The sequence below is a fragment of the Rhinoderma darwinii genome, chromosome 11 (genome assembly GCF_050947455.1).
Source record: "Rhinoderma darwinii isolate aRhiDar2 chromosome 11, aRhiDar2.hap1, whole genome shotgun sequence".
Classification (NCBI taxonomy): Eukaryota; Metazoa; Chordata; class Amphibia; order Anura; family Rhinodermatidae; genus Rhinoderma; species Rhinoderma darwinii.
The window spans coordinates 86979982-87122096 of record NC_134697.1 but is presented as its reverse complement, the minus strand read 5'-3'; the positions used below and the strand labels follow the sequence as shown (position 1 = coordinate 87122096).

Here is a 142115-nt window from a genome sequence, read left to right as displayed (position 1 = left end):
GATCAAAAAGTCGCATGTACCTAAAAATGGTCCTGATCGAAACTACAGTTCGTTACGCAAAAAATAAGTCCTCGCACGGCTTTATTGATTGAAAAATAAAAAAGTTCTGGCGCTTAGAATAAGGTAACACAAAAAGTGAATGATCTTTTACAAAACTTATTTTATTGTGCAAACGCCATAAGACATAAAATAACTATAAACATCTGGTATCGCCGTAATCGTATCGCCCCGCAGAATAAAGTGAATATGTCATTTATAGCGCACGGTGAACGCTGTAAAAAAAAAAGAATAAAAAAACAATAGTAGAATTGCTGTTTTTTAGTCACCACGCCACCTAAAAATAGAATAAAAACTGATCAAAAAGCCGCATGCACCCCAAGAAAACTACAATGGATTCCTCAAGGGGTCTAGTTTCCAAATTGGGGTCACTTTTGGGGGGTTTCCAATGTTTTGGCACCACAAGACCTCTTCAAACCGGACATGGTGCCTAATAAAAAAGAGGGCTCAAAATCCACTAAGTGCTCCTTTGCTTCGGAGGCCGGTGCTTCAGTCCATTACCGCCCGAGGGCCACATGGGGGATATTTATCAAAACTGCAGAATCTGGGCAATACGTATTGAGTTGCGTTTCTCTGATAAATCCTTTTGTGTCATAAAAAAAATGGTATAAAAAGGATTTTCTGACAAAAAAATTTTTTAAATTTCATCTCTACTTTGCTCTAAATTTCTGTGAAACACCTAAAGGGTTCATAAACTTTCTAAATGCTGTTGTGAATACTTTGAGGGGTCTAGTTTCTAAAATGGGGTGTTTGATAGGGGTTTCTAATATATGGGCCCCTCAAAGCAACTTCAGAACTGAACTGGAACCTAAAAAATAAATAAATGAGGCAATACTTCGCTTCTTACATTATACTGATAATGAGCCGTGCCCACCCCGAGATGACCCCAGTTTTGACCGTTTGTATAAACGGAGACCCCGTTTCAGTGCCCGGTTTTCCCAAGCATACACCCCCGAGAAGTGTATTTCTATTGATGAGTCCCTGGTACATTTTAAAGGGAGGGTTCAATTCCACGAGTAACTGCCGGGTAGGAGGGCAAGGTATGGTGTGAAGATGTCTAAGCTGCGAGAGTGCATCAGGGTATACCTACAGGTTTAGGATATATGAGGGGAAGGACACCAGTATTCAGCCCCCAGAATGCCCCCCCTTACTGGGAGTTAATGCAAAAATTGTGTGGGATTTGGTGCACCCACTGCTGGACCAGGGTTACCACCTCTACCTGGATCATTTTTATACCAGCGTCCCACTCTTCAACTGCCTCGCTTCCAGTCCTGCGGCATGCGGCACTGCTAGAAGAAACCTGAGAGGCCTCCCTAAGACTCTGCAGGGCAAACACTCAGAAGGGGTGAGAGCAGGGCACATTCCAGCAGCAACATATTGTGTGTCAAGTACAAAACAATAGAGATGTCACACCAGCACCCATGTACCTGTACGAGGTACCAGTACAGAGACCCCCAAACCAGACTGCATCCTGGACTACTATAGGTACATGAGAGGGATGGACTTGTCAGATCAAGTCCTGAAGCCCTACAGCGCCATGCGGCGTGGTATAAGAAGCTGGCCGGGCACATCATACAGATGGCTTTGTACAATGCGTATGTGCTACGTCGATGTACAGGCCAGACGGGAACTTTCCTGGAATTTCAAGAGGTGGTTATCAAGAACCTAATCTTTAGGGACCAAGAAGGGGGGGGCACCCAGTACTTCTGGAAGTGGGGCCACACGCATCGTACCAGGGCAACACTTTCCAGGAGAAGTTCCCCAAACTGGCAAGAATGGAAAAAGTCAAAAGAGGTGTAAAGTCTGCTATAAGAGGGGTATAAGGGAGGACACAATATATCAATGTAACGCGTGTCCCGAAAAACCAGAGCTCTGTATGAAAGTGTTTTAAAATGTATCATACATCCCTTGATTTTCAATCTACCCCAGTTTTACTTACCCTGATGCCCTCCGCACAGCTTATCCCCCCTTGTCTTTCCCCTCTGAGCCCTTCTGTGTGCCCAGGCAGCTGATAACAGCCACATGTAGGATATTGCCATACCCGGGAGAACCCACATTACAGTTTATGGGGTGTAGGTCTCCGGTCAAAATGCTCACTACACCTCTAGATGAATGCCTTAAGGGTGTAGTTATTAAAACGGGGTCACTTCTTGCGGGTTTCAACTGTACTGGTACCTCAGGTGCTTCTGCATACATGACTTCGAACTAGAAAATCCCCAGTAGGCCAAATGGTGGTCCTTTCCTTCTGATCCCTCCTATGGGCCCAAACGGCAGTTTATCACCACAAATGGGGTATTGCGGCACTCAGAACAAATTGGGCAACAGAATGGGGTATTTTGTTTCTTGTGAGAATAAGACATTTTCAGCCAAAACTACATATTATTGGAAAAAAATAATTTTGTTTTCATTCCCAGCCCAATTCAAATAAGTTCTGTGAAAAAACTATGGGGTCAAAATGGTCACAACACCCATAAGTGAATTCCTTGAGGGGTGTAGTTTCCAAAATGGGGTCACTTCTGGTGGGTTTCCATTGCTTTGATACCTCTGAGGCTCTGCAAATGTGACATGGCACCCGAAAACCAATCCAGCAAAATCTGTACTCCAAAGAACACACAGCGCTCCTTTCCTTCTGAGCCCTCCCATGGGCCCAAACGGCAGTTTATCAACACAAATGGGGTATTGCCGCACTCAGGAGAAATTGGGCAACAAAATGTAGTATTTTATTTCTTGTGAAAAAACGAATTTTTGAGCTAAAACGACATATTATTGGAAAAAATATATTTTTTTTAAATTCCCAGCCCAATTCAAATAAGTTCTTTGAAGAAACTATGGAGTCTAAATGGTCACATTACCCATAAATTAATTCCTTGAGGGGTGTAGTTTCCAAAATGGGGTCACTATTGGGGGATTCCTACTGTTTTGGCACCTCAACACCTTTTCAAACCTGGCATGCTACCTAAAATATATTCTAATAAAAAAAGAGGCCCCAAAATGCACTCGGTGCTTCTTTGCTTCTCGGACTTGTGTTTTAGTCCACGAGCGCACTAGAGCCACATGTGGGACATTTCTAAAAACTGCAGAATCTGGACAATACATATTTAGTAGTGTTTCTCTGGTAAAACCTTCTGTGTTACAGAAAAAAAATTGAATAAAATTTAAATTCAGCAAGAAAAGTGACATTTGCAAATTTCACCTCCACTTTGCTTTAATTCCTGTGAAATGCCTGAAGGGTTAAAAAACTTTCTAAATGCTGTTTTGAATACTTTGAGGGGTCTAGTTTTTAAAATGGGGTGTTTTATGGGGGTTTCTAATACATAGGCCCCTCAAAGCCACTTCAGAACTGAAAAGGTGCTTTAAAAAAAAGGCTTTTGAAATTTTCTTAAAAATATGAGAAATTGCTGTTTATGTTCTAAGCCTTGTAACGTCCAAGAAAAATAAAAGAATGTTCAAAAAACGATGCCAATCTAAAGTAGACATATGGGAAATGTGAACTAGTAACTATTTTGGGTGGTATAACCGTCTGTTTTACAAGCAGATGCATTTAAATTCTGAAAAATTCAATTTTTTCAAAATTTTCTCTAAATTTTGAAATTTTTCACCAATAAACACTGAATATATCTACCAAATTTTACCACGAACATGAAGCCCAATGTGTCACGAGAAAACAATCTCAGAATCGCTTGGGTAGGTTTAAGCATTCCGATGTTATTACCACATAAAGTGAAATATGTCAGATTTGAAAGATGGGCTCTGAGCCTTAAGGCCAAAACTAGGCTGCGTCCTTAAGGGGTTAAACAGTCGTTATACAGTGAACCTCTTTTGATCCAGCACTGCGGGTGGCATATGATCAAACAATGAATGTCTAGGAAAATAAATAAAATGTTCCGTACAAGGTATAGAGATCCTCCTTGGAAAGTGGCCCCGTGTCTTGTGAGGTCCCAGTATATCAGGCATTCCCGAATCAGAAACAAGCGCCTGACCATTGGAACGGTGATAGTCCAGTAACACTGGGCCAAAAGCCAATCAATATGTCCTGAAAGCCATTATCTGTGTTGAGGCTGTTCCCACCATAAACTGAGTTAGGCCTATTTTCAAACACAAACTACGTTTTTGGAACCGTGATATTTCTGTCTCTTGATGGTTATTTAGGCCGAAGACCTTATCAATATTAAAGTTGAAGTTATAGAGGGAGACGAAGACACGTATGTGATGGGTATTCAACAATTTGAGGAAGATACTACTGCATATATCAGCCCCGGTGAGTATTAACCATGAAGTGCACAATCCACTTATTCCTCTTGATCAGCAATCTCTTGTGACCCAGTAGAGCAGGGGTCGGCAGCCTTCACTCCTTTTAAAGAGGACCTGTCTCTGGTCATATAAGTTGAACTGGTTATCTGACCTGACTAGCGCTGTCTCCCTGATTCCAGCACTGTTTTTCTTTTTTTTTCTTCTGATATTTCCAAATATTTTTCAAAATCTTGCACTATAATCGATTTTCTATATCATTTGACCCCCATCGATCCTGAGATTGAAGGGGCGCAGTGCTACTTAAGTACTGCTGTCCCTTCACTGTTTTTCCTGCACAGCAATGCTTTTGGCTATAAGGTGACGCATCTCTTAATCAGTGCTGCGGCCTCTTCAATCGCAGGATCGGTGGGGTCGCGGCAGTTGGACCCCCACCGGACGTAGAGTTATGGCATATCCTATTGCTTTGTGTGATAACCGTTTAATGTAGCCTGAAAGGAGCAAGTCTGGGCCAGTAATGAATGATGGGCCTCATCACTGAAAAGGGCAGATGTACTAAAGTCCAACCATGTTGCCATTTTGGATTTGGGGATGAGAGTTTAGCTTTCACTTTTACATAATTTTTTATCTGTTACAATTTAGATGGTAAATACAGCCGCAACACATCGGAAAGACGTCTCGTTTCACCTCAAGAGAATACCATTGCTAGAGATGTTCCAGGAGAGAAGCCTACAATCCTAAAGACTCCTTCACTATCTCCTACAGCTATTCCTTCATGTGATCCATCTAGTCATATGGAATGGTTTTCTGAAAAATGTGATGTACCTCATAGAAATGACAAAATGTATCCTTGTTCCATATGCGGTAAATGCTTCACCCACATCTCAAATCGTATAAGACATCAGAAAATTCACTCCGGTCAGAAACCGCATGCCTGTGCCGAATGTGGGAAATGCTTTACGCGAAGGTCGCATCTCACCGAACATCACAGGACTCACACGGGAGAGAAGCCATTTACGTGCTCGGAGTGTGACAAGTGTTTCAATCATAAATCTCATCTTGTGATACATCAGAGAACACACACAGGGGTGAAGCCATATCATTGTTCTGACTGCGGGAGATTGTTCACACAGAAATCCAATCTGCTGTATCATCAAAGAATGCATTCAGGTAAGAAGTTCTCTCCTGGCCTTCAACAATGTCAAATATTGAGCATTTACAATAAAGCTCATAAAGGACCGGAGCAGTGGATGAAGCCGCAATACCAGGGTGCTGGAATTTGAAGCATTTTAGTTGTATTTGGAAGCCAATTGCTTGAACCTAGGAGTCTCCGGAGAAAGTTTTAATTTTAATTGTTACACATTAGTTATTTATCATGTAATTCGGGCCTTAAAAATGGGACTTGTCAAACTCTGAAGCAAAAATAGAGTTTTTATTACTCCCATGTCCATGCAATTAGCTTCCATATGCAGCTGAAGTGGTCTAAAGGCCCTTTTACACGCGCCAATGATTGGGCAAAAGATCGTTCACATGATTGCTCGCTCCCGATCATTGCTCCGTGTAAACAGGGCAACGATTAGCTGACTAATGAGCAAACAGTTGTTCATCGGCTGATCGTATTGGTTGTGCAGCATAAAATATTATCGTCGTCGGCCGCACACCTCAGATGTGCTGCCGACATGATGGAAATGCATGGGGACAAACGATCGTAGTAACAAGTACTCGTCCCCATACATAGCGCCTTGTGAAAGGACCAAACGAGTGCAGATCAATGAGGTGTCTCGTTGATCGGCGCTGGTTTTTAGGGCTGATATTAAATATGTAAAAGGACCCAAAGTTCAACATTTCCAGATCCAGAATATCCGCATCCTGGCATTGTTTCCTTACCCTTCTATGCACATTGAGACCACTTCAGTGAGTTGCCCAATCAAGGTTGGTTAGCTTGGCACCGAAGTGATCGAGTGAACAAAGCTGCTTGGGAGATCACAGCAGAAAGAGGCCCCTCATTTCCCACTTGGGGGAATCCTCCTTAGGCTGGGTTCCCACAGTGCAGATTTTGCCTACATTGTGTAAGCCAGAACCTGAATTGGATCCAGGCAAGGAGGCCTATAAGGCATTTCTTTATATATTTCTTCTGTTTAGGTTCTGTTCCTGGTTTTGGCTTAAAAAAAACGCAGGCAAAATCTGCAGCAAATCTGCACTGTGGGAACCCAGCCTTTGTCTATGGTCCACAACCCTGTATGCCGCCATGACTTGGACTATAGCAGGAGTCAGACAGCAAAGATAAACTATGGATATTCTTTTTAAAATCTTTACATGTCACATGACTTTAAAAATGTTGTGGACACCAAAGAGCAATGGCCTTCCTTGTCGTCACAGTATAAATGTTATTCAATTTGAAGGTCGATTTTTGGTGGTTTCTGCTTCGGTACTTTAAAATTCCCAACACTGCTGCTAGATATGAATGAAATGAAAATGGATACAAGATCAGTTTCGGTCAAATGACCATTGTTTACCTACTTTTAGGTGACCCATTAAATTGATTCTCTTTAGATTTATGCAAAATAACTCCAGCCCTCTCAACACCGTTAGGGTCAGTCTACACGTGGCATAAATACTGTGGATTTTCCGCAACGGATTTCGTTGCGGAAAATCTGCAGCATAATACGGGAGCAGCAGAGTGGATGAGATTTGAGCAGATATTATTAAGATGACCTGTTTAACCCCTTACATACTGGCTTAATTTGGGCCTTAAGGACCAAGATATTTTTTGATGGTCACATTCCGGGGACCATTACTTTTTTTATTTTTCCATCACTGTAGCTGTATGCGGGATTGTTGTTTTTTCCGGCACAAGTTGTATTTGTTAAATGGAACCGTTCTGGAGGACATGTAAGTTATTGATTAGCTTTTATTTTTTGTGGGGAAAGGCACAGATGATCTTTTATTATTGAGTGCCTTCAGCTGTAAGACTTGGAAATATAAACCATCAAATAAAAGGTTTCAATGGTCTGCTGTTCCACAATAGGTGAAGCTTTACCATCTAGCTTTAAACTTCTGTATGAATATGAAACTCCTTCCCTCCGCGGCCCGTGAGACCCCTCCATACTTTCCTCCGCCATATATATATATATATGGCAGATGTCGGAAAGGGGTTAAGTCTTTTATTCTGTGCAAGATTATGGATAGATAGAAAATAAAAGATATGGCTTTGGGACCTTTTTTTGGTCCTTCACCTTTCACCCAGCATGGGCAGTAAAACTATGGGATGATACGGCCATTCAAAGTGACGATGGTTAGGCCGTTATAGGAATTCAAAAGGGGGATCTCGATGCGTTTCACTGATATCGCCGGTTTCCAGATTACATTGTATTGGTAAGTGTAATTGATGCAGGGATTTATTCTGGTTTCCATATTTTGAGCCTTAGATTTTTCTTCTACACGGGAACTTATTGCTAACTATCCCACAGAGGCTGTGTTTTTGCCTTCCTCTCGATAAACAGCATGAAAATAAATGGATCTTGAGTGACGTAGAATGTGTGCAAAAGGTATACTTTGTAGCACATCATTTATAATGGAATCATTGAAGTATTAGTGAAAATTAAATATATATTTTTTATTGTTCCAACAGAAGGAAAATACTATAGTGACACATCGGAGGACCCGCTCACTTCATCTCTATGTTGTGGAGCAGAAGATAAGGACATCCCAGGACATTCTTCAAAGAAAAATTCAAATCTGTTATCTGGATCTGCTAAAAAGGACTGTTCTCTTACACATCCAAATCCCATAAACCACCAAATAGGTTACAAAAGCGATAAAACATATCCATGTCTCATATGTGGCAAACGTTTTACAGACGTTTCAAATCGTAGCAGACATCAGAAAATTCACTCAGGTGAAAGGCCATTTTCATGTTCTGAGTGCGAAAAATGTTTTTCACGCAAGTCGCATCTCATTGAACATCAGAGAATACACACGGGAGAGAAGCCATACTCCTGTTCTGTGTGTGCAAAATGTTTCAAACATAAGTCGCCTCTGTTAAAACACCTGAGAACTCACACAGCAGAGAAGCCATTTCATTGTACTGATTGTGGGAAAGTCTTTGCACAGAGATCCACGCTAATATGCCATCGGGAGAATTCACACTAGCAATATGCCGTTCCCATAAGGACTTGAGCCAAATCTTAAAGAGTCTCTGTCACCACATTATAAGTGCCCTATATTGTACATGATGTGATCGGCGCTGTAATGTAGAGAACAGCAGTGTTTTTTTTGTTTAGAAAAATGATACGTTTTGAAGGTTATGACCTATATTAGCTTTATGCTAATGAGTTTCTTAATGGACAACTGGGCGTGTTTGACTTTTTGACCAAGTGGGCGCTGTGGAGAGAAGTGTATGACGCTGACCAATCAGTGACCAATCAGTGTCATACACTTCTCTCCATTCATTTATACAGCACATAGCGATATAGCTATATCACTATGTGCAGCCACATACACACTCTATAACATTACTGCAGTGTCTGGACAATGAATATACATTACCTCCAGCCAGGATGGGATGTTTATTCAGAATCCTGTCACTTCGCTAACAGAATCCCAACACTACAGCACAGAAAGCGTAATCTCGTTTGAAATGACAGCGTAATCTCAATCTTGCAAGATTACGCTTCCTGTGCTGTAGTGTCGGGATTGTATTAGCGAAGTGTCAGGATTGTGAATACACATCACGTCCTGGCTGGAGGTAATGTATATTCAATGTCCAGACACTGCAGTAATGTTATAGTGTGTTTATGTGGCTGCACATAGTGATATAGCTATATCGCTATGTGCAGTGTAAATGAATGGAGAGGAGTGTATGACGCTGATTGGTCACTGATTGGTCAGCGTCATACACTTCTCTCTACAATGCCCACTTGGCCATATAGTAAAACACGCCCAGTTGTTCATTAAGAAACTCATTAGCATAAAGCTAAAATAGGTCATAACTCCGTCATAAATGATCGTTTTTCTAAATAAAAAACACTGCTGTAATCTACATTACAGCGACGATCACATCATGTACAAGATAGGGCACTTATAATGTGGTGACAGAGCCTCTTTAAGCTGCATAATTTCTATTCATGGATAAGTGGTGTCCATTTACAGTTCACAGTTTGTGTTTACAGCTTCCCTCAGATCTGAGGATCTTCTTGCAGTTTCTTCTCCCAGTGCAGGTTATAACTCCGGTTTCCGGTTTCCCTCATAACTGTCAGATTTCTTAGAGTCTTAAATCTTCTTAAATCCCTACAAACCATTTTTTTAGATGCGATCAGCCAATGACTGTGTTTGCTCATTTATCAGCCAATTGTTGCCCGGTTAACACAGGTCAGTGATCGAGAACGAGCGTTCATATGAATGCTCGTTTGCCCAATAATTGGCCCGTGTAAAAAGGGCCCTTGGTGGTTAGAAAGACAGCCAGCTAGCTTCTGGTTAGATCAACATACACTATATGGCCAACAGTATGTGTACACCTGACCAGAACACCAATATGAGCTTGTTGGAGATCCCATTTCAAAACCTTGGGCATTAAAGGGGTATTTTCAGTATCAAGGATAATCGTCTGATCGCTGGGGGGCCCCATCACTGGGACCCCCACCAGCTGCAAGAACTGGGATCTTAAACCGCCTGTTCATTTTTAGTGCTCGACCGCATTCAAGAGAACATTGAATGGGGAAGTGGTTGGGTGTGCGCGATGTTGCTCCATTCAAAGTCTATGAAAATTACGTAAACAGCCAAATACATTGTAACTCCCATATACATTGAAAGGAGCAATGGGCGCATACTCGACTGCCGCTCCATTGAATGTCCTACTCACTCCGGGGGGCGGCAGTGAGGAGAATCTGGGGGCTTGGAACCATCATTTTTGCAAACGGTGGGAGTCTCATCGACCAGAGATTTGTGAGTCCAGGCACTGATGTTGGATGAGAAAGTCTAGCCCAAACTCATCAAACAAGGGACCTCGCTCTGTGCACTTGGGGCACAGTCCTTCAGAAAATGCTAATTGTCTTTGCATGGTTTAGTATTAACATTACTCTTCACTGGAAATAAGGGGCTTAGATCGAACCTTGAAGAACCGCTCCAGACCATTATTCCTGATCCATACATTTTAAAGTAGACCCTATGCATTCCAGTAGGTAACAATCCCCTTTCATCCTCCAAACCAAGAATCATCCATCAGACTGCCAGAAAGTGAAACGTGATACATCACCCCAGAAAACCCATATTGGCTGCTCCGGGGTCCAGTGGCGGCATGCTTTACAGCAGCTCTCGCCAACGCTTGGTATTGGGCATGGTGATCTCAGGTTTGCGTGCGGCTGCTGGACAATGGAAACCCATTTCATGAAGCTCCCAATGCAGTTCTCATGCTGATCTGAAATCATCACAAGAATTGTGCGTCGGGTGCTTCATAAAAGTGACTTCCAGAGGAACTTTAGTTAGTGTTGCAACAGGGGATAGGTGATTTTTATGCACTTGGGGGCCCCGCTCTGTTTGTGTGGTCTACTACTTCGCGGCTCAGGTGTTGTTACGCTGAGACACTTCCACTTCAGAATAATAGCGCTTACAGTTAATCAGGGCAGATCAGAAGCTTAACAAATTGACTTGTGGCATCCTATGACAGTGCCAAGTTAAAAGTCACTTTTCAGTATGACCAATACTACTTGCAATGTTTGTTAATAAAGATTATATGGCTGTGTGCTTGATTTTATGCACCTGTTTGCAGTGGGTGTGGCTAAAACAACTGAATTTAATAATTCGGAGGGGTGTCCGTAAACTTTTGGCCATATAGTGTTAAAGTTCTTCTAAACCTAAGAGCTATTCTCAACTAATCATAGGCTTAGGAGCATTGTGTGATGAGTTTCAATGTCGGCCAGTTATCGGCTGTCTTTTACACCTGGCAGTTGTGGTAGCGATACAACAGTCTCCATTGTCACATTCATTGATATTCAAGCATTACAGCTAATGCACACGACCGTCTGTGCTGCCCGATCCCATCCGTGATCCGTGGAAAGATAGGACAGCGACCTCCACCTCAGACCTTGACGCATGTTTGAACCTGTAGGGTGCCCCAGGGTCAAGACGTGCATCAGAGTTTAGGGTGGAGGTCGCTGTCTGGTCCGCTGCGACTTCTATAGCTACATTTAACTGGTTTACAGCGCTGTCTGTCCGATTGTTGTGTTTGCTCCATATATGTTAATTTTCTGTAGTTCGCCAATGGGGTGGAGCTAGGTTCCCTGCCTCTGATGCTGACCATTCAGCACGAAGCAGCTTATAGGTAGTTCACGCCCTGTTGGCTAACTAGAGCAAATTAGTATATATGGAGCTATTTGCAAGCGTATTTCAAGTGTGTAATACAAATGTTTTTATGTTCCAAAATATGCCTGAAAATAAGCCGTGTAAACATGCCCAAATGTGCTTAGGACCATTCACAGTTTGGTACTTATTGTATGGCTGGATTGTTCCATGTTGTTTTACATCTAGGAAAATGCTTGTTTTATATACTTCTCTAAAAGGTTCACAATAAAAAGTTATAAGAAAAAAAATATTTATTGAGAAATACATACATACATACATCTGCAAGAAAAGTAAGTTAACCCTTTGTAATGCATTGATTACTAATCAAATGTGCTCTAAATGTTATCTAAGTCACAATTCTAAACTAACAATCGAACTAAACTAAAAACACTCCGTTGTATTTTATTGAGTAAACAGTACAGAGAGAAAAAGTAAGTGAACCTCTGTGTTTCTGACTCTCAAGAGCTAATTGGCAAAAGCTGTTTTCATTTAATTTAAAAGAGGAAATTGTAAGTGTGGGTTTCACAGGTGCTTTGCCCATTAAATAAAGGCACACACAGCCTGGTTACTGACAAATCTGTTCTTCTCGAGGCAAACAACTATTAGACCTCAGAAGACGTATTAAAGAGATTGCTAAAGACCTACGTGTAGATCAATCCGCGGTTACACAAATTGTCTACTAATGGAGAAAATTCAGGAGTATTGCTACCCTAGAAGTGGGCATCCTGTAAAGATCACTCCAAGAGTATAACAGGCAACCATGAAAGAGTTGAGAAAGAACCCAAGGGTAACAGCAAAAGACCTAATGAAGACTCTATAAACCGCAAATGCTTTGCTGCCTCAAGCTAAGGATACGGGTGATGCAACAAGACAATGACCCAGAACACAGAAGCAGATCAACTAAAAAATGGTTGAAAAACAAGATGATTTGTGTAGAGTCCTGACCTTAACCCTATCGATATGCTGTGACCTGAAGAGGGCTATGCACGCAACGTATCCCGGAAATATTGATGAACTGAAACACATCTGTAGGGAGGAACGGTTTACAATCTTATTTGTAGCTATAGGAAATGTTTGGTGGAGGTCATTGCTGCTAAGGAGGGGGGGGGGGGTCTACAGGTTATTCAATTGAAGGGTTCACTTACTTTTTCTCCCTGCACTGTGGATGTTTACTCAATGTGCTTAATAACAGACAATGTAAATGAACAATACAACTGTTTGTGTGTTATTAGTTTAGTTAGATTGTGTTTGTCTATATTTGAGACTTCGATGACAACCAGACCACATTTTATTAGTAAGACATACAGGTAATTCCAAAGGCTTCACTTGCGGCTATTACATTTATGAAAATGACTCCAGAATCAAAACTTCAGCAAATACAAATTGGAAGTCTTGTTCATTCAAAGAATAACGAATGTGAATCATTGGATCGGGATTGTGGTATTGGAAGAAACGGTTAATGCTGTGGGTTTTATCAAGCCATTACCTCGAAATTGGGACCATCATATCTATAGCAGTAATAATAATGGTGGACAGCATGGTGTATTTGTCAAGAGTATTAATTGTGACGTTAAATATGGGATGAGACCACATCTAATACTTACCAATTAACCCAATTTTTTCATAATGTTTCTACACTTCACATCTAAAAGTTACATTTTATTAGCGATTCCTTCTCCATTTCACAACCCTATTTTCCCACTGTACGGATGGATGGAAGACAATGGGGACCGAGAACGAGGCAATGGAGAGTAAAGAACCAATGGGATGGACACTGGTAAGTTAAAAATCATCCTACCATCGCTATTTTTTTTTTTGTGGGAACTGGAGGATCACTTTAAATCATGGTAGTCACTGTATTCTCAAATGTGTAAAGATCCCATCAAGCAAGAGTGTATGTACCACAGCGGTAGCCTCTCTGGAGCTCAGGGAAAGGGTTGCACATCTCAAGGCTGGACCAGTCGCAGTTCCTTATGAATGGTTAGACGTTGCTTTCGATTGCCCTTCTCAACAGGCAATGCAACGTGAGCAAGCAAGAACCGATCCAAATGTCAACCACCCTTCTCTTCGACTAAGAATGGGAATTGGCAAAGAATAGTTGGATCCTGCTATTTTGGGATTGGATAGAATGAACTAACCAGGAGATGTCCACATGTATATTCTTCAAAATGAATGCAAAATATAAAAGAAGGAGATATATTTGCACCAATTCAAGTTCAGGATTAAGCATATGCAAAAATCATCAAGATTTACAAAGACGATTCGAGTAAACCACCTTTCGTATATCGAAGAAAAGGAACCACCTTGATCAACTCATGCGAATTGCTTCTCTATGTGAATCTTTTGGTGCATGGCCAGATTTGCTCTTTGTGTAAAATGTTTTCCACATTCCGAACACCTAAATGGCTTCTCTCCAGTGTGGACTCTTCTATGTCTATTGAGATCTGACTTGTGAGTGAAGCATTTTCTGCACTCCATACAATGATGAGGCTTGACTCCTGCGTGGATTCGTCGGTGGTCAACAAGATAGGATTTATGCGCAAAACATTTCCCACAATCTGAGCACGAAAATGGCTTCTCCCCTGTGTGAATTCTACGGTGATTGATGAGAACCGATTTATGTGCAAAGCACTTGCCACAGTCAAAACATCGAAAAGGTCTCTCCCCTGTGTGAACTCTCTTGTGATAAACCAGAGTGGATTTCTGGGTAAAATATTTCCCGCACTCCGTACATAAAAATGGCCTCTCACCCGTGTGAACTCTGGAATGCCTGATAAGATCGGCATTCTGGGAGAAAGTTTTACGACATTCGCTACACTGGAAGGTTTTATCATTTTTTCGGACTGTACTGGGTTTAAGAACGTCTCTTGTATTTGAAGATTTCGCAAAATTAGAGGGGTCAGATGTTCGATCTGTACTGTGATGGTCTTGGGGCAAAACTGAAATAATGGAGCATTCTAGGGAATCTGTTACAATGTTCTCTTCTATTTTACAGTATTGAGGAAATCCAAGACTTGTGTCCCATACATCAATGCTGCTGTAGTGTCCATCCTTATTGATATAAGTAGGAGTTTCTTCCTCTTTAGCAAGTTGTCCATTGTTCATATATGTCTCTTCTTCTCGTCCTCTTACCTCAACTTTAATATTAATCAAACTTTCATCCTGTCAAAACAAGTATAACAGAAAAATAATGCTGTCATGTATTAAGGATAAACAGAATCGGTGCATAAAAAGCTTCACTGCTCACTTTATGGTATGTGGAGACCTCCGATTCCTGATGATCCTGTGTTACATTGCGAATTTCCTCTGGACAATCCTCGGAATACAGAGGACTGAGACATCTCTCTGCTGGAGTTTTTATATTGGATCCATCTAGAATATACACACAGTAACTGAATACATTGTTTATATGGGATCATATAATGGGTGCCTCTATGTGACCCTAAAAAGGAAGTCTCCTCTTACCCGGTGATGTGAGGGGCTTGTGGTCCTCCATCATGACGTCCCTGTACAGATCCCTCTTACCCGGTGATGTGAGGGGCTGGTGCTCCTCCATCATGACGTCCCTGTACAGATCCTTGTGTCCTTCTATATACTCCCACTCCGCCATGGAGAAATAGACGGTGACATCCTGACACCTTATAGGAACCTGACACACAATGAGACAGTCATCACCCCGACACCTTAAGGCCATTTTACACGGGCCAATTATTGGGCAAACGAGTGTTCACAGGACCCTCATTCCCGATCATTGCCCTGTGTAAACAGCGCAACGATCAGCCGATGAAGGAGCAAACGCTCGTTCATCGGCTGATCGTATCGTTTATGCAGCCAAAATTATTATTGTTGGCAGCACATCTCCCTGTGTAAACATGATAGAAATGTATGGGGACGAGCGATTGGAGTAACGAGCGATCGGAGTAACGAGCGCTCGTCCCCAGACATGGCTCCTTGTGAAAGGAGTAAACGAGCGCCGATCAATGAGCTGTCTCGTTGATCGGCGCTCATTTACACGGGCCGTATAAGAGGACCCTTACTATATAATGTCCGAGCAGTCCTCACCTCTCCAGTCAACAGCTCAATGATCTTGTTGGTGAGCTTTAGGATCTTCTGCTCATTGTCCATGATGGGGCTCTGAGTCCCGCTCCATCCTTGCAGGACACCGGGAGTGTCCTGCTTATTAGAGGTCTTCTTCCCTGCTGTGTAATCCTAAGTGTTAAAACATAATTATAAACTAAATATATATATAAAACATAATCATTAATCAGAAAATCTGAAAGCCTTAGGCTCAATGCACACGATGCGTATTACGTGCGCATTTGCCGCACATATTTTTTATGCGGCAAATCCGCAGCGTAGTCCAGTACCAGCAAAGTAAATGAGATTTCAAGAAATGTAATCTACACGGTGCAGATTTTTTCTGCACGTAAATTAATCTGCGGTGCGTATTTTAAAATCCGCAGCGTGTCAATGTATCCTGCGTTTCCGCTTGTGAAATGTATCTGACTAGTTTTAAAGAAAAACGCACCAAAATGCGCAGCATAACGCACCAAAAAATGCATCAAAAAACGCACCATCAGGTGCAGTTTTAGCTGCGGAATTATGTGCCTGTACTTGCAGTTTTCATTGGGATTTTCCACATCAAATTACGCAACGTGTGCATTCAGCCTTAACGCCCTATTACACGGGCCAACGATCCGGCAAACGCTCCTTCCCGATCATCGCCCTGTGTAATAAAGGCAACGCTCAGCCGACGAACGAGAAAACGCTTGTTCATCGGCTGATCCGCTTTTTTATGCAGAACAAAATATTATCGTTGTTGGCAGCGCATGTGTCACCAGGGCTGCCGACATGATGACAATGTATAGGGACGAGCGATCGGAGTAGCGAGCGCTCATCCCTATACATAGCCAATCATTGCTCCGTGTGATAGGAGCAAACGAGCGCCGATCAAAGGGCTGTCTCATTGATCGGCGCTCGTCTACACGGCCCACGTCGGACGTATAATCGGACCCTAAGTCGTATATATTCCTCTTTTAATTATCCACAAGATGAGTGATGAGACCATGACGTTCCCGGAATCCCTCACCTCTCCGGTCAGCAGGTAGATGATCTCCAGGGTGAGGTTTAATATCCTCTCCGTCATGTGCCATCCGTCTCCCTCCATCATAGCCGCCTGGGTCTGTTCTTGGCAGTAACAATGGAGTGTGATGTCACCTCTGCAGAGAACAATACACATTATATGAGCAGCGCCATTAATAACGTCACGATCTATAGATCACCATTTCAGGGTCTGATATTCATTTCTAGAATATATCTGACGTGTTTATTCCAGAGAAGCCGGTCAGTTAATGACACCGCTTCTCTCCACAAACTTTTTAAAGGCCGTATTCCATATCTAAGGCCAGGATCATTGGCTACAGGAACTGCAGGGGTTAAAGGACACGTGCACCGTTACGATGGAAAAATATGTTATTTTTAGAGAAAAGCACCGATTCCGCAGCATAAATTGACACGACGCGGTTTAAAAAAAATCCACCGCAGGCGAATTTCTGAACGGTTTTTCGGCTGATATTTCCTGCAAGGGGGGGGGGGGGGAGATAAGATTTGTATAAATCTCGTCCACTTTTCTTCTACTGTAAAACGCTGCGGGTTTATAGCTGGGGCCGCCGTGTGGGCGCCGTCGTGACTTCAGCTACTATATGGCAATGTTTCATGTGGTTGGGGCTACTGTGTGGACACTTATTGTAATTGGGGAAAAGACATGGGCACGGCAATGGCGGGGGATACTGTGGTTGAGGCTAGTGCATGGGCACAACTATGGCATAGTCTGAGCGCTGCCACATGGCTAGGTCTACTGTGTGGGGACTGAGGCTGGATCTATGCTGCTTCTACTGTGTTGGCAATTCTGCCAGATCTACTGTGTGGGCACTGCCATTGTATATACTGTGGGGACACTGCAAGTTACACTTCTCCTGTCAGATCTACTGTGGGCGCGCTGCAGCTTGTTCTAATGTGTGGGCGCTGCGGCTTGTTCTATTGTGGGGGCACTGCTGCTTGTTCTAATGTGGGGGCACTGCTGCTTGTTCTAATGTGTGGGCGCTGCTGCTTGTTCTAATGTGGGGGCGCTGCTGCTTGTTCTAATGTGGGGGCACTGCTGCTTGTTCTAATGTGCGGGCGCTGCTGCTTGTTCTAATGTGGGGGCACTGCTGCTTGTTCTAATGTGCGGGCGCTGCTGCTTGTTCTAATGTGGGGGCACTGCTGCTTGTTCTAATGTGGGGGCACTGCTGCTTGTTCTAATGTGGGGGCACTGCTGCTTGTTCTAATGTGTGGGCGCTGCTGCTTGTTCTAATGTGGGGGCGCTGCTGCTTGTTCTAATGTGGGGGCACTGCTGCTTGTTCTAATGTGCGGGCGCTGCTGCTTGTTCTAATGTGGGGGCACTGCTGCTTGTTCTAATGTGCGGGCGCTGCTGCTTGTTCTAATGTGTGGGCGCTGCTGCTTGTTCTATTGTGGGGGCGCTGCTGCTTGTTCTAATGTGTGGGCGCTGCGGCTTGTTCTATTGTGGGGGCGCTGCTGCTTCTAATGTGGGGGGCGCTGCTGCTTGTTCTAATGTGTGGGCGCTGCGGCTTGTTCTAATGTGCGGGCACTAGTAACGGGTCTGATAATAAGATGGCGTGATACAAATGTGCATTACATTCAGAGTAAATGTGGAATCAGATTTATTGGTGTTTATGTGGCCTCCCACCTTCTGCCTTAATACCATATTATAACAATAACTTCCAATAAAGTATTAAAATAATAATCATATAAATAAAAGAGGTTATTACTTCTGTCAGGGAGTTCCAGGTCCAGTAACTCACAGATCGTTACTAAGAAGAAAGAAGCAGGGATTGCTGGGATTTGTAGTCATGTAGAGGCCTCAGGGGAGGCTGGGACTTGTGGTGCTGGGAAGGACAATTCTTCACTCTGGACTTGTACTCTGCCAATTTGACTCCGTAGCCCACAAAGACATGGCCGCTGCTTTGCTGTAATGAGGACACTTACGTCTTTATAACAATAAGAACCTTCTCCCCCTAGTGTCCGCTTATTGTCCATCTGACGTCACCCATTTCTGTTCCAATCTACTACGCTACTCAGATACACCGGCCAATCACTATTGGGGGCGTGACCACTCATTGAAAACCTCCCGTGACCCCAGGTGCACCAGTCAATTCCGGGAAGTTTAGTGAAGGACCTGTGATTTCCGGTTGGTTGGTGACAAGGAGAAAGTTTTGCAGGTGAGGGCTCCTATTTCCCCTCATGAATATTACTGCTCGATAATAAGCGCTCAAAGAGATTAAATAATAGATTGTGGGAATAGCTGTAGTCCAATTCCTGTCACTCAGCCTAAAGTATTACCTGGTACAGGGGTCCGCAACCTTCAGCACTCCATCTGTTGTAAAACTACAACTCCCAGCATGCGCTGACAGCCAAAGACTTTGTTATTCCAGCCAAAGGCTGTCAGTGCATGCTGGGAATTGTAGTTTTACAACAGCTGGAGTGCTGAAGGTTGCTGACTTTTCTGTATAACCCCTCATTGCACCTAATTCTGCACCAGATGTGTCTCTACTCCACCTGCTCATGATATTCCCTCCATCTAACTCCTCATAACATCCCCATCTCCATGATTTCCCTCTATTGGCCTCTTCTCCATGATCCATTATCAGCCATCAGTCTCCTGACCCCATCTTCAAGGTCAACTAACCTTCATCTGCACCTTCAACGGGCCCCTTTATATATTCCCCATCAACCTGCTCATGATCTATCAGCCCCCTTAAAGGGCTTTTCTACAGGATGGGGATACATGGGTGATCAGCGGTCGGTCGGACCCCCAGCGATGATGAGAACGGGGGACCGAAAGCCACTCAAAGTGTTCCATAAAAATGAAGCTCATGCTCAGCCAGCGCTACGTTCGTTTCTGTCGGACTTCCGGGACCGCAGTCTATGGCAGCTCCATAGAAATCAATGGATCGTTGAACGAACATGAGCACCAGCGCTTCATTCTCATGGAGCACTTTGAGGGACTTTTGGTCCCCCAGTCTACTCATCGCTGGGGTCCCAGCAGTCGGACCCCCAGCGATCCTGCATATATCTCCTATCCTGTGGACAGGGGGTGCATGTGTTTGCTGGAAAACCCCTTTTAATGTATGAACCAGTCCTGTCTTCATGATCTCCACCATTATTCCACCTATCCGTTTCCTGTAATACGTCCTTTCTCCAATGTCAGGCCACTCATTTGCAACCTCTTCAGGGTTCCCAAATCTTTTTATGCCCCCCCCCCCTCTAACAATCTCCTCTTTCTCATCTTAAACATGTACAATATCTTTCTGCTTGTGAGAAGACTATTATTTTGCGCTATTCTTGTACATTTGACTCACACCAGTCAGACCCAAAGCTCCTTCACGCTGCCCTCACCTCCATTCCTGATACGTGAGAGGAACGATGAGAAGAAGATCCTGGATCTCACCAACAAGATCAATCATCTGCTGACCGGAGAGGTGAGGACTACCGGGAATGCTGGGACATTATATAGTAACGCTATGAAGGTGTCGGGATGATGACTGTCTCATTGTGTGTCAGGTTCCTGTAAGATGTCAGGATGTCGCCGTCTATTTCTCCATGGAGGAGTGGGAGTATATAGAAGGACACAAGGATCTGTACAAGGACGTCATGATGGAGGACCACCGGCCCCTCACATCACCGGGTAAGAGGGATCTGTACAAGGATGTCATGATGGAGGACCACCGGCCCCTCACATCACCTGGTAAGAGGGATCTGTACAAGGATGTCCTGATGGAGGACCACCGGCCCCTCACATCACCGGGTAAGAGGGATCTGTACAAGGACATCATGATGGAGGACCACCGACCCCTCACATCACCGGGTAAGAGGGATCTGTACAGGGACGTCATGATGGAGGACCACCAGCCCCTCACATCACCGGGTAAGAGGGATCTGTACAGGGACGTCATGATGGAGGACCACCGGCCCCTCACATCACCGGGTAAGAGGGATCTGTACAAGGACGTCATGATGGAGGACCACCGGCCCCTCACATCACCGGGTAAGAGGGATCTGTACAAGGAGGTCATTATGGAGGACCACCGGGACCGCACACCACCGGGTAAGAGGAGACTTCCATTGATTGTAAACGTCATCTATATACCTCAATCATCTGATCATCACATATAAACAATGTATTCATTCAGGGACTGTGTGTGTTTCCTACAGATGGGTCCAGTAATGGAAGTACACCAGAGCGATGTTCCAGTCCTGAGGATTATAAGGTAGAAAAAAAACCAACATTTGTCTTAGGGTCCTATTACACGTGAAAACGAGCGCCGATCAATGAGGCAGCTCGTTGATCAGCGCTCGTTTGCTCCTTTCAATGATTGGATATGTACGGGGACGAGCGATCGCTACTATGATCGCTCTTCCCCATGCATTCCCATCATGTCGGCAGCGCACCTCCCTGTTTACACACGGAGATGCGCTGCCGATAGCGATAATATTTTCTGCTGCATAGACGATACGATCAGCTGATAAACGAGCATTTCCTCGTTCATCGGCTGATTGTGGCCAATGAACGCTCGTTTGCCCGATCATTGGTTTCAAGTAAAGTCTCTCAAATCCGCTATTCCTCTGTCTTAACTCTTTTTTTTGGTCTTTTAAAAAGAAAATACATCTCTTGTCATTTACGCTGTCAGGGCATGTTCTATAGGGCATGTTCTATGTTCAAGGACATCATCCCTATCAGTTATAGCTAATGGCCATAGTTCCTGTAGGACTTGTGGTGTCCATTAGAAAGCAACGGGCACAACATAACCTTTTATTTCAAAGTGAAAATTACACAATGGTTAACATGCATTGCGAAAAGTCATGTCTCTATTGACCTGGTTTGCAACGTTTTGGCCGTATTGGACTTTATCAAACCAGGTTTTTCGACTATTGAACTTCTGTTGGCCCCCGGCCATGAACCAAGAATAAACTGAAGTGACATACTATCTTTTTAGAAATGTTGGTTTAAGATGCGAAGAAAAAGCTCACATCCTACTGTTATCTGTCTTAAAGAGGACCTGTCACTAGGTCATATATAAGTTGAACTTGACCTGAATGGCGCGGGCTCGCTGATTCCAGCGCTGTTTTTCTTTTATTCCTGGCCCCCCGCCGTTCCAGAGATATGGCCACTGTTGTGTTGGCTCCCTATATGATAATTTGCTGTAGTTAGCCAACAGGGCGTGAACTACCCTCAAGCTGCTTCGTGCTGATTGGTCAGTATCAGAGGAAGGGAAGCTAGCTCCACCCCATTGGCTAAATACAGCATATAGGGAGCCAACACAACAGTGGCTGTATCTCTGGAACGGGGGTGTCAGGGGGAAAAAAGGAAGACAGCGCTGGAATCAGGGAGACAGCGCTATTCAGGTCAGTTAACCAGTTTAACTCATATGACAAAGTGACAGGTCCTCTTTAAAGAGGATATCTGTGATTTTAAAATTGATGGTCTATCCTAAGCATAGGTCATTAATATTAGATCGGTGGGGGTGCATCTCTCGGTACCCACAGCGATCAGCTGTTTGTATGGGCCGCGCCACTCGTAGTGTATGTACGAACAAACAACACACGTTGTTAGTCGTGGTACACAGTTCACAGTACTGCTTTACGGGTGAATGTTCAGTGGGGGCAGAATTATTATTATGTTTTTTTTTTTCTAGGATGTAGGCCTGGTTACTGTTAAAATCGAAGAGACCGAGGAAGAAGAGGAGAAATATGAGCTGGATGATCAGTTCTGTAAGGAAGAAGATACACCTATAGATATCAGCATTGGTGAGTAATAAATGAAAAATACAGTAAGGAGCCTTTATCAGTCTTATTCAACACCCCCCGTCAGTACAGAATAATAAGTAGGTCCGGGGCCGTCAGCTCCTTTTAAAGGGAGACTCCCTTACCAATTTTTCACATTTTTAGGTGTGCAATTTTTAAGCAGTGGCCTGAATGTGTTTTTTTTTATCATTGCTTGGCCAACGAAAGCCTGAGACCACAAGAGGCGCCAAATATTTTACCTCGGCACACTGGAATATAGCTGGTGGCACACATTGATACGTCATCTACTCAAGAGGAGCAAAGATGGCTGTAGATTAAGAAGACAAATAAGGATGGTTCCTACTTGAGTCATGTTATTGTGGTGACAACATTCTCTCTAGTGTAAAGATAAAGAAAAGGGGCTTCGTAAAGCTTCGACTCCTTTTGTCCTCTCTACGCTGCTCTGTGCCACTTTTTGAAAAAAAACACTGGCAGATATTATAGCGGAAATTTACGCCAGCTCCTGGGTTTCACTCTGTGGGGCGGACCTAGATAGAGACTGGTCTTTAAAGGGGTTATGTGGGGACCAAAAATTATTAGCAATGTAGTCATTGCAGTATGTGATACTCTCACTAATATACATTCCGGTCCCCCGTCGCGCTGATTCTGAGATTTTCCTCGGTTTTTAGATCGCTGCCGGGGAATCGGAAGTCTAGTTTCACAGTCCTCTTTCATGACGATACGACTCTTCGTCACGTGAATGACCCCGGTGTACTCCATGTACTTGCTGTACTACTGCTCCTGCTTGTACATGGAGTACAGCGGGATCGGTCACGTGACAAAGAGTCGTATCGTCATCAAAGAGGACTGTACAACTAGACAACTGGTCCCCCCGACCAACTATGAAAATCTCAGAATCAGCGCAACGGTGGCCCGGAATGTATATTAGCGAGTGTATCCCATACTGCAGGGACTACTCTGCTAATAATTTTTGGTCCACACATAACCCCTCTAAAGGTGAAACTACACATCTTCAAATGGCCATACTCATGATTGTTACTGTCCTGTGATAAATGTTGACTTGAATATTTCAGAAGGAAGTATTATTCCCGAAGAATGTAAAATGGAAGATTATAACATTGTCCAAGTCAGCCTAGACGAAGAACTGATGGAGCGGTCATCTAAATCCTCTCCTAGTGAGGAACCTTCTGCCAATAATTCTGACATTGCTGAACAGGATGTCTCTTACCGAGTTCGTAAAGTATTTCCCTGTCCTGAATGTGGTAAATCTTTTGCTCATAATTCGAACCTTATTACACATCAGAGAACTCACACCGGGGAGAAGCCATTCCCATGTTCAGAGTGCGGAAAGTGTTTTAAACAGAAATCGGATCTTGTACGCCATGAGAGAATCCACACCGGACAAAAACCCTTTCCGTGTTCTCATTGTGGCAAGTGTTTCACACAAAAGTCAGACCTTATTAAACATGAGATAAATCACACGGGGCAAAAGCCCTTTCCATGTTCTGAGTGCGGAAAAAGTTTTACCCGGAAGTCAGTGCTTCTAAGACATCAGAGAATCCATACCGTGGAAACGCCATTCCTGTGTTCAGAGTGCGGGAAGTATTTTGTCCAGAAGTCGGATCTTGTATATCACTTGAGAATCCACATGGGTGAAAAGCCTTTTTCATGTTCTGACTGCGGCAAAAGTTTCACTCAGAAGTCAGATCTTGTGATACATCAGAGAATTCACACAGGGGAGAAGCCATTCTCGTGTTCGGATTGTGGAAAGTGTTTCACCCATAAGACCATGCTGATCAATCATCAGAAAATTCACACGGGTGAGAAACCCTTTCCTTGCTCCGAGTGCGGGAAATGTTTTGTGCAAAAGGCAAATCTCGTTTATCACCAGAGAATCCACACAGGAGAGAAGCCATTTCCCTGTCAGGAATGTGGCCGATGTTTTACACAGAAGTCAGATCTCGTTCGACATCAGAGAATTCATAGGGAACAGACGTCACTGACACACTCCGATGTATAAAAAGATTTCACGATCCATTTTGCACAATCTTTCCTCCAGCCTGAAAAGCCAGCGCAGAGCAGAATCGAGACTGGTCTATATCTTATAGGATTTGTAACCGCTGCTCTAGACTGGTCTTGTAGACATGAAGGACCATCAGTCGCTATATACTCTTCCCTATTGGTCTGGAGGTTTAATAGGGGATTCCGACAAGTACATTTCTCTATGTTAGGAAAATCAGACTATTATGTAGGTGCACGGGGCATGGCCATCCATGGATGTTCACCTCCCTGGTCATATCTCCACTGACACTGAGCACCCGGACCCATTCACCTAGTAAATCTTTGAGCATTCCAACTCCAAGCAATGCTACCATGAAAAACCACCTTTAACTAGATTACAAATGGGCAAATAACATTGTATTTAAGTATCTCATCTGGAGTGGTGCAGCAATTTTGTTTTTTTTTCAGCTAATATAATAGGTTGTTTTGCACATAAAATATGGATGGTATATCTTTATGATCATTAAAGGTAAACCAAACTTGTTAAAAATTAGAAAATGTTAAAGTTTAACTTTTGAAACTCCATATCGTTCTGGAATTTTAATAAAAAACCTCCTGTTATTTATAATTTTGTAAGTACTTCAATGGACCTTAGTGAACGTCTAGTTAAAGCCACATTTAAGCGTAACTAAACTTTTAAAAAACTTTTAAAACCTGAAGTTTTGATCGGTAGGGTTTTGAGCACTGAGACCCCCACCTATCGTAAAACGAAGCGTTCGGGGGGGAGTGCTGTGCCGCTTCATGTCTGATCGGCTTTCCTTGGAAAGCCAGGCGAGAGGTGTACGGACTCATAGACTTTCTCTGGAGCCCGTATGCCACTCCCAAGAAAAGCTGATCAGAAATTAAGCGGCACAGCACTCACCTGAGCGCTTCTGCCGTTTTGTTTTCACGATCGGTGGGGGTCTCATTGCCCTGACCCCCACCGGTCAAACACTCTTTAAGAGTTTAGTTACCCCTTAAGGGGATCCAAAACCTCATCAAATGTTGCCGCATAGAGCCCCAATAATTAGCCATACAGCAGCCAGGTACTCAGTAGCACATCGCTTTCAGGTAAGCAGTTTTATACAGAGTCTAGATAAATAGTTTTATAGTGTCAGTGCCCACATCCCTGGGGGTGAATGGTTTTATGGTAAGATACCTGATGGTGTAGGGCACAATTTTGGGCACCTGTGTATAAGGACATAGCTGAACTGTAGTGGGTGCAGAAGGGGGGGCGACCAAAATAAATAAGGGAATGGGTGGATTGAAGTACCAAGAAAGGTTGCCAATCATGGGTTTATTTTGTTTAGAACAAATGTAGCTTTTTTACTATGGACAATCCAGAGAGCTGTCTCATTTTACACCTATGCCTGTAACCAAACCAAAGGGGTATCCTCTGCGTCTAAAGGAAAGAAGGTATAACGGTTCTCACCGGTTTGTTCGTGGATTCTCGGTATCGTCTGGGCGATGGTGCTTGGAACCCAGGCAACGCTTGTCACAGCGGGTAGAGGCGGTCGGATGGATAGGCAGAAGTCAGGACAGGCAGCAGACATCGTAATGGGTGTGGCAGCAATAGGTCAAGGCAGGCGGCAGACAAGGATAGTCAAGTTCAGGCAGAGGTCAGTAACGGGAAATCCAGGCAGAAGGGACGGAAACGGAACCAGGGCACAGGGAAGCTCACGGGAACTTGGTTGAACAAGCAGGGATGCAAGGGAGCAGGAACCTTAAATCGGAAGTCTTAGGAATTAAGGTGCTTTGGCCCTTTAAGACAGGACGAGTCAGCGCGCGCGCCCTCTAGTGGCTGCAGCCGCATATTCGAGGATGACGGCCGCGGAGGGATGTAAGGGATGCACTCACCTGACGCCGTCCAGGGCCAGCAGAGCGTCCGGATCGGGTAAGTGGAGCTCGGGATGAGCAGATGGTAATGGAGGATGCCGAAACCGGAGCAGAGGCCGTGGGGACGGCGGGGAACGGCGCGGTAGCCGCTACAGAAGGTTTATACATAAATGGGGATTCTTTACTGTAAAAGCAGTGAGACTGTGAAATTTCCTGCGAGAGGCAGTTGTTATGGTGACATTTTTGAGTTTATAGAGTGACCTGAACACCTTTCTTGATAGACATAATATCACAAGTTGTATGCACTAGATTCCCGAGATGGGACGTTGATCCAGGGATTTTTTCTGGTTGCCATATTTGAGTCTGAGTTTCCCTCCTAATATAAGACTATTGGCAACCGCCTTCCTCTGAATCAACACTAGGATTATAGGTTGGACTAGAGATGTGTGCAGGTTTTTTTTTCAGCCTTCTCATCTTTCTAAGGGTGCGTTCACATATATCAGTCGTATTTACATCAGTTTTTTTTGTCTCAAGTGATTACAACTGATGCAAAAACTGATTAAAAAATGTATTGCATCAGACTTTTTCACAATTTTTACTACAAAACCATCAGCTGTCATCAGTTTTTACCATCTGTTTTTAACATGGTCCACAGAATGGTAGTCTATGCTCTGAAAATATGCCCCTGTATACAGTGCCACAGTACCCCCTGTAGTTAATGTCACACAACCCCCCTATAGACTTTACAGCCCCCCAATTTAGATTGTGCCACATAGTGCCCCCCTGTAGATAGCACCACCCCCACTTTATATAGTGCTACTCCCTGTCCACTGAAGGTCCCTCTAGCAGTGGAATTCCCGGCTAGAGCATCCCGGACACTGTGGCCGGGGATTTCCTCTCGGAAGACCCCCTGATGCCACTGTCCATATATGGACAGTGATGTCAAGGGCTTCCACGAGCACAGCACTTAAAGTAGCTCTGTGTCCGGAGAATTATCGGCGAGCCGAGCAGCTCCCTCTTCTCTGAACTGATTCTGAAGCAGGGTGTAATGACTGGGAAGGGAGACAGACAGGTGAGCCCTAATCTACCCGCCACTCAATCCCTGCCTACTGGCGACGGCGTACAACTGGGCGACGGTCCCTACGCTCAATATGTGCACGACAGACAAACAGACAAGGGTGCACAGAAGCTAAGGGAAATGGGGCAGTTGCCCACGGCAACACTGTGAGCAACAAGAGTAGTGAACGAGCCGAGTCAAACCAGGAGTGTACGAGGTACCAAACGCAGAGCAGGACAGTAGTCAGTAAGCCTGGGTCAATATGAAGCAAGGACAAATAGTTCAAGCAGAAGCAGCAGAGCCAGGAAACAGGAGAATCACAGGCAAAGGAGGAGCAGGAAGTGAAGGTATAAATAGACAGAGGGCGGGAGCTGGCTCCGTCAGGCCAGGCTGTGATAGGATCTCCCACTCCTCAGCCTCTCAGCCTGATTGGTAGAAGGAGGGGTCACTCGATCAGATCTAGGAGCAGGTGCAGACTGACTAACCACGGGCGTCGACACAGAAGCTGTGTCTGGAAGATCCTTTACAGTACCCCCCCTTTTATGAGTGGCCACTGGACCCTTTCTAGGTGGACCTGGCTTATTGGGGAACCGAAGATGGAATCTCCTGAGCAATACTGCAGCGTGAACATCCCGGGCGGGTACCCAAGTCCTCTCCTCAGGCCCGTATCCTCTCAAATGGACCAGGTACTGGAGAGAGCCTTGGACCATCCTGCTGTCCACAATCTTGGCGACCTCAAATTCTACCCCTTCAGGGGTGAGAACAGGGACCGGAGGTTTCCTCGAGAGAGCCAAGGACGGGGAGCAGCTTTTCAGGAGGGAGGCATGAAACACGTGTATTCGAAAAGACGGGGGTAACTCCAGTCGGAAGGAGACAGGGTTAAGGACTTCAATGACCTTGTACGGCCCTATATACTGGGGAGCAAACTTTTTGGATGGGATTTAAAGGCGCAAATTTTTTGAAGACCGCCACACCAGATCCCCGACCACAACCAAGGGGTTGGCAGAACGTCTTTCTATCTGCCTGAGTCTTTTGTATGCTCTGGGACGCCTCTAGGTTCTTCTGAACCTGGGCCCAGACTGTGCACAGTTCCCGATGAACGACATCTACCTCAGGATTGTTGGAACCACCAGGTGAAACGGAGGAGTACCGTGGATTAAACCCAAAATTATAGAAAAAGGGGGAGACCCCTGACGAGTTACTGACCCAGTTATTAAGGGAAAATTCGGCGAGGGAAATGGAGACCCAATCATATTGACAGTCAGAGATAAAATACCTTCAATATTGTTCTAGAGACTGATTAGTCCTCTCCGTTTGGCCATTAGTTTCAGGATGGAAGGCTGAGGAGAAGGAGAGATCAATCTTCAACTTTTTACAGAAGGCTCTCCAAAACAATGAAACAAATTGTACCCCTCTGTCAGAAACAATATTGACAGGAACCCCATGGAGACGCAGGATGTGTTTGACAAACAAGGTAGCTAACGTTATAGCATTGGGTAGTTTCTTGAGGGGCACAAAATGGCACATCTTACTGAAGTGGTCTACTACAACCCACACCACCGACTTGCCTTGAGATGGAGGCAAATCGGTGATAAAATTCATGGAGATATGGGTCCAAGGTCTCTGAGGAATGGGCAAAGAACATAGTAAGCCCGCTGGTCGGGACCTGGGAGTCTTGGACCTAGCACAAATTTCACAAGCGGCGATGTAGGCCTTAACGTGTCTAAGCAACCCAGGCCACCAATAGTTTCTGGCAATGAGATGCTTGGTTCCCAGGATGCCTGGATGGCCAGATAGTGCAGAGTCATGATTTTCCCTGAGTACCCTTAGCCGGAATTGCAGGAGAACAAACAGCTTGTTCTCAGGAAGGTTCCCGGGAGCTGAACCTTGATCAGCCGCAATTTCGGAGACTAGGTCAGAATCAACAGGAAATGATTATACCTGGGGGCAAAACACAAGCAGGATCTTCCTCCGAAGGAGGGCTGGCCATGAAGCTACGCGACAGTGCATCAGCCCTAATATTTTTAGACCCAGCCCTATAGGTGACCAAAAAGTTGAATCTAGTAAAAAATAACGCCCATCGAGCTTGTCTCGGGTTAAGCCTCCGGGCAGATTCTTGGAAAACCAGATTCTTGTGGTCGGTAAGAACCGTTACCTGGTGCCTAGCCCCCTCCAGGAAGTGGCGCCACTCTTCAAATGCCCATTTAATGGCTAAGAGTTCGCGGTTGCCAATATCATAGTTACTCTCAGTGGGCGAGAACTTCCTGGAGAAGTAGGCACAGGGACGGAGATGGGTGAGGGACCTGGTACCCTGGGACAAGACAGCACCCACTCCCACCTCGGAGGCGTCAACCTCCACGATGAATGGCTCCATTTGGTTAGGCTGAATCAGCACTGGGGCCGAGATAAAGCACTTCTTAAGGACCTCAAAAGCCTGGACCGCCTCTGGAGACCAGTGGAGGAGATCAGCACCTTTGCAAGTAAGATCCGTAAGAGGCTTAGCGATGACCGAGAAGTTAGCAATAAATCTCCTGTAATAATTAGCAAACCCCAGGAAGCACTGTAACGCCTTCAGGGAGGCAGGTTGGACCCATTCAGCCACAGCCTGAACCTTGGCAGGGTCCATGCGGAATTCATGAGGAGTGAGGATTTGACCCAAAAATGGTATTTCCTGCACCCCAAACACACGTTTTTCGGTTTAAGCAAACCGTTTGTTTTCCCGAAGGGCCTAGAGCACCTTCCTGACATGCTTAATGTGGGAGGACCAGTCCTTGGAAAACACAAGTATGTCATCAAGGTACACTACAAGAAATACCCTCAGGTAGTCTCTTAAAATCTCATTTATAAAATTCAGGAAGACCGCGGGAGCATTACACAACCCAAAGGGCATGACGAGGTATTCGAAATGACCTTCGGGCGTGTTAAACGCAGTCTTCCACTCATCCCCCTCTTTGATGCGGATAAGGTTATAAGCCCCCCGTAAATCAAACTTAGAGAACCATTGGGCTCCCTGAACCTGATTGAAGAGATCAGGAATCAAAGGAAGGGGATACTGGTTCCTTACAGTGACCTTATTCAAGTTTCGGTAGTCAATGCACGGCCTAAGACCACCATCCTAATTCCCTACGAAGAAGAAGCCAGCACCTACCGGAGAAGTAGAGGGGCTAATGTAACCCTTGGCCAGGCATTCCTGGATATACTCTCTCATGGCCTTACGTTCGGGACAAGAGAGATTAAATATCCTACCCTTAGGGAGCTTATCTCCTGGTACCAAATCGATTGCGCAATCCTATTCTCTATGAGGAGGTAACACTTCGGAGGCCTTTTTAGAAAAAACATCAGCAAAGTCCTGAATAAACTCAGGTAGAGTGTTCACCTCCTCAGGGAGAGAAATTAAATTAACAGAAAAACATGACGTCAAGCATTCATTACCCCATTTGGTAAGTATTCCAATTAAACGTGGGATTATGCATCTGCAACCAGGGAAGGCCTGAAACCAAATCGGACGATAATCCCTGCATCACCAGTACAGAGCACTGCTCCAAATGCATGGAGCCAACAAGGAGTTCAAAAACAGGGGTATGCTGCGTAAAATAACCATTAGCAAGAGGAGTGGAGTCGATACCCACTACTGGGACAGGTTTAGGCAAGTCAATCAATGGCATAGCTAGAGACATAGCAAATTCCACAGACATAATATTACATAATATTAGCAGAAGACCCTGAATCCACGAAGGCACTGCCGGTAGCAGACCTACCACCAAAAGAGTAATATGAAGCAACAGGGATATAATGCCTGGAAGATGAGGGAACAGGGACATATTACCGGCATTGTGTCCCTGTACCCTCCTACATAGGACATAATGCCAGTAATATGAGGGAACAGGGTCATAATGGCGGTAATATGAGAGGACAGGGACATAATGCCGGTAATTAGGGAACGATACGGATGTAATAAAGACGTGTTACATGTTTGTACGTCACCACCTTTATACTGGAGATTGGTAGCGGACGTTGGAATTGTGCGTTTCACGGTATTGTTGGATGGAGAAGAATCAGCCCGTGCAGCCCGCAGATAACAAGACCCTAATGCAGCAGCAGCTCTGCGCTATCACACCCGGGAATGTTCCCCCATATCCTGCAGCATGAATGAGCGGCTTCACGGACTGAACGACTCTTCCAGACATGGGAGACCAGCGGGAATAAAGACATGCGCACGAATAAGCACAAGATGGAGGCGGCAGCTGTGTTGTAGACCTAGTGGGGGGCTTTTAGAAGAGCCTTTTGGTCCTTCCTGCAGGGACGGGGCACATTACTTGGCGCCTAACGAGAAGAATCCGCCGCTGCTGCTTTATTCCTGCTCCATTCGAGTTCAGGCGGGAGATGTTCCTATTGGTAGAGACAGAGGAGGGTGCGTGGTGTTATCTGCGAGTCTATAGAAATATTCTACTTCCTCATTGGCTACAGTGTCTGGCGTTGAATATAAGTTTTAGATGCGGCCAATCAGAGAAGAAGCTCTCTGCTCCATCCGGGTATAAGAAGTGACGGTCGGAGCGCAGCCGTTAGATCTGATCAGATAATAGACATGTCTGGACGCGGTAAACAGGGAGGAAAAGTGCTGGCTAAAGCCAAGACCCGCTCATCCCGGGCAGGACTTCAGTTCCCTGTCGGTCGTGTGCACAGACTTTTACGCAAGGGCAACTACGCTGAGAGGGTCGGTGCCGGCGCTCCGGTCCGAATCATCCCCCGTCACCTGCAGCTGGCCGTACGCAATGACGAGGAGCTCAACAAACTGCTGGGTGGTGTGACCATCGCTCATGGAGGCGTCCTGCCCAACATCCAGGCCGTTCTGCTGCCCAAGAAGACCGAGAGCAGCAAAAGCGCAAAGAGCAAGTGAGTGCCGCTTATCCCACATTTAACCACAAAGGCTTTTTTAAGAGCCGCCCACATGGTCCTTAGAACAGAGCTCTCACCGCTGATCTCCAATATGTAAACGTTCTGCGCCAGATAAGTGGCTCTGCTTGTACAGAGATCTAGCCAGCAGGAGGGGGCGACAACCTCCATTATGAGTTCATATACCGCTGGGATAAACATTGAAGAGGAAGCCGTAGGGAGGTTGGGGGGTGCAGGACTGCTGCGTTACTCATGACCTATACATTCACTATTGCCTCGTGTAGATGGTGGCGCTGTCCTCATTGGTCCAGGTGAAGAAGACTGGTGTCTTGAGTGTGTGTCGTGTAATTGTAATACAGGTGAAGCAGACTGCAGTGTGTTCTCTATCAAGTTATTGTAGTACAGGCGGAGCAGACTGGTGTCTTATCTGTGCTGGTTTATTGTAGAAGAGTAGCAGAAGACTCTAGTCTCTCGTCTAGTAATTGTAATACAAGTGGAACAGCCTCCAGTTCAGAGGTCTCAAACTCGGCCGGGTAAGTGGGCCACATCTAGGAATAAATAGAAGTTGACGGGCTGCATTTCAGCAATTAAGTGTCGCTAAGCGTTTGGCAGACACACAAATGTCATGATTGGGCAGCCCCTTTTAAGATGGTGCCACAGAGCCCTCTGTAGATACTGCCACAGAGCCCTCTAAAGATGCTGCCACAGTGCCCTCTAAAGATGCTGCCACAGTGCCCTCTGTAGATGCTGCCACAGTGCCTTATATGGACAGTGATGTCAGGGGCTTGCCCAGAGCAGGAGTCCCCAGAGCAGAGTCGATTCTAGCACTCTGCCTGGGACTCCAGCTGTGCTCCTGACATCACTGTCCTTATGTGGACAGCAATGTCAGGAATTTCCACAGAGTCCCGGAGCAGAGCCTGTACTAGCGCTCTGCCCGGGACTCCGCTCTGGGAAAGACCATGACAACACTGTCCATATATGGACAGCAATGTCAGGGAATTCCACAGAGTCCCGGAGCATAGCCTGTATTAGCGGCTCTGTGTCCCGCGGGCCGAGCGCTTGAGTCCCCTGCTCTAGTTCTAGTCTATTTCGGCTCATTGTAGTAAAAGAGGAGCATTCTAGTGTCTTGTCTGTGCTGGGTAATTTGAATACAGGTGGAGCAGACTATATATGTCTTGTCTGTGCCTGGTCATTCTATTACTAAGGCCTCATTCACACGACCGTAAAAACTCCCGTTATTACGGGTCGTAATTACGACCCGTAATAACGGGCTCATAGACTTCTATTGGCGACGGGTGCCTTCCCGTTTTCTCACGGGAAGGTGCCCGTGCCGTTGAAAAAGATAGAACATGTCCTATTTCAGGCCGTAATAACGGCACGGACAGTCCATAGAAGTCTATGGAGCTCTCGTAATGACGGGTGGCTACATGTGTGCACCCGTCATTACGGCAGCGTTGCTAAGCGACGTCAGTAAATAGTCACTGTCCAGGGAGCTGAAAGAGTTAACTGATCGGCAGTAACTCTTTCAGCACCCTGGACAGTGACTACCGATCAGTATTTAAACCTGTAAAAAATAAAAATAAAAGACTTTCATACTTACCGACAACTTCCTGCTTCCTCCAGTCCGGTCTCCCGCCCGTTGCCTTGGTGACGCGTCCCTCTCGACATCCGGCCCGACGTCCTGGATGACGTTTCAGGCCATGTGACCGCTGCAGCCAATCACAGGTCAATCACAGGCTGCAGCGGTCACATGGACTGCCGCGTCATCCAGGGATGTCGGGCTGGATGTGAAGAGAGGGACGCGTCACCAAGACAACGGCCGGGTAAGTATGAATTTCTTTAACTTTTATTACAGAAAAGGCTGTCCCTTCTCTCTATCCTGCACTGATAGAGAGAAGGGGCTGCCGATTAGTGCAGTGCTATTTTGCCGCCAAAAACGTGCCCGTAAATACGGGTGGAATACGGGTGACACCGGACCCATATTTACGGGCACGGGTTCGTAAATACTGGTGCAAAACGGGTGGAATACGTGTGACACCGGACCCGTATTTACTCCAGTATTTACGGGTGGGAAAAAATACGGTCGTGTGCATGAGGCCTAAAGGAGCAGTCTCTGGTGTCTTTCCTGTGCTGGGTTATTGTAATACAGGTGGAGCAGATTCTAGCGTACTGTATGTGCTGGGACTTGGGTTCCTGTAATAGAGGTGAAACGTACTCTAATGTCTTGTCTGTTACAGTACACTAGAATCTGTTCCATCTGTATTACATCAATACGTATGTGCTGGGTTTTATGAATACAGGTGAAGTAGTCTCTGGTGTCTATACTGTGCGGGGTTATTGTATTACAGACGAATCAAACTATAGTTGCTTGTCTGTTCCGGGTTATTGTAATACAGGTGGAGCAGACTATAGCTTCTTGTCTGAGCTGGGTTATTGTATTACAGGTGAAGTAGACTATAGTTGCTTGTCTGTTCCTGGTTATTGTAATACAGGTGGAGCAGACTATAGTTTATGGTCTGTTCCGGGTTATTGTAATACAGGTGGAGCAGACTATAGTTTATGGTCTGTTCCGGGTTATTGTAATACAGGTGGAGCAGACTATAGTTTATGGTCTGTTCCGGGTTATTGTAATACAGGTGGAGCAGACTATAGTTTATGGTCTGTGCCGGGTTATTGTACTACTGGAGAAGTAACCTCTGGGGTCTTGTCTGTGCTGGGTTATTGTAATACAGGAGGAGCACTCTGTGGTGTCCTGTCTGTGCTGGGTTATTGTAATACAGGAGGAGCACTCTGTGGTGTCCTGTCTGTGCTGGGTTATTGTAATACAGGAGGAGCACTCTGGTGTCCTGTCTTTGCTGGGTTATTGTAATACAGGGGGAGCACTCTGTGGTGTCCTGTCTGTGCTGGGTTATTGTAATACAGGAGGAGCACTCTGTGGTGTCCTGTCTGTGCTGGGTTATTGAAATACAGGTAAATCAGACTCTGGTGTCTTGTCTGTGCTGGTTAGGCAGGTGAAGCAGACACGATTTTTTTTTCTTTGCTGGGTTACGGGATTATTGTAATAAAGATGGAGCAGACTACGGTGTCTTGTCTTTTGCCGGCTTAATGTAGTACGAGATGAACACACAGTGTCTGTTCCCTCCTCTGTGCCAGGTTATTGTTATACAGGTGGAGAAGCCTCTAGTGTCCTGTCTGTGTCCGGGTAATGTACTGCTGGAGGAGCAGGTTCTGGGGTCTGGCCTGTGTCAGGTTAGGAGGAGCAGACTTGTGTCTTTTTTGTGCTGGGAAGTTGTAATACAGGTGGAGCAAACGCTGGTGTCCTTCCTGTGTCGAGTTATTGTAATATAACTAAAGCAAACTCTGGTGTTTCCTCTGTGCTGGGTTATTGTAACACAGGTGGAGCAGTTTCTGATGTCTCCTCTGTGCCAAGTTACAGTAAGACAGGTGGAAGACACTCCGACATCTTGTCTGTGCCGGGTTACCCTTCTGGGCTCTCTGCAGCTCCAGGTCGCCCCCGCATCGGACAATCAGCTTCCCACACGTTAGACATTGTGGTAAAGAACCCTGTGATAGTGACAAGTGCCGGGAATACATGGAACGAGCTCGAGCAAACACATTTATCTTGTCCGATCACAGCGACGTGCAGATCGGCAGGACTATGGCAGAGATCCCGGGGCCTCCTCCCGGCTCCTTCCCAGCATCTCTGCCAGTGAAGGCTAGAAATGAGTAGGGGGAATGTTAGGGAGGGGGAAGTCACGTAGAGAGCCCGCTCGCCCGGCCGCTTCTAGTCGGTAAAGGGCTCTTATCCCGGGCAGGGAAGCACAAGGGGAGAGCGGAGCTTCACTCCTGTCAGATGAGGAAAGAGAGGACATGTGATCAGTGTCAGCCAATAGACGCTCAGGACAATCGCAGCCAATCACCGAGCAGCCTCTGTACATATAAGAGGCCCCAGCTCCGTCCTCAGTGTTTCCCTCGCAGGATATTTGTAGTATTGTATTTCCGTGTTATACGATGGCAGAGACCGCACCAGCCGCCGCTGTTCCTCCCACCGAGCCGACCGCCAAATCCAAGAAGCAGCTGAAAAAACCTGCAGCAGGGGGCGCCAAGAAAACCAAAAAACCCTCCGGTCCCAGCGTGTCCGAGCTCATCGTGAAAGCCGTGTCCGCCTCCAAAGAGCGCAGTGGGGTGTCTCTGGCTGCCCTGAAGAAGGCTCTGGCTGCTGGAGGATACGATGTAGACAAGAACAACAGCCGCCTGAAGATGGCGCTCAAGACTCTGGTGACCAAGGAAACCCTGCTCCAGGTGAAAGGCAGCGGCGCCTCCGGCTCCTTCAAGCTGAACAAGAAGCAGCAGGAGACTAAGGACAAGGCGGTCAAGAAGAAGCCGGCGGCTGCTGCCAAATCCCCGAAGAAGACTCCGGCCAAGAGCCTGACAAAGGCCAAGAGGCCTGCCGCTGCCAAGAAGGTGGCGAAGAGCCCCAAGAAGCCAAAACCTGCCCCCAAGAAAATAACAAAGAGCCCAGCAAAGGAGGCGGCCAAGCCCAAAGCTGCCAAGAGTCCGGCTAAGAAAGCGCCCAAAGCTGCCAAGAGTCCAGCTAAAAAAGCTGCCAAGAGTCCAGCTAAGAAAGCTGCCAAGAGTCCGGCTAAGAAAGCTGCCAAGAGTCCGGCTAAGAAAGCTGCCAAGAGTCCGGCTAAGAAAGCTGCCAAGAGTCCGGCTAAGAAAGCTGCCAAGAGTCCGGCTAAGAAAGCTGCCAAGAGTCCGGCTAAGAAAGCTGCCAAGAGTCCGGCTAAGAAAGCTGACAAGAGTCCGGCTAAGAAAGCTGCCAAGAGTCTGGCTAAGAAAGCGCCCAAAGCTGCCAAGAGTCCGGCTAAGAAGGCGTCTAAATCCAGGAAGACCGTGGCGAAGAAATAACCGAGAGCCGCCCGTTACTTGTCACACAAAGGCTCTTTTCAGAGCCACCACCTTCTCCCCGGCAGAGCTGTATGATCACTGGCCGCTATTTCCTCCGGTACAGACAGCAGCGCGATCCTGAGATAAAGGAGGCGCCATCATCGCGTGTGCACGGAGGAGCTTCATGTCCCTGTTACTCTATGACAAGTGTCATTTCTGGTCATTGCGCTGGACGCCATAGCTGCTGTATCCGGACCTCCACAGTGTCCGTCCCGTCACTATGGTGTAACATCCAGGCAGAGTTTATCAGGTCACAGCCCACCAGGTGTAATGTGTGAATAAGGACCGGGGCAGCAATAGACTTGTAGCTTACAGCTCAGGATCCACGTGAAGGAGGCCGATGGTTTACACTCTCTCCGGTGTAAATAGAGCACAATGTCCCCTGCTCCTCATTACACGTGGTGGATGGTGACCCTTATACGCTCCCTCTGGATGTGGGGCACAGTGTCCTGTGTAAGGATGGGGTGGGGGATTGACCCTTTGTGTGATCTATAAAAAAAACACTGCAGCGGCGGATGATGGGGAAGTAGTCTCTTATATAACGCTGTGTACGTGATCTGTGGACATGGAAATACAGTGAGCTGTTACTGATGACAACTATTTGTCAGTGAGCTGGAGAAATGATCTCATTAACGCCCCCTACTGTAAAAGCTGCGTGTGGATGTCATGTAAACCGGTGTCCGCCTCATCCAAATGGTGACTGGTCGCGAATATCACAATTGCTTTGTCGGTCGCATATTTTTTTTAATGAAGAAGCCAATAGAATGTAGGGGTGTGCCTTTCATGGACCAATGAGGACACGCTCAAGTGTATAAATACTCTGCTCGGTCCTCTCCTCGTATCAGTCTACAAGTGTGCACGTTCTTGTAGAGCTATGGCCAGAACAAAGCAGACCGCGCGTAAATCCACCGGTGGGAAAGCTCCCCGCAAGCAGCTGGCTACTAAAGCTGCACGGAAGAGCGCTTCCGCTACCGGCGGAGTAAAGAAGCCTCATCGTTACCGCCTGGGCACAGTCGCTCTCCGTGAAATCCGCCGCTACCAGAAGTCCACCGAGCTTCTTATCCGTAAGCTGCCCTTCACCATCATGTCACCATCATGCCCAAAGACATTCAACTGGCCCGCAGGATCCGTGGGGAGAGGGCTTAGGTCTGAACCCGGCACCGACTACAACACAAAGGCTCTTTTCAGAGCCACCAAATCCTCCCTCAAACGAGCTGAATCCCTTTCCTCCTTTGTTCTACCGCGTTTCTCCGCCGGGGCGCTGGTTTCTCGGTGCTCTGCTATTAATATGTGGAGATGCTATGTTAACCCTTTCAGTGCTTAGTTAGCGCCATTTACACTATAACCAGTCCCCGTCTCTAGCGCTCACGTTATCCGGCCCTTTCAGCAATCCTGTCATGTGTTATGCCTGATGTCTGCGCTGTATTCATCACCTCCCTCTCCGGCTGTATCGCAGTGATAACCCGCCCCACTCCTCACTGATGACCGGACATCGCTCTTCCTATAATAACCTCCGCTGCTGCTAGGAATGACGCCGTTATGTGCAGCTAATGATCCACCGCTGACCAGTGTATGCGGAGTCCTTGTTCCCTACTCCTTGTAAAGGCAAACCAGGCTCAGCGTGTAGGTTGGGGGAGCAGGTATCCTCCGCCCGGTGTGAACACAAGCGCAGGGGAATTCTACTCTTATTCTGTGACGTCATGATCATCGGGTGTAGTCCCGGTCACCGTTGTAAATCAGAGATCTAAACCTATTAACACTGCCCGAGTCCTCTCCTCCCTATTCATTCTATAAAACCGTTGTGGTGCTGGTGGCCTGAGGGGTGATCTGCGTGCACACAAATCCTGAACCTGACGGCAGATAACGAGCAGCCGCCATACTAATCCAAGACGTCACGCTTGTTCCTTGTTTCCCTTAACATTACTCTTTAGATTTGGGGCAGATAGAGATTACACAGCAGTCGCGCTATAAGCGGGAAAAGAGCGGCCGGTATTGTAAAATAAGCGTGAAATTCAAAATCTGAGTTAAGCCAATCAGCAGGAGGGATTGGTAATGTGAATTTGCTGAGAGAAATGCCCTGGAAGTGACATGTCTTACAGTTCTCTCTCTGGTCCACCCAAGGTCTATATAAAGACGCGCCCCGCGGTGGTCGGTACAATAGTTCTCTTTAGCTCCAGCTTACAGGATGTCTGGTCGTGGTAAAGGAGGAAAAGGACTCGGAAAGGGCGGTGCCAAGCGGCACAGGAAGGTGCTCCGTGATAACATCCAGGGCATCACCAAGCCTGCAATCCGCCGTCTAGCTCACAGGGGAGGCGTCAAACGCATCTCCGGTCTCATCTATGAAGAGACTCGCGGCGTCCTGAAGGTTTTCCTGGAGAACGTCATCCGTGACGCCGTCACCTACACCGAGCACGCCAAGAGGAAGACCGTCACCGCTATGGACGTGGTGTACGCGCTCAAACGCCAGGGCCGCGCACTCTACGGCTTCGGAGGTTAATTCCGCTCCTGCTCAGCTCCACCTTACACAACACAAAGGCTCTTCTCAGAGCCGCCACATCCTCTATAGATCAGCTATGATGTCTGCTGGTGACCACTCGTTTATAATCTGCTACTAATGTTACCAGAGTCTTACAACAAACAATAAATCTGTTACTGGGACCAACTTTGACACACGTATCGGCTCGTATTACTTTGTATCTCATTCTGCCGGACGGCTGGGATTAATAAGGCTGCTGGCAATAAATCTGTTAACCTCTAGTACTAATAATGAATCTGTCTGCTGTCCCTATATAGGACTCACTTTATTACAGTAACGCGTGCAGTTTCTTGCAGAGCAACGTTTAGTGAGACGCATTCAATGAATGAAAAAGGACAAACTGATGCAGCTGATACGGCATTTTTCAAGAGCAAAACCCAATGTTGGAGGGGCCGTGTTTTCCAAGCTGCTCTCATTGCTACAAATGTTACGAGATTTTCAAAACAAACTACCAATTTGTAGCACCAAGTTCCACATAAGTATGGACTTGCATTGTCTTGTATGTCACTTTGCCAGACTGCTGGTATAATCGAGCTGCTGGCAATACAATGACAGGAAACAGAAAGCACCTATTTCTACTTCGTACTAACACTGTGCGTTGTCTATACTTAGGACTCACCTCATCACACGAACGCATGAAGTTGCTGCAGAGTAACATTTACTGAGACGCATTCAGAGAATGAAAAGGACAAATTGATGCAGCTCTATTCAGAAGTAAAATCTAATATCAGAGCTCCAATAGTGCGGTACTTGAGGGAGACGAACATTACAGCCCAGTTTGTCCCCTTTATGCCCCCACTTTTGATATTTGATTTATGTACCTTTCCCTTTTATTCCCCTTCATCTACGTTGTCACAATGCTGAATGGGCTTTGTTCATTAAATGGGGTGTTCTCTAAATAGGGACCGTTCACCCCTTCCCTGTTAGGTAGAATATACCTCTCTAAGCTCGTTGTTTTATTGATCTATAATTTTTCTTAATTCAAGAGATCCTTTGATCCGTGCGCTTCTTGCCCTTCTCTTCCCCTCCCTTTTTCATTTGTTTAAATTTAGTTGGTGGTGTACACCAGGGCAGAATTAGAAGCAATAAGAGTCCTTGAGAGGAATGGTTTGTTACCCTAATAGCGTCTCCTGTACATATAAAGCATTGCCGCAGACCCCTCGTAGGACTTCTCCTTTGTAGTTTAGGAACTGCTCTTATCCGTACAAGACTGGAAGATAGAATTTAAGACACTATGTAGTCGGGGGCGAGTTGTAGATCATGAACACGAATCACTGGAGAAGTTGTACTATTAATGTGTTCTGTACAGTATAGTTAGTGCATCAATGAGGACAGCGCCACCATCTACCAGAGGCAGTAGTTAACTACTGCACCGCTCATCAGCACCTGTGATTGGATAGATTTAAAGCCACCAACAGAGCACAGACTTGTGGGAACCACCAATTAGCTGCACTGGGAGTGGCTTATGACGATTTCATAGGTCACATGACTTGCTCTTCCAGTAGAACAGCGGTCAGGCAGCGTTGCTCATTTGCATAGCCCGTGTATAAATACAGCAGCGGTGGGAGGGTAAAGCATTTCATTATCTCAGTTGTGAGAAGATCGTCGTGTGTGATCATGCCTGAGCCCGCCAAGTCTGCCCCGGCGCCCAAGAAGGGCTCCAAGAAAGCCGTGAGCAAGACACAGAAGAAGGACGTCAAGAAGCGGAGAAAGAGCAGGAAGGAGAGCTACGCCATTTACGTGTACAAGGTGCTCAAGCAGGTTCACCCTGACACCGGCATCTCGTTCAAGGCCATGGGCATCATGAACTCCTTCGAGAGCAATGACATCTTCAAGCGCATCGCAGGGGAAGCCTCCCGCCTGGCTCACTACAACAAGCGCTCCACCATCACCTCCCGGGAGATCCAGACTGCCATGCGCCTGCTGCTGCCTGGAGAGCTGGCCAAGCACGCCGTGTCCGAGGGCACCAAGGCCGTCACCAAGTACACCAGCGCCAAGTAATGTGCCCCGTCCCTGCAGTAAGAACACAAAGGCTCTTCTAAGAGCCACCCACCTTGTCTAGAACAGAGCTGTGCCTGCTATTGTCTGGCTCCCGCTAGTCCCCCTGTTCTATGTGCGGCCGCTCTCGTGTCGGTGCAGATGCTGCTTCATACGTTATGTGGCTGCCGGACAGGGAGGGACATTGCCGCGTGTGAGGAAGCCGGGACACGGATCCTGCGGGCAGATGACAGGTCATAATATCACACTGTCCAGAAGAAACGGAACATTGTACATTAGGAGACGGAAGGAAGCATGGGGCATCTGTAAATAACAATGATGAGGGTAGTAGTCAGACTTATAACAGATGCCAGGGAAACTGCTTGACGCCGATAGAGAACAAGCAATCACTCTGCCTGTCTTACAATAACCACCCTTTATCCAGTCCTCACCAGAGCAGACTCTGGTGTCTCCTCTGTGCCGGGTATTGTAATACAAGTGGAGCAGACTCTGGTGTCTCCTCTGTGCCGGGTATTGTAATACAAGTGGAGCAGACTCTGGTGTCTCCTCTATGACGGGTATTGCAATACAGACTTTGCTGTTACAATAATCTTGCACAAAACAACAAAGTTTGCTCCACCCGTATTACAATACCCGATAAAGTGGAGACGCCAGAGTCTGCTCCACCTGCAGTACAATAACCAGTCAACCAGAGTTTGAGGCTACAAACAAGAACATAACGCCGGTAATATGAAGGAACAGGGACATAATGCCGGTAATATGAAGGAACAGGGACGTAATGCCGGTAATATGAAGGAACAGGGACATAATGCCGGTCATATGAGGGGACAGGGACATAATGCCGGTAATATGAAGGAACAGGGACATAATGCCTGTAATATAAAGGAACAGGGACATGATGCCTGTAATATGAGGGAACAGGGACATAATGCCGGTAATATGAAGCAACAGTGACATAATGCCGGTAAGAGGAGGGAACAGGGACATAATCCCGGTAATATGAAGCAACAGTGACATAATGCCTGGTAGATGAGGGAACAGGGACATATTACCGACATTGTGTCCCTGTAACCTCCTACATAGGACATAATGCCAGTAATATGAGGGAACAGGGTCAAAATGCCGGTAATATGAGAGAACAGGGACATAATGCCGGTAATATGAGAGGACAGGGACATAATGCCGGTAATATGAGAGAACAGGGACATAATGCGGTAATATGAGAGGACAGGGACATAATGCCGGTAATATGAGGGAACAGGAACATAAGAGGACAGGGACATAATGCGTGGAAGATGAGGGAACAGGGACATAATGGCGGTAATATGAAGCAACAGGGACATAATGCCTGTAATATGAAGGAACAGGGACATAATGCAAGTAATATGAGGAAACAGGGTCATAATGCCGGTCACATGAGAGGACAGGGACATAATGCCGGTAATATGAGGGAACAGGAACATAATGCCGGTCACATGAGAGGACAGGGACATAATGCCGGTAATTCGGGAACGATACGGATGTAATAAAGATGTGTTACATGTTTGTACGTCCCCACCTTTATACTGGAGATTGGCAGCGGACGTTGGAATTGTGCGTTTCACTGTATCGTTGGATGGAGAAGAATCAGCCCGTGCAGCCCGCAGATAACAAGCCCCTAATGCAGCAGCAGCTCTGCGCTATCACACCCGGGAATGTCCCCCCATATCCTGCAGCATGAAGGAGCGGCTGCACGGACTGAACGACTCTTCCAGACATGGGAAACCAGCGGGAATAAAGACATGCGCACGAATAAGCACAAGATGGAGGCGGCAGCTCTGTTGTATACTTGGTGGGGGGCTCTTAGAAGAGCCTTTGGGTTCTTACTGCAGGGACGGGGCACATTACTTGGAGCCTAATGAGAAGAATCCGCCGCTGCTGCTTTATTCCTGCTCCATTAGAGTTCAGGCGGGAGATGTTCCTATTGGTAGAGACGGAGGAGGGGGCGTGGTGTTATCTGCGAGTCTATAGAAATATTCTACTTCCTCATTGGCTACAGTGTCTGGCGTTGAATACAAGTTTTAGATGCGACCAATCAGAGAAGAAGCCCTCTGCTCCATCCGGGTATAAGAAGTGACGGTCGGAGCACAACCGTTAGATCTGATCAGATAATAGAGATGTCTGGAAGAGGAAAGCAAGGAGGCAAAGTGCGGGCTAAAGCCAAGACCCGCTCATCCCGGGCAGGACTTCAGTTCCCTGTCGGTCGTGTGCACAGACTTCTCCATAAGGGCAACTACGCTGAGAGGGTCGGCGCCGGCGCTCCGGTCTACCTGGCCGCTGTGCTGGAATATCTGACCGCTGAGATCCTGGAATTGGCCGGAAATGCCGCCCGGGACAACAAGAAGACCAGAATCATCCCCCGTCACCTGCAGCTGGCCGTGCGCAATGACGAGGAGCTCAACAAACTGCTGGGTGGTGTGACCATCGCTCAGGGAGGCGTCCTGCCCAACATCCAGGCCGTTCTGCTGCCCAAGAAGAGTGAGAGCAGCAAAAGCGCCAAGAGCAAGTGAGCGCCGCTTATCCCACATTTAACCACAAAGGCTCTTTTAAGAGCCGCCCACATGGTCCTTAGAACAGAGCTCTCACCGCTGATCTCCGATATGTAAACGTTCTGCGCCAGATAAGTGGCTCTGCTTGTACAGAGATCTACCCATATGAATTCATATACCGCAAGGTTTCACATTGAAGAGGAAGCCGTAGGGAGTTTGGGGGGTGCAGAACTGCTGCGTTACCTATATATTCACTATTGCCTCGTGTAGATGGTGGCGCTGTCCTCATTGGTGCACTAACTATACTGTACAGGACACATTAATAGTACAACTACTCCAGTCATCCATGTCAATAACTATCTGCTGGGCTCAAGTGGTGTGTCACAATTCGGTCCTCATGGAGTATAACCACCATCATCCCAGGTGTTTAGACTAAGATTCCATCCCTGCGTCATGTACGGATGAGAGCAGTTCCTAAACTAGGCCCTGCAATGAGTCTGCGACAATGCATAGTAAATACATAACACGCTATTAGGGGACACACTGCAGTCCACATATCCGGCTCCTCACTGGAAGCCCGACGTGATACTGAAGCCCCTACCCCCGTGTATAAAGAAGTAGAAGGTCGCTGCTCAGATTGTACACGAGCGGTCACCAGCAGACATCATAGCTGATCTATAGAGGATGTGGCGGCTCTGAGAAGAGCCTTTGTGTTGTGTAAGGTGGAGCTGAGCAGGAGTGGAATTAACCTCCGAAGCCGTAGAGAGTGCGGCCCTGGCATTTGAGCGCGTACACCACGTCCATAGCGGTGACGGTCTTCCTCTTAGCGTGCTCGGTGTAGGTGACGTCACGGATGACTTCTACAGGAAAACCTTCAGGACGCCGCGAGTCTCTTCATAGATGAGACCGGAGATGCGTTTGACGCCTCCCCTGCGAGCTAGACGGCGGATTGCAGGCTTGGTGATGCCCTGGATGTTATCACGGAGCACCTTCCTGTGCCGCTTGGCACCGCCCTTTCCGAGTCCTTTTCCTCCTTTACCACGACCAGACATTCTGTAAGCTGGAGCTAAAGAGAACTATTGTACCGACAACCGCGGGGCGCGTCTTTATATAGACCTTGTGTGGACCAGAGAGAGAACTGTAAGACATGTCACTTCCGGGGGGGCGTTTCTCTCAGCTAATTCACATTACCAATCCCTCCCCCTCCTGTTGATTGGCTTAGCGATCGGGCGGGGTTTCAGAAGTTTGGGGGTCGGAGCACTGCCGTCACTATCACCTGTCAGAATTTATTTGACCGTTCAGTTACCCTGTAATCCAGGTGAAGAAGACTCTGGTGTCTTGAGTGTGTGTTGTGTAATTGTAATACAGGTGAAGGAGACTGCAGTGTCTTGTCTGTCAAGTTATTGTAGTACAGGTGGAGCAGACTGGTGTTTTGTATGTCTTGTTAGGGTATGTTCACACAACCTATTTTCAGACGTAATTCAGGCGTATTACACCTCGAATTACGCCTGAAAAGACGGCTCCATTACGTCGGCAAACATCTGCCCATTGCTTGCAATGGGTTTTACGATGTTCTGTGCAGACGAGGTGTAATTTTACCCGTCGCTGTCAAAAGACGGCATGTAAAAATACGCCCGCGTCAAAGAAGTGCAGGACAGAACAGCTCCAATTACGTCCGTAAAGGACGCCGCGAAAAACGCAAGTACTTGCAGGCGAAAACAGCTCCGTAATTTCAGACGTATTTTGTGTTTGCGTGTGAACATATCCTTATTGTTACACATGTTTAGCAGACTGTGGTGTCTCGTCTGTGCTGGTTTGTTGTAGAAGAGTAGCAGCAGACTCATTGGCGTAACTACCGCGGTAGCAGCCGTAGCAGACGCTACGGGGCCCGCGGCTTGTTGGGGCCAGTGCCGCCAGCTGACACGCTCCCCCCATATGCTCGGTAGCGCCGCTAGCAGCCGTTATGGCTAGTACAGCAGTAGTGCTGCTACTATGGGGCCCACACCTCTGAGCCTCTAACAAGTATGGGCAGGGCGACACAGGCCCTCTTATGCCCATAGGCGTCGCTACCACCGGAGGGGGCCCTGGTGCTAGCGACAGCCAAATACATGCAATAGCACTGAATGGCCGGGCATGTTTCGTGCCTGACCATTCAGCGCCTTACAATGACGCTGATTGGCTAGCGGCGCGATGATGTCATCGCGCCGCTTCCGTGCTTGAAAGGTGCTGATTTACGGGGCAAGTCATTCTGCCCCGCCAATCCGTGTCATTGAACGACGTGTCGTTCAGCTCCTGCAGACCCGCTCAGAAGAGAGCATGTCTGCATTGTCAGCGGACAGGGTGGGAACGGGGTCATGTGAGCATGTAAAGTTTTTTTCTCATAAAACTGTGAGTGGCATTATCTATAGTGGGGGCGCTATATACAGGGGGTCGTCTATATGTGGGCCACTATATACAGGGGGTCTATTTATGGGGATGTGGGCACTATCTACAGGGGGGTCTATGTGGGGATGCGGGCCACTATATACAGGGGGGCCTATATGTGGGGATGTGGGCCACTATATGCAGGGCAGTCTATATTTGGGCCACTATATATTGGGGTGGTCTATATGTGGGCCACTATGTACAGGGGGGTCTATATGTGGAGATGTGGGCCACTATATACAGGTCTATATACAGGTCTATATTTGGGCGACTGTCTACAGGGTGGTCTATATGTGGGGAACTATATACAGGGGGAGCTATATGTGAGAATATACAGGGGTGGGCTATATGTAGAGCAAAATTTATAGGGGAGCTATTTTTTTAGGGTACTTTCTATAGGGGTGGGCTATATGTGGGACACTATATACAGGGGTGGGTTACCTGTGGGGCACTAGCTACAGGGTTGCTATATGTAGGGCACTGTCTAAAGGGGTGGGCTATATTTGGGACACTATATACAGGGGGAGCTATATGTGAGACTCTCTACAGATTTGGGCTATACATTGGGCACTGTCTATAGGGGAAGCTATATGTAGGGTGGCTCAGTGGTTAGCACTATTGCCTTGCAGCTCTGGAGTCCATATGTGGGCACTATCTACAGAGGGCTGTATGTGGGACACTATCTACAGGGGCTTCTATGTAGGTCACTATCTACAGAGGCTCTAAGGGGGTCACTATTTATAGGGGCTATGGGGGCACTATTTACAGGGGGCACGGTGTTTGTGTGACGATTATAATCAGGGACACAGTCTATGGCGCTATTATAGTTAGAGGTGCAGTGTATGGCGCTTTATTATATTTAGAGGTGTTGAGAATCTTAACTTTGTTTATAGGTGCAGAAATGGTTTAGAAGTGAGACGCTGAAGATATCTGAGTGGAAAACTGCAGAAATGGGTCATGGCCGGTAGAAATCCATCGTAGAGGTCTGGACTGGAGGGAAAAGAAAAGAACTCGAGTCTGAGACGTCACCGGTGAGTCACTTGATGTAAATGTTTATTCTGGCTCTAATCAGCACTGTAGTCACTGTATGATCTGCAGCAAGATGATGGTGGTATGATTAGGATATGATTTTTTTTGTGTGAAACAGCATCTCCCAGAATATCCTCACCATGTTCGGGCCATGCTGGGAGCTGTAGTTTTACACCGTACAAACCTATACGGCAGGGGTTGCACTAAATTGAGCTGTATTTGATATGGTGTTGTATATATGTACTGATCTTGGTTCTGATGCTGTATGTAAGTACTGAGCTTGGTTCTGGTGCTGTATATACGTATTAGATTGGTTTTGGTGCTGTATATATGTAATGAGTTTGGTTCTGGTGCTGCATATATGTATGGGATTGGTTCTGGGGATGTATTTATGTACTGAGGATTGTTCTGGGGATGTATTTATGTACTGAGCTTGGTTCTAGTGCAGTATTTATGTACTGAGCTTTGTTGTGGTTCTATATGTATGTACTGAGCTTTGTTCTGGTGCTGTATATATGTAATGAGTTTTGTTCTGGTGCTGTATATATGTATGGGCTTGGTTCTGGGGATGTATTTATGTACTGAGCTTGGTTCTGGTGCTGTATATATGTCAGAGCTTGGTTCTGGTACTGTATATATGTCAGAGCTTGGTTCTAGTGCTCTTTTTATGTACTGAGCTTTGTTCTAGTGCTGTATATATGTACTGAGCTTGGTTCTAGTGCTGTATTTATGTACTGAGCTTGGTTCTAGTGCTCTTTTTATGTACTGAGCTTGGTTCTATTGCTGTATATATGTACTGAGCTTGGTTCTATTGCTGTATATATGTACTGAGCTTGGTTCTGGTGCTGTATATATGTCAGAGCTTGGTTCTGGTACTGTATATATGTCAGAGCTTGGTTCTAGTGCTCTTTTTATGTACTGAGCTTTGTTCTAGTGCTGTATATATGTACTGAGCTTGGTTCTAGTGCTGTATTTATGTACTGAGCTTGGTTCTAGTGCTCTTTTTATGTACTGAGCTTGGTTCTATTGCTGTATATATATGTACTGAGCTTGGTTCTAGTGCTGTATATATGTACTGAGCTTGGTTCTATTGCTGTATATATGTACTGAGCTTGGTTCTGGTGCTGTATATATGTCAGAGCTTGGTTCTGGAGCTGTAATTATATAGGATATATTTATAACAAAATTGCAGGGCAGATGGAATTTTTCTCAATTCATTGTATATTTCATGGGAACCTGTCTGGTAGTTTTAACCCCTTGAACCGTCACCATGCGGTAATACATGATCTGACAGTATTCCCCTGAATGTTTTTTTCAGATGCAGCAAAATCCTTAAAATCCACTTTTAAAACGACGCACACTATATGCTAATTACTCATTAGAGGCTCATGGGGCGGTGCCGATATCCTCACGAGTCACATAGTCCTGCCTCCAAACCCACCTTTCCATGTATGAGTGACATCTCCCTGGCTGATACAATTTTCTCGGATGCGCCATTGCCTTGTGGCACTATACACAAGGGGGAGAGATGTGTGGCACTATACACAAAGGGGGGCTGTGTGGCACTATACACAAGGGGGAGCTTTGTGGCACTATACACTTAGGGGGGCTGTGTGGCACTATACACATGGGGGAACTGTATGGCACTATTTACAAGGGGGAGGGCTGTGGCTCTATCTACAGGGGGCGGAGTGTGGCACAATCTACAGATGTCTGTGTGTGGCACTATCTACTAAGGGGGGGCTGTGCTGTGCTGCACTTTCTACTAAGGGGGGCTGTGTGGCACCATATACAAGGGAGGGGGCTGTGTGGCACTATATGCAGTGGGGGCTTTATGGCATTCTACAAGGGGGAGGTGGGGGTGAAATCTACAAATGGGTTGACACTGTCTATAGGAGGGGCTATATAGCACTGTCTACAGGGGGGCTGTATGGCACATTCTACAGGGGGCACTATTTATAAGGGGGGCTGCTTGTGGCACCCGAGGGGGGGGGGGGGGGCGGCCAAGAGTTTTCTATGGGGCCCAGTCTTTCCTAGTTACGCCCCTGAGCAGACTTTAGTGTCTCGTCTAGTTATATAATGCAAGTAGAACAGCCTCTATAGATGATGCGCTGCAGGAAAAAACTTACAAAGTATAATGTAAAGCGCCACGGTGTGGTCACCGCGGGAACTGTTTACTTTCATGGATGAAGTAATAGCGCCATTATGTGGTCTTCGCTGGTACTACTGATTATATTTTACGACCTTATTACTTATGGAAGGCTGCATTGGCTACACGGCGCAATAACGAAATCGTGTGGTCAATGCTGGGAAATGCTCACTAAATTCATTGTAATGCAGGCAGCCTGGTGATACGCTGAGCAGCAGCACCATCATGGGGTCAATGCTGGGAAATGCTCACTAAATTCATTCAGACAGCCTTAGTGATACGCTAAGCAGCAGCGCAATCTTGTGGTCAAAGCTGGGAAATGCACACTATATTCAATGTAATTCATGCAGCCTTAGGGATACGCTAAGTAGCAGCGCCATCGTGTGGTCGATGCTGAGAAATGCTCACTAAATTCAATGTAGTGCAGGCAGCCTAGTGATACGTTAAGCGGAAGCGCCATTGTGTGGTCAATGCTGGGAAATGCACACTATATTCAATGTAATTCATGCAGCCTTAGGGATACGCTAAGTAGCAGCGCCATCGTGTGGTCGATGCTGAGAAATGCTCACTAAATTCAATGTAGTGCAGGCAGCCTAGTGATACGTTGAGCAGCAGCGACATCGTGTGGTCCATGCTGAGAAATGCTCACTAAATTCAATATAATGCCGGTAGCCTAGTGATACGCTGAGCAGGCAGCAGCGCCATCGTGTAGTCCATGCTGGGAAATGCACACTATATTCAATGTAATTCAGGCTGCCTTATGGATACGCTGAGCAGCAGCGACATCGTGTGGTCCATGCTGAGAAATGCTCACTAATTTCAATATAATGCAGGTAGCCTAGTGATACGCTGAGCAGACAGCAGCGCCATCGTGTGGTCAATGCTGGGAAATGCACAATAAATTCAATGTAATTCAGACCGCCTTAGTGATACGCTGAGCAGCAGCGCCATCGTGTGGTCAATGCTGTGAAATGCTTACTAAATTCAATGTAATGCAGGCAGCCTAGTGAGCAGCAGCGCGCTATCGTGTGGTCACCGCAAGGAACTTTTTACTTTCAAATTATTCCGATATGGTATATATTAATCAATAATATAGCAATACTGCAGAGAATTTATAGACCTAGTTTTATATGATGCAGACAGCACAAAAGATGTGCAGTAGCAACAGCGGCCTCGTGTGGTCACTGTGGCAACTGTCTTGGTAGGCCATCTGAGTACCCGGAAGAAAAATGACTGGAACACACAAACAGGAAGTGACGTTTATGACTTCTGGGTGAAGCGAGGCAATCATTCAGGTATTTACAGTCAGAATCTTTCCTGTCCGTTTATTACGTGTCAGTGTGTGACGCATGATGCGCGTAGTATAAACATATTCAGCTTCTTTGTATGTGAGATTTTTACTAAAATGCTTATCAGGCGGATGATGAACGCAATCTGTACTATGGCCACCAGGTGGCGCTATGACATAACATTATTATATTATTACCATTTACATGTTCCAGAATCAAACCTCACACTTTTTGGAGATATAAAACAGATATTTGATCTTTTTTCAGAGCCCCTGTGACACCCCCCTCTCCTATGTAACCGTGTTAACACCAGTGTAGCCATAAGGGTATGTTCACACGAAATTCAGATGTAATTCAGGCGTTTTAGGCTATGTTCACACAGAGGTTTTTTCCGGAAACCGTGCCAAAAAACTGGTCAAAAACGGCTCGAAAATGCCTCCTATTGATTTCAATGGGAGGCGGAGGCGTCGTTTTCCCGCCAGCGGTAAGACCGCCTCACGGGAAAAAGAAGCAACATGCCCTATTTTCGAGCGTTGACTTCAATGGGAGGCAGAGAAAGCATATTTTGTGGCGTTTTATGCCCTCGGCGTTCAATGTCCGTGGGCGAAAAATGCTGCGAAAATCGGCGTGCAGGGAGAGGAAAATCTGCCTCAAACTTCCAAACAGAATTTTGAGGCAAAAATTCCGCTTACAAAAAACTCTGTGTGAACCCAGCCTTACGCCTCGATTTACGCCTGAAAAACCGGCTCAATTACGCCTACAAACATCTGCCCATTGCTTGCAATGGGTTTTACGATGTTCTGTTCAGACAAGGTGTAATTTTACGCGTCGCTGTCAAAATATGGCGCGTAAAATGACGGCTCGTCAAAAGAAGTGCAGGTCACTTCTTGGGACGTTTTTGGAGCTGTTTTTCATTGACGTTTTTTGAGCCACTCGCGTTTTTCGCGGTGTGTTTTTGCGGCGTTTTTGTGGCCGTTTTTGGAGCTGTTTTCAATAAACAGCTCCAAAAACGGCCACAAAAACGCCGCAAAAACACACCGTGAAAAACGCGAGTAGCTCAAAAAACGTCTGAAAATCAGGAGCTATTTTTCCTTGAAAACAGCGCCTGATTTTCAGGCGTTTTTTAAGCCACTCGCAATTTTCTCTGCGTTTTTCTCTGCTTTTTTTACAGCCGTTTTTGGAGCTTTTTTCGCTAGAGTCAATGAAAAACGGCTCCAAAAACGTCCCAAGAAGTGACCTGCACTTCTTTTTCGCGGCCGTTTATTTACGCGTAAAAATATGCAGCGAAAAAAGCTCTGTCCGAACAGAACGCCATTTTCCCATTGAAATCAAGGTTTTTACTTCCGACCTTCTGGACGCTTTTCGGCCGTTTACGGCCGGAAAAACGGCCGGAAATAGACTGTGTGAACATACCCTAAGGGTATGTTCACACGACAACGCAAAATACGTCTGAAATTACGGTGCTGTTTTCAGAAGAGAACAGCTCCTGAATTTCAGACGTTTTTGCATGCACTCGCGTTTTTCGCGGTGTCTTTTACGGACGTAATGGGAGCTGTTCTTCATTGGAGTCAATGAAAAACGGCTCCAAATAAGTCCGAAGAAGTGTCCTGCACTTCTTTGACGCGGGTGTAATTTTACGCGCCGTCTTTTGACAGCGACGCGTAAAATTACACCTCGTGGGAACAGAACATCGTAAAACCCATTGCAAGCAATGGGCAGATGTTTGCAGACGTATTGGAGCCGTCTTTTCAGGCGTAATTCGAGGCGTAAAACGCCTCCATTACGTCTGAAAATAGGTCGTGTGCACATACCCTTACGGTGACGGTCACAGTGCCCACATGACAGCAACAGTCAAGGGCCCCCAGAACAGTGACAGCCATAGTGCTCCCATAACATTGACTGTTGCTGTTATGTGGGCACTGTGTGGCTGGATTCACACGAGCACATTACGTCCGTAATGGACGGAACGTAATTTGGGCGCTAATCCCGGACATAATGTGCTCGTGTGAATCCAGCCTGACTGTTACTGTTATGGGAGCACTATGGCTGTCACTGTTCTGGGGGAGAGTTGGTTGTCCCTCTTATGGAGGACTTTGACTGTTGCTGTTATGTGGGCACTGTAACTGTCAAAGTCCTCCATAACAGGGACAACCAACTCTCCCCCAGGAAAGTGACAGCCATAGTGCTCCCATAACAGTGACAGTCACAGTGCCCACATAACAGCAACAGTCAAAGTCCCCCATAACAGTTGATTAACAGCTGATGGCCACTGTTACATTGTTTGAAGTTCCATCTAAGGGTGCGTTCACATATATCAATTGCATCATCATCAGTTTTTTTGTCTCAAGTGATTACAACTGATGCAAAAACCGATTAAAAAATGTATCAGTTGCATCAGACATTTTCAAAATTTTTACTACAAAACCATCAGTTGTCGTTCGTTGTCATCCGTTTTTAACATCTTTTTTTACCACAATGGTCCACCAAAAAGGTTGTCTAGGGTCTGAAAATGTCAACCCCCCTGTATATAATGCCACAGTGCCCTCTGTATATAATGCCATAGTACTCCCTGTATATAATGCCACACCCCCTGTAGATAATGCCACAGTGCCCTCTGTATATAATGCCATAGTACTCCCTGTATATAATGCCACACCCCCTGTATATAATGCTACAATGCCCTCTGTATATAATGCCACACCCCCTGTAGATAATGCCACAGTGCCCTCTGTATATAATGCCACACCCCCTGTAGATAAGGCCACAGTGCCCTCTGTATATAATGCCGCACTCCCTGGAGATAATGCCACAGTGCCTTCTGTATATAATGCCACCCCCCCCTGTAGATAACGCCACACAGCGCCGACTGTAGATTGTGCCACACAGCGCCCCCAAGTAGATAGCGCCGGATACATATAGCGCTAACCCCCTTCTCCTGTAGATAGCGCCACTCAAGCTCCCTCTAGCATATATGGACAGTGGCGTCAGGGGTTACTCCCTAAACGGAATCCCCGGCCACAGCATTACCAATGCTGTGGCCGGGGATTGCCTCGAGAAGGACTACTCCTTGAGTGGAATCCCCTTGCCGACTCTGGCCAGAGATTCCGCTCCAGGAGGAGATCCCTGACGTCAATGTCCAAATATGGACATTAACCTCAGGGGTTTCCTCTAGGAGCCAAGATCATCGGCAACGGGGATTCCGCCCAATCAGTAGCCACTGACGTCACTGTCCATATATGGACAGTGACGTCAAGGGCTTCCCTGTAGGTAGCGCTGTGGCCAGAGAGTTCTCAGCATGCGGAGGAGCTCCCTCTGCTTCTCCGCTCTGAACTAATTCTGAAGCAGGGAGCTGACGGTTCCCTGCTTCAGAATTGGGTTCAACTCTATCTGCGTCCTGAGGATGCAGATACAGTTGACAGCGGGACATACCCCCGGCCGCCTTTCCGCCGGGTGCTGCTGGAAGGTGGATGCGGCAGCACCTGGCGTTCATCCGGCCACAGTTAAAATAGATAGGATACGGCGCCGGACATCCTGGGAGCCAAACCAAAAAACGCTGCAGGTAACGTTTTTGGATCCTGGTTCCTCCACTGGTCTATCACTGTACGGAGCCACAACTGATGTTCCCTGTGCCAGGACAGATCCCATAGAAAGCTATGGGATCCGTTCTAGCATCAGTTTCACTATGGCTGTTCTGCAACACGCCGGAGGGAAACTGACAGGAGCAACGGTCATATGTGAACGGCCCCTAATCTGGCATTGATAAAAAATATTTGGTGAAAGTTTTTGGTGGATTGTCAGGATTTTCTCGGCACAGCGTCAGTTCTGAGCATGTTGAAGGTATCAGTGTCTGGAGAGGAGCTGGGTCAGGTGAGATGTGGACACTTCAGTTCAGGCATTATAATGACCGACAACATTATAACCTCTGACAAGGACATTACATGACTGGACCATAAAGTTGACTTGTTTACAGAACGCTGAGTTGGCTCCATTTTTGGTCCGAGATCTTCAAGTGTAATACTGGAAGGTTCCCATGGCTAAAGAGAGTTCAGTGCTCCAGAATTAAAGGGGTTGTCCGGGCAGGGGGCGGTTTTTCATACTGATGACCTTTCCACAGGATAGGTCATCGGTATATCATTGATGGGGGTCCGTTCCGGAAGCAGATGGCTCACAGTATAGCGGCCGTGAATGTGACTGGAGCTGCAGTTCTGCAGCACGGCCGCTATACAGTGTATGAAGCACTGCATGCCCAGCATAACATCCGGTGCCCGGAGGCAGCCCGAACAGCTGATCGGTGTGGGGTCCGGGTGTCATATTTCACCACTTATTACATTACCGGATACATATCACAATGTAATGACCATTACTCACCGTCTGCTGGAAGTTGACATGGCCATAACCAAGAGACCATCTTTTGATCATGTTCCTGCAGACACGTATAGACAGCTCAGGCCCATCTGGACTAAACTTCTGATAGATAGAGGAAGGCCATAGGATATTGGCTGTTACTGTGCGGATCTCCACTGAAGAAGTAACGGAATATTCTCATCACACAAAGTGATGGCATATCGTTGGGTTATGCCATCATTTTGCGATCGGTAGAAGTTTTACTGCCATATGAACCCTCGTTCTCGATCATTGCCCTCTTGCGGCTTTAACAGTCTCTACTCTTCTGGGAAGGCTTTCCACAAGATTTTGGAGTGTGACCTCACAGATGCTTTTTTTTTGGCTGAATGGGCACAAATTCCCACAGACAAGCACTGATATTGATGAGTAGGTTTTGCTCGCAACCCGTGTTATAATTCATCCCAAAGGTGTTGGATGGTCCTTTGTGCAGGCCACACGAGTCCCTACACAACAAACTCATCAAACCATGTCTTTATGGACCTTGCTTACAGGGGCGCAGTCATGCTGGGACAGGAAAGGTCCTTCCCCAAACTGTTCCCACAATTGTCCAAAATGTCTTCCTATGTGGAAGCATTAACATTACTCTTCAATGGAAATAAGAGATGTAGCCCAAACCCTAAAAACCATCCCCAGACATGTATCCTTCCTCCCCTAAATTTTACAGTAGACACTATGTATTCCTGTAGGTAACGCTCAAAGGCCCAGATTCACCCATCAGACTACCAGATAACAAGACGTTATTCATCACTCTAGAGAACGACGTGCTTTACACCTCTCCAGCTGACGCCTGGCATTGTGCATGGGGATCTAAGGAAATCCATTCCATGAAGCTCCTGACACACAGTTCTTGTTCTGCGCCACGGGGGCTGTATGGGGGGCTGTATGGCGCTATCTACAGAGGGGGCTGTATGGCATTATCTATAGGGGGCTGTATGGCGTTCTCTACAGGGGTGCTGTTTGGCGTTATCTACAGAGGGGGCTTTATGGCGTTCCCTACAGGGGGGTCTGTATGGCGTTCCCTAGAGGGGGGTCTGTATGGCGTTCCCTAGAGGGGGGGGGGGGCTGTATGGCGTTCCCTAGAGGGGGGGCTGTATGGCGTTCCCTACGGAGGGGGCTGTATGGCGTTCTCTACAGGGGGGCTGTATGGCGTTCTCTACAGGGGGGCTGTATGGCGTTATCTACAGAGGGGGCTGTATGGCGCTAACGCCATACAGCCCCTCCTGTAGAGAACGCCATACAGCCCCCCCTGTAGAGCACCATACAGCCCCCCCCTGTAGAGAACGCCATACAACACCCCCCCTGTAGGGAATGCCATACAGCCCCCCCTGTAGGGATCGCCATACAGCCCCCCTGTAGGAAACGCCATACAGCCCCCCCTGTAGGGAACGCCATACAGCCCCCCCTCTAGGGAATGCCATACAGCCCCCCCTCTAGGGAATGCCATACAGCCCCCTCTGTAGGGAACGCCATACAGCCCCCTCTGTAGAGAACGCCATACAGCCCCCCTGTAGGGAACGCCATACAGCCCCCCCTGTAGGGAACGCCATACAGCCCCCCCTGTAGGGAACGCCATACAGCCCCCCCTGTAGGGAACGCCATACAGCCCCCCCTGTAGGGAACGCCATACAGCCCCCCCTGTAGGGAACGCCATACAGCCCCCCCTGTAGGGAACGCCATACAGCCCCCCCTGTAGGGAATGCCATACAGCTCCCCCCTGTAGGGAACTCCATACAGCCCCCCCTGTAGGGAACGCCATACAGCCCCCCCTGTAGGGAACGCCATACAGCCCCCCCTGTAGGGAACGCCATACAGCGTCCCCCCCTCCCAAAAAAATGCGACCTACAGTGTGTCCTACAAAAGACATGTATCCCCTCTCCACAGGATAGGGGATACGTGTGTGATCGCTGGCAGCGATAGGGAGAACGGGGGACCGAAGGTCCCCTGAAGTTCTTCATGACTAACCTTTGACTGCCGGCGTCTGCGCAGCTCCAAAAAAATGAAAGGAGCGCTGGTCACGCATGCGCACAAGCACGACCGGCGCTCCATTCATTTCTACGGAGCTGCCGACACAGACCCTGGAAGTCCGAGGTTTGTGAGGGAGAAATTCAGGGGACTTTCAGTCCCCCGTTCTCCCTATCGCTGCCAGCGATCACACATGTATCCCCTATCCTGTGGATAGGGGATACATGTCTTTTGTTTAATGGCAGAGCGGGGAGATACCTCCCTGCTCTGCCGTAGTGTTCAGTGGAGTCGCGCTGTAGCAGCCGTAGCGGCTGCTAACGGAGCCTCCGGCCACGGTGGGGGCCCGTGCCGGCAGGCGACACGGGCCCCCTCGTGCCGCGGGCCCCGTAGCAGCCGCTACGGCTGCAACGGCGGTAGTTACGCCACTGTCACCTCCCACATGCTGTATTTTCTCCTTACTGCCAAGAGACACGGAACTAGAAATTAAAGAAGAGCTCCAGTGGAAGCACAACTTTCCATGTCTGCACCCCTCACCTGACTGTATATATCACTCTACACTTCTTTTATGTACACTGTACTTACTTTTTGAACTCCTGCCTTGTCTGTGCTTTAAAAAAGCCTCCATCTTTATTCTTAGATTTCCCCAGCTTTCTCTTCCTCTCTGCTTTGCTATCAATCACATGACCAGCTAAAGACCATATAATTTCTTTATGCTGGGGGACACTGTGATTATTATTCTCTCTATATTCTTCTAAATAAGCTGAGAAACCATAAGTATACAGACAGGGAGGCTGCACTATATTCTTCTACACCTGTGTGACAGGAACCTGTCTAAGTATCAGTGGCAGTTGATGATAGAAGTTTCTGTTTTCCCCTGTGTATAACTAGTGCGGTACAGAAACTGCTGAAGCCTGTGACGGGTGACACATAGATCTCCAGAGACCCAAGTAGAGAAAGTAGTCACCGAGCCGGATTCACACTGCTGCTAAGCAACCGTCCCGGTCTGATATATAGAGATAAATAACAGGTGAGAGACTGACACATGGAATACCAGAATGCAGCACATGGGAGAGGTTAGTTTTGGCCGGAGTGTCCCTTTAACATTTCATAATTATATCATCTAGTTATCATCTCTTTATTTGTAGATCTCATTCGAAACCATCTACACTTCATTGTTCTTTGTGATGGATAAGGGACACATAACGGAGAAGATACTGAACGTCACCCTGGAGATAATCTACCTTCTTACCGGAGAGGTAAAATAATCCGGGACTCATGTATATGTCCTTTCTCTTATCTTTTTATCCTACGAACAATATTATATAAAAAGCAAAAGATCACGTCATCATAATTGATTTGTAAATATAAATGCTGTAACAAATCTTCTCTGGTGCATAGATATTTATTTTAATACAATGATAGCGCCCCCTAGCATTTTGACTGCCCCCCTAATGCTGCTTCCACCTTCCTAAACAGTCCGCGGTGCACACGCATTACAAAAGTTATGATTTTTGGAATGCTGGGAGGTAAAAACGGAAATTCAAAAACCGAAAATAGGCTGTTCATTAAGGGGTTAATAACCTATCATTCACCTGTTATATACCTGGACAGTGTTACCTGGTGGTGGTTGCATTCAGTTATCCTTTGGATGCATTACTATGGACTGATCTGTGGGCTACAACATAAGGTGTCTTAGCCTGGGGACTGTGTTGCTCCCTCTGCAGGCGGGGTGTTTCGATGGCACTGGTTGCCATGTGGTGCGGCACCTAATAGAGTAGGGACCCACTTAAAAGAAGTTGCCATGAGGAGGCAGGTGCGCTTATACGATCAAAATGTTTACTAAGAACGTCCTGTTCATTTTGATTCTCTTGTATGTTTCATCTCGATATCCAGGATTGTTCAGTAGTGAAGAAGACATCTGGTGACTCTCTATCCCCCAACAGATGTCCCTACATGTCTGGAGGATGGACCAGTACCATCACGGAGCCTTCACTGATACCTAAGAGAAACAATGAGCAGAAGATCCTAGAACTCACCAACAAGATCATTCATCTGCTGACTGGAGAGGTGAGGACTACCGGGAATGCTGGGACATTATATAGTAACGCTATGAAGGTGTCGGGATGATGACTGTATCATTGTGTGTCAGGTTCCTATAAGGTGTCAGGATGTCTCCGTCTATTTCTCCATGGAGGAGTGGGAGTATATAGAAGAACACAAGAATCTGTACAGGGACGCCATGATGGAGGACCTCCGGCCCCTCACATCACCGGGTAAGAGGAGAGCATTTTTGACAGTCCACAAGATACACCCATCACCTGATAACTACATATAAACAATGTCTTCCACTGTATGTGTCTCCTACAGGTATATCCAGTAAGAGAAATCCATCAGAGAGATGTCCCAGTTCTGTGTTTTCCCGGGATTGTCCACAGGAATATCACAACGTCCCAGAGGGTCATCACGTAGGTGGAACCAAAGTCTCGTCAAATCCCATAAAGGTGAATGTGCACTTCATGCTTTGCCAATATTACCTAATAATTTGTTACATTTCAGCTCATTAACTGAGGAAATAATTTGTAATATTTTATGTGAGTGTTTAGGGAAATATTCATATTAACCCCTTAATGACCGGGCCTGAAAAGACCTTAATGACCAAGTAATGAATATCCAAGTAATTCTGACATTGTTTTTTCGTCACATGTTGTAGTTTATTTTAGTTGTAAAAGTAGACTGATACGATTTGCGGAAATTAATAAAAAAATAGAAAAATGGAAGAAATTTTGTAAAAATTATAATTTTTCCCTATTTTTAACGGCAATATGTCACATATGTACACACATACTGTACAATTTTTTTATTAAATATATATTTCCATCGCTTTACTCTATTTTGGCAGCACCTTTGGGCAAAATATTTTTTTTTTGAGCAATTCAGAAGACTTACAAGTTTAGTAATAATTTTATACATTTTGAAGTACATTTAGTTTTCCTGCACCAAGCCAGGTTTTCAGAGGCTCATAGGTGTCAGAATGGTGGAAACCCCCACAAGTGACACCATTTTGAAAACTAGACCCCTTAAGGTATCTATTAAGGGGTGTTGTAAGTATTTTGACCCCACAGTTTTTTTGTAAGAATTCATGCAAAGCAGGTGTAAAAAAATATAATTTCACTTTTTTCATAAAAGTATCAATTTGAAGACCGATTTCATTGTAAAGCGACCATGAGAATGAAGAAACACACCCCAAAATCTATCACCCTGTTTCTCCTGTTTTCAAAAATACCCCCATTGTGACCCTAATGCGTTGCCTGGACACATGGCAGGGCCCGAAAGGAAGGGAGCAACCGGAGGCATTCAGGTCTCATATTTTGCTTGAAAATGTTTTAGGCCCAACTGTACATTTGGAGAGGTTTTGAACTACCAGAACGAAAGAAACTCCCCATAAACGACCCCATTTAGAAAACTAGACCCCTTAAGGTATTTATCTAGGGGTGTAGTGAGTATTTTGACCCCACAGTTGTTTGCTAAATTTAATGCATAGCAGGTGAAATAAAAAAAAACAACACTTTTTATATAAAAGTATCATTTTGAAGACCGATTTCTTTGTAAAGCGACCATGATAATGAAGAAACATACCCCGAAATCTATCACCCTGTTTCTCCTGTTTTTCAAAAATGCCCCCATTGTGACCCTAATGCGTTGCCTGGACACACGGCAGGGCCCGAAAGGGAGGGAGCACCCGAAGACTTTCAGGACACACGTTTTGCTTGAAATGTTTCAGGTCCCATTACACATTTATAGAGGCACTGAGCTGCCAAAAAGATAGAAACTCCCAATAAATGACCCCATTTTGAAAACTAGACCCATTAAGGTATTCATCTAGGTGTGTACTAAGTATTTTGACCCCACAGTTTTCGCAGGAAGTAATGCAAAGCAGGTGGAAAGAAAATTTTATTTCACTTTTTTTCACAAATGTGTCATTTTAAGGTCAGATTTCTTGTACAGAGGACATGAGAATAAGGAAATGCACCAGAAAATGTATCACCCTGTTTCTCCTGTGTTCAAAAATATCCCCATTGTGGCCCTAATGTGTTTCCTGGACACACGGCAGGACCCAAAAGGAAGGGAGCACCCGGAGGCTTTCAGGACACACATTTTGCTTTGAAAATGGGAGGATTCTACTTTTCTAGATTGAGAAATAGATGTCCCTAACAGTTTCTACACCCTATGACTATGTCGTGCTAAGAAAGCAGCTGTCCTGAAATCATGTCAGTCCATAGACATTATGTTTATCAACCCGCTCTGATATATAGTAAGTTAGAGTGGGAAAATGTATTAAACTGTTGGCGGAAAAAGGCAATATATAAAAAAAAAAGGAGGAAGAATGTATCCAGCTATGTGGAAAACTAGAGCATGTTCACAGGATGAAAGAAAACTTGTAGGGCTGTAATGACTTTATTATTCAAAGTGACTGGTCATACAACGTCTCTTTAGCTCCATCAATCCCTATATAAGGGACGAATGTGCCAAGTGACGCGGTACACCATAACAAGCCCCTGCCCGGCAAGGTAGGAACCGCCATGTGCACAAAACAACCAATCACCTGTAGAATATATAAAGGCGCAGTGTCCCACACCGTATGTATAGATACAGTAAAGGACTACTACTCCCCAAATTAATGTCGCTATTTCTAGAAGTATTGTCGGGTGTAAGAGGTCCACCAAAAACCCGAACAAAACTGTAATAAAGCCCATAGTGTATTGATAAGGACAAAACAGGGACTTATGCATAGACCAGGGTTGGAAGGACAAGCGGAACAATAATATCGTGACTCACTTCCCTGTCCTCGTTTGCTGCAGACCCGACACCGTTTTTTGGGGTATTTTTGGTTAGATGTTGAAGGGATGGGGTGTAAAAAATGTTTTTCAACAAGTCGGTGTACATCCTCTGACTCATGGACTACTCTCTGGTCTGCAGATTGAAATAGGAGATCTTCAATCACTTTCTCCTGAAATTCAAAGAATGTCGCCCTGCCCGCTGATTTTTTGTACAGGACAAATGCGTTCTGCATCGCAACCTGAATTTGTTATAGCCGATGACACACACAGGCTTTTGTCTATCTGCAGAGGCCCCACGTTCTCTAATAGTTGCTGTTGCACTTGAATGGACAGTGCTGATCATGTAGACGTCCTCGCGGTCACCAGCATCTTCTCAATTTGAAAAGCGCATGACTCCCCCTTTGGTAGTTTTTTATCCACAAGTTGACGTGGGAAACCTTTGCGATTCCTGCGTATTGTGCCACAGGCTCCGGTGTTGGCACAATGAAGGGCGCTAAACAATGGCACACTGGTATAAAAACTGTCCGTGTATACATGATACCCCTTGTGTAGGAAAGGGCCAATTAAATCCCACACAATCTTACCAGTGGTACAATATTTGGAGGGCACCCTGGTGGATTGAATTCACTGTCTTTACCCTTGTAGATCTTAAACGCACATGTAGCCAGTAGTGCTTTCACATAATTTGTAGATCTTTACCCCGTATTTTGCGCTTTTTGAGGGTATGAATTGGCGGAATGAGAGACGCCCTTTGAAATTCATTAGCGATTCATCCACTGCTAAATTTTGTTCAGGGGTATATGCTCCTAAAAAGGAGGAATTAAGAAAATTTAGCAAAGGCCTTAATTTATACAGCCGGTCTCGGCTTCTGTCGCTGGAAGGGGGTGCCTGTAAGTTGTCACTAAAGTGGAGAAATCGCATAAGTATTTCGTACCTGCTGCGTGACATAATGCCAGAAAAAATGGGGGTGGCATGTATAGGGCTTGATGCCCAATATGACCTAATAGAGGTTTTTTTTTATAATTCCCATGTTAAGGGTGAGGCCCAGAATTTTTTTTATTTCCGTTGCATTTGTGGGATTCCACAACCTGGCATTAGGTGACGAAGGCTTATTGGCAATGTACTGCCTGGCATACAAATTTGTTTCCTGCACAAAATGTTCCAAAACTTGGTCCGTCATAAAAATATTAAAATAATTTAGTGGTGAAAAATTACTGACATTGGGACTTATGCCAGGAGTAGCAATAAAGTCATTTATGGTGGGAGAAAATAGACTTGTGGGTTCCCACACTAAATCGGTTTGGTGGGGTTGTGCAATTTCAGGGGCTGCACTTTGAACGGACCTTGTGGCAACTGCGCCGTCTCCCATATCACTGGTGCTGGTGCTATCCATAGAATCCCTTGAAGCAACACTTTCGCTGTCGCTTTCAAGTAAAAGCTCAACTTCAGATGCAGAATCCGTATCGGAGCATAGCATCTGATAGGCTTCCTCAACGCTGTATCTTCTGGCAGCCATAATGATTATACAGTCTAAACGGCAAATAATAAACGTAACTAGCGGTTTCAATTTTTTAATCAACTAAGAACACTAAAAGAATTAAACATTTTTTTTTTCTTTTTGATTTTTTTTTAAAGTTTTTTTTTTTTCAAACCTAAACCTAAACCCTACGCCTAACACAAACTGTAAACCCAAGCCCAGAACAGCACCCTACGCCGTCTAACAGCGTACACGCCGTCTAACAGCGTACCCTAAAAACAAAGTCGTATATAGTACGATTCTTAGTATATACAGTAAATATATTTATATTTACTATTTACTATTTATATTTACTATAGTATATATACTATATACTATAAAATACTGAAATTTGTTGTTTTTTTTTTAAACTGTGAGGAACAAGTGATTTTGTGAGGGGACACTGACACTTGTATCTGTTTCTCTCCACAGCTAGAACAGTGAGGAGAAACAGATACATGTTTTTACTTTTATTTTACAGTAGTGCTCACTATGATTGGATCTCATAGTGATCACAAAAGATCAGGAACCAATACTATTGGCTCCTGATCACTGCTCTAAGAACAGAGCTGCTAGCAACAGCTCGTTCTTAGAGCAGGAGCTGTCATTTAGACACTCCCAGCGGCTCTGTACACAGTAACAGCATGTGACCGCTGTGATTGGCTGTCACAGCGGTCACATGCTGTTACGACGAAATCGTCAGGTCCTGATGGCTGCACTAAGAACCGGACCTGTTACTTACAGCCGGTTTTTAGTGCAGACTTGACCAGGGTGCCGTTAAACCCACTCTACTACAGCGACGCCAAAAGGCGTCGTTGTAGACTGAGTACATGCACCGCCCGACGTCAAAAGACGGTGGGCGGTCGTTAAGGGGTTAAAGTTGAGAATGTAGATGGATGATACAAGGCGTATGTGTGGGAGGATCAAAAGTGCAATAAGGAAGAAACTTCTAACAATATCTATCCAGGTGAGCAACAACCACAAACTGTTCAGTGACTAAAACAATCTCTTTTTATGAACTCTCCTTGGCTACATGCACACGACCGTTCTTCTCGTCAGTGTGCTATCCGTATTGTAACGGACGGAAGACTGACCCCTTCATTTCTATGGCTCCGTGCACACTACCATGTTCTTCACAGATCCTCGTATGGGACCGGGCCACAAAACTCAGAGCAGGTCCTGTTCCTGTCAGTATTTGTGGCTCGGTCTCGCCCATTCAAGTCAAACCTATGGAACAAACGGGACATATGCGGAGGACACACTGTCGTAACGCAAAAAAACGGATAAGGGATCCATTGTTTGCAGGACGCAAATATAAACAAACATGAGCAGGTAGCCTTGGTATGTGTGAAGTGTCCAGTAGTGGCTACGGGGAACCAACATCATCTTTTGGACTCCTGCCATCCTTGGAAATGCTGTGACATCTATCATCATTGTCATAACTTTCTACTCTGACACTTTGATAAGAGATCTTTACATTTATCATCTTTACATTTGCTCTCACAGATGGAGAGGACAGCAAAAATATTTTGGAAGGATGTCTCTTTTTATCTCCAGACTGTATACTGGACAACGGCAACATCACTCAAGGTTCTCCAGGAGAAAACGTCACTTCTGCAAGGGTTGTTAGTGCAGGTTTATCATCCGATTCTTCTGACCACCAGGAATGTTCTTCTATTAGATTGAGCGTCAATTCACCTAGTACAGATTGTAAGGACAATAATATGTGTTCATGTTCTGAGTGTGGGAAATTTTTTCCACTAAAATCCTATCTGAATAAACATAAGAAAACTCACACCGAGGATAAGCCGTTCCAATGTGGACAATGCGGAAAATGCTTTCGAAGTGGATCAAAACTTAGAAGACACCAGAGGGTTCACACAGGGGAGAAACCATATCCATGTGCTGATTGCGGGAAGCTCTTTGCTCATAAACTAAGTCTCGTCAACCATGGGAAAACCCACACAGGTGAGAAGCCATTCTCTTGCACCGAATGTGGGAAATGTTTTTCATTGAAGACATATCTGACCATCCATCAAAGGACGCACACTGGAGAGAAGACGTTTTTCTGCTCTGATTGTGGAAAATGTTTTGCACAGAAAACAAGTCTTAATATACATCAAAAATCCCACAAAAGTGAGACAAAAATTACATGTTCGATTGTGGGAGAACAATGATGTAAAGAATGATTATGTTCTCTTAACGGGAAATTGACAAATCACCGTCCTTAGATGGAAACAGATTTTATAAATAAAGACCCGGCACCGATCAGCGGCTCTGGCTGATTCCGAGCACCGGATGTCCATGCCTATCCTGAGGACTAGAGATGAGCGAACTTATGAAAAGTTCGGTTTGGCTGGTTCGCCGAATTTCATGAAAAAGTTCGATTCGGACCGAACCTGTAATACAAGAAAGCCCCTAAAGATCGTGTATAACACTGTTTAAAAGCCCTAGAAGCCCTGTATAACACTCTTAGGTCACCCATGAGTGTATCCAAGTACTTTTGAGCTGTCTTTAAGGCAAAGTTAGTATCAAAGTTACGCCAACATGTATGGCTATAGGAAAACGGATGGGACACGGTGATAACTAACAGAAACCACTGCACTTGTGCATGTTGTATGCTTAATGTATTGTTAAAAAAGGTACAAAAATTAACCATTTTTGGCGGCAGATGCCTGCCAGGGTTCATACATATAAGGTGGTAAAAGAAGAAGCAATGGCTTTTGACAAGCCCTCAAAAAATTTACCCTTTATGGTGGCAGATGCCTGCCGGGGTTCATCCATACATGGATGTAAAAGCAACAAGCAATGGCTTTTGAGTGCAAGCCCTCCAAAAATTTACACTTTTTATTGGCAGATGCCTGCAGGGGTTCATCCATACATGGATGTAAAAGCAACAAGCAATGGCTTTTCACAAGCCCTCCAGGCCTGCTTGTAGCAGACGGCAGTGGAGGTGTATTGGTGGTAGTAGAGGTAGCCAACAGACAGCAAGGGTGGTGGTAGTAGTAGTAGCAGCAGCACATTAAAAGACACTGGACAGTCACAGGACAAAGCCCTGTGGTGGGGCAGGCCTGCTTGTAGCAGACGGCACTGGGGGTGGATTGGTGGTAGAAGTAGTAGCAGCACCAACAGCGGCACATTAAAAAAAGAGTGGACAGGACAGAATCCCGTAGTAGCAGGCAGCAGTAGCAGGCGGCAGCGGCAGCAGCAGCAGCAATGTCAGATCTAATCAGTGGCATCAGGCACAGGGGTTTTAAAATCCTCACCGATCCACGCTTGATTCATTTTCAGAAACGTGAGATTTTCCAAGCTGTTGGCGGACAATCTTGTTCGCTTAGGGGTGACGAAGCCCCCTGCCGCGCTGAATACCCTCTCTGACGCTACACTGGAGGGTGGACAAGACAGTACACCCATGGCAAACTGGGCCAGTTCTTGCCAATGATCCAATCTGCTGACCCAGAAGTCCATGGGGTCTGGGATCAGGATTTCTGACGGAGGAAGGGCACAGTCCAGGTACGAGTGAACCTGGTTGTTTAGGTGCTGGTGATGGTGAACATCCCTTTGGTGACTACGATGTGTGTCAGGTCGGGGTATTGGATGTAAAAATGTTGTCATCATATTTTCCAAACTGAATTGGCTGCTGCTGCTGCTGCTGCCGCTGCCGCTGCTGCTGCCTATTGCAGAGGTAGCTCTGCCAGAGGCGGTGGAACGATGAGGCAGTGGGGAGCGGAGAGTGGCCCCCCGGTCAGACATGCTTGCAGCAGGTGTTTGCCGTTTGAAAGCCGTGACAAGCTGGCTGCATAGCTTCTCTCTATAATAAGCCAATTTTGCCTCCCTCTCGGAAGGCGCAAAAAACTCCCCCATTCTGGCTTTATACCGAGGGTCTAAAAGTGTGGCTATCCAGTACTCATCTCTTTGCTTCATGCTAACAATACGACAGTCAGCACGCAAGTAACGAAGCATACAGCTCGCCATCCTGGCCAGCGTTTCAGAGGGCCCGGTTGGTTCCATCTCCGCCCCATACTGCCATGGTTGTCCATCATCAAGGTCGTCGTCAGACTCGTCATCACCACCATCACTGTCATGTTGTGCGGCTGCCTCGTCCCCTATCCCTTCCTGTGATTCCATCTCCAAATCCAGCTCCTCTTCAGGTCCTGTTTCCTCATCCTCCTCCTCCTCCTCCTCAACATCCATAGCCAGATGTGATCCTTCCTCCATCCTTTGCTGAATCATCGCTGTGAGCGTTTGCTCCATAATGAATATCAGCGGCATAACATCGTTCATTCCGCTAGCGTCACGGCTCACAAATCGTGTGGCCTCTTCAAAGGGCCTCAGAACGCGACATGCGTCTCTAACCAGCTGCAAGTGCCTGAGCTCGAAATTACACTGGCTCCAAACGCTGCCCGTCTGCTGCATCAGGAAATCATTCACGGCTTTCCGCTGTTCGTACAGACGGTCCAACATGTGCAGGGTGGAATTCCAGCGTGTTGGAACGTCGAAAATCAGGCTGTGTTCTGGGAGATTGTTTTGACGCTGCAAGTCCAGGAGGGCGTGCTTAAATGCATACGAACGTCTAAAGCGAACGCAAACCCTCCTGGACATGGCCAGCACACCCTTCAAACCAACATATGACTTTAAGAAGCGTGTTATGACCAGATTGATCACATGTGCCATGCAAAGAGCGTGTGTCAGGTGATCTAGACGCAGTGCAGCCACAACGTTCTTCCCGTTATCAGAGACAACATTGCCCAGTGTAAGTTTCAGAGGAGACAGCCAGTGTGCGATTTCCTCCTTGATGCACAGCAGCAGCTCCTGCCCTGTGTGGCTTTTCTCGCCCAGGCTCAGCAGGTGTAAGACAGCGTTGTGGCACTTCACCTTGCACCTATGAAAAGAGGAGGGAGGAGGAGTGGAAGATACGCTGTGTCCTGTCGGGGACGGGAAGACCTCCATTGAGGAGGGCAAGGAGGAGGAGGATGGTAGGCGCCTGGTGTCCGGAGTTGAACCAGAAAGATACAAGCGTGGAGGTGGTAATGCCTGGCATTGCTGCGGTGGTGCATCGGACTGCAAAATATTGACCCAGTGGGCCGTGAAAGACCTGTACTGTCCCTGCCCATAGTTGCTGCTCCACGTGTCGACGGTGGCATGTACCCTGCTGCACACGGATAATTGCAAGGACTGGCCCACCTTTTCCTCCACGTGCTTGTGCAAGGCAGGGACAGCTGTTTTGGAGAAGTAATGGCGGCTAGGTATTCGCCACCTAGGCTGAGCGCACGCCATCAATTGCTTGAAGCCAGCGGAGTCGACCAGGTGGTACGGCAGCGACTGCACCACCAACAACTTAGCCAGGTGTGAATTAAGCCGCACGACAAGTGGATGACAGGGTATATATTGTTGCTTATTGGACAACGATTCCGTAATGGATAACTGACGGGACGTAGGAGGAGCACTAGATGACAGTGATGATGATGATGACAACGACAAGGTGGATAAGGCCTGGCTACTACTTAGATGACAGGGACTCGGAGCAGCAGCGGCAGAGGGGTCTTCATTAGATGTACATGATGGTGGGGCATGTCGATTGTCCCACATGGCCTTGTGATGCAGCTCCATGTGTTTACGTAGAGCGGTAGTTCCTACATTGCTGCCCTGCCCACGCCTTACTTTCTGCTTGCAGATACGGCACTGTGCCATGTTTTCGTCCTCCGGGAAGGTACAGAAAAATTGCCACACGGCAGAGTACCGTAAAGAGGTAGTACCACGTCCACCACAACCACCAATCGAGCTTGCCCCTTGTCTGGCAGGCTTTTTTCGGGAGCCTACACCAATAGCAGCAGTGTCGCTGTCACCGGCTCCTGAGCTGACCCTACCGCTGCAACGTTTTGCAGATTTACTTCTGCCCCTACCTCGGCTTGGCTACTACCCTCCTCCTCTGACGCCGTCATCACCTCGTCACCTGGTTCCCACGTCCTGTCTAAAACAACATCATTATAGCCCTCCTCATCATCCCCGCCACTTCTGTCACTGTGTTGTGAATGTGATGTGACATCATGGCGGGCTCCATGCCCCCCCTCATTACTGCGTCTGCCACCACGGCTACCACCAACACCCCCACTACCACAGCTATGCGTCTCAGACACCGCTTCCACCTCCACCGCCGCAACACACTCCGTTGGCTGACTCGCGGAAAACAAATCATCATCACTATGTTGTTCAGTATCTTCCTTCGCACCCGAGGAGATGTCTCTTAGGACTCTCAGGAAAGATGGCTTCCCGCTAGGAAGGGGGAGTGAAGACATAGATGATGGAATGGAAACGCTAGAAATACTCATATTACTACTGTCACTGTGCCAAGGAACTGTAGAGGATCTGGAATCCAACGAAACCTGGCTTGAAGCCAGATCGTCAGAGTCTTCCTGCTGAGATGACCGCGAGCCAGCCAACCAGTCCACAATGGCCGTATTGTCTAAAATAACCCGCCCACCGGAGGAGATGGACAAGTCTGGCTTGCTGATACTACTACGAGCAGGCACATGGCTGCTGCTACTAGTGGAACTGGGCACATGTCTTGTGCCACAAATGCTGGTACTGGGTCTGGCACCAACAGATCCAACATTTGGGCTGGAAGAGGACATGGCATGGGTGTTTTCTCCTTTACCCCGTCCTTTCACAACCTTTTTTTTTACCAGACATTTCACTGCTGGAGTGCAGCAAGTTGAATCAAAACCCCTTCCCCTACTAGAGGAATTAGGCCCTTATACAATATTATTTGGACTGGCTGAACATGAGTGACTGTGAATAGGTGGCAGTCAGTGTATGCTGTGACTTGTATAATAGCACCAAAGGCACCGGCTGTACTTAAGTAGCACGTTGAATTAAACCCTTAGACAGAAATGAGGCCCTTTTAAATTGTTATTCGGACTGGCGGAAAATCAGTGACTCATAAGGTGCCAGTCAGTCAGGGAATGCTGGGCGTTGTAGTACTACAAAGGCTGCCTGTATTGCAAGTTGGATGTTAACCCATGCAACGGGCATGAGCCCCTTATAAAAGCTTATTCACACACTGGCTTGGCAAATGGCAATTAATGAGAATTTCTATCAGTCACTGTGCACTCAGGGATTGCTGGGCGTTGTAGTACTACAGCTGCCTGCCTGGATTGCAAGTTGGATGTTAACCCATGCAACGGGGATGAGCCCCTTATAAAAGCTTATTCACACACTGGCTTGGCAAATGGAGAATTTGTATTACAATTTGGATGTTGAGAGTAGAGTAGACTCCCGCTGTAGTGGATGAGCCCCTTCGATTGCTGGATTCCTGCCTTTTAGATTCCTAAAGCTTTCCCTAACTGCACAGAGATGCTCTCCCTACAGCTCCTGTCTCTAAAATGGCCGCTGAGCTCCATGCATAGACTATTATTGCAGGCTTGAGCCCGCCCCTATGCTGCCTCCCGATTGGCTGGGAGAGCCGTTTGCAAGGCATTATGGGGTAGCCTGATGTCAGGTGATATTTTGAAATCCTCCATTTTAGATGTAACATGTGGCAGGCGCAAAAATGTAGCGGGGTTCGGTGAAAACGTGTTCGGCCGAACCCGGTGAAGTTCGGATTCGCTGCAAATCGAACTTTTCACGATGTTCGGACCGAAACCGGGTTCGGTTGTCCCGGTTCGCTCATCTCTAGTCATCAATATTAGATCGGTGGGGGTGCATCTCTCGTTACCCACAGCGATCAGCTGTTTGTATGGGCCGCGCCACTCGTAGTGTATGTACGAACAAACAACACACGTTGTTAGTCATGGTACACAGTTCACAGTACTGCTTTACGGGTGAATGTTCAGTGGGTGCAGAATCATTATTATTATGTTTTTTTTTTCTAGGATGTAGGCCTGGTTACTGTTAAAATCGAAGAGACCGAGGAAGAAGAGGAGAAATATGAGCTGGATGATCAGTTCTGTAAGGAAGAAGATACACCTATAGATATCAGCATTGGTGAGTAATAAATGAAAAATACAGTAAGGAGCCTTTATCAGTCTTATTCAACACCCCCCGTCAGTACGGAATAGTAAGTAGGTCCGGGGCCGTCAGCTCCTTTTAAAGGGAGACTCCCTTACCAATTTTTCACATTTTATGTGTGCAATTTGTTAGCAGTGGCCCGAATGTGTTTTTTATCATTGCTTGGCCAAGGAAAGCCTGTGACAAGAGGCGCCAAATATTTTACCTCGGCAGATTGGAATATAGCTGGTGGCACACATTGATACGTCATCTACTCAAGAGGAGCAAAGATGGCTGTAGGTTGTTAAGAAGACAAATAAGGGTGGTTCCTACTCACTTGAGTCATGTTATTGTGGAGACAACATTCTCGCTAGTGTAGGATAAAGTTTCCCTAGGAAAGGGGCTTCATAAAGCTTGGACTCCTTTTGTCATAGAAAATTCGCAAAAAGCTCTCTACGCTGCTCTGTGCCACTTTTGAAAAAAAAAACACTGGCAGATATTATAGCGGAAATTTACGCCAGCTCCTGGGTTTCACTCTGTGGGGCGGACCTAGATAGAGACTGGTCTTTAAAGGGGTTATGTGGGGACCAAAAATGATTAACAGTGTAGTCATTGCAGTATGTGATACTCTCACTAATATACATTCCGGTCCCCCGTCGCGCTGATTCTGAGATTTTCCTCGGTTTTTAGATCGCTGCCGGGGAATCGGAAGTCTAGTTTCACAGTCCTCTTTGATGACGATACGACTCTTCGTCACGTGAATGACCCCGGTGTACTCCATGTACTTGCTGTACTACTGCTCCTGCTTGTACATGGAGTACAGCGGGATCGGTCACGTGACAAAGAGTCGTATCGTCATCAAAGAGGACTGTGCAACTAGACAACCGGTCCCCCCGACCAACTATGAAAATCTCAGAATCAGCGCAACGGTGGCCCGGAATGTATATTAGCGAGTGTATCACATACTGCAGGGACTACTCTGCTAATAATTTTTGGTAAACACATAACCCCTCTAAAGGTGAAACTACACATCTTCAAATGGCCATACTCATGATTGTTACTGTCCTGTGGTAAATGTTGACTTGAATATTTCAGAAGGAAGTATTATTCCCGAAGAATGTAAAATGGAAGATTATAACATTGACCAAGTCGGCATAGACAAAGAACTGGTGGAGCGGTCATCTAAATCCTCCCCTAGTGAGGAACCTTCTGCCAATAATTCTGACATTGCTGAACAGGATGTCTCTTACCGAGTTCGTAAAGTATTTCCCTGTCCTGAATGTGGTAAATCTTTTGCTCATAATTCGAACTTTATTATACATCAGAGAACTCACACCGGGGAGAAGCCATTCCCATGTTCAGAGTGCGGAAAGTGTTTTAAACAGAAATCGGATCTTGTACGCCATGAGAGAATCCACACCAGACAAAAACCCTTTCCGTGTTCTCATTGTGGCAAGTGTTTCACACAAAAGTCAGACCTTATTAAACATGAGATAAATCACACGGGGCAAAAGCCCTTTCCATGTTCTGAGTGCGGAAAAAGTTTTACCCGGAAGTCAGTGCTTCTAAGACATCAGAGAATCCATACCGTGGAAACGCCATTCCTGTGTTCAGAGTGCGGGAAGTATTTTGTCCAGAAGTCGGATCTTGTATACCACTGTAGAATCCACATGGGTAAAAAGCCTTTTTCATGTTCTGACTGTGGCAAAAGTTTCACTCAGAAGTCAGATATTGTGATACATCAGAGAATCCACACAGGGGATAAACCATTCTCGTGTTCGGATTGTGGAAAGTGTTTCACCCATAAGACCATGCTGATCAATCATCAGAAAATTCACACGGGTGAGAAACCCTTTCCTTGCTCCGAGTGCGGGAAATGTTTTGTGCAAAAGGCAAATCTCGTTTATCACCAGAGGATCCACACAGGAGAGAAGCCATTTCCCTGTCAGGAATGTGACCGATGTTTTACACAGAAGTCAGATCTCGTTAGACATCAGAGAATTCATAGGGAACAGACGTCACTGACACACTCCGATGTATAAAAAGATTTCACGATCCATTTTGCACAATCTTTCCTCGAGCCTGAAAAGCCAGCGCAGAGCAGAATCGAGACTGGTCTATATCTTATAGAATTTGTAACCGCTGCTCTAGACTGGTCTTGTAGACATGAAGGACCATCAGTCGCTATATACTCTTCCCTATCGGTCTGGAGGTTTAATAGGGGATTTCGACAAATACATTTCTCAGTGTTAGGAAAATCAGACTATTATGTAGGTTCACGTGGGCATGGCCATCCATGGATGTTCACCTCCCTGGTCATATCTTCACTGAACCTGAGCACCCGGACCAATTCACCTAGCAAATCTTTGAGCATTCCAACTCCAACCAATGCTACCATGAAAAACCACCTTTAACTAGATTACAAATGGGCAAATAACATTGTATTTAAGTATCTCATCTAGAGTGGTGCAGCAATTTTTTTTCCAGCTAATATAATAGGTTGTTTTGCACATAAAATATGGATGGTATATCTTCTTCATGATCATTAAAGGTAAATCAAACTTGTTAAAAATTAGAAAATGTTAAAGTTTAACTTTTGAAACTCCATATCGTTCTGCATTTTTAATAAAAAACCTCCTGTTATTTATAATTTTGTAAGTACTTCAATGGACCTTAGTGAACGTCTAGTTAAAGCCACATTTAAGCGTAACTAAACTTTTAAAAATCTTTTAAAACCTGAGGTTTTGATCAGTAGGGGTCTGAGCACTGAGACCCACACCTATCGTAAAACGAAGCGTTCGGGGGAGTGCTGTGCCACTTCATGTCTGATCGGCTTTCCTTGGAAAGCCAGGCGAGAGGTGTACGGACTCATAGACTTTCTCTGGAGCCCGTACGCCACTCCCAAGGAAAGCTGATCAGAAATGAAGCGGCACAGCACTTACCTGAGCGCTTCTGCCGTTTTGTTCTCACGATCGGTGGGGGTCTCATTGCCCTGACTCCCACCGATCAAAACTTCTGACGTGTCAAACGTTTAAGAGTTTAGTTACCCCTTAAGTCAGGGGATCCAAAACCTCATCAAATGTTGCCGCATAGAGCCCCAATAATTAGCCATACAGCAGCCAGGTACTCAGTAGCACATCGCTTTTAGGTAAGCAGTTTTATACAGAGTCTAGATAAATAGTTTTATAGTGTCAGTGCCCACATCCCTGGTGGTGAATGGTTTTATGGTAAGATACCTGATGGTGTAGGGCACAATTTTGGGCACCTGTGTATAAGGACATAGCTGAACTGTAGTTGGTGCAGAAGGGGGGGCGACCAAAATAAATAAGGGAATGGGTGGATTGAAGTACCAAGAAAGGTTGCCAATCATGGGTTTATTTTGTTTAGAACACATGTAGCTTTTTTACTATGGACAATACAGGGAGCTGTCTCATTTTACACCTATGCCTGTAACCAAACCAAAGGGTATCCTCTGCGTCTAAAGGAAAGAAGGTATAATGGTTCTCACCGGTTTGTTCGTGGATCCTCTGTGTCGTCTGGGAGATGGTGCTTGGAACCCAGGCAACGCTTGGCACAGCAGGTAGAGGTGGTCGGATGGATAGGCAGAAGTCAGGACAGGCAGCAGACGTCGTAACGGGTGTGGCAGCAATAGGTCAAGGCAGGCGGCAGACAAGGATAGTCAAGTTCAGGCAAAGGTCAGTAACGGGAAATCCAGACAGAAGGCAGAAGGGACGGAAACGGAACCCGGGCACAGGGAAGCTCACGGGAACTTGGTTGAACAAGCAGGGATGCAAGGGAGGAGGAACCTTAAATCGGAAGTCTTAGGAATTAAGGTGCTTTGGCCCTTTAAGACAGGACGAGTCAGCGCGCGTGCCCTCTAGTGACTGCAGCCGCATATTCGAGGATGACGGCCGCGGAGGGATGTAAGGGATGCACTCACCTGACGCCGTCCAGGGCCAGCAGTGCGTCCGGATCAGGTAAGTGGAGCTCGGGATGAGCAGCTGGTAATGGAGGACGCAGGAACCGGAGCAGAGGCCGTGGGGACGGCAGGGAACGGCGCGGCAGCCGTTACAGAAGGTTTATACATAAACGAGGATTCTTTACTGTAAAAGCAGTGAGACTGTGAAATTCCCTGTGAGAGGCAGTTGTTATGGTGACATTTTTGAGTTTATAGAGTGACCTGAACACCTTTCTTGATCAACATAATATCACAAGTTGTATGCACTAGATTCCCGAGATATGACATTGATCCAGGGATTTTTTCTGGTTGCCATATTTGAGTCTGAGTTCCCCTCCTAATATAAGACTATTAGCAACCGCCTTCCTCTGAATCAACACTAGGATTATAGGTTGAAAAAAAAAACTACACACCTCTCTAGTCCAGCCTTCTCAACTTTGTAAGGGTGCGTTCACATATATCAGTCGTATCTGCATCAGTTTTTTTTTTATCTCAAGTGATTACAACTGATGCAAAAACTGATTAAAAAATGTATCGCATCAGACTATTTCACAATTTTAAATACAAAACCATCAGTTGTCATCGGTTTTTACCATCTGTTTTTAACATGGTCCACAGAATGGTAGTCTATGCTCTGAAAATATGCCCCTGTATACAGTGCCACAGTACCCCCTGTAGTTAATGTCACACAGCCCCCCTGTAGACTTTACAGCCCCCCAATTTAGATTGTGCCACATAGCGCCCCCTGTTGATAGCACCACCCCCACTGTATATAGTGCTACTCCCCGTTCCCTGTAGATAGCACCACTGAAGGTCCCTCTAGCAGAGGAATCCCCGGCCAGAGCATCCCGGACGCTGTGGCTTGGGAATTCCTCTCGGAGGACCCCCTGACGCCACTGTCCATATATGGACAGTGATGTCAAGGGCTTCCACGAGCACAGCACTTAAAGTAGCTCTGTGCCTGGAGAATTATCGGCGAGCCGAGCAGCTCCCTCTTCTCTGAACTGATTCTGAAGCAGGGACTTAATCGTTCCCTGCTTCAGTATTAAGTTCAACTGTGTCTGCGTCCTTCTCTGCCGCTTTATTTTAGCGATCGGTGGGGGTCTTAGTGCTTGGACCACCCCAGATCAAAACTTCTGACATGTCACTATGAGTAGGTAGCTCCCTACTCTGCCTGGGAGTCTGTAGCCTAGTAAATGGCAGAGTGCTAGTAGCGCTCTGCCTGGGACTGTGGCTCTGGGGTTCCCCCTGATGATCACTGTCCATATATGGACAGTGATGTCAGGAGCAGAGCAGGAGTCCCAGGCAGAGTGCTAGTAGCGCTCTGCCCGGGACTGTGGCTGTGGGATTGCTCTGGAATCCCAGGCCATAGCAACGGCAATGCATCTGGGAGAAGGTGATTTGGGTATCCCTTTTGTTTGAATCTTTCTTTAAGATGGTGGCTTGTTGTTTAAAGTCATTGTCTCAGGTGCAATTTTTACGTATTCGTTTGTATTGGCTATAATGGATGTTTTGGAGATATTTTTTGTAATGCCCACTTGAGAAATCTAACTCACACTATATATATAATTTTTTCTTTAAAATACTATATTTCTATTTCAATATCATATTTTCATTATGTTGTCAACTACCACGGGCACATACCGGTAGATTCACTACTAATTACTACCTACTTATCACCAATTATTTTTAAAAATAAGATACTATGTGTATTATATATATTTATATACATTGATATAAACAAAATGTATAAAAGCTCTGGTATGTGTATTCTCTGTTAACTAAAGGAACGCTATTATCCTCTAAAGTGGGTTTCTGGACATATTGTGATAATTACGCATATATTCCCCTAGTTTTATTTTTATCTACATATTTTTATTACCTTGTTGTTTACCTAATATTGTTGCCGTCACTGCTTCTACTATTGGCAATATTATCATTATTTCATAGTTGTTTTTTTTTGGGGAATATTCAAATATTATTCCAAACACCATTGTTAATTGTAAAAACCTCACTCCTATGACATCTGCCCTAAATCATTGTGTATGCAAATATATTTTTAGTTTTTTTATATTTGCCTATGTATTTCATAATAACATATACTAGAGCTTGATGCCATTTTTTTTAAAGAATGATTTTAAAATAATGTTTTCAAAATATCTTTTTTAGATACATTGAGAATCTTTATATATTGACATTTAAATTCTATGTTGAAATCTTTTTTTGACTCTTCTACCCACTGACATCCCTTGCATCCTAGTAACAGTTGCAATGGACGCTCCAGCTTTGCTTGCAACCAATGAATGCGCAGTTCCAGCGCATCCACAAGTCACTCCAGCTACTAGGAGCCAGTTGATATTTAGATATCTAACATTACACACCACAATCCCCTTTTTTTGTCCTCTTCACTTCCCCTTCCTTATCTCTTACCTTGGATCGCTCCTTCGTGTTTGTGTGCCGCTGCGCGGCTTTGCCGTCCAGCATGTTCACCCGTCGGCTCTGCAGAGAGATCGGCTCCCGCTGTCATCTAGAATCACCGAGCTATTCAAAACCACATAAAATCTCCAAACAACACAACATACTAGCACCACCCCAGCTTTTCAATACCTCATTTAGTTTTCATACCAATGAATAAATGAATGTTTCGTTACAGGTGTCCCCCTAAGCTTTGCCCTTAACGTCCCGTTTTTCCCGGTATTTCCAAGTATAAATACATGTACTGTCTCCTACTAGTCATTTGTGTTCTAATACTGCCTGAGGAAGAAGCTGGTTCGGCTCCGAAACGCGCCGCCTGTATTCTATGAAAGACTTTGTGATTTTATACCATGTCTGCTTCCTTTTGCTACACTAAGGATTAACAGCCTACCACGCTCCTAGAAATCGGCGCCGCTTCTAGGGTTGGATCTTTTTGAGTTTCAACACCATCATTGGTTTTGATTCTCACTATTCCACGATTCGATTTACAACCGCTCCAAAGTATGGTTTCCGGCACAACCCGCGGCTTGCAGTTTTCTTGACATCTTCAACCACCAACTTCAAAATCTACATCTTCAGGGGTGTCGTGCTCCTAGCACGACATCACCAGGTGAGCAGTTCATCTCTACATCATTTATTTTTATTGTTTGTAGGTAATGCCCTATGGTTGCGCTGGTTTGTATTCTATTTTTCTTCTAGTGAAAATATATATTGAATGGGGCAGATTAACTAATGTACTTGCGCCTACAATTTGTTGTAGGATGAGCCATAATTTGGCACCTTTCATTTTCGAATAAATGTTTGCACCTCTCGACACTTTGGCCGGGTCCCCTCGTAGCGGAAAGAGGATGAGATTTAGTAAATCTCCTGCCCACGCTGCGGAATAAAAACGCAGCGTAAACGTTAATAAATTTACCTGTGGTACGGAATTTAATTCCGCAGCATGTCAATTTATGCTGCGTTTTCTTTGATTTTCCGTTGCGGGTTATCCCCATTGAATTCATTGGGGATGCACATCCTGCAACAGAAAGCCAAGTGTTGCGACTTTTGCGGTGTATTCGCAGCGATTACGCCGCAAAAATCACAACTACGGAAAACAAAAACAAAAAATCATACCCAGAACGCTCTCCTTCTTCCTGCAGTCCGGTTTCCTGGGATGACGTTTCATCCCATGTGACCGCTGCAGCCAATCAGAGGCTGCAGCATCACATAGCCTGCAACGTCATCGTAGGAGGCCGGGCTTATCTCAGAGAAAACGGAGGGGGTAAGTATGAGCGCTTTCTTCTGCAGCGGAAATTCGGTTGAAAAAACTGGACCGTAATGTGGTGCGATTTTTCAGACCAAATGTACTGTGGGTTCCAGGTCGGACACGCTGCGTGATTTATTTATTTTTTAAACCTCTTTTTATTGAACATTTTTTCCAAACAATTTTGTGGGGAAAACAAAAGGAAAGAAGAGAGGGGGAACAATGTAATACAATCAGCAGTCCTGAGGATCAGTTAGATTTCCAGTAAACACAAATTACACATCATCAAGAGATGGACTTAACTGGTCAAGCAGGATAAGTAGATGGGGGGGATTAGGGGAAGGGAGAGAAGGAGGGGGGGGGGGGAAGAAAAGAAAACAAAATAACTTTCAATATTTATCTCGCTGTGCTTATGAAGGAAACAAAGCAGATGAAAAACTCAAATTTGTTGTAAATTGAATTTTAAAAAGAAAAACATAAATCAGGGATGGAGGCGTCCGCGGGAACCAGCCCACCGCACACATCCACCCCAACAGAACCCATCGTATCTATACGGGGACAGGGGAGAAATAGTAAGGACATGAAGAAGAAGAAGAAGAAGCATGGCTCTCTCCCACACCAGAAAACCACCAGGATCCTGACCATATCTTACACAGGTGCATTCCCCAGGAGCAGCTGTTCGTGGAACCAGACCGTTGGTTCAAAGCATTTCCGTATTTGTATCTGAATGTTTTGTGGGAGTAATGCAATGATTGTTTCCCATGTCTCAAAAAACTGTTGGACTCGTAATTCCTTATGGAGAGAGACCTCCACCCAGTCCATTTTCAATAGATAGAATAATTTATCCAAGAATAATTTGAAAGGTGGGGGCTGATTGGCAAGCCAGGTTTGTAATATGGCTTTCGTCCCCGCCGCCGCCACATAATGCAACAATTTGTGTGCCCCGGGGGAACAGCCGTGAACTTCATGTACCCAAACACCGCCCACAGTATCGTATCAGGGACAAAATTAGTGACGTGAGTAGTAGTGAATGTGCGTATGCGAGACCAAAATGTACGAATTTGCGGGCACGACTACAAACAATGGTAGAGATTGGCTGTGCGTGCTTGACATTTGAAGCAACACGACGATTCATAGATACCAATCTTATACCCCACACTTGGAGTCAAATACGACCTGTGGGCAATCTTAAGTCGCATTTCCAGAAAACGTGCAGAGGGAAGAAGTTTATGTGCCTGCTCTAGAGCCGCCAGTATCGTGGTAGGAGTCAGAGTCTGATCGTCACCCTGCCATTTAGTTAGAGGAGTCTGGGATTGTGAGTAATCAAGGGGAACATGAAGGAATTGGTAGTTTCTAGATATTTGGCCCTTTGACGAGTTAGGACTTGTAAATTTTAGGAACAAATAAGGATGCCATTCCAGGTCTGGCATTTGCGGCAAAACCTTTTTTATATAACTGTCGACTTGAAGAAAACTAAAGTGATCTACGGGTAACTCTGGATATTTAGAGCGGAGTTCTGAAAGTGTAAGAGCCCGACGTTCGTCCTTATGTACCAGCTGTTTTAGGGAGGTGATTCCAAACGTGTGCCACCTGTGGAAAATTGCCCGTGGATTACCATCCTGAAAATGAGTATTACAGATTCATGGCAAGTGGAGAGACAACAGAGGAGAAAGCTGGTGATAGCGCCTGATTTTCTGCCAGGCTTTCCAAGTGGCAAAAAGTAGCGGGTTAGCTCTAGTCTCCACAGTTAAACCCTCATATGGAAGGTGCAGGAGTACCGACAAAGCCCGTCCAGAAAACAATCTGCAATCCAGAGTGTACGAGGTATAATGAGAGTTATTCCCAAGCCCTTCCGAGACATAATGGAACAAGACCGCCAGGTTATACTGCCTAATGTTGGGGAAATTAATGCCCCCATTGGCTCTTGGTTGTTGTAAAATCTGGTAAGCTATGCGGGATCCCCCACACAAATGTCCTGTATAAGTAGTTAATGCGTTTTTCATCTTTAGGGGTGAGATATATTGGGAGGGTATGGAAAATATATAGGAGACGAGGCAACTCCGTCATCTTAAGAAGATTGGCCTTCCCTAGGTATGAAAGGGTGAAGTGTTTCCAATTTTGAGAGAGTCTTTTCTAATTCCTCTATATAACGTGTAATATTAAGTCTGTAGAGTTTAGCAGGGTGTCTGGAGATTTGGACTCCTAAATATTTGATTGCCTGAGTATTCCATCTAAATGGAAAGGCGACCGCCCAAAGGGGTTTAGAAGGCCCTCTCAACAATACTGTCTCTGTCTTGTCCCTATTAAGATAGTATCTGATAATCGGCCCACCCGGTCTAGTTCTTCAAGAAGGGGGTTTAGTGTCCGCTTGGGGTCTGTAACAACCAACAGGATGATATCCGCAAAAGCGGCTGCTTTTAGTTCCAGGTCTTGTACAGTAAGGCCCTGAAAAGTTGAGGTCTTAGAAAGGTGACGCAGTAAGGGATCTATGGAAAGATTAAACAGAAGGGGGGACAGGGGGGGTATCCCTGCTTGGTGCTTCTAAAAATATCTATAGGGGTAGAGTTATGCCCATTGACCGCCACACAGGTCGCAGCCCCCACTCGAAGGGACTGGATGAATTCGGTAAAAATAGAACCCACCCCTGTACGGACCAGCACCTCATCCAAAAACGGCCATGCCACCATATCAAATGTTTTCTCAGCGTCGAGACTCATTAACATAGTCACCGGCTGCGCGGGATCCTGTGCCGCGACCGTAGCGGCTATCGCAGATCTGATATTTTTTATACAAGTCCTACCACGCGTAAAACCCGTTTGAGAATTAGACAGAAGATCAGGAAAGAAGCATTGCAACCTATCCGCCAGTATTCTGGCCAGCAGCTTGTAGTCGTGGTTAAGTAACGAGATAGGACGGTATGATTGAGTCAGGGAAAGATCTTTATGTGGTTTGGGTAAAAGCACTGTGCGCGATTCTGTTTAAAACGGTCAATGGGCATGGAGTGCAAAAACGCGTCATTACACCATGTTCCAAATTATTATGCATATTGAATTTACGTGTCATAAACATTTAATTATTAGTTTTTCAATTAAACTCATGGATGGTATTGTGTCTTAGGGTATGTTCACACGATGAGAGGCATTTACGTGTGAAAAGACAGACTGTTAACAGTTGCCTCGTTTCACACGTAAATGCTCCTCCTCGCATTTTGCGAGCCGTCTGAGACGCTCGTAAATCTTGAGCTGTGCTTCATTGAGTTCAATGAAGAACAGCTCAAATTACGTGGCAAAGAAGTGCCCTGCACTTCTTTGCCGAGGCAGTCCATTTACGCGTCGTCGTTTGACAGCTGTCAAACGACGACGCGTAAATTACAGGTCGTCTGCACACCATACGTCGGCAAACCCATTCAAATGAATGGGCAGATGTTTGCCGACGTATTGTAGCCCTATTTTCAGGCGTAAAACGAGGCATAATACGCCTCGTTTACACCTGAAAATAGGTCGTGTGAACTCAGCCTTAGGGCTCTTTGGATCATTGTAATCAATCTCAGACACCTGTGATAATTAGTTTGCCAGGTGTGCCCACTCAAAGGAAAACTACTTAAGAAGGATGTTCCACATTATTAAGCAGGCCACAGGTTTCAAGCAATATGGGAAAGAAAAAGGATCTCTCTGCTGCCGAAAAGTGTGAAATAGCGCAATACCTTGGACAAGGTATGAAAACATTGGATATTTCAAGAAAACTTAGAGGCTCTGTCACCAGATTTTCAAACCCCTATCTCCTATTGCAGGTGATCGGCGCTGCAATGTAGAGAACAGTAACGTTTTTGTTTTTTTTAAACGAGCATTTTTGGCCAAGTTATGACCATTTTTATATTTATGCAAATGAGCCTTTCTTATGTACAACTGGGCGTGTTTAAAGTTATGTCCAACTGGGCGTGTATTGTGTGTGTACATCTGGGCGTTTTTACTTGTTTTACTAGCTGGGCATTGTGAATAGAAGTGTATGATGCTGACGCATCATCCACTTCTCTTCGTTACCACCCAGCTTCTGGCAGTTCACAGACACACAGCGTGTCCTCGCTCATCCGACGCAATGAAGTTCCTGTTGAAGGAAGTGAGTGACGTCACAGCGTGATCTCGCGAGGACACGCTGTGTGTCTGTGCACTGCCAGAAGCTGGGTGGTAACGAAGAGAAGTGGATGATGCTGATTCGTCAGCATCATACACTTCTATTCACAACGCCCAGCTAGTAAAACAAGTAAAAACGACCAGATGTACACACACAATACACGCCCAGTTGGACATAACTTTAAACACGCCCAGTTGTACATAAGAAAGGCTCATTTGCATAAATATAAAAATGGTCATAACTTGGCCAAAAATGCTCGTTTTTGAAAAAAAACAAAAACACGTTACTGTTATCTACATTGCAGCGCCGATCTGCTGCAATAGGAGATAGGGGTTTGAAAATCTGGTGACAGAGCCTCTTTAAGCATGATCATCGTACTGTGAAAAGATTTGTGGCTGATTCAGAGCACAGACGGGTTCGTTCAGATAAAGGCATAATGAGGAAGGTTTCTGCCAGACAAATTAATAGGATTAGGAGAGCAGCTGCTAAAATGCCATTGCAAAGCAGCAAACTGGTATTTGAAGCCGCTGGTGCCTCTGGAGTCCCTCGAACCTCAAGGTATAGGATCCTCCAGAGGTTTGCAAGTGTGCATAAAGCTATTATTCGGCCACCCCTAAACAATGCTCACAAGCAGAAACGGTGGCAGTGGGCTCAGAAATACATGAAGACTAATTTTCAAACCGTGTTGTTTACTGATGAGTGCCGTGCAACCCTGGATGGTCCAGATGGATGGAGTAGTGGATGGTTGGTGAATGGCCACCATGTCCCAACAAGGCTGCGACGTCAGTAAAGAGGTGGTGGAGTCATGTTTTGGGCTGGAATCATGGAGAGAGAGAGCTGGTAGGCCCCTTTAGGGTCCCTGACGGTGTGAAAATGACCTCTGCAAAGTACGTAGAGTTTATGACTGACCACTTTCTTCCGTGGTACAAAAAGAAGAAACGTGCCTTCCGTAGAAAAATTATCTTCATGCATGACAATGCACCATCTCATGCTGCAAAGAATAGCTCTGTGTCATTGGCTGCTATGGGCATAAAAGGAGAGAAACTCATGGTGTGGCCCCCATGTTCCCCTGACCTCAACCCTATTGAGAACCTTTGGAGCATACTCAAGCAAAATATCTATGAGGGTGGGAGGCAGTTCACATCAAAACAGAAGCTCTGGGGGGCTATTCTGACATCCTGCAAAGATATTCAAGTAGAAACTGTCCAAATACTCCCAAATTCAATAGATGCAAGAATTGTGAAGGTGATATCAGAGAAGGGGTCCTATGTTACCATGTAACTTGGCCTGCTAAGTTATTTTTTTTTTTTTTATTGAAAGAGCTTGTGATTTCTGTAAATATGACCTCCTGATGCTGCAAATTCAACAAATTACCATTTTAGTTCTCTTTACAACCATTAAAATGTTTTGATCTCTGTTGTGCATAAGAATGTGAAGCATTTTGAGTTTTTTACTTCTAAAAAAAATCTATTATAATTAGGAGATTTGTTCAATAAAATTAGCATTATACTCCAACGGTTGATGGCTTGAAGATTATACTGACTGTCATTTGCATCGACTATTTTGGAAAATCAGCGAAAAAAAACTTTTGCATAATAATTTGGAATGCAGTGTATATAAATTATTCAAAACAGGAATCGGCTGCGGCGCCAAGATTTTATAGTATTCCGATGAAAATCCATCTGGACCCGGAGTCTTCCCATTAAAGGTTGTCGAAATAACTCGCCTCACCTCATCCTCCTGTATCTCTGCATTCAATAAAGCTTGTTGCTCTACAGAGAGGGAGGGCAATTCAACCGTGTCCAGAAAGTAGTTTATGTCTGGGGGAGAGGCCGGGGCCGCTCTATAAAGATCTTCATAGTAAGCGGTAAAAATGTTTACTGACTCAATGGAAATAGCAGAGACAATTCCTGTAAGGGGATTACGTAGGGACAAAATAGGCTTGTAGGGATGCTTTTGTTTCGCGAGGGTCGTGAGTAGCTTACCGGTTTTATTCCCCCATCTATAAAATCTGTTATCCGTGGATCTAACCTGCCAATGTGATTCAGTATGGATAAAAGCGTCTAACAAATGTTTTGCAGTTTGGTAAATCTGGTTGAGTGGGGTGGAATCATCTATATAGGTTCTTTGGGTCACTAGTAGATCCTTGTATAGGGCATCAAAATGGGCTTTCCGTATTCTCCGCTTACGAGAATAATATGCCCGCTCATCACTGCCTTGGACGTCGCCCACAAGAGTGGAATAGTGTCCACCTGGGGGGAGTTATCATCCAGATAGTTGCCCGGTGCAGGCAGAGATATTGTTTGAATTCCTCAGATTCTGCCAAGTAAGCGGGAAACCGCCATATTCTAGTTTTTGGTGAGGAGTGTGAGATTGATAGTGTCATAGTGATCGGAGCATGGTCGGATATGGTGATGGGGTGAATCTGGGAGGAAGAGTGGGAGTCGAACAAGGACGTTGATATTGGAAAATAATCTATGCGCGAGAATGAATTATGAGCAACTGAGTGATGTGTATTCTCACGCACCCTCATCCAGCACCCTCCAGGGATCGCATATAGTGAGCGAATCCATGAAGAGAGCATGAGAGGAAGCAGCAGCTTGAGACTGAGGGGCAGGAGGGGACCTATCCACGGCGGGACATTGCACCAAGTTGAAATCGCCCCCGATAATTAGGCTATGTCTAGGGAGACCCAATATTAGTTGAAGAATTTCTGGATAAAATTCCTGCTGGTCATGATTGGGAGCATAGATGTTAACCAACAAATAAGGGACATCCGCTATCTTTACATGTAAAATTAGGTATCTACCCTGTGTGTCACTGATTGAACTTTCCAGTGTGTAGCGCAAGCCCTTTCTAAAAAGGATCGCCACCCCCCTGGAAGAGGAAGAATGCGATGCTGAGTAACAATCCGATAACCAGGGGGCCATCAATCTGCTCTATGTGCCCGATCTCCAATGAGTCTCCTGTAAAAAGAGAATATCAGGTGAGTGCCGTTTAAGGTGATTAAGCACCTTCTTCTTCTTCTTCTTCTTCTTCTTCTTCTTCAAGGGTGTATTCAAGCCATCCACATTCCAGGAGAGGAATCGGATATGGGAAGAAGTGTGATATGTGTCAGAAGTGTGTGTAGGTTGGGTACTCATCCCGTGTCACGAAGTTGGATCCAGGTCAGATTACGAAACAACCGGCTGCACCCCAGCGGTCCCAGCAAGCTGCGTGCCCAGCCTAATCCCAGTGGTGTGTATAGCGGTGAGAACCATGCCCCCAGTTATCTCTGCGTCGCAGGCCCCGGCGTTCCTGACAGCCCGCGTGTGTGTCGCCCAAGACCACGGCTGGGTCCGATTCGGTGTTACACCGCCCAAGGCTCCGGGGAGGAGAAATGGCGAGCTCCTGAGATGCACCAGACCCTCCGTAGTCCAGAGAGGTGCCGATGCCCGGGTGTGAAGCAGGATGGCGGCGATACAGTGCAGATTCAGCTGGCTGCGAGGGAGCTCCGCTGCGTGATTTTTATGCAGCGTATCCGACCCGTGGGAACTCGGCCTTAAAAAAAAAAAAAAAAAAAGGGCCAGAAAAAGTGATGGGGCTTAACGAAAAGGCGGTGAGGCTTGAAATTCTGTCGTAAGCCAAATCAAAGGCAGTATAAGGAGGAGAAAAGTGTCTAGTAAGGCCTCATGTACACGACCGGAAGAGATTTTACTGTCCGCAAATACGGATCCGCCGGCTACGGATACATATCCGCAGTTGTTCGCAATTGCTGAAGTGCCCATAGATTGCTATGAGCGAGTCCATGCAGTAATTGCGGACAGGAATAGGACATGGTCTATATTTTGCGGATCATTTCTACGGCCCGGACACACATCCATCAATATACTGAAAGGTGTCGGTGTGCAAGGGGCCTAAAGCTTTGTTCACACGGCGCTAAAAAGAACGCTATCCCTTTTGTAAAGCGCTTTTTTAAATTCAGGCGTTTTTGACACGTTTTGTGTGCTTTTTTGTGCAATTTGGACTTCCACTGACTGTGGGAATTATGCGCGTTTTCGGCTTGTTTTACGCGTCAAAGAATTGACCTGACGCTTTTTTTTTATACAGCGTTTTTTTAAAAGGCGCGTGTAAAAAAATGTGTAGTATGCACTACAATCTGCTTTCCCATTGATGTCAATGGGAAGCGCGTTTTTCAATGCGTAAAATGCATCAAAAAAGCGTCAAATACACAAGGCCTAAGACGCACAACATTTATCATACAGCAGGCAGCACTGTGATAAATTTAGGTGCATCTTCTGACTGCACCGTCTAAAGCCCCATGCACACGACCGTAAAAACCTGTCCGTAATTGCGGACCCTAATACGGTGCGGAATTACGGACCCATTCAGTTCTATTGGCCGCGGACACCTTTCAGTATCGCTACTAATGGGTGTCCGTGCCGTAGAAATGTTCCGAAAATTATGGAACATGTCTGTTCGTTTGAGTTTTATGGGCCGTGCTCCCGTATAATCGCGGGCCATCATTACGGGCACGGACGTGTGCATGGGGCCTAAAACTTTGTAAATCTCCCCCAATACTTTTTGACATTTGGCGTAGCTACCATCATGTATCTGGGTCATCTAAATGGATATTGTATGGTTCAATAATGGTTGTCTTGAGAATCCTGATCTAAAGGACCCTTTACACCGGCCAATTATCGGGCAAATGAGTGTTTACAGAACGTTCCCGATCATTGACCTGTGTAATCAGGGCACGATCAGCTGATGAACGAGCAAACGCTCGATTGTCTCATCGTATTGTTTATGCTGCAGAAAATATTATCGTTACCGGCAGCACGACTCCCTGTGAAAGCAACAACGTGTTGCCGACATAATAATGTATGGGGACGAGTGATCGTAGTAGGGAGCGCTCGTCCCCATACATAGGTCCTTGTGAAAGGAGCAAACGAGCGCCGATCAAAGAGTTGTCTCGTTGATCGGCGCTCATTTCCACAGCCCACGTCGGACCGTGTGAGAGGACAATAAGTTATTTTCTGGTTTATAATTTGGAGATAAAATTAGATGTCCTGCCAAGGTCTCATGGACTTTGTGTCCACTTAACGTAGTTAAATGTCTGGTAATGTTTCCAGTATAAATTTTTTATTGGAATAAGTATCATTGGAGTGACTATGAGGCCCCATGCACACGACCGTAAAATCGCCCGTAATTACGGGTCCATTTATTTCTATGGCCGACGGACACCTTCCCGTATGTCTATGGTAGGGTGTCCATGCCGTAGAAACCGGACGGAAAAAATAGGACATGTCCTATTTTTTTATTCTACGGATTGTGCTCCTATGCTTTATATTTGGAGCACGGCCCATAATTACGGACGGCTGTCCGCGGCCTATGGGCACGGTCGTGTGCATGGAGCCTAAGGCATATATCAGGGGTCTCAAACTCGGCCGGGTAAGTTGGCCACATATAGAAAAAATTTGAAGTTGACGGGGCGCATTTAAACAATCCAGTTTAAGTGTCGCTAAATGCAGTCTGGCGGCCCAGTTGACAGCGTTTGGCAGACACACAAATGTCAAGATTGGGCAGCCCCTTAAGAGAGTGCCACAGAGCCCTCTGTAGATGCTGCCAGACACCCACCTATAGATATTGCCACAGTGCCCTCTGTAGATGCTGCCAGACACCCACCTATAGATATTGCTACAGTGCCCTCTGTAGATTCTCCCACACACCCACCTATGGATACTGCCACAGTGCCATATGTAGATACTGCCACAGTGCCCTCTGTAGATACTGCCACACACCCACCTACAGATAAGGCCACAATGCCCTCTGTAGATGCTGCCTCAGTGCCCTCTGTATATGCTGCCTCAGTGCCCTCTGTAGATGCAGCCACAGTGCCCTCTGTAGATACTGCCAATAGATGCTGTCACAGTGCCATATATGGACAGTGATGTCAGGGGCTTGCCCACAATTGGAGTCCCGGAGCGGAGCCGCTTCTAGCACTCTGATGTCAGAAGCACAGCTGGAGTCCCAGGCACTGTCCAGCTCTGGGGAAGCCCTAGACATCGCTGCCCATATGTGGACAGCGATGTCAGGGTATTCCACAGTGTCCCGGAGCAGAGCCTATACTAGCGCTTTGCCAGGGACTCCGCTCTGGGGAAGACCCTGACAACACTGTCCATATATGGACAGCGATGGCAGGGGATTCCACAGAGTCCCGGAGCAGAGCAGATACTAGCGCTCTGCCCGGGACTCTGCTCTGGGGAAGACCCTGACTACTCCAGTCATCCATGTCAACAACTCTATCTGCTGCTCTCAAGAGGTTTGTCACAATTCGGTCCCCCTGGAGCGGATTTAACCTCCGAAGCCGTAGAGTGTGCGGCCCTGGCGTTTGAGTGCGTACACCACGTCCATAGCGGTGACAGTCTTCCTCTTAGCGTGCTCGGTGTAGGTGACGGCGTCACGGATAACGTTCTCCAGGAAAACTTTCAGGATGCCGCGAGTCTCTTCATAGATGAGACCGGAGATGCGTTTGATGCCTCCCCTACGAGCTAGACGGCAGATTGCAGGCTTGGTGATGCCCTGGATGTTATCACGGAGCACCTTCCTGTGCCGCTTAGCACCGCCCTTTCCGAGTCCTTTTCTCCTTTACCACGACCAGACATCCTGTAAGCTGGAGCTAAAGAGAACTATTGTACCGACAACCGCGGGGTGCGTCTTTATATAGACCTTGCGTGGACCAGAGAGAGAACTGTTATTCATGTCACTACCAGGGCGTTTCTCTCAGCAAATTCACATTACCAATCCCTCCCGCTGATTGGCTTAGCGATCGGGCGGGGTTTCAGAAGTTTGGGGGTCGGAGCACTGCCATCACTATCACCTGTCAGAATTTATTTGAACGTTCAGTTACCCTGTAATCCAGGTGAAGAAGACTCTGGTGTCTTGAGTCTATGTCGTGTAATTGTAATACAGGTGAAGCAGACTGCAGTGTGTTGTCTGTCAAGTTATTGTAGTACAGGCGGAGCAGACTATGGTGTTTTGTATGTGTAATGGCAGGAAGGAGGTGAAGGGAACAAGTGAGCCCTAATCTACCCACCGTACTGTCCCTGCCTACTTGCAACGACCCGCCCTAGGCGACGGGGTACAACTTGGCGGCGGTCCCTACGCTGTCTAAGTGCAAGGGAGTACAAACAGGGAACACGCAAGGGAAGGGGCAATAGCCCACGGAACGCCGCGAGGAAACGGAGCGGTGAATGAGTCAGTCAGGATCAGGATGTAGTGGAGTATACCAACGAGAGCACGGAGCAGGAAGCAAGCCAGGGGCAAAGCGAAGCAGGATAAGCGGAACTGAAGCAAGGCAGAAGCACGGCAGAAGAAGGCTGGAGCAAGGCAGCAGTGGGGCCAGGAATCCAAGAAGAATAACAAGCACTGAGGAAGAGAACACGGCAGGTATAAATGGACAGGGGGCGGAGCTAACTCCGACTGACCAGGCCGCGATAGGCTCTCCCACTCCTGAGCCTGCCACCCTGGTTGGTGAGAGCCGGTGTCAGTCTAAGAGGTCTGGCCTCAGGTGTCGACTGATTAATCCCGGGAGTATACACAGACGTAGTACCTGGCAGATCCTTTACAGTACTCCCCCTTTTATGAGGGGCCACCGGACCCTTAATAAGAGGACCCGGTTTAGTGGGGAAGAGAAGGTGGAACCTCCTGATCAATACCCCAGCGTGAACATCACGAGCAGGTACCCAAGTCCTCTCCTCCGGCCCGTATCCTCTCCAATGGACCAGGTACTGGAGGGAGCCCTGGATCATCCTACTGTCCATAATCTTGGCCACCTCGAATTCCACCCCCTCAGGGGTGAGAACGGGAACAGGAGGTTTCCTCGAGGGGGACCAGGATGGGGAGCAGCGTTTAAGGAGGGAGGCATGGAAGACGTCATGTATGCGAAAGGATGGGGGCAGCTCCAGACGGAAGGATACAGGGTTGAGGATTTCAATGATCTTATAAGGTCCAATACATCGGGGAGCAAACTTCCTGGACGGGACCTTAAGGCGCAAGTTCCTGGACGACAACCAGACCAGATCCCCGACGACAAACCGGGGGTTAGCAGAACGTCTACTATCAGCCTGAATCTTTTGTATGCTCTGGGACGCCTCTAGGTTCTTCTGAACCTGGGCCCAGACTGTGCACAGTTCCCGATGAACGTCCTCTACCTCAGGATTATTTGAACAACCAGGAGAAACGGAGGAGAACCTTGGGTTAAACCCGAAATTACAGAAAAACTGGGAGACCCCTGACGAGTTACTGACCCGGTTATTCAGGGAAAATTCGGCGAGGGGAAGGAATGAGACCCAATCAAATTGACAGTCAGAGATGAAACACCTTAAATATTGTTCCAGGGATTGGTTAGTCCTTTCTGTTTGGCCATTAGTTTCGGGATGGAAGGCGGAGGAGAAGGACAGATCAATCTCCAACTTTTTACAAAAAGTTCTCCAAAATAAGGAAACAAATTGTACCCCACTGTCAGAAACGATATTGACTGGGGCCCCATGGAGACGCAGAATGTGTTTAACAAACAAAGAAGCTAACGTCTTGGCGTTAGGTAGTTTCTTAAGGGGCACAAAGTGGCACATCTTGCTGAAGCGGTCTACTACCACCCACACCACCGACTTGCCCTGAGATGGAGGCAAATCGGTGATAAAATCCATGGCGATATGGGTCCAAGGTCTCTGGGGAATGGGCAAGGAACGTAGTAAGCCCGCAGGTCGGGACCTAGGGGTCTTGGACCTAGCACAAACCTCACAAGCGGCGACGTAAGCCCTAACGTCTTTAGGCAACCCAGGCCACCAATAGTTTCTGGTAATGAGGTGTTTGGTACCCAAGATGCCAGGATGACCAGATAGTGCGGAGTCATGGTTTTCCCTGAGTACCCTTAGCCGGTATTGCAGGGGGACAAACAGTTTGTCCCCAGGGAGGTTCCCGGGAGCTGAACCTTGATCAGCCGCGATGTCAGAAGCTAAATCAGAATCAGTGGCAGAAACAATTATACCAGGGGGTAAAATACAAGCAGGATCCTTCTCGGAAGGAGGATTGGCCATGAAACTACGTGACAGTGCATCAGCCTTAATATTTTTGGACCCAGCCCTATAGGTAACCAAGAAATTAAATCTGGTAAAGAATAGTGCCCAACGAGCTTGTCTAGGATTAAGCCTCCGGGCAGATTCTAGGAAAACCAGATTCTTGTGGTCAGTAAGGACCGTTACCTGGTGTCTGGCCCCCTCCAGGAAGTGACGCCACTCTTCAAAAGCCCATTTAATGGCTAAAAGTTCGCGGTTGCCAATATCATAGTTACTCTCCGTGGGCGAAAACTTCCTAGAGAAGTAAGCACAGGGGCGGAGATGGGTGAGGGAGCTGGTACCCTGGGACAAGACGGCCCCCACTCCCACCTCGGATGCGTCAACCTCCACAATAAATGGCTCCCTTTGGTTGGGCTGAACCAGCACGGGGGCCGAGATAAAGCACTTCTTGAGGGTCTCAAAAGCCTGGACGGCCTCAGGGGGCCAATGGAGGACATCAGCACCCTTGCTAGTAAGGTCCGTAAGAGGCTTAGCGACGACCAAGAAGTTGGCAATAAATCTCCTGTAATAGTTAGCGAACCCCAAAAAACACTGTAGCGCCTTCAGGGAGGCAGGTTGGACCCATTCCGCCACAGCCTGAACCTTGGCAGGGTCCATGCGGAATTCATGAGGAGTGAGGATTTGACCTAAAAATTGTATCTCCTGTACCCCAAACACACATTTTTCGGTCTTCGCAAACAGATTATTTTCCCGGAGGACCTGGAGGACCTTCCTGACATGCTCCACGTGGGAGGACCAGTCCTTGGAAAACACCAGTATGTCATCAAGGTACACTACAAGAAAATTACCCAGGTAATCTTTCAGAATTTCATTAATAAAATTCTGGAAGACGGCAGGGGCATTACACAACCCAAAGGGCATGACCAGGTATTCGAAATGACCTTCGGGTGTGTTGAACGCAGTTTTCCACTCATCCCCCTCTTTGATGCGGATAAGGTTATATGCCCCCCGTAGATCGAACTTAGAAAACCATTGGGCCCCCTGAACCTGATTAAAAAGATCAGGAATCAAAGGAAGGGGATACTGGTTCCTTACGGTGACCTTATTCAGGTTCCGATAATCAATGCACGGCCTAAGACCACCATCCTTCTTCCCCACGAAGAAGAAGCCAGCACCTACAGGAGAAGTCGAGGGGCGAATGAAACCCTTGGCCAGGCATTCTTGGATATACTCCCTCATAGCTTCACGTTCAGGACATGAAAGATTAAATATCCTACCCTTAGGAAGCTTGGCACCAGGCACTAAATCGATGGCGCAATCGTAATCTCTATGAGGGGGCAACACCTCGGAGGCCTCCTTAGAAAACACATCAGCGAAGTCCTGAACAAACTCAGGAAGCGTGTTTACCTCCTCCCGGGGAGAAATAGAGTTAACCGAAAGACATGACATCATGCATTCACTACCCCATTTGGTGAGATCCCCAGTATTCCAATCAAACGTGGGATTATGCAGCTGCAACCAGGGAAGACCTAATACCAGATCGGATGATAATCCCTGCATCACCAGTCCAGAGCACTGCTCCAAATGCATGGAGCCAACAAGGAGTTCAAAAACAGGAGTATGCTGAGTAAAATAACCATTAGCAAGAGGAGTGGAGTTGATACCCACTACCGGGATAGGATAAGGCAAATCAATAAAAGGCATTTTTAGAGACATAGCAAATTCCACAGACATGATATTAGCAGATGAGCCAGAATCCACGAAGGCACTGCCAGTGGCAGACCGGCCAGCAAACGAGACCTTAAAGGGAAGCAAAATTTTATTGCGTTTCATATTAACGGGAAATACCTGTGCGCCCAAGTGACCTCCCCGATGATCACTTAGGCGCGGAAGTTTTCCGGCTGTTTATTCTTGCGCCTGGGACAGGTGTTCAGTAGATGCTTGTCGTCCCCACAATAGAAGCAGAGACCATTCTTCCTGCGAAACTCTCTACGTTGTCGAGGGGACATGGAGGCCCCGAGTTGCATAGGTACCTCCGAGTCTTCCGTGGAAGAGCGAGGAGACGGGACCTCGGGGGGAATCGCAGGGAAGTCAGAGGGGAAAACATTGAAACGTTCAAGCTGACGTTCCCTGAGACGTCGGTCAAGTCGTACTGCTAGGGCCATAACCTGGTCTAGGGAGTCAGAAGAGGGGTAGCTAACCAGCAGATCCTTCAGGGCGTCAGATAATCCTAACCTAAACTGGCACCTTAGGGCCGGGTCGTTCCACCGAGAAGCTACGCACCACTTTCTAAAATCAGAACAGTATTCCTCAACAGGTCTCCTACCCTGACGTAAGGTCACCTGCTGACTCTTGGCTAAGGCAGTCCTGTCAGTCTCATCGTAAATGAGTCCGAGGGCAGAGAAAAAACGATCAACAGAGGAAAGTTCAGGGGCGTCAGGAGCCAAGGAGAAGGCCCACTCTTGGGGCCCTTCCTAGAGTCGGGATATAATGATACCCACCCGCTGGTTCTCGGAACCTGAGGAGTGAGGTTTTAGGCGGAAATAAAGTCTACAACTCTCCCGGAAGGAGAGAAAAGTCTTACGGTCCCCTGAGAACCGGTCAGGTAACTTGAGGTCGGGTTCTAGAGGTGAGGTGAGGGGTACTACTAAGGCAGCGTCACCCTGGTTGACCCTCTGAGCCAGGGCCTGGACCTGTAGGGAGAGGCCCTGCATCTGCTGGGTCAGGGTCTCAAGGGGGTCCATGATAGCGTCAGCGTAGGAGAAATGGTAGACTAGGTATGGGCTTGTTATTATGTAATGGCAGGAAGGAGGTGAAGGGAACAAGTGAGCCCTAATCTACCCACCGCCCTGTCCCTGCCTACTTGCAACGACCCGCCCTAGGCGACGGGGTACAACTTGGCGGCGGTCCCTACGCTGTCTAAGTGCAAGGGAGTACAAACAGGGAACACGCAAGGGAAGGGGCAGTAGCCCACGGAACGCCGCGAGGAAACGGAGCGGTGAATGAGTCAGTCAGGATCAGGATGTAGTGGAGTATACCAACGAGAGCACGGAGCAGGAAGCAAGCCAGGGGCAAAGCGAAGCAGGATAAGCGGAACTGAAGCAAGGCAGAAGCACGGCAGAAGCAGGCTGGAGCAAGGCAGCAGTGGGGCCAGGAATCCAAGAAGAATAACAAGCACTGAGGAAGAGAACACGGCAGGTATAAATGGACAGGGGGCGGAGCTAACTCCGACTGACCAGGCCGCGATAGGCTCTCCCACTCCTGAGCCTGCCACCCTGGTTGGTGGGAGCCGGTGTCAGTCTAAGAGGTCTGGCCTCAGGTGTCGACTGATTAATCCCGGGAGTATACACAGACGTAGTACCTGGCAGATCCTTTACAGTATGTCTTGTTATTGTTACACATGATTAGCATACTGTGGTGTCTCATCTGTGCTGGTTTATTGTAGAAGAGTAGCAGCAGACTCTAGTGTCTCGTCTAGTAATTGTAATACAAGTGGAACAGCCACCAGTTCAGGGGTCTCAAACTCGGCCGGGTAAGTGGGCCACATATAGAAAAAATTAGAAGTTGACGGGCTGCATTTCAGCAATTAAGTTTTTCTAAATGCAGTCCGGTGGCTCAGTTGGCAGCGTTTGGCAGACACACAAATGTCATGATTGGGCAGCCCCTCTTAAGATAGAGCCCTCTGTAGATGCTGCCACAGTGCCCTCTGTAGATGCTGCCACAGTGCCCAAGGTAGATGCTGCCACAGTGCCCTCTGTAAATACTGCCAGTGCCCTCTGTAGATGCTGCCACAGTGCCCTCTGTAGATAATGCCACACACCCCTAGATAATGCCACAGTGCCCTCTGTAGATGCTGCCACAGAGCCCTCTCTAGATACTGCCACAGAGCCCTCTGTATATGCTGCCACAGTGCCCTCTTTAGATGCTGCCACAGTGCCCTCTTTAGATGCTGCCAAAGCGCCCCCTGTAGATGCTGCCACTGTGACATCACTGTCCATATAGGGCACTGAGTCCCGGAGCAGAGCCTATACTAGCGCTCTGCCCGGGACTCCGGCTCTAGGGAAGCCCCAGACATTGCATGTCTATATATGGACAGCGATGTCAGGGGATTCCACAGAATCCTGGCGCCTATACTAGCGCTCTGCCCGGGACTCCGCTCTGGGGAAGACCCTGACAACACTGTGGAATCCATGACATCACTCTCCATATATGGACAGTGTTGTCACGGTCTTCCCAAAGCGGAGTCCCGGGCAGAGCGCTAGTATTGGCTCTGCTCAGGGACTCTGTGGAATTTCGTGACATCGCTGTCCATATATGGACAGTGTTGTCAAAGTCTTCCCCAGAGCGGAGTCCCGACCAGAGCGCTAGTATCTGCTCTGCTCCGGGACTCTGTGGAATTCTGTGACATCGCTGTCTATATATAGACAGAGTCCCTGAGCAGAGCCGATACTAGCGCTCTGCTCGGGACTCCGCTCTGGGGAAGACTGTGACAACACTGTCCATATATGGACAGTGATTTCAGGGAATTCCACAGAGTCCCGGAGCAGAGCCTGTATTAGCGGCTCTGTGTCCCGCGGGCCGAGTGCTTGAGATCCCTGCTCTAGTTCTAGTCTATTCCGACTCATTGTAGTAAAAGAGGAGCACTCTGGTGTCTTGTTTGTGCTGGGTAATTAGAATGACCAGGCACAGGAAAGACACCAGCAGCTGCTCCTTTAGTAATTAAATACAGGTGGAGCAGTCGCTGGTGTCTTTCCTGTGCTGGGTTATTGTAATACAGGTGGAGCAGATTCTAGCGTACTGTATGTGCTGGGACTTGGGTTCTTGTAATACAGGTGGAGCGTACTCTAATGTCTTGTCTGTTACAGTACACTAGAATCTGTTCCATCTGTATTACATCAAGCAGGTGAAGCAGACACAGATGTTTTTTTAAAATTATTATTTGCTGGTTTAGCGGCTCTGTGTCCCGCGGGCCAAGTGCTTGAGACCCCTGCCCTAGTTCGTCTTTTCCGGCTCATTGTAGTAAAAGAGGAGTATTCTAGTGTCCTGTCTGTGCTGGGTTATTGTAATACAGGTGGAGCAGATTCTAGCGTACTGTATGTGCTGGGACTTGGTTTCTTGTAATACAGGTGGAGCGTAGTCTAATGTCTTGTCTGTCACTAGAATCTGTTCCATCTGTATTACATCAATACATATGTGCTGGGTTTTATGAATACAGGTGAAGTAGACTCTGGTGTCTATTCTGTGCCGGGTTATTGTATTACAGGTGAAGCAAATTATAGTTGCTCGTCTTTTCCGGATTATTATAATACAGGTGGAGCAGATTATAGCTTCTTGTCTGTGCCAGGTTATTGTAATACAGGAGGAGCACTCTGTGGTGTCCTGTCTGTGCCGGGTTATTGTAATACAGGAGGAGCACTCTGTGGTGTCCTGTCTGTGCTGGTTAGGCAGGTGAAGCAGACACATGATTTTTTTTTTCTTTTCTTTGCTGGGTTACGGGGTTATTGTAATAAAGATGGATCAGGGTCTGGCCTGTGTCAGGTTATTTTAGTAAAGGAGGAGCAGACTTGTGTCTTTTCTGTGCTGGGAAATTGTAATACAGGTGGAGCAGACGCTGGTGTCCTGCCTGTGACAAGTTATTGTAATATAGCTAAAGCAAACTCTGGTGTTTCCTCTGTGCTGGGTTATTGTAATACAGGTGGAGCAGTTTCTGGTGTCTCCTCTGTGCCAAGTTACAGTAAGACAGGCGGAAGACACTCCGACATCTTGTCTGTGCCGGGTTACCCTTCTGGGCTTTCTGCAGCTCCAGGTCGCTCCCGCATCGGACAATCAGCTTCCCGCACGTTAGACATTGTAGTAAAGAACCCTGTGATAGTGACAAGTGCCGGGAATACAGGGAACGAGCTCCCGCAAACTCATTTATCTTGTCCGATCACAGCGATGTGCAGATCGGCAGAACTATGGCAGAGATCCCGTGGCCTCCACCCGGCTCCTTCCCAGCATCTCTGCCAGTGAAGGCTAGAAATGAGTAGGGGGAATGTCAGGGAGGGGGAAGTCACGGCCGCTTCTAGTCGGTAAAGGGCTTTTATCCCGGGCAGGGAAGCACAAGGGGAGAGCGGAGCTTCTCTCCTGTCAGATGAGGAAAGGGAGGACATGTGATCAGTGTCAGCCAATAGACGCTCAGGACAATCGCAGCCAATCACCGAGCAGCCGCTGTACATATAAGAGGCCCCAGCTCCGTCCTCAGTGTTTCCCTCGCAGGATTATTGTTTTAGTATAGTCCCGTGTTATACGATGGCAGAGACCGCACCAGCCGCCGCTGTCCCTCCCACCGAGCCGGCCGCCAAATCCAAGAAGCAGCCGAAAAAACCTGCAGCAGGGGGCGCCAAGAAAAACAAAAAACCTTGCAGACACTGAAGCGCCTAGGGAGAGTGTCAGGGACTGCAAGGGGTTAAGAAAGGATGGAACGGTTTAAAATAATGCCCAGGACCAGGATTGGTTAACAAGGAGTAAGAGGGGCGTGGTTAAGAAGATATAAGGCAGGGGTTTGGAGCAGAAACCCCTCTTACCTTCAAGCTGCAGTGGAAGAAACACCTTTGCTGCTGCTGTGGAGATTCAGAGCGTGTTCTTTCAAGAAGATGGCAGAAGAACTGTTGCGGAAGGTGGCACAGCGGGTAGCGTCGGAGGGACCTGCCTGGCTGGAATCCCTGTTGGAGGAAGGAGAGAAGCGAGGTTCAGAGCGCGGCACGGAGCATTCGGGAGCGGCTACTCGAGGTAGGCCGCAGCGCGTTACACGCCCTCCGGTTCGACTGAGCCCTAGCCCCGTTGCTATGAGGGGTGCTGTGACTGCTGCACAGTCATGCGGTGGTCCCAGCAGGTCCCCTAGGCCTATGTCGACGGGTGCTTCGTCGGTCAACATAGTGCCCCCCTCCCCCCGCCCACTCGTCGCGGTGGCGTCCTTCCCCATGGCGGTAAGAGGGCGGCTGTTAAACCGGCACGGGCTCGGTACAACCCGCCTCGAGCAGCTGATGCGGGCGCGGTGGCAGCGGTCGATTTTCGTGACAGTGTGGTGAATATGGCGGACACAGGTGATTGGTCCGACATGGTTGCTTACCATGCGGCATGTTCACAGGAGCTGGGACTTGCTTCTGGTGCCTGTGTGCAGCCGGGGTCGGCGCCATCTTTCCCCGTGCTGTTCTCTGCGCAGCCAGAATTGGCGGCGGGGAGAACAGGGGCGGGACGTCCTGGCAGGCGCAGTGCGGCCAGGAAACAAGATGGCGGCTCACATAAAAAGAAGATGGCGGCGGGTTCGGGGAAGCGGGCGGTGAGCAAACAGCCCAGCCAGGGGGCGGGGGCTTCTGCGGTGCCTGTCGCTTCTCCACCCCGGTCCCCCCCGGGCCCCTGTCAGCATGGGTTAAGGCCAGGGGGGGAGTGTGCTAGGAAAGATGGGGTCGAGGGTGTTTTGGACTCGATTTGCCCTTCTCCTGCCTTGTCATCTTTTTCTCCTGCAGGTCCAAGAAGGGAGCGTTCCAGGCGAGGGAGGAAACGCCGGGCTGGAGGACATCGCCGGCACGGCCATCATAGACGTCGCAGATCGGGTGACGTGAAGAGGCGTGGTCGGCGGTATTCCTCGTCTTCCAGCGATGGATTCTCCTCCTCGTCGGCGACGACGTCTGCATCGTCAGGATCGTGGAGGAGGTCGTCGCGGAGATCATCACGGCCGCAGAGACGCAGTCGACGCCGGGAGGTGCAGCGCTTGTCGGTGGATCAGGAGCAGCTGTCCCAGGTTGTCCCTCCCGCCGGGCCGGTGGAGGAGGTGCAGGCCGTGGTTCCAGTGCCGCGGCAAGTGGCTGAAGGACCCTCTGGAGTCGGTGGGACCTCTGGGAGCGGTGAGTCGGCCTGCGGTGACGCATGGCTTAATAAATCTATTGCATCGGGTGCGGATTTGATTTCTGTTTTAAAAGCCGTGGTGGCTGGGTTAAAAGTGAATGAGGGAACGTTGTGTCCCTCGGTGCCACCAGAGGGAGCTATGCCCCCGTCTGAGAAAGAGAATGCTTTAGCTAGTTTGACGTTTAGAGATTCATTGTTTTGTGGAGTCGCTCCTCTCGGGACTCATTTGTCAGCTGAGATCAAGGACAAGATTTGGAGGAATGAATTTGTGGATATTTGGTCCTTGGTCTCGGTGGAGCAGGTGACTGTCGACAAGGAGCGGGGTTTTGAGAGAGGTTCAGATAGGAAAGCGAAAGTCGCGAAAACATTTGGCAACTGGGTACAGTGTTACGCTACACTGGCTCATGTTATTTGCCAACGCTATCCTGGGAAAGGGGCCGAGTTGTTTGTCTATTTTGACACAATTTTCAGTGCCCACAGGCTGCACGGTGGTGCGGCCTGGTGGCGATATGATGAAGAATTTCGGCGTCGTTTGGCTTTGTCGCCTGATATTAGTTGGGCGACGAAGGCAACGGACGTGTGGTTGCAGCTTATCTTAGCGCAAGGGAGCAGGCAACAATGCCCCTTTCCCAGTGCGGCCGCAGCTCCGGGCCCCGCCCCTGGAGTTGCGGCCGCTAGGCCCACGGGTGCCTGTTGGCTCTACAACGAGGGCCACTGTCGTTTCTTTGCCACGTGCAAATTCCGACATGAATGCTCCATCTGTGGGGGCGCTCATGCGGCGCTCCGGTGTTTCCGGAGAGGTAAGCAGCCGGTTAAGGCACCTCCTTCCGGCGCAGCGGAGAACGCCGGTGAACGTTCTCGAGATGGGCCCATGGTTAGAGCGGTACCACAGGAGGCGGGAAGCAGAGGTGCTCACTAGCGGGTTTTCGTTTGGTTTTGAGATTCCTTTTGAATATTCTGCGACATTGTCATTGGCTGACAATTTGAAGTCGATCAATGAGAATGTGGGCATTGCGCGGCTAAAATTGGCGAAAGAAGTGGAATTAGGGAGAATGGCAGGTCCATTCAGCGAGCCACCGTATACGAATCTGCGAGTTTCCCCCCTTGGTTTAGTTCCAAAGAAGGAACGAGGAAAGTTTAGGCTGATTCATCACCTTTCCTTTCCTCGCGGTGGTTCTGTTAACGACGGTATTTCTAGGGCGGAGGCGGCGGTTTCGTATACGTCTTTCGATGTTGCAGTAAGGCTGGTACAGGCGGCTGGACAGGGGGCGTTGTTAGCTAAATCTGATATTGAAGCGGCCTTTCGTTTGCTGCCGGTTCATCCGGAGTGTTTTCACCTGCTGGGTTGTTGTTTAGATAAAGGGTTTTACGTGGATATGTGCCTTCCAATGGGTTGTTCAATATCATGCAGTTACTTTGAGATGTTTGCGTCATTTTTAGAATGGGTAGTTCGTTTGGAGTCTGGTTGTGACTCGGTCATTCATTATCTGGATGATTTTCTTTTTGTAGGCCCGGGGGGCTCTGGGTTGTGCAGCACGTTGCTGAGAGTGTTTCGACAGGTGATGTCGCGTTTCGGTGTGCCTATTTCCGAAGATAAGACGGAAGGTCCTTTAACTGTTTTGTCATTTTTGGGTATCGAAATAGATAGCGAGCGGATGATTTTTCGCTTGCCCGATGATAAATTGGCAAGGCTAGTGACGCAAGTTGACCAGGTCATGGGGTCGAAAAAAGTGACGTTAAAACAGTTACAGTCGTTAATGGGATTGCTGGTGTTTGCTTGTCGTATAATTCCAATGGGTCGTGTTTTCTCTAGGCGTTTGTCTTTAGCCACTAGAGGTATCTCGAAGCCAAATCATTTTATCCGGGTAACCTCTTGGATGAAGAAGGATTTGTTTGTCTGGCATTCGTTTTTGAGTTCGTTTAATGGGAGGTCGGTGTGTCAGGACGCTGAGTTGTCTAATGTAGACTTGGAATTGTTTACGGATGCACCCGGAAGTGATGGTTTTGGAGCAATTTTGGGCCGAAGTTGGTGTAGGTCCCCTTGGCCCTTGCATTGGAGTGATTTGGGAGTTTTACGTAATTTGACGCAATTGGAATTGTTTCCTATTATAGTTGCAATAGAGTTGTGGGGTAGCGTGATGGTGAATAAGAGGATTGTATTTTGGACAGACAACATGGCGGTGGTGCATGCGGTGAACGGGTTGTCGTCTAGTTCATTGCCGGTATTAGCTTTATTAAGACGGTTGGTTTTGAAGTGTCTGCGTTTGAATGTGTGGTTTCGTGCGAAACATGTTCCGGGAGTCCGTAATGTGATGGCTGATGCTTTGTCTCGTTCACAGATGTCCCGGTTTCGGGAATTGCACCCGGCAGCTTTGGCAGAAGGGGTGTCCCCCCCCCTTCACTTATGGGCCCTGGTCGAGGACAACTTATGAGGCTGTTGAGGGGTTCGGTGGTACCGGCGACTTGGAAGAGTCATTGCAGAGCGTGGGATCGGTGGTTGGAGATTGCGGGGAGTAACTTCCCATCACAGGATGGGTGTCACCTGGACGTCACGTTAGCAAGTTTGGTACAAATACGTCAGGAAGGGGGTAGTGCAGCCACGGCGAGCAAGTTTTTAGCAGGGGTGGCCTTTATGTTAAAATTGTGGGGATGCAGAGATGTTACAAAAGAATTTGTAGTTCGGCAGTCTTTAAAAGGGTGGAAAAAAGAGGCATGTTCCAGGGACACGAGGCGGCCAGTATCTTTTTCGCTTTTGGGTCGGCTTCTAGCCGTTTTATGTTTTGTGTGTCGGGATGAATATGAAGTGTCCTTGTTCGGCGCGGCGTTTTCTTTGGCTTTCTTTGCCGCATTACGGGTTAGTGAGCTGGTTCCGCACAGCGTGGGGGCAAGCGGTGGTCTTCTCGGATCGGATGTAGTGACGTTGGGAGATTCTCTCAGGGTCTGTGTGCGGAGGTCAAAGACTGACATGGTAGGGAGGGGGGCTTGGCTGTCGATTGGGAGGATTGGGGGGCAGTATTGCCCGGTAAAATGGGTCCAGGAATTCGTGTTGGTCCGAGTGCCCGGGGCTCAATTCTTGATCCATCAGGATGGATCCGCAATGTCGCGTTTTCAATTTGAGGCGATTTTTAAGGCCGGTCTGAGGTACCTGGGTTTGCCACCGGGCGAGTTTGGTACACATTCGTTTAGGATAGGGGCGGCAACTGAGGCGGATGCCTTGGGCTTGGATTCGGCGGCTATCATGAGTCTGGGTAGATGGCGGTCTAATAGCTATAAGTCATATGTGCGACCGGATTTAGTTTTAAAGAGTGTGTAAGCTGGAAATTTTTATAGTAAAAATGTCGCCCCCTTCACCCCCCCTCCCCCTCCCCCCCCGACCCCTGTTTTCCTTCCTTGTTTTATATGGAGTGTTATGTTAATCCTGCCTGTATCTTCATTTGACCGGAATGTAGCTTAATTTCTTTGTTAGGGTCGCGGCGCCCCCAAGTGTGGATCTTGGGGCATTCGTACGTGCATTGGGCAGCGGTTCGAGCGGGACGGAGGCCGTTAGGTCCGAATTTGGGCCTCTCACAGGCCGACGTCCATTGGAGAGGTGTCCGGGGATTAAGGTGGGTGCAGTTACTGCCAGAAGTAGTGGCAGTTACAAGGCACACGTACGGACCTGTTGTCCTGATAATACATGCTGGTGGAAATGATATCGGCGAAGTAAAAATGGCCGAGTTATTGTCATTTATACGGACGGATTTGGCGCGTTTTCAGGACCTGTTCGCCCGTTGCGTGGTAGTTTGGTCTGAGATAGTGGCGCGCACGGTGTGGCGAGGAGCGAGGAACATGGCAGCGTTGGAGAGAGTGCGCAAGCTAATTAATGTGCGGGTGTCGCGGTTCATTCGCTCTATAGGGGGGATCGGGTTGCGACACCAGTCCCTGGAGGGGGATAATGCAGATTTGCTGGCGCCGGATGGAGTGCATCTGAATGATATCGGGCTCGATATCTTTTTATTGGACCTCTTGGATGGTGCCGAGAGAGGGTTGGCGTTGCTTGGTGGGGGTGGTCGGGGGACTGAGTAGGTTTCTCAGTTCCCCTTCTTGGCGGAAAGTACGGCAGATGAAGACGGAGGTAGCACCCTACATGCCTGATGGAGACAGGGAGCATCGGCATTTCAGGAGGAGAGAGAAATAAATATATATATATGTCTTCATGCCGATGTTTGTAAATAAGAATAAAGCTGTGGCCACTTCCACATTTCCATAAAGAAGGTGTTGGTGTGTTGATTCAAAGAAGGATGGTTAAGGTCCTGGGCAGGTAAAGTGGATAATGGGTCCTTGCAGTCTTGCAGACACTGAAGCGCCTAGGGAGAGTGTCAGGGACTGCAAGGGGTTAAGAAAGGATGGAACGGTTTAAAATAATGCCCAGGACCAGGATTGGTTAACAAGGAGTAAGAGGGGCGTGGTTAAGAAGATATAAGGCAGGGGTTTGGAGCAGAAACCCCTCTTACCTTCAAGCTGCAGTGGAAGAAACACCCGCCCTCCCTCCCCTGGTGGTTTTGGTTTTGTTTTTGTTTTTGTTTTTGAAAGATTTTTCTACGGTGATATTCTTGTTCTGGCGTTTTTCTGTTTTTTTCGTAGATGTCACAGCTGGCGGAAAGTACGGCAGATGAAGACGGAGGTAGCACCCTACATGCCTGATGGAGACAGGGAGCATCGGCATTTCAGGAGGAGAGAGAAATAAATATATATATATGTCTTCATGCCGATGTTTGTAAATAAGAATAAAGCTGTGGCCACTTCCACATTTCCATAAAGAAGGTGTTGGTGTGTTGATTCAAAGTCCTCCGGTCCCAGCGTGTCCGAGCTCATCGTGAAAGCCGTGTCCGCCTCCAAAGAGCGCAGTGGGATGTCTCTGGCCGCCCTGAAGAAGGCTCTGGCTGCTGGAGGATACGATGTAGACAAGGACAACAGCCGCCTGAAGATGGCGCTCAAGACTCTGGTGACCAAGGAAACCCTGCTCCAGGTGAAAGGCAGCGGCGCCTCCGGCTCCTTCAAGCTGAACAAGAAGCAGCTGGAGACTAAGGACAAGGCGGTCAAGAAGAAGCCGTTGGCAGCTGCCAAATCCCCGAAGAAGACACCGGCCAAGAGCCTGACAAAGGCCAAGAGGCCTGCCGCTGCCAAAAAGGTGGCGAAGAGCCCCAAGAAGCCGAAACCTGCCCCCAAGAAAATAACAAAGAGCCCAGCAAAGAAGGCGGCCACGCCCAAAGCTGCCAAGAGTCCGGCTAAGAAAGCTGCCAAGAGTCCGGCAAAGAAAGCACCCAAAGCTGCCAAGAGTCCGGCTAAGAAAGCGTCTAAATCCAGGAAGACCGTGGCGAAGAAATAACCGAGAGCCGCCCGTTTCTTGTCCCACAGAGGCTCTTTTCAGAGCCACCACCTTCTCCCCGGCAGAGCTGTATGATCACTGGCCGCTATTTCCTCCGGTACAGACAGCAGCGCGATCCTGAGATAAAGGAGGCGCTATCATCGCGTGTGCACGGAGGAGCTTCATGTCCCTGTTACTCTATGACAAGTGTCATTTCTGGTCATCGCGCTGGACGCCATAGCTGCTGTATCCGGACCTCCATAGTGTCCGTCCCGTCACTATGGTGTAACATCCAGGCAGAGTTTATCAGGTCACAGTCCACCAGGTGTAATGTGGAAATAAGGACCGGGGCAGCAATAGACTTGTAGCTTACAGCACAGGATCCACGTGAAGGAGGCCGATGGTTTACACTCTCTCCGGTGTAAATAGAGCACAATGTCCCCTGCTCCTCATTGCCCGTGGTGGATGGTGACCCTTATATGCTGCCTCTGGATGCAGGGCACAGTGTCCTGTGTAAGGATGGGGTGGGGGATTGTCCCTTTTATGTAATCTATAAAAACCACTGCAGCGGCAGATGATGGGGAAGTAGTCTCTTATATAACGCTGTGTATGTGATCTGCGGACATGGAAATACAGTGAGCTGTTACTGATGATAACTATTTGGCAGTGAGCTGGAGAAATGATCTCATTAACGCCCCCTGCTGTAAAAGCTGCGTGTGGACGACATGTAAACCGGTATTCGCCTCTTCGGAATGGTGATTGGTCGCGAATATCACATTTGCTTTGTCGGTCGCATATTTTTTTTTATGAAGAAGCCAATAGAATGTAGGGGTGTGCCTTTCATGGACCAATCAGGACACGCTTAAGTGTATAAATACTCTGCTCTTTCCTCTCCTCGTATCAGTCTACAAGTGTGCACGTTGTTGTAGAGCTATGGCCAGAACAAAGCAGACTGCGCGTAAATCCACCGGCGGGAAAGCGCCCCGCAAGCAGCTGGCTACTAAAGCTGCACGGAAGAGCGCTCCCGCTACCGGCGGAGTAAAGAAGCCTCATCGTTACCGCCCGGGCACAGTCGCTCTCCGTGAAATCCGCCGCTACCAGAAGTCCACCAAACTTCTTATCCATAAGCTGCCCTTCCAGCGCCTGGTGCGAGAGATCGCTCAGGACTTCAAGACCGATCTGCGCTTCCAGAGCTCATCAGTCATGGCGCTGCAGGAGGCCAGCGAGGCTTATCTGGTTGGACTGTTTGAAGATACCAACCTGTGCGCCATCCACGCCAAGAGGGTCACCATCATGCCCAAAGACATTCAACTGGCCCGCAGGATCCATGGGGAGAGGGCTTAAGTCTGAACCCGGCACCGACTACAACACAAAGGCTCTTTTCAGAGCCACCAAATCCTCCCTCAAACGAGCTGAATCCCTTTCCTCCGTTATTCTACCGCGACTCTCCGCCGGGGCACTGGCTTCTCGGTGCTCTGCTATTAATATGTGGAGATGCTATGTTAACCCTTTCAGTGCTTAGTTAGCGCCATTTACACTATAACCAGTCCCCGTCTCTAGCACTCACGTTATCCGGCCCTTTCATAGGTCCTGTCATGTGTTATGCCGGATGTCTGCGCTATATTCATCACCTCCCTCTCCGGCTGTATCGTAGTGATAACCCGCCCCACTCCTCACTGATGACCGGACATCGCTCTTCCTATAATAACCTCCGCTGCTGCTGCGAGGAATGACGCCGTTATGTGCAGCTAATGATCCACCGCTGACCAGTGTATGCGGAGTCGTTGTTCCCTACTCCTTGTAAAGGCAATCCAGGCGCAGCGTGTAGGGTGGGGGCGCAGATATCCTCCGCCCGGTGTGAACACAAGCGCAGGGGAATTCTACTCTTATTCTGGGAGGTCATGATCATCGGGTATGGTCCTGGTCACCGTTGTAAATCAGAGATCTAAACCCATTAACACTGCCCGAGTCCTCACCTCCCTATTCATTCTATAAAACCGTTGTGGTGCTGGTGGCCTGAGGGGTGATCTGCGTGCACACAAATCCTGAACCTGACGGCAGATGAAGAGCGGCCGCCATACTAATCCAAGACGTCACGCTTGTTTCCCTTAACATCACTCTTTAGATTTGGGGCAGATAGAGATTACACAGCAGTCGTGCTATAAGCGGGAAAAGAGCGGCCGGTATTGTAAAATGAACGTGAAATTCAAAATCTGAGTTAAGCCAATCAAAGGGAGGGGGAGGGATTGGTAATGTGAATTTACTGAAAGAAACGCCCCAACGGAAGTGACATGAATAACAGTTCTCGCTCTGGTCCACCCAAGGTCTATATAAAGACGCACCCCGCGGTTGTCGGTACAATAGTTCTCTTTAGCTCCAGCTTACAGGATGTCTGGTCGTGGTAAAGGAGGAAAAGGACTCGGAAAGGGCGGTGCCAAGCGGCACAGGAAGGTGCTCCGTGATAACATCCAGGGCATCACCAAGCCTGCAATCCGCCGTCTAGCTCGCAGGGGAGGCGTCAAACGCATCTCCGGTCTCATCTATGAAGAGACTCGCGGCGTCCTGAAAGTTTTCCTGGAGAACATCATCCGTGACGCCGTCACCTACACTGAGCACGCTAAGAGGAAGACCGTCACCGCTATGGACGTGGTGTACGCGCTCAAACGCCAGGGCCGCACTCTCTACGGCTTCGGAGGTTAATTCCGCTCCTGTTCTGCCCCACCTTACACAACACAAAGGCTCTTCTCAGAGCCGCCACATCCTCTATAGATCAGCTATGATGTCTGCTGGTGACCGCTCGTTTATCATCTGAGCAGCGACCTTCTACTTCTATATACACGGGGGTAGGGGCTTCGGTATCATGTCGGTCTTCCAGTGAGATGCCGGATATGTGGACTGCAGTGTGTCCCCTAATAGCGTCCTAGAAGCAGCTTACTGAATTGGGTCTTAGACCAGGGAATGTTAATCTGAAGGGAAAGAGGATCACTCGCCAGCAAGTATAGCACTAAGGTACTCAGGCAGGAGGGGGCGTGGCTTGGACATGAAGGAGTAGAGATGTGTCTGCTCGGAGCTCCGGACCCACGCCACAGAAATCGCCCGTTAAGGGCATACTTACCGACCCCCGGCGCAGCATGACGAAGGGGAGAAGCCGTAGGAACCCGCCGGACACCTCGGGAACTCCCTCCATAGGCCGATACCTCCGGTCTGCACAGGACATCACTCCGCCGCGCTCCTCTTCTTTACCGCCTGTAGGCCGCACTCAGCCTCCGTCGTCGAGTGGAGCTGCCCCGCCTCCTCTCCACACAGAACGGGATCCGCCCGGCGGCAGCTGGTACCCTCCAGGAGGAGAGATGTCGTCCCAGGCAGGAGGTCAGTGTTCAGGGGGTGGCATCAGAGCGGCTTCCCCACTCCAGCCCACGGCCCTGCTCCCTATAATACTGCAGGCAGCCTCCGACCAGGGGACACCAGGGGAGCCATCATACGCGGCCGCGCAGCAGCAGTTCCCGCCGCCACAAACAGGTTCCCTAAGCCAGGACACGCCGGCCATCTTTAGGGGGACACTGGCCACGCCGACATACTCCAGGGAGCCGCAGCCAGCTTCTTTCCAGGGCCCCCCGTTATCTATGGAACGAACACTAGCAGAATTATGGGAGATGGTCAAAGTGCTCCCCACCAAAATCGACCTTGACCACCGTCTTGCCCGGTTGGAAGAAAAACACGATCAGGCCATTGGCGCAGTCACACAGGAGGTACGCGCATTGACCGCTCGGGTTGAAACTCTGGAGCAACAGCATTCCATATCTTCACTAGACATCTCGGTCTTATCACAGTCCCAGGCCACCCAAGCTACGCAAATGCGGGACTTCTCTTTACATTTGGATGATATAGAAAATAGAGGGAGACGGAACAACCTGAAATTAAGAGGCATACCAGAGTCGGTCCCCCCGGATGGACTTTACGATACGGTGTCACAAATTTGTAACAATCTCCTTAACCGACCGCGTGACATGGCCATCGAAATGGACAGAGTTCACAGACTAGCGGGCTCCCGGAACAGAGAAGGTAACCAACCCAGGGACGTGATTTGTAGATTACACTTCTACAAGCAAAAGGAAGAAATAGCCAGGAGAGCCTGGGAGAAAGGGTCTGTTCCATTTGAAGGCGCTGACATCACAATCCTGCCAGATGTATCGAGGTTGACGCTCTCCATGCGTAGACTGGTCCGACCCTTGCTGGAGGCGACAAAGGCTGCTGGCGCAACCTACAGATGGGGACATCCCTTTCATATTATTCTCCGCAGGTTGGGCCAATCATTTGCAGTCCGGTCCCCAGACGACCTAGAAGAAGCGTTCCGGTTTTTGGAGATCGCACCGGTACGGATACCAGATTGGACCGAACCCCCGGTAACGTCCACACTCAGAGGGGGCACGTTCCCAGAGTTCGTGCCCCGCTTCCCGCCTCGACATGGAGAGGAGCAATCTGTGATCCGTCCTCCAGAGCGACGACCTCAGCACGGAGACCGCAGAAACGGGCCCATGGATCCCGGCCACCAGGACGCCGTTCTCCACGAAGAGACTGATTACTCCCGTGTCTTTAAATATGGACAGATAACTGCTTTCCCTCGCTCTTTCTTTTTCTCTCCAGCAGGATTCTCATTGAGTGGTGACTGTTGGCGTTGAAAGGATTGCCTTAGAGATAGAGCTCAAATGGAGGGTCCGGGAAGCAGGTTTATTATGGTGGGGGAGGCTAATACTGCAGTTTAGTTTTGAGGAAGGGGTTGGGTCCATTTGATAGATGTTCGGGTGGGTTCGGAGCTTTGATACGCTTTGATACAATTTGTTGAATTTTTACTGTTAATTACTGTGTTTTTGTGACACTGTTCTTTCTGCACTTCTGTTCTTCCGCGTTCCCCATTAGGGTTCCGGGAGCTGCGCGGTGGCGGGAGACTTCCTCTGGGGAGGCGTAGCTCTCGTAGAGTACTGGAGGTTTTAGCACTCGAATCTTAGAGTGTTTATGTCTTTCGTTTTCTTATTTTTCTTCTTTTCCTCATCTTCCTTTCCTCCCTTCTCCCCCCCCCCTTCTGTCCATACATCCGTCTGCCATCATGTCTGACATAACTGTTATCTCTCTGAATGCACAGGGGCTGAATATTCCTGAGAAGAGGTCCTCCATTCTCCGTCTCCTATGGAAAAAGAAAGCACATGTGGCTTTCCTGCAGGAGACTCACTTTCGAGCTGACGGTATACAGAGGCTCACAGACTCCAACTACCCGGATGTGTACCACAGCACGTCTCATGACTCCAAGACCAAAGGGGTTTCAATCTTGATTTCCCGCACTCTACATTGGGAGCATGTGGAGACTTGCACGGATGGAGCAGGCCGGTACCTCTTCGTGAAGGGTAAGCTAGACGACACGATGTACACCCTGGCTACCTACTACCTCCCCAACACGGGTCAAGTGGCCTTCTTGGAGCGGGTCCTTGGGGCGCTGGATGGCTTTCTGGAAGGCACACTCTTACTGGGGGGGATTTGAATATCACACTTGACCCATTGTTAGACTCCTCAAGAGGCCATTCCGCCTTACCTCGAGCGGCGCACCGCCGGCTGCGTCGGCTATTGCACGAACAACAGTTAGTGGACACATGGCGGGTCTTACATCCAACATCCAGGGATTACACGTTTTTCTCTGCGCCCCATAACTCCTACTCCAGGCTCGACTACTTTTTCCTGCGCCACACGCACCTCCCGAGCCTCGTATCGGCATCCATTGACAGCATCACACTTTCTGACCATGCTCTTATTACTCTTACTCTATCACGTCCGTCCGCTCACCCCCGCTCGTGGCAGTGGCGACTAAATGAGACGCTTCTTCAGGACCAGATGGTGGCCATGGAGATTCGCAGGGACTTAGTGGAGTACTTTGCACTAAACGTCACACCAGGGGTAGATCCCTTTTGCATCTGGGAAGCCCACAAATGCGTGGTGCGCGGGGCTTTCATCCGGGTGGGTACTAAACTTAAAAAGGAACGAACGGCACTCTTGAGGGACCTATTGACCCGAATACACAGATTGGAGCAGTCACATAAGGCAACTCAGGATAGGGAGGTGGGGTCAGAATTGAGACAGCTGAGAGAACAGATGCGTTCAATATGTCTGGCCAAGGCGAAGGCCTCCATAGTTAAATGTAGACGTAATTTTTATGAATTTAGTAACAAAGCCGGAAGGACCTTGGCTAGAGCACTTAGGAAGACCCGTGCCCGTACATACGTCCCCTATGTTCAAGGTCCACAAAATCGCCGACTCCAGCTTCCACAAAGCATTTCAGAAGCCTTCCGTGCCTATTATCACGCTCTTTATAATCTTCCCAGTGCACCTCCTTCTGCGGACGGTGGCGGTCGCCTGGAAAAGATTGACCAATATCTCCGGTCATCAGGGATGAAGTGTATCCCTCCTGAGGCAATCACGGCTCTGGAGGCACCCATCTCCCCGGAAGAACTGGCATGGGCACTGAAGGACTCACCCACGGGGAAGGCACCAGGCCCGGATGGTTTACCCCTTCAATATTATAGGGCCTATGCGGACTTACTCTCACCCCACTTTCTCCAGGCATTCAATTCTATTACTGAGGGGGGGGGGGGGGTAATTCCCCGAGACACCTTGAGGGCCCACATTACGGTCATTCCAAAGGAAGGGAAGGACTCCTCTCTTTGCCAGAATTATCGTCCCATTTCACTACTTAATGTGGACTTGAAACTTTTTGCCAAGATTCTGGCACAGAGGCTGACTCCGCTCCTGCATAACGTGATTCATAGAGACCAGGTGGGCTTTATGCCATCACATGAGGCACGGGATAACACCACGCGAGCGATCAATTTAATGTAATAAGTGGCCATTTCTACCCCTCCCACTTGCTTTCTGTCAACGGATGCGGAAAAGGCGTTCGACAGAGTCAATTGGGACTTTATGCAGGCTACGCTGCGGCACGTGGGCTTAGGAACACACATGATAGAGTGGATTTCAGGTCTTTACTCTTCCCCGTCGGCACAGGTTAAGGTCAACGGATATCACTCCTCCTCCTTCACAATTACCAACGGCACAAGACAGGGCTGCCCTCTGTCCCCATTAATTTTCATACTATGTTTGGAGCCTTTCTTGTGCCATATTCGATCCAACCCAGACATATCGGGCATAACCCTGGGCGAACGGGTTCATAAGGTCGCGGCCTATGCAGACGACTTGCTCTTCTTCCTCACGTCCCCCCGGATTTCCCTGCCCAACCTCATGGCTGAATTAAATAGATATTCGCAACTGTCTAACTTCAAGGTTAATTATCAGAAGTCCGAAGCACTTAACATTTCGCTGCCGCAAAAATTGGTCGACGATTTGGCAGAGTCCTTCCCGTTCAAATGGGCAAGAGACTCCCTTAAATATCTGGGGGTGCAGCTTCCTGGGGACCTCTCTCGCCTCTATGCAGTGAACTTCCCTCCGCTGCTTCAACGGGTGAAACAAGAACTGGACACATGGACTTCTGGTACTTTCACCTGGTTTGGGAGGTGCGCAATTTTCAAAATGAATATCTTGCCAAGGATCCTGTACCTCTTCCAGGCTCTCACATCACACGCCCGTTCTTTCAATCTCTGTTGTCTCTCCTACACAAATTCATCTGGGCTGGGAAACCTGCTCGTATCGCCCGTTCCTTGCTCTTTCGTACAAAGTGGGAAGGGGGTGTGGGTCTTCCAGATTTTATATCCTACCACCACGCCTCCCACTTGGCACGAATCCTTGCCTGGTTCAGACATACGGAGATTAAGGAATGGGTGTCTATGGAACAGACATTCCTAACGGTCCCCTGCAGACCTTACCATGGTTAGGTAATCATACTCCCCTAGCCGCACGGACGCACCCGACGATCGGGCCCACCTTGGCAGTAGCGGCGCGAATATTCCCTAGGGCAGAGATTTCTCCGTCACCCTCCCCCGATCTTGGGTAACCCTGCCTTTCCTCCGGGGCAGGAAGGTGGTCCCTTCTGTTATGGCGGAGGGCGGGGAAGGGACGTGCGAGACATTTCATGCAGGAGGAAAATTGGATGTCGAGCACACTCATACAGTCCTTGACAGACCCTGTCCCCTTCTCTACATGGCAGGTCACCCAGCTACGACATTTCCTGGTGAGCTTACCCAATCCAGCGGAGTATGCGCGGGCTAGTTCTCCGTTTGAACTTTTATGCACAAGTACGGGCACAATGCGACATTCCCTGTCCACATTATACAGGCTTTTGGTCTCACCACCTAATCTGCACCCTCCTTCCTATCTGCTAAGCTGGGAACAGGATCTAGGGCTCACATTCACTCCTGAACAACGGGATCGCCTGTTTAATATGACACACAAGTCTTCCATGGCTAGCAGATATCAGGAGGCAGGGTATAAAATACTGTCTCGTTGGTATAGGGTGCCTTCCAGATTGCACGTTATGTTCCCAGCGGTCTCACCCCTGTGCTGGAGATGTGGGGACCAGGTGGGTACAATCTTTCAAATTTTTTGGGACTGCCCACTCTTGGCTGATTTTTGGTCCGAGGTGTGGCGCATTTCCTCTAAATTTACGGACTTCACCCTGCCAAGATCACCGGATCTTTTTCTGCTCCATCTGTGTGAGATGCCCTTGCCCATGTACAAACGCTCAGTCGTCCGCCACCTGGTGAACGCAGCGAGAGCATGTGTACCAGCATTGTGGAGACAGACATGTTCCCCGTCAGTTGGCATGTGGTGTCACAAGATCCAGGAGATCATGAGAATGGAGGACCTCACAGCATCAATGAAAGGGTCTCATTCCACCTTCCTCAAAACCTGGCGGGAATGGATCAGGTTTCAATCCTCCGAGGAATACAAGGTCATCATGGCTCAGGGTCCCCCACCCTAGGCTCAAGTATGTCAGACACTTGTCTATCCTTCCCTTCCTTTCCTTTTGTCTCTGTGCATTCCTGGTTTCCTTTCTCTATATTTCTGTTTTGCAATGGAACTTTATGCATCGCTGCGGGTTCAGGGTGCATAGCTGCATACCTTCCAAAATCACTCTGAGAGATATTGCACTTCTTGTTGTCCTTAATGTTCCTATTGAATTTATGCACTGTATGTATCGGGCCTGTGGCCATGGTTAATAGCACATCTGAGTGTATTCTGATGATTTCTGTCTGATTGTCTGTCATATTCATACTACAAAATCAAAATAAAAGAATTTATTAAAAAAAAAAAAAAAAAAAAGGTACTCAGGCAGGAAAACACATCCTCGTAGCGGCGCTGCCGGACGCCGTTTGTGCCGATGCCTGCATGTACACGAGTGGCAGAAACTCACCGCTGAATATCCGCACGAGCAGTGGATCAAACAGCTGACTTGCCGGTGTTGCTTCTTCGGCGTCCAGCTTGCTGCTGGGCAACGTGCTTTCCGCAATCCTTGGAGAGAGGGCCGGTGTTTTCTTAGCTGCTGTCACTGCTACTAATGTTACCAGATTCTTACAACAAACAATAAATCTGTTACTGGGACCAACTTTGACACACGTATCGGCTCGTATTACTTTGTATCTCATTCTGCCGGACGGCTACAATTAATAAGGCTGCTGGCAATAAATCTATTCACCTCTAGTACTAATAATGAATCTGTCTGCTGTCCCTATATAGGGCTCACTTTATTACAGTAACGCGTGCAGTTTCTTGCAGAGCAACATTTAATGAGACGCATTCAATGAATGAAAAAGGACAAAACTGATGCAGCTGATACGGCATTTTTCAAGAGCAAAACCCAAGGGTGGCCAGTGTTTTCCAAGCTGCTCTCATTGCTACAAATGTTACGAGATTTTCAAAACAAACTACCAATTTGTAGCACCGAGTTCCACATAAGTATCGACTTGCATTGTCTTGTATCTCACTTTGCCCGACTGCTAGAATAATCGAGCTGCTGGCAATATAATGACAGTAAACAGAATGCACCTATTTCTACTTCGTACTAACACTGTTCGTTGTCTATACTTAGGACTCACCTCATCACACGAACGCATGAAGTTGCCTGCAGAGAAACATTTAGTGAGACGCATTCAGAGAATGAAAAGGACAAATTGATGCAGCTCTATTCAGAAGTAAAATCTAATATCAGAGCTCCAATAGTGCGGTACTTGAGGGAGACAAATCAAATATCAAAAGTGGGGTGCATAAAGGGGACAAACTGGGTTGTAATGTTTATGTACCTTTCCCTTTTATTCCCATTCATCTACGTTAAGTCACAATGCTGAATGGGATTTGTTCATTAAATGGGGTGTTCTCTAAATAGGGACTGTTCACCCCTTCCCTGTTAGGTAGAATATACCTCTCTAACCTCGTTGTTTTATTGATCTATAATTTTTCTTAATTCAAGAGATCCTTTGATCCGTGCGCTTCTTGCCCTTCTCTTCCCCTCCCTTTTTCATTTGTTTAAATTTAGTTGGTGGTGTACACCAGGGCAGAATTAGAAGCTAAGAGTCCTTGAGAGGAATGGTTTGTTACCCTAATAGCGTCTCCTGTATATATAAAGCATTGCTGCAGACCCCTCGTAGGACTTCTCCTTTGTAGTTTGGGAACTGCTCTTATCGGTACATGACGCGGGGATGGAATCTTAGCTTAAACACCTGGGATGATGGTGGTTATACTCCAGGGGGACCAAATTGTGACAGAGCTCTTGAGACTGGAAGATAGAATTTAAGACACTATGTAGTCGGCGGCGAGTTGTAGATCATGAACACGAATCACTGGAGTAGTTGTAATATTAATGTATCCTGTACAGTATAGTTAGTGCATCAATGAGGACAGCGCCACCATCTACCCGAGGCAGTAGTTAATGTGTAGGTCATAAGTAATGCAGCAGTTGTATACCCCAACCCTTACGCATCAGTGATCAGCGGTGACAGCTCTTCTCTAAGGATCACGTGGGCGGCCTTTAAAAGAGCTTTTGAGCTTGTAGTTAAACGTGAGATAAGCGGCGCTCACTTGTTCTTGGCGGCTTTGCTGCTCTCGGTCTTCTTGGGCAGCAGAACGGCCTGGATGTTGGCAGGACGCCTCCCTGAGCGATGGTCACACCACCCAGCAGTTTGTTGAGCTCCTCGTCATTGCGCACGGCCAGCTGCAGGTGACGGGGGATGATTCGGGTCTTCTTGTTGTCCCGGGCAGCATTTACGGCCAGTTCCAGGATCTCAGCGGTCAGATATTCCAACACAGCAGCCAGGTAGACCGGAGTGCCGGCGCCGACCCTCTCGGCGCAGTTGCTCTTGCGGAGAAGTCTGTGCACACGACCGACAGGGAACTGAAGTCCTGCCCGGGATGAGCGGGTCTTGGCTTTAGCCCGCACTTTGCCTCCCTGTTTACCACGTCCAGACATCGCTAAAGCAGAGAAATCTCCTGTCCGTATCGTAACAATCACACCCTTTCTGCTGCCTTTTATAAGCTACTGCACCGCTCATCAGCACCTGTGATTGGATAGATTTAAAGCCACCAACAGAGAACTGACTCGTGGAAACCACCAATTAGCTGCACTGGGAGTGGCTTATGATGATTCCATAGGTCACATGACTTGCTCTTCCAGTAGAACAGCGGTCAGGCAGCGTTGCTCATTTGCATAGCCGGTGTATAAATACAGCAGCGGTGGGAGGGTAAAGCATTCCATTATCTCAGTTATGAGCAGATCGCAGTGTGTTATCATGCTTGAGCCCGCCAAGTCTGCCCCAGTGCCCAAGAAGGGCTCCAAGAAAGCCGTGACCAAGACACCCAAGAAGGACGGCAAGAAGCGGAGAAAGAGCAGGAAGGAGAGCTACACCATTTACGTGTACAAGGTGCTCAAGCAGGTCCACCCGGACACCGGCATGTCGTCCAAGGCCATGGGCATCATGAACTCCTTCGTCAATGACATCTTTGAGCGCATCGCAGGGGCAGCCTCCCGCCTGGCTCACTACAACAAGCGCTCCACCATCACCTCCCGGGAGATCCAGACTGCCGTGCGCCTGCTGCTGCCTGGAGAGCTGGCCAAGCACGCCGTGTCCGAGGGCACCAAGGCCGTCACCAAGTACACCAGCGCCAAGTAATGTGCCCCGTCCCTGCAGTAAGAACACAAAGGCTCTTCTAAGAGCCACTCGCCAAGTCTACAACAGAGCTGTGCCTGCTATTGTCTGGCCTCCTGCTAGTCCCCCTGTTCTATGTGTGGCCGTGTAAAGGATCTGCCAGACACAGCTTCTGTGTCGACGCCCATAGGTAATCAGTCTGCACCTGCTTCTATGTCTGTGAGACTGACTCCATCTTCCACCACCCAGGATGGCAGGCTTAGGAGTGGGAGAGCCTATCACAGCCTGGCCAGACGGAGCTAGCTCCTGCCCTCTGTCTATTTATACCTGCCTTTCCTGTTCCTCCTTTGCTTGTGATTCTTCTCTGCTGGTTTCCTGGCCCTGCTGCAGCTTCTAGAACTACTGACCCTCTGCTTGTTATTGACCTTGGCTTTACTGACCACTCTTCTGCTCTGCATTTTTGTACCTCGCTCATCTCCTGGTTTGACTCGGCTCGTTCACCTCGATTGTTGCTCACGGTGTTCCCGTGGGCAACTTCCCCATTTCCCTGGCTTCTTTGTACCCTTGTCTGTTTGTCTGTCGTGCACCTATTGAGTGTAGGGACCGTCGCCCAGTTGTACCCCGTCGCCTAGGGCGGGTCGTTGCAAGTAGGCAGGGACTGAGTGGCGGGTAGATTAGGGCTCACCTGTCTGTCTCCCTACCCCGACATTACATAATCATAAGCCCATATACCTAGTCTACCCTGGTCCCTGACACTACTATGGACCCCCTTGAGACCCTGGCTCAGCAAATGCAGGGCCTCTCCCTACAGGTCCAGGCCCTGGCTCAGAGGGACAACCAGCCTGATGCTACCCTGGTAGTGCCCCTCACCTCACCTCTTGAACCCCACCTCAAGTTGCCTGACCGGTTCTCAGGGGACCGGAAGACTTTTTCTCCTTTCGGGAGAGTTGTAGGCTCTATTTTCGCTTAAAGCCCCACTCCTCTGGTTCTGAGAGCCAGCGGGTGGGTATAATTATGTTCCGGCTCCAGGACGGGCCCCAAGAATGGGCCTTCTCCTTGGCTCCTGACGCCCCTGAACTTTCCTCTGTTGATCTTTTCTTTTCTGCTCTCGGGCTCATTTATGACGAGACTGACAAGACTGCCTTTGCCGAGAGTCAGCTGGTGACCTTACGTCAGGGTAAGAGACCTGTTGAGGAGTATTGTTCTGACTTTAGGAAGTGGTGCGTAGCTTCTCGGTGGAATGACCCTGCCTTAAGGTGCCAGTTTAGATTGGGTCTGTCGAACGCCCTGAAAGACCTGCTAGTTAGCTATCCCTCTTCTGACTCCCTAGATCAGGTTATGGCTTTAGCGGTACGACTTGACCGACATCTCAGGGAACGACGACTTGAACGTTTTTGTGTTTTTTCTCCTCTGACTCCCTCATGATGCCTCCCGTGGTTCCGTTGCTTCGTTCTTCCACGGAAGACTCGGAGGTACCTATGCAACTCGGGGCCTCCGTGTCCCCCCAACAACGTAGAGAGTTCCGCAGGAAGAATGGTCTCTGCTTCTACTGTGGGGATGACAAGCATCAAGTGAACAAATGTCCTAGGCGTAAGAATAAGCACCTAAGTGACCATCAGGGAGGTCACTTGGGCGCACAGGTATTTCCCGTAAATAGGAAACGTAATAAAATCTTGCTTCCCTTTCAGGTCTCTTTTGGTGGTAGGTCTGCTACCGGCAGTGCCTTCGTGGATTCAGGGTCTACTGCTAATATTATGTCTGTGGAATTTGCTATGTCTCTAGCTATGCCATTGATTGATTTGCCTAAACCTGTCCCGGTAGTGGGTATCGACTCCACTCCTCTTGCTAATGGTTATTTTACTCAGCATACCCCTGTTTTTGAACTCCTTGTTGGCTCCATGCATTTGGAGCAGTGCTCTGTACTGGTGATGCAGGGATTATCGTCCGATTTGGTTTTAGGCCTTCCCTGGTTGCAGTTGCATAATCTCCCACGTTTGACTGGAATACTGGGAATCTTACCAAATGGGGTAATGAATGCATGACGTCATGTTTTTCTGTTAATTCTATTTCTCCCCCTGAGGAGGTGAATACTCTACCTGAGTTTGTTCAGGACTTCGCTGATGTTTTCTCTAAAGAGGCCTCCGAAGTCATACCTCCTCATAGAGAATACGATTGAGCAATTGATTTGGTACCAGGAGCTAAGCTCCCTAAGGGTAGGATATTTAATCTCTCTTAGCCCGAACGTGAAGCCATGAGAGAGTATATCCAGGAATGCCTGGCCAAGGGTTACATTCGCCCCTCTACTTCTCCGGTAGGTGCTGGCTCCTTCTTCGTAGGGAAGATGGATGGTGGTCTTAGGCCAAGCATTGACTACCGAAACTTGAATAAGGTCACTGTAAGGAACCAGTATCCCCTTCCTTTGATTCCTGATCTCTTCAATCAGGTTCAGGGGGCCCAAACGTTCTCTAAGTTTGATCTACGGGGGGCTTATAACCTTATCCGCATCAAAGAGGGGGATGAGTGGAAGACTGCGTTTAACACGCCCGAAGGTCATTTCGAATACCTCGTCATGCCCTTTGGGTTGTGTAATGCTCCCGCGGTCTTCCAGAATTTCATAAATAAGATTTTAAGAGACTACCTGGGGGTATTTCTTGTAGTGTACCTTGATGACATACTTGTGTTTTCCATGGACTGGTCCTCCCACATTGAGCAAGTCAGGAAGGTGCTCCAGGCCCTTCGGGAAAACAAACTGTTTGCTAAGACCGAAAAATGTGTGTTTGGGGTGCAGGAGATACCATTTTTGGGTCAAATCCTCACTCCTCATGAGTTCCGCATGGACACCGCCAAGGTCCAGGCTGTGGCGGAATGGGTCCAACCGGCCTCCCTGAAGGCGTTACAGTGCTTCCTGGGGTTCGCTAATTATTACAGCAGATTTATTGCTAACTTCTCGGTCATCGCTAAGCCTCTTACGGATCTCACTCGCAAAGGTGCTGATCTCCTCCACTGGCCTCCTGAGGCTGTCCAGGCTTTTGAGGTCCTTAAGAAGTGCTTTATCTCGGCCCCAGTGCTGGTTCAGCCCAACCAAATGGAGCAATTTATCGTGGAGGTTGACGCGTCCGAGGTGGGAGTGGGGGCTGTCTTGTCCCAGGGTACCAGGTCCCTCACCCATCTCCGTCCCTGTGCCTACTTTTCCAGAAAGTTTTCGCCCCCTGAAAGTAACTATGATATTGACAACCGCAAACTCTTAGCCATTAAATGGGCATTTGAAGAGTGGCGCCACTTCCTGGAGGGGGCAAGGCACCAGGTAACGGTCCTTACCGACCACAAGAATCTGGTTTTCCTAGAATCTGCCCGGAGGCTAAACCCAAGACAAGCTCGATCGGCGTTATTTTTTACCAGATTCAACTTTTTGGTCACCTATAGGGCTGGGTCTAAAAATATTATTGCTGATGCACTGTCGCGTAGCTTCATGGCCAGCCCTCCTTCGGAGGAAGATCCTGCTTGTATTTTGCCTCCAGGTATAATCATTTCCTCTATTGATTCTGATTTAGTCTCTGAAATTGTGGCTGATCAAGGTTCAGCTCCCGGGAACCTTCCCGAGAACAAGCTGTTTGTTCCCCTGCAATTCCGGCTAAGGGTACTTAGGGAAAATCATGACTCCGCACTATCTGGCCATCCAGGCATCCTGGGTACCAAGCAGCTCATCGCCAGAGACTATTGGTGGCCTGGGTTGCTTAAAGACGTTAAGGCCTATGTCGCCACTTGTGAAGTATGTGCTAGGTCCAAGACTCCCAGGTCCCAACCAGCGGGCTTACTATGTTCTTTGCCCATTCCCCAGAGACCTTGGACCCATATCTCCATGGATTTTATCACCGATTTGCCTCCATCTCAAGGCAAGTCGGTGGTGTGGGTTGTAGTAGACCGCTTCAGTAAGATTTGCCACTTTGTGCCCCTCAAGAAACTACCCAATGCTAAGACGTTAGCTACCTTGTTTGTCAAACACATCCTGCGTCTCCATGGGGTCCCTGTCAATATTGTTTCTGACAGAGGGGTACAATTTGTTTCATTGTTTTGGAGAGCCTTCTGTAAAAAGTTGGAGATTGATCTGTCCTTCTCCTCTGCCTTCCATCCTGAAACTAATGGCCAAACTGAGAGGACTAATCAGTCTCTAGAACAATATTTAAGGTGTTTTATCTCTGACTGTCAATATGATTGGGTCTCATTCACTCCCCTCGCCGAATTTTCCCTTAATAACCGGGTCAGTAACTCCTCCGTTTCACCTGGTAGTTCCAACAATCCCGAGGTAGAGGTCGTTCATCGGGAACTGTGCACAGTCTGGGCCCAGGTTCAGAAGAACCTAGAGGCGTCCCAGAGCATACAAAAGACTCAGGCAGATAGAAGACGTTCTGCTAACCCCTTGTGTGTGGTCGGGGATCTGGTGTGGCTATCGTCAAAAAATTTGCGCCTTAAAGTCCCGTCCAAGAAGTTTGCTCCCCGGTTTATAGGGCCGTACAAGGTCATTGAAGTCCTCAACCCTGTCTCCTTCCGACTGGAGTTGCCCCCGTCTTTTCGAGTACACAACGTGTTTCATGCCTCCCTCCTTAAACGCTGCTCCCCGTCCTTGGCTCCCTCGAGGAAACCTCCGGTCCCTGTTCTCATCCCTGAGGGGGTAGAATTCGAGGTGGCCAAGATTGTGGATAGCATGATGGTCCAAAGCTCCCTACAGTACCTGGTCCATTGGAGAGGATACGGGCCTGAGGAGAGGACTTGGGTACCCGCCAGGGATGTTCACGCTGGGGTACTGCTCAGGAGATTCCACCTTCGTTCCCCAATAAACCAGGTCCTCCTAGAAAGGGTCCGGTGGCCCCTCATAAAAGGATCTGCCAGACACAGCTTCTGTGTCGACGCCCATAGGTAATCAGTCTGCACCTGCTTCTATGTCTGTGAGACTGACTCCATCTTCCACCACCCAGGATGGCAGGCTTAGGAGTGGGAGAACCTATCACAGCCTAGCCAGACGGAGCTAGCTCCCGCCCTCTGTCTATTTATACTTGCCTTTCCTGTTCCTCCTTTGCTTGTGATTCTTCTCTGCTGGTTTCCTGGCCCTGCTGCAGCTTCTTGAACTACTGACCCTCTGCTTGTTATTGACCTTGGCTTTACTGACCACTCTTCTGCTCTGCGTTTTTGTACCTCGCTCATCTCCTGGTTTGACTCAGCTCGTTCACCTCGCTTGTTGCTCACGGTGTTCCCGCGGGCAACTTCCCCATTTCCCTGGCTTCTTTGTACCCTTGTCTGTTTGTCTGTCGTGCACCTATTGAGTGTAGAGACCGTCGCCCTGTTGTACCCCGTCGCCTAGGGCGGGTCGTTGCAAGTAGGCAGGGACTGAGTGGCGGGTAGATTAGGGCTCACCTGTCTGTCTCCCTACCCCAACATTACAGGCCGCTCTCGTGTCGGTGCAGATGCTGCTTCATACATTATGTGGCTGCCGGACAGGGAGGGACATTGCCGCTTGTGAGGAAGTCGGGACACGGATCCTTCGGGCAGATGACCCGTCATAATATCACACGGTCCAGAAGAAACGGAACATTCTACATTAGGAAACGGAAGGAAGCATGGGGCATCTGTAAATAACAATGATGAGGGTAGTAGTCAGATTTATAACAGATGCCGCAGAAACTGCTTGACGCCGATAGAGAACAAGCAATCACTCTGCCTGTCTTACAATAACCACCCTTTATCCAGTCCTCACCAGAGCAGACTCTGGTGTCTCCACTGTGCCGGGTATTGTAATACAAGTGGAGCAGACTCTGGTGTCTCCTCTGTGCCGGGTATTGTAATACAAGTGGAGCAGACTCTGGTGTCTCCACTGTGCCGGGTATTGTAATACAAGTGGAGCAGACTCTGGTGTCTCCTCTGTGCCGGGTATTGTAATACAAGTGGAGCAGACTCTGGTGTCTCCTCTGTGCCGGGTATTGCAATACAGACTTTTCTGTTACAATAATTGTTACAATAATCGTGCACAAAACAACAAAGTTTGCTCCACCCGTATTACAATACCCGATTTTTTTTTGGTGCAAGGTTATTGTAGCCGCAAACTCTAGTGTGTTGAGTCGTTATTGTAATACAGGTGGAACAGCCTCTATTTCTTGTCTGTGAGGGCTTATTTTAATACAGGTGGAGCAGACTCTGGTGTCTGCGCCTGGTTATTGGAGGAGCCGTCTCTAGTTTCTTCTACACGCTGTAATAGAATAGGGACATAATGCCGGTAATATGAGGGAGCAGGGACATAATGCCGGTAATATGAAGGAACAGGGACAAAATGCTGGTAAGATGAGGGAACAAGGACATAATGCCTGTAATATGAAGGAACAGGGACGTAATGCCGGTAATAGGAAGGAACAAGATATAATGCCGGTAATATGAGGGAACAGGGACATAATGGCGGTAAGATGATTGAACAGGGATATATTACCGGCATTATGTCACTGTTCCCTCCTACATAGGACATAATGACATAGGACATAATGCCTGTAATATGAGGGAACAGGGACATAAAGCCTGTAATATGAAGGAACAGGGACATAATGCCGGTAAGATGAGGGAACAGGGACATAATGCCGGTAAGATGAGGGAACAGGGACATAATGCCGGTAATAAGAAGGAACAGGCACATAATGCCACTAATATGAGGGAATAGGGACATTATGCCGGTCATATGAGGGAACAGGGTCATAATGCCGGTCACATGAGAGGACAGGGACATAATGCCGGTAATTAGGATGTAATAAAGACGTGTTACATGTTTGTACGTCACCACCTTTATACTGGAGATTGGTAGCGGACGTTGGAATTGTGCGTTTCACGGTATAGTTGGATGGAGAAGAATCAGCCCGTGCAGCCCGCAGATAACAAGCCCCTAATGCAGCAGCAGCTCTGCGCTATCACACCCGGGAATGTTCCCCCATATCCTGCAGCACGAAGGAGCGGCTGCACGGACTTAACGACTCTTCCTGACATGGGAGACCAGCGGGAATAAAGACATGCGCACGAATAAGCACAAGATGGAGGCGGCAGCTCTGTTGTAGACTTGGTGGGGGGCTCTTAGAAGAGCCTTTGGGTTCTTACTGCAGGGACGGGGCACATTACTTGGAGCCTAATGAGAAGAATCCGCCGCTGCTGCTTTATTCCTGCTCCATTCGAGTTCAGGCGGGAGATGTTCCTATTGGTAGAGACGGAGGAGGGGGCGTGGTGTTATCTGCGAGTCTATAGAAATATTCTACATCCTCATTGGCTACAGTGTCTGGCGTTGAATACAAGTTTTAGATGCGGCCAATCAGAGAAGAAGCCCTCTGCTCCATCCGGGTATAAGAAGTGACGGTCGGAGCACAGCCGTTAGATCTGATCAGATAATAGACATGTCTGGAAGAGGAATGCAAGGAGGCAAAGTGCGGGCTAAAGTCAAGACCCGCTCATCCCGGGCAAGACTTCAGTTCCCTGTCGGTCGTGTGCAGAGACTTCTCCGCAAGGGCAACTACGCTGAGAGGGTCGGCGCCGGCGCTCCGGTCTACCTGGCTGCTGTGTTGGAATATCTGAGCGCTGAGATCCTGGAACTGGCCGGAAATGCCGCCCGGGACAACAAGAAGACCCGAATCATCCCCCGTCACCTGCAGCTGGCAGTGCGCAATGACGAGGAGCTCAACAAACTGCTGGGTGGTGTGACCATCGCTCAGGGAGGCGTCCTGCCCAACATCCAGGCCGTTCTGCTGCCTAAGGAGACCGAGAGCAGCAAAAGCGCCAAGAGCAAGTGAACGCCGCTTATCCCACATTTAACCACAAAGGCTCTTTTAAGAGCTGCCCACGTGATCCTTAGAACACAGCTCTCACCGCTGATCTCCGATATGTAAACGTTCTGCGCCAGATAAGTGGCTCTGCTTGTACAGAAATCTAGCCAGCAGGAGGGGGCGATAATCTCAATTACGAATTCATATACCGCGGGGAATTGTCCTCATTAGTGCACTAACTATACTGTGCAGGACACAATAGTACGACTACTCCAGTCGTCCATGTCAATAACTGTCTGCTGGGCTCCAGAGGTTTCTCACAATTGCGTCCCCATGGAATATAACCACCATCATCCCAGGTGTTTATACTAAGATTCCATCCCTGCGTCATGTACGGATGAGAGCAGTTCCTAAACTACAAGGTAGAAGTCCTACAATGAGTCTGCGGCAATGCTTAGTAAATACAGAACACGCTATTAGGGCACACATTGAGGACCACATATCCGGCTCCTCACTGGAAGACCGACGTGATACTGAAGCACCTACCCCCGTGTATATAGAAGTAAAAGGTCGCTGCTCAGATTATAAACGAGCGGTCACCAGCAGACATCATAGCTGATCTATAGATGATGTGGCGGCTCTGAGAAGAGCCTTTGTGTTGTGTAAGATGGAGCTGAGCAGGAGCGGAATTAACCTCCGAAGCCATAGAGAGTGCGGCCCTTGCGTTTGAGCGCGTACACCACGTCCATAGCGGTGACGGTCTTCCTCTTAGCGTGCTCGGTGTAGGTGACGGAGTTACGGATGACGTTCTCCAGGAAAACCTTCAGGACGCCGCGAGTCTCTTCATAGATGAGACCGGAGATGCGTTTGACGCCTCCCCTGCGAGCTAGACTGCGGATTGCAGGCTTGGTGATGCCCTGGATGTTATCACGGAGCACCTTCCTGTGCCGCTTGGCACCGCTCTTTCCGAGTCCTTTTCCTCCTTTACCACGACCAGACATCCTGTAAGCTGGAGCTAAAGAGATACAGTGTTAATGGGTTTAGATCTCTGATTTACAACGGTGACCAGGACTACAGCTGATGATCATGACCTCACAGAATAAGAGTAGAATTCCCCTGCGCTTGTGTTCACACCAGGCGGAGGATACCTGCTCCCCCACCCTACACGCTGCGCCTGGTTTGCCTTTACAAGGAGTAGGGAACAAGGACTCCGCACACACTGGTCAGCGGTGGATCATTAGCTGCACATAGACGAACTTTAACAAGAACTTCAAGGAGAGAGGTTCAATTGCTGTGAAGAAGGCTTAAAGAGGCTCTGTCACCAGATTTTGCAACCCCTATCTCCTATTGCAGCAGATCGGCGCTGCAATGGAGATAAGAGTAACGTTTTTTGTTTTTTTTAAAACGAGCATTTTTGGCCAAGTTATGGCCATTTTTATATTTATGTAAATGAGGCTTTCTAAAGTACAACTGGGCGTGTTTACAGTAAAAGTACAAGTGGCCGTGTATTGTGTGTGTTACATCGGGGCGTGTTTACTTCTTTTACTAGCTGGGCGTTCTGACGAGAAGTATCATCCACTTCTCTTCAGAACGCCCAGCTTCTGGCAGTGCAAAGACACAGCGTGTTCTCGAGAGATCACGCTGTGTCGTCACTCACTTCCTGCCCCAGGTCCTGCATCGTGTCGGACGGGCGAGGACACATCGGCACCAGAGGCTACAGTTGATTCTGCAGCAGCATCAGCGATTGCAGGTAAGTCGATGTAACTACTTACCTGCAAACGCTGATGCTGCTGCAGAATCAACTGTAGCCTCTGGTGCCGATGTGGCCGACACGATGCAGGACCTGGGGCAGGAAGTGAGTGACGTCACAGCGTGATCTCTCGAGAACACGGCTGTGTCTGCACTGCCAGAAGCTGGGCGTTCTAAAGAGAAGTGGATGATACTTCTCGTCAGAACGCCCAGCTAGTAAAAGAAGTAAACACGCCCAGATGTACGCACATAATACACGCCCAGTTGTACTTTTACTGTAAACACGCCCAGTTGTACTTTAGAAAGCCTCATTTACATAAATATAAAAATGGCCATAACTTGGCCAAAAATGCTCGTTTAAAAAATAAATAAATGTTACTCTTATCTCCATTGCAGCGCCGATCTGCTGCAATAGGAGATAGTGGTTGCAAAATCTGACGACAGAGCCTCTTTAAGGGCACTGAAGAAAGTCCAGCAAGTGCCAGGACCATCTCCTAAAGAGGATTCAGCTATGGGATCAGTTTTAACAACAGTGCAGAGCTTGCTCAGGAATGGCAGCAGGCAGGCGTCAGTGCATCTGCACGCACAGTCAGGTGAAGGCTTTTGGAGATTGGCCTGGTGTCAAGAAGGGCAGCAAAGAAGCCACTTATATGGGAAGTTGTCCGTGGTCAATAGAAGTGAATAGGTCTGTAATTGCGGACCGTAATTACTGTCCGCAAGTACGGATGATTTTTACGGTTGTGTGCATGGGGCCTAAACGATCGATAAACACTAAAGCAGCAAACTTTGGGAAAACCAAAATTTGTGTCAGTCTCGAAACTGTGCTGAGTTGTGTCATCTATAGTGACCCGGCTCCAACAAGTGTTACAGGAAGTTGGTTTAGAAGTTTTCCATTAATGAATTACTCGGCTTCTCTAGATGTTACTGACACCATTTTCTTGGATAATATTTGTGAAATATCTTTAGTAAGAATAGGAAATATAAACGACTGTACAGTGTGTGAAGAAGAACAATTAATAAATGAAAGTGATGGGGGAGGGGAACTATAGGCACTTTATATGAGCTTTACTGCTTGGAGTTGTGCCTAAAATTATTATCTTGCCTCCTGTTTTTTGGCTTTCTTTCCATGTCGAAATAATAAAAATGTTCTTGTTTGATAATGGCTGCATCAAAATTGTGTCTAAAAATAATATCACATCTTTGTAATTTAATGGTCTCATTTATTTTTCTACTTGATTTATATGGACTCCTGCACCCTATAAAGAAGCAGTTAAGTGCTGAGTTCAGTAACACTACAGTGCCAGCCCATGCACCTGGGTTTGAAGCTTGCTGCGTGCCGCTGGTGTGGTAGATGGCATTCTCCTTACTTATACAAGTTTTCTGGGGATAGAACCTGCATGTTCCTGACTCTTCTGTTAGCAGAGAACTTTACCAGTGCGCTACCTCTGCTGTCGAGAGCCAGCTGCAAATTATTCCAAAGATGACATGTTCTTATTCTTGCTGGAAGTGATGTTTACATTTGGTCTTATGGGGACAATAAGAAAGTCCAAATATCAACCTGAGCTGGTGGCATGGTGCATGATCAGTGTCTAGCCAGTGAGTGTCTTCTGTGTGGTCTCTGGTTCAAATCCTGATGTGTGGCCTTATCCAAAAGATACTTTGATGGGTGGTGTGTATAGTGGTGTGGAAGCAGCACAGTGAGTATGCTGCTGCATAAGAAAGTCACTTATGTGAATAATGTTACTTATACTGCTGTATTTATATAGAAGATTATAGCAACATACAAATCACTCAAACAGGTATCATAATCCATCACTCCATGGGTGGCACCTTGGGAAAGGGGGAAGCTGCCCAAGGAGGCCAATGTGGGGATTAGAACCCACGTTGACAAAAGCAATCCCTGTGCTCAACTCAGATGTCGCAAGCTGTGAGACAGCTGCACTGCAGCTTCTCAACATCATGTTTATTCACTTCTTAAAAAACAGGGGTAATCGGACTTTCAACATTAGAAACTTTAGATCACATTGGGTGCATGACAGTATGGTGGCTTTGGGATTAAGTGCCTGGACCAGTTATGGAGTTAGCCCATGTGCCTGGGTTCATATGTTTTTCCAACAATTTTGTCAAGCAGCTTATGCTTTACAGGGCAAAGAATTTCTCCTTTAAAATAATCCCTCACCTTGTGAACCTAAACTGGTCAAAAGCTGGAGACACAAGGAGGAGACCCTGGAGATAGAACCAATATGTGCCTGATTCTGCTAATTTATCAGTAGAGAACTTTACCAGCATGCTACATCTGCTGTCAGGAGTTGCCTGCAAATTCTTCCAAAGATGACATGTTCTTATTCCTGCTGGAAGTAAAAAATGGACATTTGGTTTTATGGGGGACAATGAAAAAGTCCAGAGATCAACCTGAGCTAGTGGTGTTATGGTGCTTAAGCAGTGTCTAAGCAGAGATTGTCATCTGTGCAGGCCCAGGTTCAATTTCTGATGTGTGGCCTAAGTCAAAAAAGATACTTTGCTGGATGGTGTTTATAGTGGTGTGGAGGCAGTGCAAAAAGTATGTTGCTGCATAAGAAAGTTACTTATATGAAGAAAGTTACTTGTGCAGCTGTCTCTTTTTCTAGACAGCTGTATTCATGTAGTAGATTATTGCAGATTTCAGCAATATACTCATCACTCAAACAGGTATCATAATCCATAGGAGAAACTTTGGGGAAGGGGGAAGCTGGCCAAGGTCACCAGGAGAACAACATGGGGATTAGAACCCATGTTGTATAGAGGTGATCCCTGCACTTAACTCAGACCACGCCAGTTGCACCGCAGCTACACAATGTCAATTTATCACCTCTTTAAAAATAGGGGTAATCAAATTTTCAACAAAAGAACCATTAGATCACATTGGGGTACAACAGCTTTAAGTGCTTTCAAGACTGGAGACACAAGAAGTAGAATCAGGGGATGGAACCTGTATGTTTCTGAATCCTCTAAATTATCAGTAGAGAACTTTACCAGTGCGCTATCTCTGATGTCAAGAGACAGTTCCAAAGATGACGTGTTCTTATTCCTGCTGGAAGTGACAAATACATTTGGTATTATGGGGACCATAAGAAAGTCCAGAGTACAACCTGAGCTGGTGGCATGGTGCATGAGCAGTGTCTAACTAGTGAGCGTCTTCTGTGTAGTCTCTGGTTCAAGTCCTGGTGTGTGGCCTAGTCCAAAAAAGATACATTCCTTAGTGGTGTGGATGCAGCACAATGAGATTGTCACTGCTTAAGAAGGTTACTTATATGCAGAATGTTACATATACAGCAGTCTCTTTTTCGAGACGGCTGTACTTAGCGAAACTTTTCGCCAATAAACTCATCACTCAATCCAGTATCATAACCCTTACTCCATAGGCAGCACCTAGGGAAGGGGGAAGCACCCCAAGGTCACCAGGAGGACAACATGGGGATTAGAACCCACATTGTTTAGCAGTGATCCCTGCACTCAACCCAGATCACACAAGCTGTGAGCCAGCTGGACTGCAGATACACAATACCACATTTATCAACTCTTTAAAAATCAGGAGTAATCAGACTTTCAACAAGAGAAATTGTACATCTTATTAGCACTTTGAAGGCTGGTGACACAAGGAGGAGATCCTGGGGATAGAACCTGCATGTCCATGACTCCTCTAATTCATTAGCAGATAACTTTACCAGTGCACTACCTCTGCTGTCGAGAACCAGTCACAAATTCTTCCAAAGGTGACGTTCTAATTCCTGCTGGAAGTGACCATCACATTTGGTCTAATGGGAACAATAAGAAACTTCTAGAGAATAACCTGAGCGGGTGGTGTGGTACTTAACCAGTGCCTAAACAGTGAGAGTCTTCTATGCAGATTCCTGGTTCAATTCCTAACGTGTAACCTTGTGTGAAAGGATACCTTACTGTGTGGAGGCAGAATAATGAGTAGGTTGCTGCATAAGAAAGGTACTTATGCTGCTGAACCATCTTACTTTTCTACTACATTATTGCAGATTTCAGCAATATCCTCATCACTGAAACAAGTGTCACATTTCATCACCCCATAGATGGTGCTCTATGGGAAAGGGGGAAAGTTGAATTATGAGCACATAAGCTGAGAGCTCGCTGCTCAGTGGCTCCACCAGAACATATGATTCATCTCATAGAAAAGCGCAGTAACCTGACATTCAACAGAACTCACTTTAGACCGAATCAGGGAACAAGTGGGCTGCGGGCTACGGACTGCGTGCTGGGGGGCTTAGGGTTTAAGTGCTTAGGCCAGGAACGCTGCAATGTTTGCACATGTCCCTGTCTTAGATCAGTTAGATTCTCTACTATATTCTAAGAATGTGAAATGTCAGAATACTACTAGAGATAATGATTTATTTCAACCTTTATTTCTTTCATCGCATTCCCAGTGGCTCAGACGTTTACATACGCCAAGTTTTTTTGTTTTTTTTTCAATTCTATTTTTATTAAAACGTTTTTTTATTACAGATAAATAGACAAACAATCGAGCACAAAGTCATTTGCTAACCCCGCAGGGCGGCTTAAAAAACACATGATATCTCAAAAGCCTGTGTAGCTAAGAAATCTTATGTACCAATAACAATAGTTGAACAAAAGCAAAAGTAAAAATACAAAAAACTAAATTGAATAGACATATATTTTATATAGTACGGAGTACAAAATGCGCACGAGACCAGACCGCTTAATAAAACATAATGAAAAGAAATGGAAACAAAACAAAAAGACGGAGGGTGACCTCCAATCAAGGTGTCGTCTGTTTTGGAAGATTATTAGAAGTAGCAGGAAGGTAAATATGTAGCGCCAATAACCATAGAATTAGAATACCCAAGCCTTTAGGCCAAAGAGATATCATCATATGTCGCTATATGAGTAGGTGGGAAGGACAGCACACAGGTTATAAAACAATCAGTCTAGATAGCGAGAGAAGGAGTATGAGAAGTCCCATCCTGTACATTTTTATACTTAATCTACCTGTCCAATGTGTGGAAGAGCTTTAGTCTATTACCAGATTCCCACCGAAAAATTTCTTAGAACCTCCTTCGATCCAACATTGGCAGGAAAAGGTCCATTAGTTATACAGTTTCTATGTACCCCCAGTGTAGGGAAATAAGCAGTTTAGCTCCTTGTACCAGCCAGGTGACCAAACAATGCTTTTAACGGTTTGTAGTCCGGGGAGGGGACCAAGCAGAGGATCGTTTTAGGACTAAGGCTATATTCACACGACAAACTAAAAACGGCTGTAAAATACGAAGCTGTTTTCAAGGGAAATCAGCCCCTGGTTTCCATCCGTCTTTAAAGCATCAAACATTTTTTACGGACGTTTTTGGAGCCGTTTTTCTACTTAGAACTATGAAAAACGACAGACACACTTCTTTTAACGGGGCAGTTTTTTTTACACACATTCAGGAAAACAGCAGCACAGCCATAAAAACAAATTCAGTGGGAAAGGACAACTCCGGAGGGATATCTCTAACTTGCAAAGGATTGGCAGTGACAATGAAGGCTGGGTCTATGATATATTGAGGGGGCTCCACAGTGTCCCCCGTTTCAAACGACATGGATAGGGCATTGGCCCTCACATTTTTGTCAGTGGGACGGTAGTGGAACACAAATTGGAAACAGGTGAAGAACAGCGACCACCTGGCTTGACGGGGGTTTAGCTGTTGAGCCGACTGGAGATAGGTGAGATTCTTGTGGTCGGTGTATATCAGGATGGGGTGAGCTGTGCCCTCCAGCAGATGTCTCCACTCCTCCAGAGCCAATTTGATGGCCAGTAACTCCCGATCCCCAATAGTGTAATTGCGCTCTGCGGAGGAGAAAAGTCTCGAGTAATAGCCACATACTACTGCCTTTCCTTTGAGACTTCTCTGGAACAGAAGCGCACCTGCAGCAACAGAAGAAGCGTCCACCTCCAACGCGAACTGCCGAGACACGTCAGAATGATGGAGGATCGAGGCTGAAGTGAAGGCATTCTTGAGGTTATTGAATGCTGATTCTGCGTCTGGAGTCCACACCTTTGCGTTCATACCTTTCTTGGTAAGGGTAGAGATGGGGGCCGTCACTGAAGTGAAGTTTCGGATAAATTGCCAGTAGAAGTTTTGTACGGTGTATGGACCGCAGGCCCTGAGGACGTGGCCACTCCAGAATGGACTTTACTTTCTCAGGATCCATCTTGAGACCCTGATCCGAGATGATGTAGCCCAGGAAGGGCAAGATGAGGAAAGTAATCTGCTCGGTAAGAAGAGCTCCCACTTGGAGCTTCAGTGGCTTGGTCTCAGACACGATGGGTTCGGGCAGAGGAAGTCCATTCACCGAGGCAACCGCCAGAGATGTCTCCAAGGGAACAGTCGGCAACTGGAGCTGATACACTAGGTATTGTTGGATGAGGTTTGCCGCGGACCCGGAGTCCAGGTAGGCAGAGACCTGGTGCGTCTGCTCACCAGACGCTCGTCTATGATATCAGAGGATAAACCCTGCCAGAAGGTAGCCACAAAGGCATCGTTGTTCCAGGACAGCACTGCCACCTGGGTACGGAACTGAATGGCGTACTCGCCCACAGAGGTGTCTCCTTGGTGAAGGGTCAGCAGGGATGCAGCTGCTGAAGGGACTCGCCCAGGTTCCTCAAATACAGTGCGAAAAGTCTGTAGAAAACACTATCTCTGTTCCCTGACGTTCCCAGATGGGGTTGTCCCATGCCAGGGCCTTGTCAGTAAGAAGAGAGAATATGAATGCAATCCTTGTGCCAAGGAAATGCTCTAGCATGTGGATCTGACATTGGTTCATAAATCCCCTGCAGGTCCTCGCGTCTCTGTCGTAGTGAGGAGGTAGTGGCAGAGAGAATCGGGAATCGGTGCTGCCAGGAGTTGTAATAGGAGGAACAGCAGTAGCAATAGGAACATGTGCCATGGCTGCAGCTTGCATATCCAGCCGATGTGCAATTATGTTCACTCCCTGGAGGAGTTGGTCCTGTTGTGACCAGAGGTCTAGTATATCCGCCCGCATTACTTCTGATCTCGTCATGGTCTTGGTTTGACCAGCGGAGTCCATGGCCTGAGCGTACTGTCACAATCTGTGGGTATGTGGACCCACTAGGCTGCACCGCCGTAGCGGGGTAGCAGCTGGCCAAAGAACAGAGTACCAAGTCAATATAAAGTCAGAGCACAAGGGTACCTGTAATAGTCCAGACAGTAGCAACGGCACAGATGGGACCTTGGCGGCAGGAGATGAAAAATGTAGGAGATGACACCACTTGTGGTGTAAGTCAGCAGTAACAAGGCGACTACGACACTAGAGATGGCACAGGAACAAATACAGCACGGGATAGACGTAGCAGGGCACGGGAAAAGGATGCGGCAAAGGGACTATTTGCAAGACTAACAGAGACATAACAAACAACGCTCAGGCGAGGAGTGAAAGGGCAGGGCATTTTTTATAGTTTAGGGTGATCTGGGAGTAATTAGTTAATTATTAACATGTGCGCTCGCTGGCCGTTTAAGGCCGGGAATGAGCGTGCGCGCGCGCACCCTTTTGATCACTGCAGAACAGGACGGCCGCATGTGCTGGCATCTCCGGGGACGAAGACGTTGGCAGGATGAAAGGGGTCTGCGGTTAGCGAACGCGGCCTTTACACACTTAACGCGGTCCATTGAAACAATGGCTATGTGAACGGCGCCAATGAAATACATTCGTCCGTGTGGCGGCCGTAGTTTTAATGGCCGTCACATGGACTTATTCTACGTTAGTCTGAATAAGGCAGGATGGTTTTAAGATCAAACTATGTGAATAGCTCATTCTTCCATTCTCTTACATCGCCCGGTTTTGGGCCAGAATTCTGTAAAAGAAATAGCGAGTAAATATGGGACATAGAAATTTGAATTGGTTGGAGAAACTCCTTGATGATACTGCACCTCAAGCCAAATCTAAGTGGAGAAGGTATAAAATGCAGTTTGTCTACACGTTAAACCATGCAAAAACGTTAGTTTCATATTGTCACTTCCAGGTAACAAAGAAGAGATGTCTATAAGAGAACCTCGGAAAAAAATGTCTTTAATATGGGACCTGAGAAGTTGAGACCAGGGAGCCGTGATGTCCACTAATTCATCCGATAATTCCAATATGCATCAAAGGTGAGGACACATCACTCGTGCTTAAAGATTTCGTCAGGTCTAAGTTGACCTTAATCGGGCCCCAGTAATAGCACAGAGTACATCCCGTTTCTGGTGAATTAATTTTGAGTTCCACAGACAGGGATGGCTCGCGATCCTAAGAGCTTTCTATATTCCCAAGTATGGGAACAGGAGATGGAGAGACCAAATCCAGCCAACGGGAAGTAAGATTTGCCTTATAATACATATAAATATCAGGGATTGTGTCTCTTTTTCTGTGTTGGGAGGGAGTAAGCTGGTCTGGGACGTCTGCTGTTCCATAGGAAGGAGGAAAATAAACGTTGAAGATGGGTAAAGAGGGATTTAGGAAGTTCAGTAGCTACAGTTTGCAGTATGTAGAGAATTTTGGGCAGGATAAAGGTTTTCAATATATTCTACTGACCCATCTAGGAAGTATAAGAAAGTCTGAAATTTGTGATTTAATATTAGATAGCAACGAAATATAGTCAAGAGGATATAAAAGGTCGGGCTTAGCTGGAATCTGTACACCCAAAACCTTAATAGACTTAGGAGGCCACATGAAGGGAGTGATGGATGTCAATGATCTAGTAGCAGAGGAGGGAGCTGAAACATTTTACATTTCACATTTACCCAAGTTGACTTTAACCCCTAGGCGCACCAGGACGCAACTGTACGTCCATGTGGCCAGTGTCTTAAGGCACAGGGACGTACAGTTATTCCGTGGTTCCCGATGTACACTGTCGGCGACAGTGTGCACCGGGAACCGGGAGGCCAGCTGTCCCTGACAGCTGAGACTCCACTGTATGCCGATCAGCGGCTTATTTCCGCTGATTTCGGCAATTAACCCCTTGATTGCAGTGATCGATTGCAATCACCGCATTCAGGGGTTTCTAGCTCATCGGCAGACCTCACGATGAAATCGTGAGGTTTGCAGCTGGCTAGCATGGCGATCGGAGGCCAAGTAATGGCCTCTGTGTCTGCCATGTACAGAAGCCTATCAGGATCAGCCTCCTGATAGACTTCCTGTCAGAGTGACAGGACGTCACTGCCGTTCGCGATGCACACTGTCGATGACAGTGTCTGTGACAGTGTCGGCGACAGTGTGCATCGGGAACCGGGAGGTCAGCTGTCCCTGACAGCTGACACTCCACTAGTTGCCGATCAGCGGCTCATTGCGTTTGCGATTTCTGCATGTACAGGGTTTGTAGCAGTTCAGCAGCCCCCATGCAATTGTGGGGGCTGCTGATGCTTGTGATGGCACCCGGTGGCCAGACAACGGCCTCCGGGTCTGCCATGTATGCAAGCCTATGAGGATCAGCCTCTGGCTGGTCCTCGTAGACTAACTGTCAGAGTGACTGTGACGTCACACTGACAGTTGGAATACGTTACACTACCTAGGTAGTGTAATGTATTGTAGCAGCGATCAGAGCTGCAGGTAAAAAAAGAAAGTGTAAAAAGTAAATAAAAAATAAAAAAAAAGTTAATAAAAATGTTTTACAAAAGTGTAAAAATAAAAGATTTTTTTTTTCATATAATAAGTCTCTTATTATAGGAAAAAAATGAAACCGTTAAAAAACAGTACACATATTTGGTATCACCGCGTTCGTAACGACCCAAACTATAAAACTATGTTATTTTTACCGCACGGTGAATGCCACAAAAAAAATAAACTAAAAACAATGCCAGAATCACTATTATTTTTGGTCACCACCCCTCTCAAAATATAGAAATAAAAAGTGATCAAAAAGTCGCATGTACCCGAAAATAGTACCAATGAAAACTACAACCGGTCCCGCAAAAAAGCCCTTACACCGCTTTTTTGACTGAAAAAGAAAAAAGTTACGTCTCTCAGAATATGGTGACAGAGAAAATAAATTATTTTATAAGGAAGTGATTTTATTGTGCAAACGCTGCAAAACATAAAAAAAACTATATACATCTGGTATCGCCGTAATCGTACCGACCCGCAGAATAAAATAAAATTGTCATTTATAGCGCATTATGAACGCCGTAAGAAATAAAGAATTTAAAACGCCAAAATCATTGTTTTTGGCCACCAAAGCTCTAAATAAAATGTAATAAAAAGTGATCAAAAATTTGAATCTGCCAAAAAATGGTACCAATAAAAACTACAGCTCGTCCTGCCAAAAATAAGCCCTCACACCGCTCAATTCATGGAAAAATTAAAAAAAGTTATGGCGTTTGGAAGGCGGGGAGTGAATAACTAAAATGGAAAAGCAAAAAAAGATCAGTCCTGCAAAAGTTAATTAATTTCTAGTAGAAAAATAAATTATTACCACATGTGGGATATTGTCGTACTCGGGAGAGATTGCGTTACAAACTTAGGGCGACTTTTTCTACTTTAGCCCTTGTGAAAATGAAAAAATTCAACATTTTAGTGCACAAAAATGTTTATATTTATTTTCACGGCCTAATTCTACTAAATTCTGCAAAAGACCTGTGTGGTATAAATGCTTACTAAACCCCTAGAAAAATTCCTTGAGGGGTCTAGTTTCCAAAATGGGGTCACTTTTGGGGGGTTTCCACTATTTTGTTCCCTCCAGGGGGTTGCAATCGCGACATGGCACTGAAAATCAATCCAGCAAAATCTGTGCTCCGAAATCCAAATGGCGCTCCCTCCCTTCTGAGCCCTGCCGTGGGTCCAAACAGCAGTTTATTACCACATATGGGGTATTTCCGTAATCGGGAGAAGATGCTTTACAAATGTTGGGGTGAATTTTCTTCTTTATTCCTTGTAAATATTAAAAATGTCTGTTATTTCAGAAAAAAAGTAGATTTTCATTTTCACAGATTAACTCCAATAAATATAGCAAAATACCTGTGGGGTCAAAGTGCTAACTATACCCCTAGATAAATTCCTTGAGGGGTCTAGTTTCCAAAATGGGGGTCACTTTTGGGGCGTTTCCACTGTTTTGGCACCACAAGGCCTCTTCAAACTCGACATGGTGCCTAAAATATAATCTAAAAATAAGCAGGCCCCAAAATCCACTAGGTGCTCCTTTGCTTCTGAGGCCGGTGTTTTAGTCCATTATCACACTAGAGCCACATGTGGGATATTTCATAAAAACTGCAGGACCTGGGCAATAAATATTGAGTTGTATTTCTCTGGTAAAACCTTCTGTGGTACACAATATTTTTTATTACAAATGAATTTCGGCAAACAAAAAGAGAAATTTGTATATTTCCTCTCTACTTTGCTTTATTTCCTGTGAAACGCCTAAAGGGTTAAGAAACTTTCTGAATGCTGTTTTGAATACTTTGAGGGGTGCCGTTTTTAAAATGGGGTGATTTATTGGGGTATTCTAATATATAAGGCCCTCAAAACCACTTCAGAACTGAACTGGCCCCTGTAAAAATCGCCTTTTGGATTTTTCTTGAAAATGTGAGAAATTGCTGCTAAAGTTCTAAGCATTGTGATGTCATAGAAAAATAAAAGGATGTTCAAAAAATGATGCAAATATAAAGTAGACATATGGGAAATGGTATCTAGTGACTATTTTGTGTGTTATTACTATCGGTTTTACAAACAGATACATTTAAATTTAGAAAAATTTACATTTTTGCAAATTTTCTCCAAATTTTGCTGTTTTTCACAAATAAATATTGAATTTATCGAATACATTTTTCCACCATTATAAAGTACAATATGTCACGAGAAAACATTCTCAGAATCGCCTGGATAGATAAAAAGCATTCCGGAGTTATTAGCACATAAAGTAACACGTCAGATTTTTAAAAATCGGCTGTGCCAAAAGGCCAAAACAGGCTGCGTTCTTAAGGGGTTAATTGTTAGTGACCGCCAATACACCTTTTCAAGGCGCTGCATCGGAATAAGTAAACAGAGCAGGGAACCGTTAAATCTCCATGCTCTCAGCTGCCAGAGGTAGCTGAGGGCTGGGGGTGTCCCTGCTCGAAAGGGTGAGATCGATATCAACATCGATCTCAGCCGTTTAACTCCTCAGATGCGGCGCTTATTAGCGAGCGCCGCATCTGAGTTGTTTTGGAAAGAGGGAGGGAGGGAGCTCCATCTCTCACCCCACCGGCACCCGGCGATAAGATCGGCGAGTGTCTGTGTCTCCAATGGCAGCCGGGTACCTAATAAAGGCCCCCAGGTCTGCCTGTAGTGAATGTAGTAGAGGGAAGTGGGGACAAGTGTGTGGTCTATTAATAAATAATTTTTCTTGCTTTATTTAAAATGAAACAAATAGGATTAAGATGCCTGAAGTGCAAAAATGGTATGTGTCAGTGACCCCCAAACTCACATACCCCAAGGCCAGTTTGGTAGTGTACAAATTTGTGTTGAACTGCCAAATGAATTGAGCTGCTGTCTAAAAATAAAAAAGCTGTCTGTCATCTGTAGAGACCTGTGGACAGTAATACACCAAGTACCTGGTAGGTAGCCACCATATTTACAGCAAGGCAAGCGTAATCTCGTTTGAAATGACAGGTTACATCGTAATCTCGCGAGATTACGCTTGCCTTGCTGTAAATATCACAGAGACGCTACAGAAGTGTCAGGATTCTGAATAAACATCCCATCCTGGCTGGAGGTAATGTATATTCATTGTCAGGACGCTGTAGTAACGTTATAGTGTGTGTATGTGGCTGCACATAGTGATATAGGTATATCGCTATGTGCAGTGTAAATGAATGGAGAGAAGTGTATGACGCTGATTGGCCACTGATTGGTCACTGATTGGTCAGCGTCATACACTTCTCTGTACAACGCCCACTTGGTCAAAAAGTAAAACACGCCCAGTTGTTCATTAAGAAACTCATTAGCATAAAGCTAATATAGGTCATAACTCTGTCAAAAATGATCGTTTTTCTAAATAAAAAAACACTGCGGTAATCTACATTACAGCGCCGATCACATCATGTACAATATAGGGCACTTATAATGAGGTGACAGCCTCTTTAATCTAGAACCTAGACTTATGATAATTCTCTGGACAGCCTTATGGGATTCCCATATGATGTTATCAGAGACATCCGGAGTGCTATTAAGGGAGAAAAACCTCCATTAGAGAGTTGCGTATACTTTGGGTGTGTTTAGAATCTTGAATCAAAGTCTCATTCAGAATCCAAGTGAACGCTCTCTAGAGAAGGGAACCAAACATCTCTAATGTGTAAAGAAAACAAGGACAATTTCAGCTTCTGTAATAGTTTGTAGGGGGAGGACGGGCATTTCTGGTGGGGGTCTAAGAGAGTATTCAAATCTCCACCTAATATCAGTGTTTCCTCAGTGAAAAGGGACACTTTATCTTAAGCCTCTATTACATGGGCCAATAAGCTCTACTATGCAGCATTAAAAATCATCGTTGTCGGCAGCACGTGTGTAAACAGGGAGATGCGCTGCCGCCATGAGGAAAATGTATGGGGATTAGCGATCGGAGTAACGAGCGCTCGTCCCTATACATAAGCAATCATTGCTCCTTGTGAAATGAGCGCCGATCGTCGAGCTCGCTCGTTGATCGGCGCTCGCTTACATGGCCCACGTCGGGCCGTGTAATAGGACCCTAAAGCCTCGTTCACACAGAGTTTTTTGCAGGAGGAAAATTCTGCCTCAAAATTCCGTTTGGGATTTTGAGGCAGATTTTGTCCTTCCTGCACGTCGTTTGCCACGTTTTTCGCTGTGTTTCCCCCCCCGCGGCCATTGAGAGCTACGGGCAAAAAACTCAGCGAAATGCGCTTTCTCTGCCTCCCATTGATGTCAATGGGAGGTCAGAGGCGTAAACTCGCGAAGATAGGGCATGTCCCTTCTTTCTCCCGCGAGGCGGTTTTACCGCTCGCGGGAGAAAACCGCCCCGCCTCCCATTGAAATCAATGGAAGGCATTTTCGGACGGTTTTTGACGAGTTTTGCGGAGCGGTTTCCGCTCCAAAAAGCTTGTCAAAATAATCGGTGTGAACAGGGCCTAAGGGTATGTGCTCACACACTAATTACGTCCGTAATTTACGGACGTATTTCGGCCGCAAGTTCCGGACCGAACTCAGTGCAGGGAGCCGGGCTCCTAGCATCATAGTTATGTACGACGCTAGGAGTCCCTGCCTCGCTGCCGGACAACTGTCCCGTACTGTAATCATGTTTTCAGTACAGGACAGTAGTTCCACGGAGAGGCAGGGACTCCTAGCATCGTACATAAGTATGATGCTTGGAGCCCGGCTCCCTGCACTGTGTTCGGTCCCCTACTTGCGGCCGAAATACGTCCGTAAATTACGGACGTAATTAGTGTGTGTGCACATACCCTAAGACTGCAATTAACCAAGAAATTGGCTTAATATT

At 47.2% G+C, this 142115-nt stretch overlaps 10 protein-coding genes and 3 pseudogenes across 12 annotated transcripts in view; 8 read left to right on the top strand and 5 right to left on the bottom strand.

Annotated features, from left to right (window-relative positions):
- Positions 1–8521, top strand: part of LOC142663711 (uncharacterized) — a 19527-nt gene extending 11006 nt beyond the window's left edge. For both annotated transcript variants that reach the window (XM_075842494.1, XM_075842495.1), the window contains exons 6-8: positions 4207–4315; positions 4948–5475; positions 7937–8521. In XM_075842494.1, the coding sequence (XP_075698609.1) occupies positions 4207–4315; positions 4948–5475; positions 7937–8457 (1158 nt within the window). In that variant the 3' untranslated portion in view covers positions 8458–8521. The remainder of the gene's footprint in view (positions 1–4206; positions 4316–4947; positions 5476–7936) is intronic.
- The window catches only part of LOC142662997 (uncharacterized), a 123134-nt gene extending 48609 nt beyond the window's left edge, over positions 1–74525 (top strand). The window contains exons 8-25 of the mRNA XM_075841290.1: positions 18823–18920; positions 20066–20180; positions 20263–20806; positions 20914–20969; positions 22395–22506; positions 23577–24517; positions 32043–32329; positions 38150–38343; positions 39211–39268; positions 41417–41812; positions 43951–44358; positions 47659–47677; positions 58744–58854; positions 59492–59665; positions 59748–59871; positions 59966–60099; positions 71824–71935; positions 73034–74525. Of these exons, the coding sequence (XP_075697405.1) occupies positions 18823–18920; positions 20066–20180; positions 20263–20806; positions 20914–20969; positions 22395–22506; positions 23577–24517; positions 32043–32329; positions 38150–38343; positions 39211–39268; positions 41417–41812; positions 43951–44358; positions 47659–47677; positions 58744–58854; positions 59492–59665; positions 59748–59871; positions 59966–60099; positions 71824–71935; positions 73034–73980 (4830 nt within the window). The 3' untranslated portion in view covers positions 73981–74525. The remainder of the gene's footprint in view (positions 1–18822; positions 18921–20065; positions 20181–20262; positions 20807–20913; positions 20970–22394; positions 22507–23576; positions 24518–32042; positions 32330–38149; positions 38344–39210; positions 39269–41416; positions 41813–43950; positions 44359–47658; positions 47678–58743; positions 58855–59491; positions 59666–59747; positions 59872–59965; positions 60100–71823; positions 71936–73033) is intronic.
- LOC142663725 (uncharacterized) lies at positions 11886–18656 on the bottom strand. Its single transcript, XM_075842527.1, has 6 exons — positions 18471–18656; positions 16733–16862; positions 15706–15852; positions 15109–15292; positions 14891–15015; positions 11886–14805 (listed from the first exon to the last, which is right to left on the bottom strand). The coding sequence occupies exons 2-6, from the start codon at positions 16811–16813 to the stop codon at positions 13957–13959; spliced, it is 1386 nt and encodes a 461-aa protein (XP_075698642.1). The 5' UTR covers positions 16814–16862; positions 18471–18656; the 3' UTR covers positions 11886–13956.
- LOC142663752 (histone H1.01-like) lies at positions 36341–37240 on the top strand. Of its 2 annotated transcripts, none has more exons than XM_075842577.1 (2): positions 36341–36941; positions 37173–37240. In XM_075842577.1, exons 1-2 carry the CDS (start codon positions 36341–36343, stop codon positions 37238–37240), a joined length of 669 nt encoding a protein of 222 aa, XP_075698692.1. The 2 variants fall into 2 exon arrangements, with proteins under 2 accessions (XP_075698692.1, XP_075698691.1); XM_075842576.1 differs by having other exon boundaries at positions 36341–36965; positions 37182–37240.
- Positions 45086–45393, bottom strand: LOC142663800 (histone H4-like; annotated as a pseudogene).
- Positions 74526–90081: 15556 nt separating the features above from the next.
- LOC142663798 (histone H4-like) lies at positions 90082–90392 on the bottom strand (annotated as a pseudogene).
- An 8826-nt stretch (positions 90393–99218) lies between these two features.
- Positions 99219–106059, top strand: LOC142662996 (uncharacterized). Its single transcript, XM_075841289.1, has 3 exons — positions 99219–99575; positions 100313–101135; positions 105531–106059. The coding sequence occupies exons 1-3, from the start codon at positions 99440–99442 to the stop codon at positions 106057–106059; spliced, it is 1488 nt and encodes a 495-aa protein (XP_075697404.1). The 5' UTR covers positions 99219–99439.
- A 912-nt stretch (positions 106060–106971) lies between these two features.
- Positions 106972–107382, top strand: LOC142662995 (histone H3-like). Its single transcript, XM_075841288.1, has one exon. The coding sequence runs from the start codon at positions 106972–106974 to the stop codon at positions 107380–107382; it is 411 nt and encodes a 136-aa protein (XP_075697403.1).
- A 1044-nt stretch (positions 107383–108426) lies between these two features.
- Positions 108427–108738, top strand: LOC142663797 (histone H4-like). The gene has a single exon (XM_075842631.1). It carries the CDS (start codon positions 108427–108429, stop codon positions 108736–108738), a length of 312 nt encoding a protein of 103 aa, XP_075698746.1.
- Positions 108739–117044: 8306 nt separating this feature from the next.
- Positions 117045–117436, bottom strand: LOC142663778 (histone H2A type 1-like; annotated as a pseudogene).
- A 319-nt stretch (positions 117437–117755) lies between these two features.
- LOC142662994 (histone H2B 1.2-like) lies at positions 117756–118136 on the top strand. The gene has a single exon (XM_075841287.1). The coding sequence runs from the start codon at positions 117756–117758 to the stop codon at positions 118134–118136; it is 381 nt and encodes a 126-aa protein (XP_075697402.1).
- Positions 118137–125527: 7391 nt separating this feature from the next.
- On the top strand, positions 125528–125920 carry LOC142663777 (histone H2A type 1-like). The gene has a single exon (XM_075842611.1). It carries the CDS (start codon positions 125528–125530, stop codon positions 125918–125920), a length of 393 nt encoding a protein of 130 aa, XP_075698726.1.
- A 662-nt stretch (positions 125921–126582) lies between these two features.
- On the bottom strand, positions 126583–126894 carry LOC142663792 (histone H4-like). Its single transcript, XM_075842627.1, has one exon. It carries the CDS (start codon positions 126892–126894, stop codon positions 126583–126585), a length of 312 nt encoding a protein of 103 aa, XP_075698742.1.
- Positions 126895–142115: the final 15221 nt, after the last annotated feature.

Coding starts and splice junctions, on each gene's coding strand:
- LOC142663725 (XM_075842527.1), bottom strand. CDS start 16,813: ATGATGGAGGGAGACGGATGGCACATGACGGAGAGGATATTAAACCTC. Junction 15,293..15,705: donor TTGAGCTGTTGACTGGAGAG/GTGAGGACTGCT, acceptor ATTGTGTGTCAG/GTTCCTATAAGGTGTCAGGA. Junction 14,806..14,890: donor AGGTCTCCACATACCATAAA/GTGAGCAGTGAA, acceptor TTGTTTTGACAG/GATGAAAGTTTGATTAATAT.
- LOC142663752 (XM_075842576.1), top strand. CDS start 36,341: ATGGCAGAGACCGCACCAGCCGCCGCTGTTCCTCCCACCGAGCCGACC. Junction 36,966..37,181: donor AGCTAAGAAAGCTGCCAAGA/GTCCGGCTAAGA, acceptor AAGCGCCCAAAG/CTGCCAAGAGTCCGGCTAAG.
- LOC142662996 (XM_075841289.1), top strand. CDS start 99,440: ATGGCAGAAGAACTGTTGCGGAAGGTGGCACAGCGGGTAGCGTCGGAG. Junction 99,576..100,312: donor TTCGGGAGCGGCTACTCGAG/GTAGGCCGCAGC, acceptor TTTCTCCTGCAG/GTCCAAGAAGGGAGCGTTCC. Junction 101,136..105,530: donor CCTGGGAAAGGGGCCGAGTT/GTTTGTCTATTT, acceptor CTCCGGTCCCAG/CGTGTCCGAGCTCATCGTGA.
- LOC142662995 (XM_075841288.1), top strand. CDS start 106,972: ATGGCCAGAACAAAGCAGACTGCGCGTAAATCCACCGGCGGGAAAGCG.
- LOC142663797 (XM_075842631.1), top strand. CDS start 108,427: ATGTCTGGTCGTGGTAAAGGAGGAAAAGGACTCGGAAAGGGCGGTGCC.
- LOC142662994 (XM_075841287.1), top strand. CDS start 117,756: ATGCTTGAGCCCGCCAAGTCTGCCCCAGTGCCCAAGAAGGGCTCCAAG.
- LOC142663777 (XM_075842611.1), top strand. CDS start 125,528: ATGTCTGGAAGAGGAATGCAAGGAGGCAAAGTGCGGGCTAAAGTCAAG.
- LOC142663792 (XM_075842627.1), bottom strand. CDS start 126,894: ATGTCTGGTCGTGGTAAAGGAGGAAAAGGACTCGGAAAGAGCGGTGCC.